Source organism: Sarcophilus harrisii, chromosome 2 (genome assembly GCF_902635505.1).
Source record: "Sarcophilus harrisii chromosome 2, mSarHar1.11, whole genome shotgun sequence".
In the NCBI taxonomy this organism is placed as follows: Eukaryota; Metazoa; Chordata; class Mammalia; order Dasyuromorphia; family Dasyuridae; genus Sarcophilus; species Sarcophilus harrisii.
In genome coordinates this window covers 652,709,871-652,821,928 of record NC_045427.1, presented here as the reverse complement: position 1 = coordinate 652,821,928, position 112,058 = coordinate 652,709,871, and the positions used below count along the sequence as shown (strand labels likewise).

The window sequence follows — 112,058 nt, the reverse complement described above, 5'->3', positions numbered from 1 at the left end:
TCGATAATTGGTGTATACAGAGAATTGTAGGAGGAACTAGGGGGCGGAGTAAGACTAGTCAGGGTCACTTTGGCGGGGGACGAGGAAGAAAGAAGGTCGTGGAGATTCTGAGTCCATCCAATTTACTCCTACCTTTAAAGACCAAGAATAAAGACTGAGGACTTTTGCTTATCCTGACTCCGGCTGATTCTAAAGTATCCAGGGTGCTAATGTGATCATCACACTAATGAGCCCCCACTGGTGTGTTTCCCATTGATTATCAGCCAGAGTTAATTAGCTTTCAGGAAGGGTATTTATTAAGTAGGGATAGCAAGGAAAGTTGTTACATAAACCTTTCCCCCAAACAGAATTTCACTCTCTCTTTGCACATATTAGGTACCTGAGGAGAATGGGCTTAAACTGAGGTAATACATGGAATATAGGGTAAACTCACAATTCCTGGGCATCAGAAGACCTTTTTTTCTTTGTGGAGTCATGAAGTTCCCCATAGGTGTAGCTCTCTTCTGGGCCCTGAGAGCGAGTGCCATTATAAAGTCCTGTTGCTACCTCTCTTCAATATGTCTAGTTTGTTCTTGGTATGTCCCTCAGCCCCCAACACAGCTCCTCCTGGACTCTAATGATGGGAACTTCAGATCTTCTGACTTCTCAGAGTCAGTCAGACAATAAGTATTTATTAAGCACCTCTGTGCCAGGCACTAAGGTAGTCACTTAGAGGGGAAGAGTAGAAGAAAAAGGTTCAATTCTCCTGCCTCAATTTTTTCCCCGGAAGGCTTCCACCACTGGCTTCAGTCACCACTTGACTCATTGTGGCTTGTCTTTGAATTGATTTGCTATTCCATAAGTTGGCCCAGTAGGGTTTCGGATCCTTTTAGCCACCATAATATATTTTCTGTATGACTCATTTGCCTTCAATGAACAAAGCATTTCCCTCCTCCTAATTTTTTTCCCCCACCAAGTTTTTCAATTATACTCTAATGCATATCAAATGTTAACTCTAACCCATCAAACCCCATCAAAATACTCTTGACTGATTGATGAAATTCAGGTTTGTTAGTCTTCAGTGTTTACCTTGATTGGAACAGGGATGGAATAGTATGGAATACTTTATTCAATTTTTTGCTGACCTCTAAATAAACTCATGGAAGCTTGGTGACACAGTGGAGAGAGAGCTGAGCCTGGACTCAAGAACCTGAGTTCGAATCTGATCTTAGATACTTACTAGTTGTGTGACTCTGGGCAAGCAATTTAACTGCTTCAGTTTCTTTATCTGTAAATTAAGCTGGAGAAGAAAATGGCAAACTACTCTCTTCCAAGAAAACCCCAAATGGGGTCACAAACAGTTAGACATGACCTAACAATAACAACAAATAAACTCTATGGCTAGCACTCCTCTGCTCTACTGCTCTACCTGCTCTATACTATTAAACAATTAAAAATTAAAAAGTTTCAGCCTGGCATGACCCAGCAGTCTCAGTCAGGCTGGCTTTTCACCATCACAGAGTACACCAGGCATCTCTTTAGTGATCCACCCTAGAATTCTTCCAGAAATCAAAGTCAAATTGCCGGCTCCTGAAGACCCGGAAAAGAAACCCTTACTACCAAGTCCTTGGCATCAACATCAGAAATGGATGGGATTTTTCAGCAGGAATGACATCAGTGGTTGTCCTTTATCCCCGAAGAGGACCAAAGTGACATCACTATGTTGGAATCAAGTATAGTGCGTCCGCTAATCAAAGCGGTAGGAGCTCAGAAGGCTCTGTCACAGGTTGGGGACATGTGAAGTGGAGCTGGCTCTACATTGGCTCCTGTCTCTTCTAAGCTACTACATTCACGTCACTCAGAGTGGGCACGTCATGCTGGGTGGTCCTGGGCCTGTGTCTCCCGTGTCTCACAGTGGATTCCGGTTCTTCAGAGAAACCTTGGGAGTGTCCTTGCAGCACCACCATGCCAGTGTCTGCCCCCTGCCTGTGTGAATTCTCTGTAAAAGGCTTTAAGGGAAATATGTGTGGCATTTGAACCATGTGGCCGGCCCATCAGAGTCGGACTCTCTGCAGTAGAGTCGGAATGCTTGGCAGTTGGCTCGAGTGACTGGTAGCTCATCCTGCCAGGAGATCTTCAGAATCTCTCTAAGACTCTTCGAATGGGAGCCATTTGGTTTCCTGGCCTGGCGCTGGTACAATGTACAGGATTCGCAGACGTACATCAGTGAGATCAGCACAACGGCTCTGTAGACCAACTCCTCAGGCAGCCTAATACCTCTTATCTCCCTTTGGAGCCTCCCAAAGGCCGAACTAGCTCCGGCTATGTGTGTGTCAACTTCATTGCTCACGTGGCCGTCCCTGGAAAGTTATACTGCCAAGGTCAGTGAACTCATGACAACATTCAAAATTTCTCTATTTGCTGTAACCGGTGGTTCCATGTATACATGGTATGGTGCCGGTTGGTGTCTGGCCAAAATTAGGTTAAGCAGCAGAGAATTGATGCATATTTTGTTGCATTTCAGCTGCAGAGGCTACATTGAGTGCACAGTCATCTACAAACAAAAAAATCACACACCAACTCTCGCTCCACTTTAGGCTTGTAGCCTTTTCAAGTTATATAATTTACCATTTGTGTGGTAGCTGATCCTGAAGCTGTTTTTGTCCTCATTGAAAGTATCTGACAATATTCGGCATGGCAATAGAGCAGCTAGATGGTGCAATGGATGGAGGACCCCCCCACCCCCACCCCTGGAGTCAGGAGGATCCAAGTTCAAACCCTGGCCCCAGACATTTAATACTTCCTACCTATGTGACTCTGGGCAAGTCACAACCCCAATTGCCTCGCAATAAATAAATGGATAGATAGAGACAGACAGACAAAATGCATGAGAGCAATCACACAACCCTGCTTCCCTCTTGATGCCTGGGAAAGTACAAGAGTGTCATCCATTATCCAAACCTGGGCAGACATGCTCTCATGAAATTGCCATATAATACTGATGCATTTCTCTGGGAGACTGGATTTTGCTGTAATTTTTTCCTACAAGCTCTTATGAGTGACAGTATCAAGGACGGTTGGACGCTGTGTATAGACCTCTCTGGCACTTCTTGATAGATGGCCATCCTCCGGTGAAGCTCCGGCTTATGAAGGAGGACTCTGGTCATCATTTGCTGCTGTGCCAAGGGAGCTTTCCAAGTGTTGCAAGTGACACTTCCCCCCATTAGAACGTAAGCTCCCTCAGCAATTTTTGTGGTAGCAAAGAACTGGAAAATGAGTGGATGCCCCTCAGCCGGACAATGGCCAAATAAAGTAATGGAATACTATTGTTCTATAAAAAATGGTGAACAAGCTGATTTTCGAAAGGCCTGGAAAGATTTACATGAACTGATGCCGAGGAAACGAGCAGAACCAGGAAAATGTTGCACACAGAACATCAAGACTGTGCAATGATCAACTATGACAAATTTGGTTCTTCGATCCAAAGCAATCCCAATAGACTGGATAGAAAATACCATCTGCATCCAAAAAAACTGCTCCTAAGTGCCCGAGGCTGGATTTGTGTTCAGATCTTCCCGTTCCATGGCCTGCACTTTATCCGCAGCTCTCTCTGCCCAAAGAGCAGTGCATTCATCCAAAGTGCTGGAGATTTTTTTTAATAGAGGACCTGCCTGCAGGGAGCTCCAGTTCTAATGGGAAACGATGATCAGTGTAGGGGAGTGAGTGGGGAGGGGGGAGCGGCGAGCCAGCCTGAGGCTCCCGGGGAGGATGGGCCCAGGAGGGAAGCTCGCCCGGCTGGGCTGGAGATGGCAGCGTCTGGCCCGGAGAGGGGGGGGAGGAGGGGGGGACAAATGGCCCACTGCCCCCGCTGCCCTCGGGGGGCTTCGGGTGGGGTCGGGGGGGTGAGAGCCCCAGAAACCCCGGCCAGCTGGAGCGGGGGGGGGATGCCCGACTAAAGATGATGGGGGAGGGGGGAAGGGGAAAGAGACAGAGACAGCCTCGGGCTGACGTCACCGTCCCGAGGCCGGAGCAGTAGAGAGGGAAGCCTCCCGGGGCCCAGAGCGGCTCGGAGCAGCCTAGAGAGACCGCAAATACTCTAGGGCGCAGGCGCGGCCCGGACGGCCCCGCCCCCTCAATGGCGGCCCCCAGCTGCCGACACGGGACTGTCATACTTGGAACCATGGAAGTGGAGGAAAAAGCAGAGAAGGAAGAAGAGGAGGAGGAAGAGGGAGGCTTCGCACCCTCAGCCCTGGGGACCCGAGAACAGTGAGTGCGGCGCCCCGGGGCCGCTGCGGGGATGGGGGGCGGGCTAGAGAGACCCCGTCCTTGCCCCCTCCCCGCCAGTCACTCCTCTCTTTTTACCGATTATCCCCCGCTCCCACTTCTCTCTGAGAGGTCTGAGGGCGGGCTGGGAGGCGTCCCGGGGCGGGAGGGGCGGGGCAGCCTCCGGCGGGCCTCTAGTGGTCTTGCCCACACTCACCTTTGGGCCCTCCCTTGGGGTCGCCCCCGGGCAAGCTGAAGCCTCGGAGCCCCCGAGGTCGAGCCGCCGCGGGGGCCTGGGTGTTCCTCCTCCTCCCCCCCCCCCCCCCCGCCCCCCCCCCCCCCCCCCCCCCCCCCCGTGTCCCTCCTCCCCCTCCCCCTCCCCCGGCTTCCCGGCGGGCATCCCTCCGTCTCGGAGCCCCCCGGGGGCTGGGTCCGTTGGAACCCTCGGAGAGCCGGCCCAGAAGGGACCCCCTCGCGTGGGAGGGCGCTGCGGGAGGCCGGGGCGTTCTCCGAGCCCCCCCCTTCTCCCTCCGCCCCCGGTTTCCCTCCCTCCCGGTCCCCAGCGCGTGGGTCAGCAAGGCCGCCCCGCAGCCACCGCGGGGGAGGGGGGGCGGGGGGCTCCCGGGGACCCCCGCCCCTCAGCGGCCCCGCAGCTTCTTGTCAGCTCAGGGACGGTGCGGGCGTTTTCACTGTGCGACGTGTCTCTCTCTGTGCAGTTGGGACGCCGTGTACGAGCGGGAGCTGCGGGCCTTCCGGGAGTGCGGAGATTCGGGAGAAATATGGTGAGTCTGGGGGGTTCTAAGACATCTCCAGTGATCTGGTCTCAAAGTGCAAACGGAGCCGCGGCGCCTGCCGGAGAACGCTGGGCTGGGGGGCGAGAAGCGGTGAGGCTGCGGCCCTTCCAGGCCCCGCCCCGAAGCCCCCCCGCGCCCGGTGACCCGCGGGGAAAGCCCCTGGGGGCCGGGCCTGGCTCGGTGGGGGCCGCGCGGGGGGGCGGCTGGCAGATCACACGCAGACAGCGCGGGCCTTTGGAGTCCTCCCCGCGCGCCCCCCCCCCCCGGCTCTTCCGACAGGCCCCCACAGCCCAGCCCCTGCCGGCCTTCGGCCCCTGGGCTCTCTCCCCTGGGCGGGACTGAACCTAAGAAGAAGAGTATGCGCGTGACCAGTGCGTGCCCTGGAGTGAGTTTGTCGTCTCCCGCCGGGGGTGCAGGGCAGGCGGCAGCCGCAGTCCTGTGGGGGGTCGTGATGGCGGCCCGTTTTACCGGGTATAGTTGTGAAGAGATCCAGGAGTGTGTGAGTGTGAGTGTGTGTGAGTGTGCAAGTGAGTGTGTGTATGTGTGAGTGTGTGAGTGTGTGTGAGTTAGTGTGTGTGTGAGTGTGTATGTGTGAGTATGTGAGTGTGTGTGTGTATGTGTGAGTATGTGAGTGTGTGTGTGTGTATGTGTGAGTATGTGAGTGTGTTTGTGTGTATGTGTGAGTATGTGAGTGTGTGTGTGTGTATGTGTGTGAGTGTGTGTGTGTGATTACTAACTAGAGAGTCAGAGACAGGCTTTGGGACTGGCACAGACTACAGACCACCTCGGTGTCAGGAGGCCTTGGAGAATTACGGTATCATGAGGGAAGTGAGCTCCCTTGGGCCTCGGAAAAGAGGAATACCTCATTATTTCTCCACTCAGCTTGATAATAATTAAATCCTTCAAGAAGAAGAGGAAGTAATAAAGGGAACTGTCGAGTTTTCCACCTGGATTTCTTTCCACCAAGGAAGTGCTGATTGCCAGAATAGAATTGAGGTCCATTTATTGGGGAAATGACTAAGTACTTCATCTTAAAATTTGGTAGGAAGAAAGTAAGGGCAAATGGGCGTAGCCCGACGGGGAATGTAGATTTTAGGAAGGTCTGGAAAATAGTCACTTGGATCTTCTGAAGTAAAATTCTATTGCAGAAACCTGACTTGAAGAATAGGAACTTTTTAGAAAATTTGAAGGTGTAGACAGGCGGTTAAGAAAGGAAGAAAAATACTTCAATGAAAATGATGTGGTTGCATAGGAAACTCTGCGGCCAACTGAGATTTTAAGGAACTATTTATAGCACTTAAAGGCCGGACAAGTAATGCAGGAACAGTCCTGTAAGAAGGCTTCTCAGTGGGGCTCAAGCTCAGAATGAGCTGCCTTTGCTAGCAAGGAATGCTAAAGGCAGGATAAAGTGTTTTTTGGAGAGAAGAAAGAAGATTGAGATTGGTAATAAATGCTGAAAAGAAGATAGAAAAGTAGAATTAGCCAACTCACATTGCTTCTGTTTTGTTTGCCAAGAAGAATGATTGTTCAGTTGGAAAGGACGGAAGAAAAATGGTTACCAGAGATGCCCAAGGTAGGGACTGACAGTAGGGAGGGGACCAATGGCGTGGCTGTAGAGCCTATGTCCCACCCAGATCTTTAGAAGATGATGGAGAATGGGAAACGTGATACCAAACTGGACAAGGTCCAGGTCTTGATTGCAAAAAGAAAAAAATGAAATCTGCTTATTATTATGCCAGTGAGTTTGATATGGATTCTTGGCAAAAGCTGGAAGGGGTATTCAGCAAATGTCTTTGAAAGGAAGTGTTGGCCAGAGAAAGCTAGCTGGACTCTTCACACGATCAGTAGACCCTGATGAAGGCTCCCATCCTGTACTGGGATAGCTGATTAAGGCCTCAAACTGACCCTTCATCGGCCCTGAGTCACTTCCCTGTGATGTCACTACCAAGGCAAAATTCCCTAGTTGGGAGAAATTCTTGCCAGTAGAATTTGTGAGTGACCTGTATCTGTCAAGTTTTTGCTTTTTTGGCAATATTCTTCACATATTCCTGAATGGGTTTCATCCCATGTAAGCTATGTCTTGGTTGTTCTATAAACAACCTGAAAGCCCAGGGCATCTGCTAAGGGATCATCCCAGAAACAAGGCTGTAAGCAATCAAAGGCCAAAAGATTTTAAAACAAGGCTCCGGAAGAGAGAGTGAAAAAGAATGCCTTGCCTTATGACCAATTGAAACCTAGAAATTCCAGAGTGGAGATCAGTGAAAGTGACCCCAAAGTGTACAGTTAGAAAGGCATGTCCCAGGAGAATTGGCATTCCTGGATGGAATAAGGGGCAAAAGGAATTGGCTTTCCTTACTAAGACCAGCTGACTATGCCATATGTATACTTAGTGTTTTGTTTTGGTTTTATTCCCCACTTAATAGTATTTTATTTTTTTCCAATTACACGTAAAAGTAGTCTTCAAATTTTACTTTTATAAGAGTTTGATTTCCATTTTTTCTCCTTTCCTCCCTCCCTTTCCTCTCCCCTCTTCCTAAGATGGCAAGCAATCTGATATAGGTTATACATGTAAAATCATATTAAATATATTTCTATATTAGTCCTGTTGTGAAAGTAGAATCAGAACAAAAGGGAAAAACCATGAGAAAGGAAAAAAAAAATGTTAAAATGTGAAAATAGTAGTATACTTCAATCTATGTTCAGACTCCATAGATTTTTCTCTGGATGTGGATGGCATTTTCTATCATGAGTCTTTTGAAACTGTCTTGGGTCATTGTCTTGCTGAAAAGAGCTAAGCCTGTCAGAGTTGATCCTTGCACAGTGTTGCTGTTACTGTATAAGCTGTTCTACTAGTTCTGCTCATGTGGGTACACTTGTCACCAAATGAGAAAACCAAATACAAGAAGGCCTTTCCAAACTAACCTTATTTCCCTGGTGATTCTTAGCCTAGTTGAGTAGGGGAATACTAGATATATAGTTTGCCTAGAATACAGCAAAACATTTGCTAACATAATGCCTGCTTTTTGTGGATGAGTTTAGAGAGGTATGGGTCAGATGGTTCATTTAAATCAGAAGTTCTTAACCTGGAGTCCAGGAACTTTCTTGTTGACAATGTTTTGATAACTATTTCAGTGGCCAATTTAAATAGATTTAGAACAAATAGATTGAACCCAAAGAGGAAGCATTATTGGATTCACTGTCACTTTGTGAAGGTCCCTCATGCAGTGCCTTAAGGATCTATCTGTCTTTGGTGCTGTTAAACATTTTTATCACTTTTTATCAGTTTTCTTGGATAAAGGCATAGTCAGGAGTTCTTCACCTTTTTAGTATTGTGGACCCCTCCCGGGCTGTCTTGGGAAGACTGTGGATTCCCTCCCAGAATAATGGTTTTCAGCTCACAAAATAAAATACATAATATTAGAAGATAGTTATATCAAATAACATTTGTAAAAATATTTTTTTTTAAAAAAACAAGATGAGACCCCAGGTGAAGACTCCCTGGCAGTGATGGAATGATGTTCTTAACACATTGGCAGCTGACACAAAGCTGTGAAGGATATCTGATGCTTTGGATGACAGTCAATAGCCAAAAATATCTTCGTAGGCTAGAATGCAGAGCCTTAAACAATCAATTGAGACCCACTGGGAATTATTGTAAAATCTTGCCCTCTGGTTCTAAAGATACCTTCTCAAGTGCCATATGGGACAAACATAGGTGATAATTCATCAGAAAAATATCTGACAGTGAGATTTGGATTAGGAAGCTGATAGGCCCACTGTACAGTTGAGCCCACATATGGACTCTTAGGTTCAGTTCTGAGCTTCATCTGGCCCATATAGCAAAACTCAATCAAAAACATTTCTGTGGTGCCTGGAATGGTGTTAGCTGGATTCTCAGCTTACAAGTACAAGAGTGGGACTCAGAGAGCTTATTGTGTGAGATGTGGATTATCTGGGATGTGCCCAGAGATGGGGAGCTGTGTGATGAAAAGTCTCCAGATCATGCCTAAGGGAATTTGCCTGAAGAAAAAAGATTTAGTGTACACATGATGGCTCTCTCAGAGTATAGGAAGGATTCAGTTTGTTGCTTTTGGCCTCAGAGGGCAAAGTGAAAAGCGTCAGAGAAATCAGAGCAGCAGATTCAGACAAGTCCTGGTGGATCTGGAGTGTAGTGGGGGGTGGGAGAGCTGGGGGGTGTATTGATGAAGACTAGAGGATCACCTTTGTGGGCTTGTCTTTTCCCATGTAATATTGTCTTAATTAGCCCATTGTCTTCAATATTAACATTAACTAGAGCCATCCAGCCATGTAAGTTTTAGCTGGATCATAATAACATGAATTAACACTAAGACTCTAAGGTTTTTAAATTGAATTGACATTCTCACTTGACATATAATTCTAGCCCTCAACCTTTCCCTTTATTGATAGTAAATTTTATTTGTTCAATCAACAAAAATCTGCCTTTTCTTCTTCCTATCTTCCCCATTGAGAAGAAAAATAAAACTTCCATTGTTTCTCTTTCTCTGTTTCTGTCTCTGTGGTTCTCTGTCTCTGTCTCTTTCTTTTTCTCTCTCTCTTCCTGTCTCTGTTCTCTGTCTCTGTCTCTCTGGTTTCTGTCTCTCTCTCACACACAGACACACTCACTCACTCTCTCTCTCTCTCTCTCTCTCTCTCTCTCTCTCTCTCTCTCTCACATATGTCAAGGAAACCAATCACCTCCTTGGATATCCCTCCTCCCAAATATGTGTCAATCTGCACTCTTTAGAATCAACCTCTTTATCTTAGTAGGTGGGCAGCAGGCTTCATGATGAGACCTTTAGAATTGTGGTTGGGAATTGTGATCAGAGTTCCTAAGTCTTTAAAAGTTGTTTGTCTTTACAGTGATGTTAGGTGTGGGTTAGGCCATATGGTCTCCAAAGTCCCTTCTAACTTTGTGCTTCTCTAATCTCTTAATTATTACTTACAATAATGATAGTTTTTTGAAGTCCTTGGGGGTTCTGAAAGAGTAATGGACTTTGTGATTTGTTTTAAAATCTCAGGTTTGACTTTGTCTTGAGTGATTTTAAATTATTGCCATCTGGTAGTTATTCATTCTTCAATGCGAATCAACTCCCAAATTGTAAAAATATCAGTGACCTAGAAAACACTAATTGTTGTAATTATAGAGTCTGCCTAGTCCCCCCTCTTATCCTTCAGAGTGCATGCTCTCACATCATAAAGAGAGCAAAGTTTGAGTTGTAATGGTTATGCCAACAGTTTGAATAAAAAGAAATCCTAATTGTAAATGTGTTTTTAAGCCCATTAGGTAAAATGTAGTTACCATTGTTACAGGTCCTCTTGATTTTTATTACTTGAATCTTTTTTGAAAGGTTTGGAGAAGAAAGTATGAATCGATTAATCAAATGGATGGAAAAATGCAAGATCCCATTGGATGCTTCAGTGCTTGACATTGGAACTGGAAATGGGATGTTTCTGGTTGAACTGGTTGGTAGTTTTTTATGTCTTTGTAATAGTGAAACCTTTAAATGGTCTTTAAGAGAACTGGAATATTAACATCTGTGTCTAATGCAGCACCATCTTGCTTTTATTAAACTTCATTGTTCACTCATCTCATCAGTGTCAGGAGCCTACCTTTTTTTTTCTTTACAGATACATATTTAAACTGGGTGTAACTGAGACTTTAGCTGGCCTCAGGTCACCCAGGAGGAGTCCTTCAGGAGAAGGAACCCAGTGGCAAGGTGGAGAAAGTGCCATTTTTTTTTTTTTAAGCAGAAAGCTGCTGCCACATCTATTATAACAGCTGAGTGACCCATGGAGAGGCTGGTTGAAGTTTAGGGCTGAAGAAAACACTCTCCTTTTGTCCCATTTCCTGGTATCTGGTTTTTGTCTCCTTAAAGGAGCCAGACCATCTGACATGTCCCTAATTTGAGCAGTGCCCTCTAGGACGGTGGGTGGTGCTTCCCTAAGATCTCATAAAAACTGCAAAGAAATTATCATGGAAGGAGTCTGCTTGAGAAGTAGGTTAAGAGCCTCTGATTTAGACCGGCTGCTCAAGGATTGGAGAGGCAGCTGGCCTGGAGAGGACTCCTCTCCAGGGGTCTGCTTTGTTTCTGAGATAGGACTGCTTAGAGATGGCACTGCCGGCTTGTCAGCCCCCAGCCCTGGGGCATCCCACTCACCTCCTGGCCACTGTCTTGGACCTTTGTTGTTGAGGACCAGTGACGTGGGGAGGTGACGTCCTGCCTTGCTCATGAATTAGATTAAAGTGAAGCAGAATTGCACAGAGTCGTCAGCCTCACTCTCTCCTCCAGAATCATGGAAGCCCAGTGGCAGGTCAGAGGTCATCAAGATGACTGGCGGTGTTCCTGGATGCAGCGTCCGACCTTGGCGGCTTTGATGTCTGACCAAGCACCTGCTTCAGCCCCCTTTGTGGCCCATTCCTTGGGAAAATCTTTCCATGTTTGTGGTAAATGTGGCGAAGGCCCCACTAATTCACCGATGGGTTTGAGGCCTGTCAGTTCTCCTGAACCTGGTTGAGGATAGTTTACTGGGCTGTGGCCACTGTGTGTGCTAAAGCTGCTTGGAGCCATGGGTAAGAGACTGCATCTGTCAAAGGCTCTAAAAACATTGTCCTGCCCAGCTTACCGGTTTGTTAGTTACTTATGAAGCTTCATTTGAATTTGTTCAGATCGTTTCGTGGAGTCAGTTTTGTGACATATTTTTGATTGTGGAAAGATGAATATCAGTATTAGAATCTGAAGCTGCTGATTTTATGAGAAAATACCTTTTCTCATTATTTTAGAGTGTTTGAGAGAATATAATTTCTTTTAAAAGAAGAAACCAAATAATGTTAAAGGGAATGAATTGTTATGATATTCAGACTTAAATTTTTGTTTTCTATTCAAACTATTTTAATACTGTAATATCCAGTAGATTCATGGTACTTGATGGCTCTGTTTTCTAAAAGAAAAAAAAATCACTAAAAGAATATAGAGTATTTAGGCTAAATAATATGTATTATACAGAATAAATTGTTCATTTTTCTTTATCTTTAGGCAAAATTGGGATACTCTGATATTACTGGAATTGATTACTCTCCTTTGGCAATACAACTTTCTGGAAGAATAATAGAAAAGGAAGGTTTATCTAACATTAAGTTACAGGTAATTTTATCATTACTTTTTTAAGGAAGTCATTTATATATTCATCAGTCCCTTTTTTCATATAATGTATTTTTTTTTTTAATGTACATGTTGCTGTTTCAGAATCAGTAACAAATGCTGTGACTTGAAATGAATGTGCACATTACAGCAAGAATCAAATTTGGAGGAAAGTGTCCTTTTGGAAAAAGTATAAGTAAATTATATCTAGTTCAGGCGGCAAAGCTGAAAGGGACAAAATCAGAGACTTACAGAATAAACTTCATGGAATCTTGAGGCCTTTGACATGATTTTTCTGCCTCTGGCCAGGGAAGCTGAGTATCTTTACTATTCTTTCTTGATCATTTCTTTCCTTGTTAGTTAGCGATTTTGTTTCAAGTATTCTAAGTTGCCAGATTTCTGGATACATTCCTAAAAAAAAGATTTATTAGTAACTTTTTGTTTTTGTCCCAGTCATTTCCTGATATGTCTATTTCCTTCCCTCAAATCATTGCATGTGCCCTGGTAACCTAATGGGTCAAACCCACCGACACAAAGCCCATATCTGAGCAGACGCAGGATTGAGTCAATTCTGAACTTAACTGCCTTTTTGTGCTTTTTTAATTGTCATTTTATACATCGTTTTCCTGGTTTTGCACACATTGCTGCATCAGTTCATAGAAATCTTTTCTGTGTTTTTTCAAATTCTTCAATCATCTTTTTTTAATTGCACAGAAGTATTCTCTTTTATTCATATACAAAACTTATTAATTCATTCCCCAGATGATCTGGATCACATTTGGACCACTTTATTTGTAGCTCTTTTGCTACCAAAAAAGCAAGTACATTATTTTCAAATGTGATTGCAGTTACACATTCTAAAGCCAATTTTAAAGGATGTATTTATCAACGCAGGATTACTTTATCCATTTTATATAAAGAATGGAATTTTCTTGTTGCAAAGTGTAATCAACAACCTTTAGATCTACTTTAGAACATTATTTTTATTATCTACACCAGTAGTAGAATCTACTTAGGACTGTAGGATTTGTAGCTAGAGGCTCAGAGAGGAGGGAAATGAGACTCGGGACAAGTAAGTGCACCAGAAGCAATGAAGAGCAGAGCTATTATTAGAGCCCATTTCATTGAGTCCTAGATTAAAGTTGACATCTGGTTGGAACCTTGGATGTCCTCTTATGCTAAAAGCAAATGTTCTTAATATAGATTAATAAAGTACCCTCAAAATGAATGAGAAATGTGTTTCTTAGCTTGAATTCTAAAAAACAAAATGCTGTTAATGTATTTTCATTACTTATAGTTTACATTTATTCATTTACTTCTTTAAACCTTGTAAGCAGTAACTATTGATATAATTGGTTAAAGGAAACCAAGGGAGTTTTTGTTTTCCCATATCTACTGTTGCTTTATGAACCAAAATTGGAACTTGGGAATTTTAGCCTTAGGCTTCTGTTTTATGGTTTAATCATATTATTTTTCTTTTGATTTCTTTTCTTTTTTTTTTTGCTGAGGCAGTTGGGGTCAAGTGACTTACCCAAGGTCATAAACAATCATGTTATTTTTCATTTTGAAAAGTAAGCCTGCTTATTTAAGCACAGCCAGCTTTTAGTGTCTAGGCTTGTGGTCTCCACATAATTTACTTTACTGTCAGAACTGCTGACTTGAATTTTTCTGGTTGTATCTTCTCAAATTGGCGGAGGTTTACAATTCAGTGGAAACAACATGAATCTTCTTTAGTTGTCTGGCTAGTGGTAGCTAATCCAGTCTTTTAAAAGCTGTTTAGTATTTGAAAGAAGTCTTTAGCATTTAGCATTATAAAACAAAGTGTTTTATAAAAATAAAACGTAATGAGGATTAACTGATCATTATTTCCATAGTATTCTATGTGGTTGGTTTCTCTAAGTCCAAGAAAGATTTGAGCTAATTTAGTACACAAATATCTATTTTTAATTTAGGTGGAAGACTTTTTGAATCCTTCCCCCAAACTATCTGGATTTCATATTTGTATTGACAAAGGAACCTTCGATGCCATCAGCCTGAATCCTGATGGTGCACTTGAGAAGAGGAAGCAGTATGTGAAATCGCTCTTCAGGGCATTGCAAGATAAAGGGTTCTTTCTCATAACGTCTTGTAACTGGACCAAGGATGAGCTGCTCAATGAGTTCAGTGAAGGTAAATGGTCCATATGCAATTTTAAATGTGGTCGTGCTAAGGTTAATATCATGGAAGTGGTTTCTTTGCTGATAGCTTATAAATGTCCCATTGTTGTGCAGTGTGGTTCTGGGCTAACAATGTTGGTCTGTGACCCGATCCATTAAACAGCCTTAGTCACAGGATGGCATTTTAACCTGAAGCACAAAGACTTAAGCAGGGGACGGCCGTGGCCTTCTTTGTAAATGTTAAGGTCAAATAATTATCCACCCATTTATTAGGTATCTCCTATGTGCCAAGCACTGTGCTAAGTGATGGTACAAATAAAGGTGGTGTAAGAGACAGAGGATAAGTTGGATATGATCTCAAGGAAAGGCAGTAGAATTGAGGAAGATCAAGAAAGGTTTCTTATAAAAGCTGAGATTTTGTCTCAGACTTGAAAGAAGACAGGAAGTGGGGGTGAGAGAGGAAAGAATTAGAGGCCTGGAGGAGGTCCAGGATAAATGTTTGGAGTTGGGGGAGGAAGTGTCTTGTGGGAGGAGCAGAGAAGAGACCAACGTCACTGGATCTCAGAGTTTGTGAAGAAGAGTAAGGAGTAAAAAGATTGGAAGATGGGGATGGCCCTGTCAGGAAGGGCTCTGAAAGTCAAACAGGAGATTGAGAGGAGAGGTGTTAGGGAGCCATTAAAGTTGACTGAATGGGGAGCTCAGGCTTGGACTTCAGGAAGATTTTTTTTGTCAAAGGAGAATGGATTGGAGTGGGGAGAGTCTAGGGGCAGGTAGACCCCCAACAGACCTGCAGTCATGCATGGTGTGAGGTGAGGAGGGTCTGTTGGGAGCAATGCTGAAGGAGAGAAGATGGAGCTGGCAAGTGTTGGCAGCCCGTTAAGACTGAGGGCAAAAGAGGGAGGAGTGGAGGCAGGCCGCAGGACTGTCAGGAGGAGCTCTGGTGTCTGGGACAGGGGGGCGGCCCTCAACAGTCAGAGGGGAGTTTGGAAATTCTCTCAGGAAGCTTGAAGCACTTGAAGCATTCAGCCTCCCTGTGCTTGGCTCTGTAATCTGCCTTGGTCAGAGGAGAAAATGAATATGGGAATGTTTTGTGCTACAAACCTCCACTGTCCCCCTAGATGTCATGGAGTTGTTAGGCTGGGGAGATTTTACCAGCTGCCAGTCAGGAGTCTGGGTTCTTACTTGGTTCTCGGTATTTATACAGCAATAGGACTCATTTAACACTGCCCAGATTGTCCATTTAGAAGGAAATGGGAGATTTTTCTCATGTCACTTTTCTATGTCTATTTCTCATCACAGGCTTAGCCCAGCCTGGCATGCAGTAGGTACTTAATAAGGGCCTGGATTCAGGAAGCTCTGACTGTGTGATCCTGAGTGGGTCAATTAAACCTCTATTTGCCTCAGTGTCCTTATCTGTAGCATGGGGACAAGAATAGCATCAGTGTCACAGGGTTATTAGGATCAAAAACTAGCTGGGGTTGGTGTCTGGCACATGGTAGATACTCTACAAATGTTAGCTGTTATTATGATCAGCTCTGTTATCATTAGTTGACCCACTGATTGGTGTCTCTTCCCTGTTTTTGTTTTTGTTTGTTTTCCCCGTTTTCCTTTCCTCTGCTCACCCACCAGCACTTGGCTCAGGCCTCCATTCTCCCCTGGCCCAGCCTCCTGGAACAGTCTGTTTGGTCTCCTTGTCTTGAGTGATCCCCTTCCCAGGGTCCCTCAGCCTCCTTTCAAGGCCCCCGTGCTTGGTGTGCTTTCTAGACGCCCCCATCTCTAGGAATCCCTTCTCTTGCTTCCAGGGTTTGAGGCCTCTCTGAAACGCCTGGTTTGCATTTGACTGCTCAGCGGCACTGCGCCTGGCACCTTGTGGGCGCCTGCCTGGAATGCTGGCTCCTTCGGCCCTTGAGCCTCCTAGCAGGATGGGCTCCTGTCATTGGCGTAGCTCAGGGGGAGGGGGCTTTGCAGTGCTGGAATGGCAGACTCTCATCTCTCATCATCTTCATCCTGAAGCCTCTTAGCTTTTCAGGGCAGAAGGTCTGAAGCCCTTTTGCCTGAAGTGATTCTTCATAACAATCCCTTGTGCCTGGCTACCAGTGGGTGTGTGTGCACACGTGGGCTTTGTTCATGCACGTGCATAACCAAGGAGATGATCAGCGTCCTTAAGGCTTGCAGTGTTGTCATAATTGCGACATTTTCCCCTGGTTTTGCTCACCTCGCTTTGCATCGGGTTTTCTCAGACTTCTCCAAAATCATCCTTTTTGTCATTTTTATTTTATTTTATTTCTTTGTCAGTCAGATTTTTTTTTTTTTTTAATTAAAGCTTTTCATTTACAAAACCTATGCATGGGTAATTTTTCAACATTGACCCTTGCATAACCTTTTGTTCCAAATTTTCCTCTCCTTCCCCCTCACCCCCTCCCCTAGCTGGCAGTGGTGCAATATGTTAAATATGTTAAAATACCTGTCAAATCCAATATATGTATACAAATTTATACAGTTATCTTGTTGCACAAGAAAAATTGGATCAAGAAGGAAGGAAAAAAATGAGAAAGAAAACAAAATGCAAGTAAATAACAGCAGAGAGAGAATGCTGTGTTGTGGTCCATACTCAGTTCCCACAGTCTCTCTCTGGGTGCAAGTGGCTCTCTTCATCACTTAACAATCGGAACTGGTTTGAATCCTTGCATTGCTGAAGATATCCACGTCCATCAGAATTGATCCTCATATAGTATTGTTGTTGCCATGTACAATGATCTCCTGGTTCTGCTCATTTCACTCAGCATCAGTTCCTGTAAGTCTCTTCTGGTTTCTCTGAAATCATCCTGCTGTTTGTTTCTTACAGAACAATAATATTCCATCACATTCATATACCACAATTTATTCAGCCATTCTCCAGTTGATGGGCATCTACTCAGTTTCCAGTTCCTTGCCACAACAAACAGGGCTGCCATAAACAATTTTGCACATGTGGGTCCCTTTCCCTCCTTTGTGCTCTCTTTGGGATATAAGCCCAGTAGAAGCACTGCTGGGTCAAAGGGTAGGCATAGTTTGATAACTTTTTGAGCAAAGTTCCAAATCACTCTCCAGAATGGCTGGATCTGTTCACAATTCCACCAACAATGCATCAGTGTCCCAGTTTTCCCGCATCCCCTCCAACATTCTTCACATCTTTTCCTGTCATTTTAGCCAGTCTTAACAGGTGTGTAGTGGTATCTCAGAGTTGTCTTAATTTGCATTTCTCTGATCAATAGTGATTTGGAACACTCTTTTCATTGACTACAAATACTTTCAATTTCTTCATCTGAAAACCATTTATCAATTGGAAAATGGCTTTAATTCTTGTTAATTTGAGTCAATTCTCTATATAGTTTAGAAATGAGGCCTATATTAGAACCCTTGAATGTAAAAATGTTTTCCTAGTTTATTGTTTCCCTTCTAGTTTGCATTAGTTTTGTTTGTACTAAAACTTTTTAACTTAATATAATCAGAATTATTCATTTTATGATCAATAATGATCTTCAGTTCTTCTTTGGTCACAAATTCCTTCCTCCTCCACAGATCTGAGAGGTAAACTAACCTATGTTCTTCTAATTTGTTTATAATCTCATTCTTTATGTCTAGCTCATGAACCCATTTTGACCTTATCTTGGTATATGGTGTTAGGAGTAGGTCAATGCCTAGTTTCTGCCACACTAGTTTCCAATTTTCCCATCAGTTTTTGTCAGACAGTGAATTCTTATGCCAAAAGGTGGGGCCTTTGGATTTATCAAATACTAGATTGTTATAGTCATTGACTCTTTTGTTCTGTGAACCTAACCTGTTCCACTGATCAACTCCTCTACTTCTTAGCCGGTACACCAAATGGTTTTGGTGACTGCTGCTTTATAATATAGTTTTAGATCAGATACAGCTAGGCCACCTTCATTTGCTTTTCTCTTCATTAATTCCTTTGAAATTGTTGACCTTTTGCTCTTCTAAACGAATTTTGTTATTTTTTCTAGGTCATTAAAATATTTTTTGGGAGTCTGATTAGCATAGCACTAAATTAAATAGATTAATGTAGGTAGTATGCTCATCTTTATTATATTTGCTTGCCCTATCCAAGAACATTTGATATTTTTCCAGTTATTTAGATCTGACTTTATTTTTGTGGAAAGTGCTTTGTAATTTTGCTCATAAAGTTCCTGACTTTACCTTAGCAGATGGATTCCCAAATATTTTATCCTTTGGACAGTTATTTTGAATGGAATTTCTCTTTGTATCTCTTGCTGTTGGATTTTGTTGGTGATGTATAAAAGTGCTGATGATTTATGTGGATTTATTTTGTATCCTGCAACTTTGCTAAAGTTAGAGATTACTTTGAATAGTTTTTTAGTTGATTCTCTAGGGCTTTTTGTTATTTCTTCAGGTCCAGTCATGCACATAGAGGTCACTCCTCTATATCCCCTTGAAGATGCAGTCCTTATGTACCTTTTTTTTATGGTATTAATGAGTTTGCTGCTTGGCTTGGAGAAGGTGGAGGAAAAAAAAATCCCAGAATGTGGCAGGAAATAAGCCATGCTCCAGCCTTTCCTCAGCCCTTTTGGACCCCATCCTTTCTGATTTAAATTTCATTTCTGCCGAATGATGCATGTTTTCTAATCTGTTTTTCCTTCTGTGTTTCAAATTGTGGGAAAAGATCAAGTGAGTTGGGTTACACTAGAATGGAGGGGGCTGGAGATGGGCAAACGTGAGAACCATGACGGATGATCCAGGCGCTGACTCTCTGCCCTCTGTTTGCTCTGACCACCTCACAGTTTTGGAGGACTGGGCATGGTGGCCCCTGGAGATTGTATGGCAAAGGCTCACTAGCAGCCTCCCGGGCAGAATCACCTTGCCTTGTAAAGAATAGGTCGATGAAGTGCTGACGTGACGCCCCTTTGCCAAGACAAGAGTCATTCCTAACAGAAGCACTTTTATTCTGTCCTGCAGGATTTGAAATTCTGGAAGAGCTGCCAACACCTACGTTTACCTTTGGAGGGAGATCTGGAAACAGCGTAACAGCATTGGTTTTCCAAAAAAAGTGAGACCTTTCCCTGGACAAATCCGGTATTCATTTTGAAAAAGTCTAAATGTTGGATTCATTCTGACTGAGGTAGATGTGTGGGCAAATCATTCCTAAGGATGTGGCAAGAGAGGCTGTACGTACCAAATATTTACAGCGGGGCAGTAAGACACCGGGACCTGCAAGGGGCTGGTTTGGAGAGACCGGCAGAGAATTATTTTAAATATATTTTATATTTGAAATGGACATATTTTCTTTGCTTAAAACATCTCTGTAATCGTGGAATAATTTAAAATATGAAAGTAGAAGAGTAATTCTGTCATTTTAATTGTGTGTCTTGGTGTGATTTGTTGTACACTATTTACTGTGGCTTGACCAAAACTTCATTTTAGGTTCAATTTTTTTTTTCCAAAGATTTTTGTTTTTTTATTAGACTGTTTTGGAGTTATAGCTAGTAAAGATTGCCATTTAATTTTAGTTTAGGTTTGTTTTATACAGTAAACTACCTTTCGGTCATGTCTAGTGTATAAATGGGCAGCTCAATGATAGTTCCCATTTAAACAGCTCTCAAGATTTACAAAGTGCTCAGTACAAACAGAAGCATTTCACCTGCCCATGAGTCTCAGAGAGGTCACATCACCCGCCTGTGTAGCAAATTGAAGAGGCAGGGACTGCAGGTTTTTGGACTTCAGGCCCTCATGTGCTGAGGGGTGGGGGCGGGGATGCTCCTGCCTGGTAACAGGGACATCAAAACAAAGGCCGCAGCCAAATCTTTATTGAACACTTTCTGTGGAGGCAAAGGCTGGGCTTTGGGGCACAGGGGATGCCCTCAGGACTTAGTCTGACGAGAAGCTGAAACAAACCCAAGTTTCCCAACATTGAAGATACCTCTGCTGATGCAGATTGCAGCCTCCCTTCCCCTCCCTAATGATGTGCCCCTTGAGCCCTCGCTGGGCTGGGCTTACCTGTTGGTGGTCGGGCCTTTCTGCTTAGGGCAGACCCTCCGGAGACCTGCTCTGGCAGAGCCTACGAAGCCCAGGTGTGTGACTTCCAGACTGGATGGTGTGGCCATGTTAGCCGGTCTGCCCCAGCCCTCTCCCAGCTTGCTTCACTTGCTGTTGGGAATTTAGGAGATTACATCATAAAATGAACAGGATGAGAATTCATTTGGCAAACATTAGTCCGCAAGGAGCTGATAGTGAGTCAGCCTCAAACTGCATCCTTTCTGCTGCTTGAGGAAATTTCCCTTTTTTTAAAAAAACTGAACTTTGAAGGTTACACTGAGAGGACATCATTTGCCTTGCACATGGGCAACATGAAGATTGAGAACTCTTCCTTTGGTTCAGCTTGTCAGTGAGGGAAGGGGGAGGGGAGATAATCTGGCCAAGACAGTTCTTATCCCCTGGAGCTTTTCCTGGCTTAGAAAAGCAATTATAATTAGTATTGCAGGAGGAAAAAAAAAAAAAAAAAACTAAAGAAATTAGGTTGAAATGTGTTTAACTTTATTCGGCATTTTTGAAAATGTGATGAATGTACTTAAATTCAACAAGCATTTATGATGTCCCTATTCTGTGAACTGGAACCACCAAGATAATATAACAAAATGGTCCCTGATCTCAAAGAGTTTTCACTTTCCTGGGGTTTGGGGGACAGAACCCATCCCCAGATGGGCCTGGGACATCCCTGGGAATTCTCTGATATCGGCAGCTCCTGGTTGGACAATCAGGAAGCCTTTACCGAGCAACTGCTCTGTGGCAGGCCCAGTGCTGCATTCTGGAGGCACAAAGAAAGGCCCCAAGTGTTGGTATTTCTTTTTCCAAAACACCAGGTGATAAAAGTTCTGAACTTTTATTGTGTCTTTCAATATAGCCCGGTTAGCTCAAAGGCCTATCTCTCTGCTTGGTTCCAAGAGCTCCACCTGAAATGTCTCCAAATCCAAAGGTTTGTCTTTCCCACTCCAGCCAGCACCAAGGTAGAAGATACGATGAATCTCTCTTGCCTCAAAGATAGAGCTTGTAGGCTTTCTTGCAGAGTGCTCCTCTCCGACTCCTGGAAATGTTACCAAGTAACTCTCCCAAGAAAACTCTCCCAAGCTCTAAGAGCTTCCTGTATATATATGATCTCCCAAAGGTTAACTCCTCCTTCTGGAGAGAGAGGGATTCTGGGTTATCTCCCAGAGTGCTCTCTGGTCCTAAGGGAGGTGTGAATTTGGATATCTCTTTCTAAACCCCGAACTCTCCCAAACGTGTGAACTCCATTGAGTACTTAGATACGTATGATCTCTCTAAAGGTGTGAGCAGGAGCATTGTTTCCATCAGTTGTACTTAGTACCTTGTTTCAAATTCTGGCCCAAAATATCTCTTTCTAAGATCAAATCAATCATATTGAACCAAAATTAAATAATTATTGTCTCTATCAACTCCAGTGGCTTATCAGTTTGTAAAGATTCCAACACCCAGGACCCTTGATAAAAGTCAGCACGGCCTAGAGTTGCCTAGAATTGCCCAGAGGATCCACTGAGAGGTGAAGCGATGGCTGCCTTATAGGACGTATCAGGCCTGGTCTCCATCCCAGGGGAGATCAATCTTCCTCTTAGGCAGCAGGTGAGTGAATGCTCACAGACCCTCCTCAAGGCCGGCGGATCTGGGGTCTCCCTGAGGTGGATGCCATGCAGGCCTCTACGCCTCCCCACCTGCTGCTAGTCCTGTCTCAATTCAGGGATGTCAGAAACCTGACAGGCTGTGTGGTTGGAAGGGTCTGGTTCCCCTTCAGTTGATGAGCCTTGAAGAAAGTGATAAAAAGCTGAGGGGAAGAGGGAATACCTTCCAGGGAGGAGGGGAAGGTAGAAGGGTAGAGCAGTAGGGCTTGTCCATGTGAGATGTGGCTCAAACAAAGGGCAGTGATATAAAGTTTGACCAGATAGGTTGCAACCAGACTGTGTGAGGGTTGGAGCTACCAAAGAAGCAACTTTATTTTGGAGACACAAGGGAGCCAGGAAATCTTGAACAGGGAAGTGACTTGGTCAGATTTCTACTTGGTTTTTTGTTTTATTTTAATTAAAGCCTTTTATTTTCAAAATATAGGCGTGGATAATTTTCAACGTTCACCCTTACAAAACCTTGAGTTCTAATTTATTTTCCCTCCCTTCCTCCCACCCCCTCCCCCAGATGGCAAGTGATCCAATATAGGTTAAGCATGGACAATTCTTCTATCCATAGTTCCATAGTTATCTTGCTACACAAGAAAAATCAGATCAAAAAGAGAAAAAAATGAAAAAATGCAAACAAAAAAGGTGAAAAATGCTCTGTTGTGATCCCCTTTCAGTCCCCAGTCTCTCTCTGGGTGCAGATGGCTCTCTCCATCACAAGATCATTGGAACTGCCCTGAATATCTCATTGTTAAAGAGAGCCGCGTCCATCAGAATTGATCATCTTATAATCTTGTTGTAGTATGTATCATGATCTCCTAGTTCTAATCACTCGGCATGTTCCTGTAAGTCTCTCCAGCCTCTCTGAAATCATCCTGCTGGTCGATTCTTACAGAACAATAATATTCCATAACATTCATGTATCATAACTTGTTCAGCCATTTTTCCAGCTGATGGGCAGCCACTCAATTTCTTGCCACTACAAAGAGGGCTACCACAAATACTTTTGCCCATATGGATCCCTTTCCCTCCTCTAAGATCTCTTTGGGATACAGGCCCAGTAGAAACACTGCTGGATCAAAGGGTGTACATAGTTTTATGGCCCTTTGGGCACGTTCCAGATTGCTCTCCAGAATGGTTGGATTCATTCACAGCCTCACCAACAGTGTATCAGTGTCCCAATTTTCCCACATCCCCTCTAGCATTCATTCTTATTTTTCCTGGCATCGTAACCAATCTGAGAGATGTGTAGTCAGACCTATACTTTGAAGGAAGCATTGGAGAGAGGAGAATCTAGAAACAAGGGACCATTTGGGTTAAATGAAGAGTCACAGGAGTCTGAACTAGAGGAATGGCATGGCAGCAGGGAGCAGGGAAAAGGTGGGAAGGTGCTAGGAAGAAGAATTGACAACCAATAGGATCTAGGAGGGGAAGGGAGAGGAGGACCAAGGACCAGTCTGAGGGTCAACCCTGGGTGACTGGAAGAATCCTGGTGTTTGATAAATAAATGGGCATTTTGGGAGCAGAGCTTGGGCTGGGGAGGGCTTGGGACGGAGAGTGGATTTCATTTCAGATAACCTTGGTGGTATTCGGGGGGAAATGTCCAGTAAACAGCTGCTGTTGTGGAAATGAGGCTCAGGAAGGAGAGGAGGAAGGGCTAGATATGTCACTGTGAGAGTCAGCTGCCTAAAGAGGATCCTTTCAAGTCAGAGAGAGAGCTAAGGAGGGAGGGAGAGAGAGAAAGAAAGAGAAGAGGAGATGAGACACAGAGAAGGAGACAGAGTGAGAGAATTGGTAGAAGAGGGACTTTTTTTCCTATCTGTGTGCTTTTCAATGGGACCTAAATGCACAGGACACCCAGAAAGAGCAGAGAAAAGGGGCGGGAGTGGGAGGTGAGGAAGGGAAATGTCCTAAGAACAGTGACAAAAGTTAGAAGTGAAGAGGAATAAAGGATGATGGGATTGAGCATTTAAGGAGTGACTGGGGATTTGGAAGCCACATTTTAAGGTTCTGAGAAGTGAAAGAGATGGAGGAGGAACTGAGAATTTGGCTTTGTCTGGGAGCAGAGATATTGAGGATATTGAGGATCTGGCATGAAGAGTTAGCAGAGTCAAGGAAGCCTGCTACCTCTGGGTCATGTCACCCACCTGGATATAATATATATTGAAAACAAAAGGCTTTGTGACCCAAGTGGCGTCCTCTGATTTTGACTGAGAATTATTCACGTGAACTTTCTTGGCTTTCAGATGGAAAAGTAGGAAAGTGAAAGGCTTTCTCGCTGTTCGCCACTATGGATGTATTTTCTGTTTTAAATAACCCCTTGATCAAACACTGGCCCTCTCGAGGATTCTCTTGCCCTCCCAGGTCCCTGGCTAGCAGAGACACTGCGCCGTTGGGCACGGCATCACAGGGACACCTTGTTGGTGACACGAGACAAAGGAGCAGGATGAGGCAGTTCGGGTCTCCTCTTGCCAGATGATCAGGCTGCAAAGAAGACTCCAGGGGTCCAGATCTGAGCATGGGGAAATTGTGCAAAATGGGACCCACAAATTAATACTTGGAAATCACACCATTTCCTCTGAGAAGGCATTGAGAACGTGGCCAGTAAACAGCCCGTGGTTAGTGAGAGGCGAGGCACAGAGCAGACCCCCTCCTCGTTCAAGTCTTTGGGCATTGTTCGATCGGCTGATTGGACTGTGTGGAAGGAACGACAGGGCATTGCTGGGCGGCGGCAGTTTTTGTGTGTGAATGCTGCTTTCTGTGGAGAAGGAGTTGGAATTGTAATTTTATTTCATCAAAAGAAACTCTCATTTGAGGGGAACTTGTTTGAAATGCAAACGAGGCTCTTCCATGGGACTTTACCGAATTGTTGCTTTTCATCATGATGTTTTTGCTGCCTAACAGGCTGCTTCTGTGCTCAGGAAGTGCATATGGAAGTCCAGAGGGATCTGAGCCCTGAATGGGCAGGCCGCACCAATTAACAAACAGAAAGTTGTCAGAACATTTTGTTTTAAGCCAGGTGCACGAGCAAGAGCCGAGTTCAGAGACGGGCATTTGTGCAGCTGAGAAGCCAACTTGACACTGACCTTGGCAGCTTCACTGAAGCCATTTTCAAATCCAAACTGTTCCTGAGTGATTTCCTCCCGATTGTTGTAGATCTGAATTTGCTTTTCCTTGTCATCTGCAATAGGTCATCTTTTGATTTCTCTCATCGTATCATATATTGTTCAATACAAAAACAAATCCTTTTTCTGTACATTTGGTACGTTTGAAATCGTGGATTTAAAAAAACCAGTACCACAATGCAAATCTCTGTCCCCAGGAAAACTGACATGCAAGGAGAGTCCCTAAAAAATGGAAGTTGTTAAAGACTGATATCAGTTATGTTTTCTTTGGCATCGGAACTGCTTTCCTCCAATTTGCATGCTAAGAAGTCAGAACACGTTCCCTTCCACATTAATAGAAACTTGGTTTGCCATGTTCTTAAAGAACTTTCATGTCTGTCTTCCCATCTATTTTGAGTGGCCCACAAGGAAAATAAGAGCAAAGGCTGTGGAGAAGCAGCTGGTGCCCGGGCCAGGGCGATCCCGCCACAAACAGAAAGGCCTGACTTTGATTGCTTCCCTCTGGCTCTGTGGGTGAAATGTGGCACAGAGAAAGCTTTCTGCTTCTGAGAGAAAGAGAGAAAGAGAATGAGAGAGCCAGAAAAAGAGAGCAAGAGAAAGAAACAGAGAAAAAGAGAGAGGGAGAAGGAAGAAGGCAGGGAGGGAGGAGGAGAAAAGTAAGGAAGAGGGAGACAGAGCAAGTGAGCGATGGAGCAAGCCCCTTGTATTCCACAGTCGACATCACTTGGCTAATTAAGGAGGGGTGTTGACGGGATCTGAAAGGAGTCCTGTCTAGTACACTTCACTGGAAGAATGGGGCCCCTGACCTAGAGCTTTAGTGTGTGGGAGGTGAGGCGCAGGGAAGGTTGGAGCACAATTGCATAGTGGGAAAAAATGAGGAAATCCTTAGGATTTCATTTGCCGAGGGAGGAAGCTGAGGTGGCCCTAATTGAAGAAGGAGCTCATGAGCATGTTTTATTAATAGGTAACAGAAGAAAATTCATGCTAATTTATTCTTCATCTACACCATGCAATTTGTTAGGCCAGTAAAAGAATGGTTTGGAATTCCTTGTTCCGTTGATGGATCCCTGTGTTAGAAGCATAGAAATGAGGCTCCACATGAAGGAGACAAACAGCCAGGCAGGCCCACAAGCCCGGTTGGCGCTGAATGAAGCGGGTGCACAATGGGGCTCTGAAAGCCTGGGGAAGAGAAGCGGCCTAATGAACGCTCTGCCTCAGACCTGTGCAAAATCCCCGGAGCGCTCTTCAAAGATCATTCATCTCCAGCTTAGATGTCGAGAAGAGCTCCAGAAGCCCAAAGAAGGCAGCACCTCCCACCCTGTGGGCCGTGGCGGGCGGATGATTCAAAGGGCTGCGACCCGGGCCGCATCTGTCGGTTGTACCTGTGCTCTGACAGGAGGAGGAAGCGCCGCTTGAAAAGATGGCCTGAATTCCCCAGATGCCAGGATTGGAGGGAAACTTCAAAGACAGAGATAAGGAGGCAGCGGGACGTACTCTGTCAGCCTGAAAGATACCCTTGTTGGAAGGACTTGGGAGCCACGGGAGGGAAGGGGCCACTCGCCCACATACTGGGCACGAAGCACAACTTTGCGTGTAGAAATTGGCCGACAAGATGAAGCCGGAATAAACTAGTGTGAGGCAGATTCGGTTTTGGGAGAGAGTATATCCCACCAGTTTTAATAAGCATCTTAGTAAACCATTTTTTAGTGAGTCAGAGGGGCACTTGTAGCAGGAAGACCTGGACTCAAGCACCTATTGGTGACCCTGGGCAGGTCATTTTGCTGAAGTTGCAGCGAGGGTACGGTCTCTTGCACCATGATGATTTAAGGACAAAACCTAGAGAGGTCGCTTTCCCAGCTCCTTAGAACCTTCCCTCTACTGAGCATGGGCTTCTTGCTGATTTACTCATCGAAGTAAGTCAGAAGGTTAAGGGCATCCCAGCTGAAGCAGTGGGCGGGGGGTGAGCTCTGGTACTTCTTACCAGGGACACACAGGGCCGGATCCCTTTGGGCCTGGGCCACATCCAGCAACATCTCTGGGTCTGAGCTCTCCAAAGTGATGCCGTTGGGCCAGTGACTTCTAAAGCTTCTCTGAATTCTTACGATGGGCACGTGGCTCAGGGTCGTAAGGGAGCTGGGCTTGGAGAGGCAAGGCCTGGGTGCAAATGCTGCTGGCTGGGGATAATGGCTGCATCTCACACATAGGCCCTAGACAAATTGTAGGGAAATTCAATAATAACCAAACAGATGGTGGCTAAAGGACTTGCAGACCCTCATGCTCCATACAAACGTGAGTTGTTATTCTTCACAGACAGCAGGGTTTGATGAGAGGGAGATGGAACAACTTGTTCTCATCGAGTGCGACGGACACTTGGGAAGAAAGTATTGGAAAGAGTCTGGAGCCGAACCCCATTCTCTAACTATCTTTGTGACCTCAGGCAAGGCTGAGAACTACAAGGATCTCAAGATCCTTTTCCATTTACAGTCCCATGATCTTAGCCAAACGTGGTAGGGGGATCTCAAACCATAAAAGTGAGTGGTGGCTTCTGCCCCCACTTCCTCTCATCCCTCAGTACACATGGCATTTCAAGGGGGGGAAGGACCTCGGGGAGGAAGTTCAAACCCATAATTAATTTTCTCTTCATCAGAGTTTGTTTATGAACAGAAAATGTTACTAATTTTTCATTATAGCGAGTACTCTGTATCTCAACAGTGTAGTGAGGATATTTAGTCCCATGTATATTACAGGTAAATGAGTAACTGGAGAAAAAAGAATGTTTGATTAGGTTAATATTAACGACAATTTTCATTATCGGAGCAAGGCCCAGGAACACAAGTGGGTAGAAGCCAGTTAGGGAGTCCACATTTGCTGAAGTCCATCCACTTATGAATGGGGCAAGAGAGGAATACACCGGGCTTGTAATGGATCAGAGGGGAGCCAAGCGACAGATTAATAAAATACCGTCAGGCCTGGTAGAGAGTCAAGGCGAGCGGTAGAGAGGGCCTGCAGGCCCCGAGAAAGCCTGATTCCACCCATGTAAGTCGTGGTGTGCAGAGGTCACCTGTTCCAGGAGACATGATAGTTCCCAGCCTTTGGTTAAGCTGCAAGACAAAAGCATGGCCGGTCAGAGTAGAGGAACTGAGGGATGGGACCAGAACTTGGGGCCTCTGGGGGAAATGGGCATGGAGGCCAGAGCAAAGAATGATCCAGTTGTTTTACACACGTATCAGGACATGGCGTATATCTACACAGCTACCAGCCAGGCAGCAGGCACCCGGAAAGGGAGATGGGAGGCGGGACAAACCGCTGCTGCCATCTTTGCCACCCTCTCCCTGAAGACCCCAGTGGAGACCGCCCAAGGCTCTGAGCCTTGGGAACGGCCACGGTGCTGGGGAGCAGCCCCTGTGGAGATTGGCCATAGTTTCTGCAAGGGCCTCAGCCCCCGCTACTAAGAACTCAGCAAAGCGAGAGTCCCACCAGAGACCTTGGTCCTGTCACGGAAAACCGATACCGTTTTTCTTGGTGCAAACAACATAAAGTTGCCTGACCATCGGGATCTTCCTGTGGGACGTGTGGCTGAAACCTTCCCCAAGGTGGCACAGGAGCTCCTGGAAAGCAGGGACCCTCTTCTTGTCTCCTTTGTCCCTCCAGAACTTAGCCCAGTGAATCTCCTTACTCTGGGTGATGGGAACTTACTTTAAATATTTTGATCACTTTGCTATTTTGGTATAATTGATTTCCTTTGTCATCCAGCGTATTTATTTTGTGCATTAAACATGATTCAGAGAAGGGGTCCCAGGCTGCTCAGGGGGGCCTGGGCACAAAAGGTAGAGAGAAGGAAGAGGAGGAGCTCCCAAAGGAGGCCAAAGGACTCGGGCTCTGAAGAGACCTTTGCGGATGCCCGGGAATGCTCGGCACGTGTACGACATCTGACCGATTCCTGTCTCGGGGAGGAGAGAGGCCGGGATAGGATTTTTAATTTAAAAAAAAAAAAAAAAAAAAAAGTTAAAAATTGTTTTAACATGTAAGTGGGGGAATAAAATGTATTAAAAAAAAGGAAAAACCAAGCCCAGAAGGCAGACGGAGGCCTGTAAGAGGGCGAGTACAGAGTGTGGTAGCAGGACCAGATTTCCAAAAATGCTTTTAACATGAGGCAGATCTGATCGTTTTTATATGGAATGAGCTCATGGAGAGAGAGGAAATGCTCCAGAGGAAGCCGGCTTCCCTTGGAGGAGGTAAGTGGATGCTGGGACACAAGCAGGAGGCGCAACCTTGCTGAGGTCATTAAGGGGATTTTTCCCAAAATTGACGTTTGACTTTTTAAGCAGCAACTTTTGAGGAAATCATCTTTATGGGGAAAGGGAGGAAAAGAGAATCAGTATTATACAGAACTGCTCTGGGCCAGACACTGTGCTGAGTATTTTACAGTTATCTTACAATAACCCTGGGTGGGAGGTATTGTTATTATCCTCATTTTACAGATGAGGAAACCGAGGCAAACAGGTGATGTGATTTGCCCATAGTCACGCAGTTAGTGAGGGTCTGGGGCTGGATTTGAACTCCTGGTGCTTCTGTCTCCACTGCCATGTGAAGTCTCTCAGGGTGTGAGGTCAGTCATTTCTTCCGGGCCTAATGAAGACCTTGGGCTCCAGCAGACATTTAGGGAGCACCTGCAGTGGCTGGCAGGTGCTGGGGAGCACTAGAGGAGCTCCTCCCCCTGGGGCTTCCAGCCCACCAGACGGTGGCTTTTGAGTTCAACTGAAGGCTCCAGGGTTGGGATGGAGGGAGGGAAGAGAGGGAGCCTTGATGAAGCACCTACTGTGTGTCAGGCACTGTACCAAGGGATGTCTAGCAGCCCTGGGAGGTGGGCCCCTTAGTCTCCATATGCATCCATATGTAGGAAACAGAATCCATAGTGCTGGGGGCTTGGGTCAGCTCCCGGGTTCTGTGTGGGGGGGGCTGGAGCAGCCACTGGTCCCTCCTGGGGAGTGGGGGAAAGCTGGTCACTGTGTTGCTTTATCTGTAGGCCCGGCCTCCAAGGCCAGATGAGCTTTCACTGCTTTGAGAGAGGGATCTGGGCCTGCTTCTAGTGAGGGATCCAGGTGCAGCTTGCCTGCTTTCTTGAGAGCCCCCATTGGGGAGGGATTTCCCGGGGGGTGGGGCAGGGCAGCATCCAGGAGCCCCTTCTTGTGCCCTGGATCCTCTGGGCAGGCAGTCAGGGAAGCCCTGCAGGCCCCTGTGCTCATTGGGGAGGGAGCGCCCGGTTTGGCAGCCTCGTGGGAGGCCCGAGCCGCTCTCTGTGAAACCGGGACGGCTTCCCAGCCTCTGCCCTTTGGGGGCCTGGACTAAGAGGCTTCGGGAGAGAGATGGACGGCCAGGGTGAGCTTCCGGAGCACCGGGCTAGCCAGAGACGTGCAGATGTGCGGGTGTGACACAGGACTGCAAGGAACCAAGGTAACAGCTGGGCCTCTGAAGCCGCTGGGGCCAAGAGCGGGGCCTAGGAAGGCCGTGGGCTTTGTGATCCCAGCCGCGCTCTGAGTGGGGTCTCAGGCCCAGTTCTTCTGGTTTCGGCCATCAGGCCTTCCAGGGGCCTTCTCGGGGATTCTGGGCCCTTCTGGCCATCGGTGCCATGGAAAGGCCCTGCCCCGCTCCAAAGCCATGAGCCTGGATGCAGGATGGGCCCCATGAAGGGGGCAGCTGGCAGCGGATGAAAACTGTCCCGGTGAATTCTGATCCTGCTCAGACCCTGGCCGTGTGACCCAGACAGGGAGTCTAACAGCAGATCCCTTCTTGGGCGCTGGGAGGGGATGAGAGACACTCGTAGAGAGCTCTGCAAACCTAGAGCGCAGCAGGACCCTTAGCCTCCCTCACACCCGTCTCTTTTGCTCATTGACACTATATTTCTGGCAGTGTGGGATTACTTTGCCCCACAGTTTTGCCCGGTTTATGACGGAATGTCCAGCTGCATTTTAGTTTTCCCTCTTTCTTCGCGGCAATCCAGGTTAAGGAACCTACTCAGGGTAACGGCTAGTAAGTGTCTTAGGCCGATAACTCAGGACCTCCTGATCCAGAGCTGGCACTCCAGCCACACTGCCTGTGTGCACCCCAGGCCAGGGCGGGCTGGGTAAGATCCCGGGCAGGTTTAGCATCTCCAGCTGCAGCCCCCTCCTGTCCCTTTGACCTCCCTACGTTGAGAGCATCCCCTGGCCCTGGGGCTCTGTCTTCCCTGGCTGTTCCTTTACCTTCCCCTTTATCAAACATACCTGGCTGAGCCCCATGAGAAGGAAGGAAGGAAGGAAAGAAGGAAGGAAGGAAAGAAGGAAGGAAGGAAGGAAGGAAGGAAGGAAGGAAGGAAGGAAGGAAGAAGGAAGGAAGGAAGGAAGGAAGGAAGGAAGGAAGGAAGGAAGGAAGGAAGGGAAGGAGAGAGGGAGGGAGGGAGGGAGAGGGAGGGAGGGAGGGAAGGGAAGAGAAGGAAGGGGAGGAAGAAGGAAGGAGAGGAAGGAAGGAAAGAAAGAAGGAAGGAAGGAAGGAAGGAAGGAAGGGAAGGAAGGGAGAGAGGGAGGGAGGGAGGGAGGAGGAGGGAGGGAGAGAGGGAGGAGGGAGGGAAGGAAGGAAGGAAGGAAGGAAGGAAGGAAGGAAGGAAGGGAGGGAGGAAGGTTGGATATAAGGAAGGCTGGATATAAGGAAGGCTGGAAGGAAGACTGAGAGGAAGGCTGGCTGGCATTCAGCCTCAGAGCCCAGTTTTACTAGAACTCAGCGGATCAATTCACACTCATGACCTCAATAAGTCGGCCTCTCCAGTGGGATATTTGCATTTTAAGAGGTCAGAGGAGTGAATCTCATGCTGGGAGCATTAGTCCCCAGTGGGGAGAGGCCTGGGGACAGGCAGGCCCTTCAGAGCTCCTAAATAAGAACTCACACCACATGGGTGTCTGCCGACTCTGTGCAAGGGGATGGCCCAGCGCCCCCAGAACTTGAGACCGTTACCAGGAGCAGGAAGCCCAGCTCCAGAGTCTGGTTTCATGAGCTAGCCAGCCTGTCCCTTCCTGGTGGGAGAGGGCACTTCCTTTGTGGCAGACCTTTCTCTGGCAGCGCCCTGAGAGTAGAAGAGCGGGGCTGGGCAGGGGTCAGTGCCCTCAGTAAGAGACAGGAACCACAAGGAATTTCCCCATTCAGAGAATGCAGGTCCTGATGGTGATCCCAGATGAACAGACCCGGGGACGACGCCAGGCAGCAGCATCTCTGCGGGGTTTGATTTGGGGCCCCAGGCCTAGGATTTTATGGTTTAGGGAACTCCCAGGAAGGAAACTCCATCTGCCCAGGCAGCCTGGCTCCAGTTCTGCCCTCATTCTGGTCTTCAGCCCACACTTTCCTGGCCTGTGCCTGTGCCCAGTGAGGCCGGGAAGGAGGCCCTCGGGGGGCACCTGGCAGTAGGAAAGCGTCCCCAGGGGACCTCAGGTAGATGGAGGAGGTCCCTCGTCTGTAAGATGGGGACGATGGCCAGCCCACGTGCCCACTCGTCCGCCTCAGGAAAGTCCAGTCAGAGGGGCCTGTTCCATGTGCTTTGTGACTAAAAGTCTCGCACACACGTACACGCAATACGTGGATCTATAAACACACACACATGCATGAGCACACACACACCAGCATACGTGGCCACACACATGATTACATATGTACTTTGTGGTATTTTTTCCTTTTTCTTGATAGATTTTATTTTTCCAAATACACATAAAGATAGTTTTTCAACATTCATTTTTATAAGACTTTGTGTTCACTTTTTTCCTCCCTTTACCTTACCCTCACCCCCAAGAAGCAAACAATCTCATATAGCTTAAACACGTGCAATCTTTTAAACATATTTCTATAACTGTCACATGTGCAAGAAAAACCAGACCAAAAGGGAAAAACACAAGAAATTAAAAAACAAAAAAGACGAAAATACTATGTTCCAGCCACCTTCAGTCCCCATAATTGTCTCTCTGGATGCGGATGGCATTTTCCATCCCAAGTCTTGAATCAGTGCGGAGAAGAGCCAAATTGAGGTATTATTATTATTATTATTATTATTTTTATCAAACTGATGAATGAAAACACATCCAGATAGAAATTACGTTATCTCGTCCCCGTGTTGTTGTTCGCCTTTTTGTCCCTAGACCTTCTTGGCTTTTGTCCTGGGATCCAATGTCACCGAGAGTACCGTTGGTTAGTCTGGCTGCATTTCAGTAGATCCTGGGACTGATAGAGTGAATAAAGCCTGCTTGGGGGAGCCTCCCGGATGCTTTTTGTTTATTTGGTCTTTTTCTTGGAACATTGTGGTGAATTTCTCAACACATGGACTACTGATAAGATGAGAGAAATGAAGACAAGGTTGGCTTGGTTTTATTCTGGTTAACTCAATCCGTCAAGAAACATTTATGTCCCCGCTCTGTGCCAGGAACTGAGCTAAACCCTCCCAAGAGCTTCATCCCAGCCATCTCAAGAACATTCTGAAAAGTCATCAATAAATCATGTACATCTTTAAGGCAAACTATTTTTAAAATAGGTTAATAATTACCTGGTTTTGATGAAAGCTTTTTCTTTTGTAAAAGTTAGGAATTGCTGCGAAGTAAAATATGTAAAAATTTTAAAAGAAGAGACAGTACTGCCTAATGGACAGAGTCCTGGCCTTGGGATAAGGGAAGCCTTGAGTTCAAATCCTACTTCAAGCATTTCCTACCTGGGGATGATAATATTTTCCTCAAAGAGTTGTTGGGAGCATCATTGATTTTGTAAATATTGTGATACATTTAGAAAGGATTCTCTATAACTTATTATTGGTCTGGACTTATGATTTTATTGATTTAGGAAACTTAAAAAAATCTTTTTATTTTCAAAATGCATGAACATAGTTTTCAACATTCACCCTTGCAAAACCTTGTGTTCCAAATTTTTCTCCCTTCTCCTGCCCCCTCCCCTAGGTAACAATAATGCAATACAGGTTAAATATGTGCAATTCTTCTAGAAAAAAAAAATCAGATCAAAAAGGAAAAAAATGAGAAAAAAAAAAACAAGCAAGCAAACAACAACAAAAAGAGTGAGAATACTATGTTGTGATTCACATTCAGTTCCCACAGTCCTCTTTCTGGGTGCAGAAGGCTCTATTACAAGACCATTGCAACTGGCCTGAATCACCTCATTGTTGGAAAGAGTCCTGTCCATCAGAAATAATGATCATATAATCATGCTGTTGTCATGTACAACGATCTCCTGGTTCTGCTCACTTCACTTAGCATCAATTCACATAGGTCTTTCCGGGCCTCTCTGAAATCATCCTGCTGATCATTTCTTATAGAACAATAATAATCCATAACATTCATATATCACAATTAATTCTGCCATTCCCCACTGATGGGCATCCACTTGCTTTCCCATTCCTTGCCACTTCAAAAAGGGCTGCCACAAACATTTTTGCATATGTAGGAGCTGTAGGGAACTTCTTTTAAAAATCCTTCCTTCCTTCTTTTCTTCCTTTCTTCTTCCCTTCCTCCCTCCCCGCTCTCTTTCCTTCTCTCCACTCCAAATAAACCCCCACTACCCCAATCCTTGTAACAAAAAAGCATAACCATACAAAAGCAAACCACAGCTGTGCTACATCTAAAACACACGTCTCACTTTGTACCTTCCTACCTTCCTTCTCCCAGGTTTGTTATCAGTCCTCTGGAATCATGGCTGCTCGTTGCATTGATTATGCTTTTAAATGTCTCAGAGTTGTCTTCCTCTTCTCTGTTATCCTGTCTAAATTATTGTCCCGGTTCTGTATCAGTTCATACAAGCCTTTCTTGGATCCCCAGATTCCGTCCCTTTCATATATTTCTGTGATGAAAGAATATTTCATTGCTCCATAGAACTATTTTTGTTTTCTGATTGAAAGTGATGTGCCAGATGACGTTGTTTCACTCAAATTCATGTGACTGAATCATTGTTTGATTGAATTTGAATCTTCTGAACATCTTTTAACACTTGATTTTTGTAAAATCTTTTTGGGTGTACACGTGCGGTAGACCCAGCAAGCCTCCGTCTGTCATTGACATTATATCGACCCCAGGGAGGATCTGTAGCCCCCGCAAAGACCAGGCCAGTATTAATTGTGCCTTCAAATCTAAACACGCAAAAAGGCTAACTGAGTCTAATGCGAAGTTGAGTGTCCAAATATAATATGTTAACACAGGCTGCCAATGTCTTAGGGTGATATTAGGCCTCGATAGCTTAAAACGGCACAAAGACTTTGGGGACAGTTTACACCTATTGCCTGTGTTCTCTCTAGGAGGGTGACCAACAATAAATGTGAGTGTCAGGCCATTCTTTACAAAATGGAATCTCTCTTACCCCCAAAACCTCTCCATGAGCTGCTCTCTTTCTCCTTCATCTCCTGACCCCAGGCTCTCTTGTGCCACAAGCCGCAAGCATGACATCTGTGGTGTTTCAGCACCTGCCAACTTGGAAGTCGAGGTCTGTGCCCGGGCTGGAGGCTTCCAAGCCCCACTCTGTGGCACACAAAGCCGTCCCAGCTGGCCGGCTTTCTTACCTCAGTGGGGCTGGTCAGGCAGCTCCCAGACTGTGGGGCTTTCAGTGGTGCTTTCCCCCTCGAGCTGCATTCAACTCTCAATTCTGCCAAAGGAGCTAGATGGGTGTCATCAGACGGCTTGGCTAGTCTGCACTGCAAGGGACTCTTAAGTCTCTGAATTATAAGGCTCAACGCACCGATTACAGAGCAACTATATTGGTTATAGTTCATTCCCTTCTGGGGACAAGTCAAAGGCCACGAGATAAATGGGGCTCGGTGCCTTGGGACGGGCTTAAGCACCTGAGCTGGGAGCACAGGCCTCGGGAGGCCCCACAGGGAACATTTCCTTCCTGAACAGCCAACTCCCAAAATAGAGCCTTTCTCATAAGATTGATTGTCAAGTTCTCTCTACAGCCGTGCTTCCAATTTCCCTCCATGAAGTTAGCTCTGTTCCCAGTAGCCGGTTATCACAGAAACTGTCTCGGAAAGCTTGGGCTGTGTCTGTCATCTCATAATCCATCATGAGCCATTTATCAAGGTTCTGCTTTTGAAAAAGAGCCCTCTCCGATGTAAAAAGTGGCGTGTGAAATGTGACTGACACTGGCAGTAACAGAGGGAAGGCGAAGGGGTTCATTAATTCTCGGGCACCTGCATGTCCTTGGTGTGCAGATCCAGCTCATCCGATCCCTGGAATCGGGGGTCAGTTCTGGGAGGAACTCCTCTTGTTGAACAAGCGGTGTTGAGCTCCTTCCCAGACCAGGGCTGCAGGGGTCAGTCTGGCTCATTAATAATGAGGGACAAACTGAACATCGAGAGATCTGGCTCTCTGCTTTGGGAGCTTTGGATTTATTTCTTCTAAAGAAACAGAAACAGATTCATCCAGCTACAAAAGGGTCCCTTTTGTTGCCTTTCAGTGCTTTGCCTCCCTCAGTTCAGGTTGACCCTAGTGAACCTTTGCTTAGCCTGTCCATACAAGGTCCACTTGGCTGGGCCTTCCTCCAGAATGGCCATGTTTCATTGCCCGCTGTTTCTCAGGATATGTTTATGTGTTTTTTTGTAATTCTTTTTCCCTCCACAACTCTGAGGCTATGGTGAAGATTGTAATGCTTCCTCCATCTTCACCCAGGGATGGAGGTCCGAATGGGGTCTGATGACTGAATGAACCCTATTTTATTGTATCGGGAAGGTGTAATTTGGGGTAATCACCCCAATGCACCCACAGGAGTATGGATTCATAATAAAGAGGGGAAACTGCCTTAAGGATCTCCCCTATCAACTTGCTTTTAGAGGCTGGGGGCTGTATCTTAGCTCTGCTGCTCCACTTTTTGATGAAGCCATGGGCTGAAGGGAAACAGACGGCCTTGTCCTTCGAAGGGATCCCCATACTGTTTCTAATGCTTCAAAATGTAGCCACTGACTGAATTCCCATCTGGATGCTGATAGTTTGGAACTCCTCTTTTGCTGGACTTTTGTAGTTGTCGTGGCTGAAAAAATCCCCTCACTCCCCAGAGAGCCTCTTTCCCTGGAGCTGGCTGGATGCTCCTGATGTCACGCCCATTTCTGAAGTTTTCTAGCCCACCCCAGGCCCACCTCTGAGCGTGGGTGCTAGCTCTGAGCAGGATTTCACAGGAGGTATGCCATAGGATAGAAGGCAGCCACAGCGGTTTGTGTTATATGGGAACACCGGATAGTAGAGGGCTCAGATCCCCCCAGAAATAGGAATTACCCATCATTCTCTGTGTGGCCCATCTTACAAAGTTGTTAACTAGTGCAGTGGGACTGACGAGCTCTTCTCCAGAAGGTCCAGAACAACAGGGTGTGCCGGGAGGGGCCGTGGCCCTCTCTGCACATGTGTGAGAACAAGACTGCTCAGAAGAAAGGAAACAAACAGGAAACCTACTAGTGCTTGCAGGCCTCCCAAAGCAGCCCATTTCAGGGGACCTGATGGCCGTTGTTTGCCAGCAGGAGTCACTATCAGCCTCCTAATGAAAAGGCTCTTTCTGGCAGTGAGTGGCAGAGCAGGGAGGTGATGGGACAGCAGCAAGGAAGCCCTGATGTTTGTCAATAAGTACCCGTGTTCCTGAGTGGATCAGCTGCCCGGCTTGTTCTGGACTCCACGCATGGAAGCATTTGCAAAGCCCAAGCTTGGATTCTGAGAACATTTTTAACGCAACGGCATATAGGTAAGTGCCGATGCTGCCAAGATCTGAGCCTGAAGCACAGCAACTGGTCTTGGCTTTCTTAAGATCGGTGGGTCCCTTCTGGTCTTCTCCACTCGAAATGAGTAGATCCAGAGATGGGAAGTCTCCCCGATCCCCAGCAGAACTGGCCGGAGTGGGCCACACTCGGTGTGAAAGTGGACATGGGCTGAGGCTCTCTGGGAAGAATGGGCCTAATGAGTAGATCCAGAGATGGGAAGTCCTCCCTGATCTCCCAGCAGAACTGGCTGGAGTGGGCCATGCTGGGTGTGAAAGTGGACATGGGCTGAGGCACTCTGGGAAGAATGGGCCCAGTGTGATCAAAAACTTCAATATCTCGGCAATAGCCATGAAATCGAAGCGTTTCCTGAGTGCGCCCGAACTCAAGAAGTTCATTGATGTTTGATGCTGGGGATTGAAACGTTGGATTAAAACCAATTAAATGTTCCTAGAAGCAACAAGAAAGTTTCTTGATTTATCACTAGGCCCATTCAAATGGCTCAGACACCGTCCATCTGAAGTAATGAGGTGTTTTGTTTTTTTGGCACGAGGGAACAAAGCAAGAAGGGGGAGGACGCTGAAAAATCTGGCACTTTTAGGAAGCCCATTTCTCCAGAAATGTGAAGTCTTTTGGGGGGAAGCAAAAGGGGAGAAAGTGAAGGTCACCTAAAGGACCAAAGAGAAGGAGAGAGAAGAAATCCTGGCCTCGGCTGGCTAAGGAAGGAAAGCAATCCAAGTCTCTCCCCCCCACCCCACCCCCCCAGGTAAGGAGCACAATGAACACGAGGCTTATTCCAGGGGGGTGGGGGGCATTCCTGAACTAAAGTCAACATCCCAAGTTGCCGAGCCAAACACCGCCGGCCTCTGCTTAGCAACCGCCAAGCCTCCCTTAAGCAGCTGAGTGGATTTGGGATGTGGCCGCCCAAGGACCCGTTCTTTTATTTCATTCCAGGCCCTCTAGGTTAGGAAAAGAGCCATTTTTTTTTCTAAAGGAACAATGCACCCACAATCCCTCGCCCTCCCCTTCTCCCCATAAACGGAAATAAACTTTGGGATCAACGGCGACTTCAACACCCCCACCCCCCACCCCCAACCCCCCAAGCTGGCGGCGGAGGCTGAGGAGGGCCGGGGCGCGGTGGTGGCGCGGGAGGGCGGAGGGCCGGGGCCCATCCCGGGGCGCTCTCACCTGGGCAGGTGGGCGGGGAAGCAGGCCCGGGACTGCGGGTGGGCCCCGCGCCCTCCCCTGCGGGGCAGTCCGAGCCGCCGGCCCCTTTCTCAGGACGCCCTCTAGCAGAGCCAGCCCCCAGCACACCACGCGCTGCCGCTTCCCAGCCCGCCCGCCCCCCGCCCACTGGAGGCTCCGTGCGCGCACACACACGCGCACAGCCCGACACACGCGTCCATGCCCACACGCCCCCGTGGGTTCGGGCCACACGCCGCCGCCGCCGCGCCTCGGAGCCCCGGGCCGGCAGAGAGCGGGCGGGCTGGGGCTGGGCGGGGGCGGGGGGCGGCGGCGGCCGAGGTGGGAGTAGCGACAGCAGCAGCAGCAGCAGCAGCAGCAGCAGCGGGAGGAGGACCAGCGGCGGCGGCAGCAGCAGGAGGAGCAGCAGCAGCAGCAGCAGCGGCAGCAGCAGCGGCGGCAGCAGCAGGACCCCCAGCAGCAGGAGCCCCGCGGCAGCGGCCGGCCCGGCGGGGCCAAGCCCGGGGGCGGCGCGGCCCGGCACTGCGCGGCGCGGCCCGGCCCTGCCCTCTGGGTGAGCGCCTTTTAAAGGGACTAGTTGCGAACAGTTCAGGAAGTGACAAGTCTATTTCCTCCCCGTTCGCAGATCGCTACAAAGCGCAGCTGCTCTCGGCTCCCGCCGCCCCGCGCCCGCCGCCGCCAACTTCCCGAGGGGATCCGCGCCGCCGCCGCGGGAGCTCGCCCGAGCCAGAGTAAGACCCGCTCCGAGCGGCTGCGCCCCGCGCCCTGCTCCCGCGGCCCGGGCCCACGCCGCCGCCGCCGCCGCCGCCAGTGGGCTGGCCCTGCCGGGGCAGACAGATATTGTTACAATGTGTCCGAGCGAGCCGGGCGCGCGGACCCCGCGGGCTCCGGGCCGGCTCCGGCCGCGCTCGCTCGCTCCCCTCTGGCTTTTTGTCCGCGCGCGGCGCCGCCGGGGAGCGGAGCCCGTGGGGGGCAGAGGGGCCGGGCCGGGATGAGGGCTCGGCGGAGCGCACGGCGGCCGGGGAAAGCGAGCCCAGGCGGCGGCCCGGACGCGGCAGCCCGCTCGGGGGTCCCCGCGGCGCCGGGCGGCTCGCCCCAAAGTTTCCGATTTAGCGGCAGACAACTCTTTTGTTTGCCTAAGTTTACGCGTGCCCGGGGCGGGCCGGGGGCACGGGAGGCTGGGGCCGCGCGCTGCCGCCCGCGCCCGGGAGGCCGGGGTAGCGGGAGGCGTGCTCGCCGCCTGGCTTCGCGTGCATTTATTTTGGTTCCACGCGGGAGTGGGGCGGTGGAGGCGGGGTTGGGGGAGGGGGCGGCTCGCTGACTCGCACGCTCTGCTCTGCCGCTCGGCTGCTGGGTACGGCCCGGGGGGCACCGGGGAAATCCCCCTTTCGCCGCCCCTCCTGCGTTTGGCAGTCCCGGGGGAGCGGCCGTGGGCTGCGGAGGGCGTGGGCAGCGGCGCTGCCCGGTCTCTGGGGTCCCGCGCACGTTAGCGCAGGACCCCCGGGCGCAGACGCCGGGGACGACGCCGAGTTCCGGGCCGATGCTGCCGAGGAGCGGGGGCAGAGGGGGCGGCGCGGGCGGCCGCTGGCGCTGCCTGCTTTGGCTCCTTGGGCTGGCCGGAGGGAGGCTCGGGTTTCTCCGGTAACTCTTCCAGTGCCTCCCCGAGTGGAGCCGGGTTAATTAGCACATACTGTACTTAGAAAGATGGGGAACAAAGAAAGGCTCTTTGCAGCGTTTGATGGATGGTATTCTGCCTCCTATAGGCTACGCTGCCAGTGTTGCGTACGTTACATTACATGCTTTGTGAGTCCGGACTGGGGAAGAAGTGGCCCTGGCAGCGCGGGGGAGCTCCGGCCCGGCTGCTTCCCCACCTGTGGGTGCCAGGCCAGCGGCTCCCAGCTCGCCACTCCCTGCAGAAGGGCAAAGCCCAGCTCTCCCCAGCTGGGGACAGTTAGAAAACTGTGTGTGTGTGTGTGTGTGTGTGTGTGTGTGTGTGTGTGTGTGTGTAACGGACTGCTGGAGTGGTGGGAATGCCACTCTACCCTCCCTGGAGGAGCCCCTTCTGGTGGAGGGTGCCTGGAGCACGTGGGGAAACTTCCAAGGACCTGGCTTCCCGGTGCTAGCCACTGCCCCAGCCTGGAGAAGCCAGAGGCCCCTGGCCTGAGCCCCAGAGAAAAGCAGGATATCACTGCAACCTCCAGGGAGGGAAAAGCAGTCTGGGGCAAACACGGCCTGGAGATCCCGGCCTGCGCACCCCGAGTGAGCCTCCAGTGCTTGGGAGGGTGGAAGTAATTGCTAGTCTCCGAAATCTCCCTCCGGGGAGAAGTTTGCATGTTAACCGAAACTGAGAGATTGCTGGAAAAGCATGTCAAGTTGACCAGCTTCTGCTTTCATTTACCGGGAGCACTTCAGCAGTAAATTGTGAGCCAGAATTGCTCTTGTTTAAGGAACCTTACTCGACTCCTAACCCCCCTCCACACACCGCATCTCACACACACACGGTCAGGAGGACAACAGGAACCAGCAACATTTGCCTCCTAATCCCCCCTCCACACAACACAACACACACACACACACACACTCACTCTCTCTCTCACACACATACACACACACACACACACGCCAGTTTGGTCAGGAGGACAACAGGAACCAGCAACATTTGTCCATACTGGCCATCCTTTTTTGTCGGAGAGAATGGACACCTTCAGGCTCATACTTCTTCAGCCTTTCCGCCTCATTCCCACAGGGACCTGGTGTTTATTCCACCCAGGGTGGGTGCCCCGCTGTCACCAGCTCTGTGGAACTTAGAGCCCTGATCCGATTGACTTCTCTAAACCCAAATAGGGAAGGAGAGTTGTCTGGGTCTTTCTCCATAATGGCCAATGCCTTTTCTGCTGCCCCCCCCCCCAAAGGAGTGGGGGAGAAGAGGCGTTCCATGCAACAAGGTGATCTTAAGGTTGAAGCCTTGATGTGTTTGCCTGAGTCTGTTTTTTCCTCCCTGGGAGGCTGGGGTGATATTCTGCCTTTATCTCTATCTTAAAACAAAACAATTTGGTGATAACAGCTGATATTGTAACTGCTGGCTGAAACTAGAGTTCACTTGGATGAGCCAAGTCTGTCTATTCAAACAGTAGCTCTCCCACCTATCATCGGCTTGGCCAAGAGATCTGTGACTCAGTTTCTCTGTTCTCCCTTTAAGAGAGAGAATCAGCTTTTGTAATATAACAGCTCGTTCCAGTCCTTATGCAAAAAACCAAGCAACTAACTGTCCAACCCTAAATCGAGGAAAGCTGGCGCCTCTTTGAAACGTTACCTCTGGTGCTTTCAAGAGTAGGGTGCTTCAAGTGGATTCTCTCTAATATGTCTTTCAAAACTCAGATGCTCCGACTTCTGGTGTTGCTGTGCCATCTGTTTCAGTCTGGGGCTCAACTTCCTCTCAGGAGGCAGCAGAGAGATGGGCCTTCTTGGGAGACCATTCTGGGATTAGGCAGCAGAGGATGCTGGAGAGCAGCGTGGTGTTCACGTGAGGCTTTGGAACTGAAAAGGGATTTTGGAGGTCATTGAGTCTCATCCTCCCTTTTTACAGATGGGGAAACTGAGTTCAGAAAGTCACCAGGGTAGTAAATGACAGACCCAACTTCTGAACCAGCTTCTCTGACTCGAAATCCGGAGGAAAAAGATTTTGCTTCATCCTTGATATTATCTACAGCTGAAGGGAGGGCAGCTGAATGATCATTTCAAGCTCAATAAATGTGTTTTCTCTGCAGCCTAAAAACATCTTTTCCAAAAAAGCAGAAACAAAAGCCCAAACAAGTAAAATGGCCAAAGAAAACAGGCCGCCACTGCACACCTTTCCAGCGTGTAACAAAAGAAACCTGGCGGCATCATTTGTTATGTAATAAGCTGATAAAACAAGTTCCAGGTTTAGATGGAAACCAGATGTGGAGAGAGGCTCTAATTGTTCCAGCAAGCGGGCATTCTGGTGAAATCACCAGCGTTTGCAGCCCGGAGAGGTGCTGTTATTTTGCACTGGGCTCAGGGAGAAATCTGCAGCTTGGAGGTGCTCTGGATTTTGCTGCTTTGGCCGTGTCTCCGTTTTCACTCACATTCTTCATCTCTGTTGAAAGAGCCCTTTCCTTGCCAGCATTCATGCCTGCCTGGGGCTTGGCTCCGTTGGCCCGGGCTGGCCCGGCTCGGCTGGGCTCAGCCTGGTCTGGCTCGACTTAGTCTGGGCCAGCCTGGTTCGGCCCAGTTCAGCTCGGTCTGGCTTTTTGGTCTAGCCCAGCTCGAGTCAGCTCAGTATGGCCCGGCCCGGCTCGGCCCGGTTCAGTCCGGCTCAGCTTACTAACCCCAGCCCGGCTTAGCTTATCTCGTCTTGGCTCACCTTGGCCTGGTCTGGCTCAGCTGGGCCCATCCTGGTCTGCCCAACTCTGCTGCTCCCTTGCTTGCTCCTGAGGCGGCCATGATTCCCCTCCTGAATAGGGGGCACTCTGAAAAGTGCCCTGCCCTTCAGAGCCTCCCACTCCTTGGCCAGAGGCCCTGATGGACTTTCCCGAAGGGGGAACTTTCCGATTTGCCGTCCCCTTCTCTCCCTTTCCCCTGCCTCTTTTGGAGCGCATGTGGGCTGTCTGTATAGAGTCCTTGTGTCCTGTGTGGCAGGGCCTGGCCTGGATTACCCGGCCTCGGCAGTGCTGGGTGCAGAGCTTGGGGCCAAGCCAGAGATCTTCTGTGCCCAGAGACCTTTCCTTCCAGAGTGGGCAGGGTGATTTACATCACTCTGACTAATGGTCCTACTGCTTACATGTCTGGATTCAAAAGCAGTTTGTTCTTCTCTTCGGAGCTAGGTTTAAAGGCTGAGACTGTGCCTGTCTGTCCCATCCAGCTCTGCTTCTTACTCCCTGGTACAGGTGACTTCTCAGGGCCTCAGTTTGCCCAGCTGTAAAATGGTGGCTTGGTTTGGATGGCCTTGAAATCCCTTCTAGTTCTCAGTCTCTGATCTTGGAATATGACTTACCTTCTTGTCGCAGTCATTCTCTTTACCAAACAACTCTATTTTAGGACATAGTCTCTTGTGAAAATTTGGCATCCAGGCTCGTCCGTCCTTCTTCCTTCCTTCCTTCCTTCCTTCCTTCCTTCCTTCCTTCCTTCCTTCCTTCCTTCCTTCCTTCCTTCCTTCCTTCCTTTCTTTCCTTTTCTTCTTCCTTCCTTTCCTTCTTCCTCTCTTCTCTCCTCTCTCTCTCTCTCTCTCTCTCTCTCTCTCTCTCTCTTCCTTCCTTCCTTCCTTCCTTTCCTTCCTTCCCCCCCTTTTACTCACTCTCTTTCTTTCAAGCTTTTTATTTTCAAAGCATATGCCTGGATAATTTTTCAACATTGATCCTTGCACAACCTTGTGTTCCAACTTTTCCCTTCCTTCCCCCACCCCCTCCCCATATGGCCGGTAATCCAATATATGTTAAACACGTTAAATCCAATATATGTACACATATTTATACAATTCTTGCTGCGCAAGAAAAATCAGATCAAAAACAAACAAAAAAAGAAAACAAAATGCAAGCGAACAGCAACAGAAAGAGTGAGAATGCTGGGCTGTGAGCCACCCTCAGTCCCCAGGCCTCTCTCTGGGTGCAGATGGCTCTCTCTATCATAAGCCCATTGGCCCTGCAGGCCCATTTCTTGATGTCGCTCTTCTTAACTTTGCTGAAACTTTGTCTGTGGCAATGCTAGTTCTTGTCTAAAAGTTGCTTTGAGATCTACAATTGAATGCAGAGCAAGAAATGGTCAAACAGCTTTCTGCTGGCAAGAAAGGTTCCTTAGAAAACACATCTTGATGTGAGGGAGTGATAAGGAAAGGGGGGAGAGAGGGAGGAGAAGGGAGATGGGGAGTGGAGGGACAATTTCCCCCAGCAGCATCTGGAGAAAGTGAAATGTTTCACTGGTTGGCAAAGTTTTGAAGGGCCGGCCTGTTTATTTGGGGAGGAGGAGGAGGAGAGCAGAAGGCTTAGGAATGACAGAGGAGGGAGAGATGGAAAGAAGCCCTGCAGGGGTGTCTCAAGGCGCAGCGGAGAAAGCTCGGGAAGAACCTTCCAGGAGTTTGCATTTCAAAGATTCCACCTTGTAGAATTTCCTCTTGGGTTAAGGATCAGTGGGATGGGAATCTGGCCTGTTCTCTGCCTGGCCTGCACTAGGGAACTTGCAGCTCACGTGGCCAGGGCCTCCAGGGCCCCCGAAGACTGAGCCTGGAAACTGTACCCTCCCCTAGGCCCTTCTGTCAGAGCCCCGGGGACCTTGAGTGTAAGGGAGGCCAGGTGAATGGAGGGAATGTTTCCATCACTTCATTCTGCTGAGATTGAAAGCATGGCAGGCTTTTGGCCCAAGAATGGATCACTAGGTCACCCCTGAGTTTGCTTTTCTCCTTCCCTCCCAAATAGACTTCCCCTCCCGTGCCCCCCGCCGCCCCCACCTTGGCCGCCCCCACCTTGGCTGCCTCCTAGCCGGGCTCTGTGGGCTGAGGACAGAAAAGATGGCTTCAGGAAGGCTGAAGCCAAGATGGTTGTCAGTGGTTATCCTGGTTTTGCATGAGTTTGCCCTGAAGTGAAGGTTGCTGTGTTTACTAGATGGAGGCCCTGCCTGGGTCCTGTTTTATCTCAAAGGGGAAATTTTGTTTAGTCTTGTTAATGCTCAGCTCGGATGGAGAAATGTCCGGGGGGTTCTGGAGCTCTGGGCTTCCTGATCTGAACGTGGGTAATTCGTTTGAAAGCTTTTGCTCATTCAGAGAGCTTTGGTGCACCTTTTATTTAAAAAAAGAGAGAAAGAAACCCATTTCTTAAAAAAAAAAAATGCTTCTTCCTTACCTGTCGGATGCTCCTGCCCCCGTCCTTAGTCCCATCCAAGTCTCCACTTACCAGATTGAGAAGATCTTTTCCAGCTTTTGGGGTCGTTGGTTGTAGTTCCCATTTTGTAAAGTCAGTGGCATTATGATGCCTTCGCCACAATTTTGTTCAATATCAGGTTTTGTTTACGTGCTCGAAGTAATCTAATAATCAGATCCAATCATTCAGCGGACAGGAACTTGGCGTGCTCTGGGCTCACAAAAGGAGGGGGGAGCCCCGAACTTGTTTCAGATCTGCGAGAGGAAGATGTCCCAGGGAGGGGGGGGGGGCGAGTGTGTAGTCTTGGGGGAGCCATTTCCGGGGGTCCCCGAGAACAGCCCAGCGGCCTGCTCAGGCTTCCCTTTCTGACAGTGAGGTGGGTGCAGGGGCCGTGAGCAGGGGAATCTGCCCTTTGGGATGGAACAAACCCATCTTTTGAACTGAGTGCTTTTGAGTTTAGAGTTATATTTGCCTGCATGGGAGTGACTCCGGGTCCTTGGGAGCTCTGGCAGCTCTGGTCTGAGTGGAGGTGCTTCTAGGGCAGCCCTCACGAGGGACAGAACATTAAAGGCTAAATTTAGAGAGGTACCCAGCTGGCCACATGGTGATAAATGCAAGGAACCAGCCTTTATTAAGCACCGACTGTATACTGCACATGGGAATAGGTGCTGGGGATGCAAATATAGTAAATGAAACATCCCACTCCCAAGAAGTTTACATTTGTGTGTGTGTCTGTATACACAGATTATATATATTCATGCACAGAATAAACATAAAGAATAAATGCAAATAAATTCCAGATAGTTAAATACAGGCTAATTGGGGGAGCACTGCCAGTTGGCACAATGTGGTGCTCGGGCCTTGCCGGGAAGGGAGGCCGGGATTCGGTGAAGGAGGGATCAGCAGAACGTACATCCCAGACATGGGGGTGTCCAGTGCAAAAGCAGAGGTGGGAGACGGAGCCATGTGGGAAGAACAGAAGGAAGATTCGTTTGACTGACTTGCAGAGTGCGTGTTGGGAGGGATGGGGGGAGGCTGGAGGAGACAGCAGCGTATAAATGAATTTGGAAAGGCAGACGTGGCCAGGTTGTGGAGGATTTTAGAAAGTAAACAGAAGGCTTTATCTTAGAGATACAAGAACCACTGAAATTGATATCGATTAGGAGAGCCACGTAGTCAAATCAGGAGAATCAGTTATGAGATTGATTGGAGGATGGACTGGGGGGGAAAGAGCCTGGGGGGGGGGCATTTTTGCCATCTCTAGGTGAGAACTGATGAGGGGCTGAACTAAGGGAGTGAGTGACCTGTGGGTGGGGAGAAGTGATTGGGTGGAAGAGCCGCAGTTAGAAGCAGTAACATTGGCTCACTGAGGGGACAGGGGGGGGATTGGAAGATGTGGGGGGTTGGAAGGACTGAGGGGACTTGGTGAGGGAGAGGGGAGTCTAGATGAGGGGAAGGTTGGGGGGGGGAGGAGAAAGCAAGTCTTATTTTGGACACACTGAGTGTGAGGCAGCTCTAGGAGAGCCAGTTTGAGACGTCCAGGAGGAGTTTGTGATGTAGGCTCGGAGCTCTGGGGAAAGCCTAGGGCTGGATATAGAGGTTTGGGTGCTGCTGAGAGAGATTTTAATTAAACCCTTGGGTGCTGTTGAGGTCATCAAGGGAGAGAGTATAAAGGGAGGAGGCCCCGATGGCTGCTGTAAGAACCCTCCCGGATGAACTCACACATCCTGAAGCTGCCGAAAAGAACCGGCTTCTGCCCCCTTTGGTCCCTTGAAGCAGCGCCTCAATCCCTTCCTTGGCGCATCTCGGAGCAGGATGGCGGATAAGAGGAGGGCAGTATCTGGGTTTATTTCTAGTTGTTCTTGCTTAGGTTTAGGGTTCCTGGCCTTGTTACTAGAGCTCCCACCCAACACATTGGACCGGGGCCAGCTTTCACAGGAACGCTTACAGTCCCTTCTGGACCGCACACTTGTAAGGGCAGACCGAGCCCATTCCCCCCCATGCTGTGCGTAGATTACTGGCTGGGGATCCCCCCTGTCCACTTTCCTCCCTCTATTCTAAGCGTCAGAGGGCAGAGACCTGCTCTCAGCCTAGTGTGGCAAATGGTACATTTACAAATAGTAGGTGCTTAATAACTGTTGTAGTCTTGAGCCTTTCCTTATTCTGGAGGCCCAGCTGAGCTGGGGCTCTTTGCACTTAAGACCTCCCCAGGAGGCTGCTGCCAGGCCGGTCTCCTCCCTCCAAGCCAGAGCAGCCCATGGGTGAGGGAGCACAGGTCACCCGTGGGTCCTCCCTCTGAGCAGGCTCAGCACGTGGGGCTGGGGCCTGCCCTTGGCGGGGAGAATCTAATCCTAAACCTCCTCCGAAGTGCTTCATGCTCCCCTCTGTCGTGCTGGAGGGCCTAAGCCTAGAGAAGTTTGGCTTATTTTTCCTGAAATAACCAACATGAGGATTTCCTCCTCATCAGTTATTGGCCGAGCATTTATTAAGTGCCTACTGCATGTCAGACACAAATTTGGGATTTCAAAGGCAGACAAAAAATAGCCCCTGATCTCATGGAGCTCATGTGCTAAGGGGGAGACCACACGGAAATAATTAGGGACAAGCCAGTTACCTCCAGTGTAAACGGGGGTGGAGGAGGTGAGGGGAAGTGTGGAGGAGGTGAGGGAGGAGGTAGCTGAGGGGAAGGTCTCTGGGCGGTTTGGGGAAAGAGGGGACGGCAGCCTGGGAAAGACCCGCCTGACCCCCCAGCCTGGAAGGCCCCCTGTGCTCAGCTTCCTCCCTGGATGCTGCAGGCCTGTCAGCCCCAGGAATCAGCCCGCCCTTCTGGAGGTTACTTTGTATCCCGTGGCTTCCTGGTTGCTCAGTGGTGAGTGTATCACTGGGAGAAGAAAGTGCAGGCTCTGATTTGTAACTTATTTTGGCAACTTCTTAGCCTCCTGGGGAAGGGCTTTGGGCATCTGGGAGCCAATGGAAACTTTTTAGATACATTTTTCTTCTCCCTCCCACCCCCGGCATTAGCATGGAAAAGTCAGGATCATTTGAACAGGGCCAAAGTGCCTGGGAAATGCCCGAGATGGCTTCCGAGTTAATTAGCTCCGACCACTAATTTTTATCAGAAACTCCTGCTGTGATTTTAAATCCCTTTGGCTTGTCTGACAGTAGAATCCGTTTATTTACCTCGTGACTCAGTTTCCCCCATTTGAAAGTCCCACTCTAGTCAGTAGAGCGCAGGAAGGATTGGGGAAGTTTAAGACTCACCCAAAATATGGTTGAACTGGACTCCGTGGCTGCTGGGGTTCCCTCCTCCGTCTGAAACAGGGGTTGCTGGGTCTTTGTGGAGAGGGGGCATTTTCTGCTCATTAGGTCTGGAGGAGGCAAGACAGATTGCTTCTCTGCTCTGGGCCGAGTGAAGGAGGCCAGCGGGAGTCTTGTCCCACAGGCCAAGGGACGGGCCGGGATTTTCTCTGCTCTGGGCCGAGTGAAGGAGGCGAGCGGGAGTCTTGTCCCACAGGCCGAGGGATGAGCGGGATTTTCTCTTGGTGGATTTTGAAAGACCTTTTCCGCTTTCAACACGAGAGGTGGTTGGTGGGTCGCGTATTTGTTCACTAGAAAACTTGTTGCTGGGTTTAAAATAAAACCCCGCTGCCCAGATGAGTCCACTGGTGTCCTTTGAGGAAGAAGCCCTCGCGTTTGCCTATCAGATTATAGCTAGTTTCCCCAGCAGGCCTTTTCAGCATAGTTTGAGTGTTGCCTGTTCAGCTCTTCTTGGGAATTTCAGTGTTGGTTTTCTTTTAAAAACTAAACGGATCAGACTGCTCAGGGTGCCCTCTCTGAAGCCATTTAGGGACTCTGGAGCCGAGACTTAAGTGCACAAATGCTGGCAGCTCGTTTCTTCCGGAGGAGAGCCTGGTCTCGAGTTTCTGCTGACAGTTTGCCAAGCTTGAGGTGGCCCTATCTGTGCTTCTCCCTTTGGCTCCGGCTACCTTGTGCTGGCTTTGGGGCCTTCTGGCTTCCTCCTTACCATACCCCTCTTCTTCCCTGTCTGCTGTCCTAGGTCAGCAGCTCCCTCGGGACCCTGAGTGTGGATCCTACTTCTGGCTTTTCTTTTTTTGGAGGCGGCTGGGTGGCTCAGTGGTTAGAATGCCAGCCCTGAACTCGGAAAACTCTGAGGACAAATCCAGGCTCGGACACTGACTGACTGTGTCATCCTTATCTTATTGATGACCCCCATGGTATATCAGCTTGGTAGGGGAATCATTGAGGTATTGACATTTCGGTCACTTATTTGTATAATTCCAAACAGCCATGGAAGCAGAAAATGCACTGCAAGTCCCTGCTGGTGGCTTCTGGGAGTTGGAAGGATCCTCAGTGGCCACCGAGTTCAACCTTTACATGAATGAGGAAAATCATTGCCATCATCTATCTGACTTGTGGGTCTCTGGTGCCTGAGAGCCCGTGACCTCCAGAGGCAGCCGAGGCCACTTTGCCATACCTCGCACCGTTAGGGAGTTTCTCCACACGGCTAATCTATTTCCGGTGCAGTGTCTCCAAAATGATTCTGCTTCCTTGCAAATAGTACTTTTGTAAGGGTTTCATCAATCTGTTGGAACTCAGGCCATCCAGCTTCAAATGTGTGAGGGACTCTCAAGACGCTTTGAGACTTAGCAGAGCGAGGCAAATCGGAAGCAATTCAGCAGCTTCGAGGTGCCCGGAGCGGGGTGAGAGCTGATGTATCTTATGAATTGTTGGCGAGGGACTCCCCAAATCTCGTGTTTAGCGGTCTCCGGTGTCTTGTTATTTTTCCAGAGGAAGAATGGAAAGCTCATGTTGTGAGTTAGTTTGCAGCTCTACAGAAGAGGCAGAGTGAGTTAAATTTTTTCAGCTTTTACTTGGAGAAACTGGATCTGTCTGTACCCAGAGTAACTTGGTTTGGCCCTGAATGTAGGAAATGAAATGCAGGTAAGTTTAATGAGGTCACTCGAATCTCGCCTTTGCCTTGATCTGAACACTCCCTGCAGCAGTTCTTTGGCAGCTTTCTGTGGTCCCTGTTTGCTTGGGCTAATAATAAAGATTCTACTTGCGAGACTTTTATAGTCACATTCCTTTATATGTTTGAGTATCGAATCTTTCTTTTTATTTGCAGTCCTGATTTTTTAAAATCCCGTTAAAGTTAGAGCGCCTCTTTCATTGCTAGAATCTGCATCCTCTTGGGACGGGTCACCTGGGAACCGATGGAGGCCTCCCCGTTCTGCCCCGTTGCCATGTCGCGGGATGCATCCACGGTCCCGGCAGTCTGGAAAGTCCACTGGGTCGGTTTCCTCAGTAATAGCTACAGTCCATTTGAGGGCCACTGAAGGATTCTGGGACCGTGCTGCCGAGCACTATGGGTGCCCTACCCGTAGGATGCCATGGCTCTAGTGACCTTTGGCTCTGATTCACGGTGGTCTGTAGCTGGGATTGGGACACTCGGCCGTTAGAGATCTTCGGTTTCTGTGACAGGGGATGGCAAACTTTGCCTTTGGCCAGTATTGGGAAAGAAGGGTTCCTTGTTTATTGGAACACAACCATCAACTTTATCCAAAGCTCCTCTGGGAGGAATTGTGAACAAGGTGATATTTCCACGAGAGAGTCTTCCTTAATCCGCCAGAGGTTCCAAGCCAGGGCAATGCTGGCTGAAGAGCACACAGAGGTGGAGTCACCCGTGCTCCCTGGGCCAGAGTAAGGGTCTGTCTGGTCAGAGACCTTTGGCAAAGTCACCCGGCTTGCAGTGACAATAGCTTTGTGGTTACAAAGTGTTCTGTGGGTCTTAGTGCATTTGAGCCTCACACTGCTCCTGTGATTTAAATTTCTCTGTTTTAGAGACTCAGAGATAAGTGACTTGTACAAAGTCACAAGATCACAGGATTCTAGGAGGTTTGAGATGGAAAGTTCCTGATAGAACAGTTGGCTCAAACCCCTGCTTTCAAAGGAGCCCAAGTGGTGGGGAGTCTCTAAGCCCTGCATTAGGCTGCTCTATGGGTCTCTTTGATGGGATTGCTCTGTAATGAAGCCCTCCTCCCTTTTTTCTTTCTTTTCTTTTTAAAAGTACTTTAATGACCCTCCTTGGAAGAAGTCCAAAATAAAACCACTTTATGTGTGCCCCATTCTCTTCTGTAGTAGGTGAGGTGCTAGCAGGTACAATGGAAATAGATTCCTTGAAGTTAGATGTGTGTGTGTGTGTGTGTGTGTGTGTGTGTGTGTGTGTGTGAGAGAGAGAGAGAGAGAGAGAGAGAGAGAGTGTGTGTGTGTGTGTGTGTGTGTGTGTGTGTGTGTGGTTTATAACTCTAGCACTTAACACACTGACTAGCACATAGTAGGCCCTTACTAAGTGCTTGTTGAATTAAATAGTAATAATATCTAATATTTGAGTCGAGCTTTAAGGTTTTCAAATTGCTTTGCAAATATTTTATCATTTTAACAACTCTGGGAGGTAGGTGCTACTATTATTCACATTTTGCAGAAAGGGAAACTAAGGCAGATAAGCTAAGTGACTTGCCTAAAGTCACATAACTAGTAATTTTCTGAAGTTTGAACTGAACTTAGGGTCTTCCTGACCCTCAGACCAGTGCATTATCCACTGCAGCTCCCCCTTCCCCCCCAGCTGTCTAGCCAGTTAATTTGGTATTATAGAAAGAACTATGAAAGTGGTCATGGATCCTGGCTTGATTACTTGCTTTATGGTCCCAGGAAAGACATTTTTGTTTTCTGAGCCTCCGTTTTCCCTTTTGTCCCATGGAGGGATTAGACTAGATTAGCTCTAGGGGTCTTCCAGCTTCAGATCTAGAGCGTTTCTATAGACGTAAACCAGACTGGATAATCTTGCCCAGCTTAGTGGAGATTTGAAATGGATTGGGCCAAATGGATCTGGGTTTTGTTGCATTTGAAGCCCTCCCATTCTCCTGGTTAAGACTTGGGATTCCTGGAAAGCCCCCTTGCAGCCCCAAAAGGATGAAGGGAGCTGGCCTGGCCAGGAGTCCCACAGGACGGCTTCAAGCCTTCGAGGCTGCTTCCCACAACCTACCTGAGAACTTTGGTGCAATCCCCTTAGTCAGGGCAGTGCCAAGCGCCTTTTCCTTACAGCTTCAGAGCTGGTTTGGAGGACGGCAGAGACGTCCGTCCTTCCCTCGGACTCCCCTCCGATCCCTTGCCCTCCGTCCAAAGCTTCGCCAGCCCCATGTGCTCTGCAGTGAGACTGGCTTCTTGAGGGCTGATGGGCCAGGGATCCCCGCCTTGGGAAGTAGGCGAGTGTAAGGTGAGGGGAGATGGGAGAAAGGGAAAGGCAACTGCACGGGGCCCCGGCCTGGCTCGTGGGGCCTTTGCTTAAAGGAGAAGGCAGTGATTCAAGCTAGAGAGTCTTGGTTTTAGAAGCACGTCTCCGTCCGCACAATACAGTGGATTCTCCGAGAGTTTAGCGGCTGCCCTCGCTGGCGAGAAGGAAAAGGAAAAAAGCCGGCCCTGCCAAGTCGAAACAGGTTGCAAGGTGACCTGGGAAGTTGTCAGGAACTAGGAGAAGGCCAGAAATATGAGCCACGATGCCCCCATGAATCAGGTGCTGTGGGTGTTGCCGGTGTGTGATACGCAGATAAATGTGTCCTAACTCGCCTTTTAAAAAATCATTTTTCCCCCCACTTGTCAGAGATTTTGGCATGTCCTTGTTTGCTCAAGACTCCCTGGAATGCATTGTTCTAGGACACCGAGCCACGGGTGCTGGGAAGCCCAGAGCTCCCTGGCAGCCACCCGGCCTTCCCCTGCCCCCCAAACCCCCACTGCCCCACATCCCTGGCTGAGCCGCTCGCCTCACCGTCGGCCCCCCGCGTTTGTGACCTGACTCAGTCTCTGACCATCTGCCCATGGCTGGCTCTGTTCCACTGAGGAGAGAGAGCATGAGAGTGGAAGAGTTTTTGTTTGACCAGATTTGTTGGGGGCGGCAGTTATCGGATTTCAGTCTAGAGGTAGGGCCCTGCCCCCCAAAGGTGGGCTAGAAGCTACCTCCGATTCCTTTCAGGGGCTCTGTGATTCCTCAACCGTCAGGGATCAGGCCGGGTTCTCCTGGCCAATCTAGCGCCTTCCTTCTGTCCCCCTCCTCTCCCCATTTCCCCTTCCTTCCGTTGGACTCATAAAACACGTGGGGCCCTCCCGGAGAGTGTGTCCTAGGAAGTATCAGAGGAGAGCCTTGAACTCCAGGCCTCTGACCCGCAGCCTTGGGTGCTCTTCCCATTGTGTCCGAACCCCATGGTTGCCTTCTCTCACGTTCTGGACTGGGATTCCTGAAAATTCCCATACTCCTCTAAAAGCACTCCAGGGAAATCTAGCATTTTTGAGCTAAAAAGAGCCCTTAAGCTAATCATCTAGTCCCTCCTTCCCTCTCTCCATCCCTCCCGCTGTCTCTGTCTGTCTCTGTCTCTCTGTGTCTGTGTCTGTCTATTTGTCTCTCTTTGTGTTGTAACTTTTGCTTCCCTTTATTTCACCCTCTGTCTCTGTCTGTCTCTCTGTGTCTGTGTCTGTCTATTTGTCTCTCTTTGTGTTGTAACTTTTGCTTACCTTTATTTCACCCTCTGTCTCTGTCTGTCTCTGTGCGTATCTGTTGGTCTCTCTGTCTTTCTGTCTGTCTCTCTGTGTGTCTGTTGGTCTCTCTGTCCCCCCCTCTGTCTCTCTGTCTCTGTCTCTGTCCCTTCTTCCTGTTTCATTTTATTGGTGAAGAATCCAGGTGCAGAGGGGGAACCGCAAGCTGCCGAGTGCATCCCACAGGGTCAGAGGGGCTGACAAATGGTGGCTCCCAACATGCCTCTAATCTTCACGTCTCGCCACGGAGCCTCGGTGAGCACCAGCTCTGACTTTAAGGATGTTTAGTAGCGTGAGCTCAGTGCAGGAGCTGAGGGGGAGGGACCTTTCAGTCTAGAATGGGCAGGGAAGGGACTCTCTTGCTTGAATCACTGCCTTCTCCTTTAAGCAAAGGCCTCACGAGCCAGGCCGGGGCCCCGTGCAGTTGCCTTTCCCTTTCTCCCATCTCCCCTCACCTTACACTCTCCTACTTCCCAAGGCGGGATCCCTAGCCCACCAGCCCTCAAGAAGCCAGTCTCACTGCAGAGCACACGGGGCTGGCGAAGCTTTGGACAGAGGGCAAGGGATCGGAGGGGAGTCCGAGGGAAGGACGGACGTCCCTGCCATCCTCCAAACCAGCTCTGAAGCTGTAAGGAACCTTCCCATTGACAGAGCAGAGCAGCTGGGGAGTGCGCCCCAGTCCTCGGCCGGTCCCAGCAGCACCTGTGGGTGCAGGCCCAGAGTCCTGGGCTGGTTCTGACGCCCTAGGTAGGGCAGGCCTGGTGCTTGAGGCTGCCTGCCTGCCTCGGGGGTCTCCTTGGGAAGCTCTGCTCCTTCCACTCCCTGCCTGTGGACCTGTCCTACCTTCCCATTGATGTTACCTTCCCCCTCTGATCTCAGCCAGCCCTTGCTGACCCCCAGACTTGCATTTCCTTGTGCCTGGGAACGGCCTGGATAACCCATGATTGCCTCAGACTCAACACACCCATTATCTTTTCTCCCAACCTCCCATCCCTGTCTTTCCTATCACTATCCAGGCCACGACATCTTCCCATCATCCTCCAAGCTGGACTCTGAACTCTCACTTCCATAACCAACTGGTTGCCAAGATTTGTCCATTTTACCTTTGGCAATATCTCTCTTCTGTGCCCTCTTCCCCCTCCCCCCAGGGTGTGGTCCCACTACTCATACCTGTTGGGGAAGGGTCTGTGTGCCTTAAGGCTCTCCCCCCTCCGGCCCCTCCTTCACTCAGCGACCAGACTGAGCTTCCTGCATCACGGCTGGCTCTGACGCCCACGCCCCCTTCAGTAAATGCCGTTGGCTCCCTATTGCAGCAGGACACTATTTGGCATCGAGTCCTTCCTCACCTGTCCCTCCCTAAGTCCTCTTACACTCTTATCGGCAGGTGCTTTGTGATTTAGGGACCTGGCTCCCAACCACAAGCCCCTCCCTCTCTTGGCTACAGGTCTTTTTCATTGTCTGTTCCCCTTTCCTGAAAGTCTCTCCCTCCTTTGCCGACTTCATTCACTAGAAGCCTCCCTTTTCTCCCGGAGGCCTCTTTCAGTCCCCTTTGGTGCCTCCCCTCGGAAACTGCCTCCAGTGTGTAGCCTCTTTGTTCACAGTTGTTTGTACATTTTCTTCCCCATTAGAAAGTGTGTGCCTTGAGGACAGAGATTTTTTTTGTCTTTATTTGTAAATCCAGAATCTATGATAATGCCTGACATACAGTAGACATTTAATAAATGCTTATTTACTTAACTTGTTGACTATTTCTTATATGTACTTAGTTCCTTACCCATTGCCCTCCTGCTTTAGAAAATTAGTTTCTTGGGAGAAGAGATTGTGTTTTGGACTTTCTTTGTGTATCCTGGAACATATAAGGTGCCTAATAAATGTTTTTTGATTGATTGGGCCATAGTAAGTACTTACTAACTACCCTAGTGGCTGGTGCCCTGGGGATATCTTAGAGGAGGACTTCGGGCTTGTTTGAGGAAGAATAGCACAGAAGCAGATGTGCATGGATTTTGATTTGCGTCTTTGGAGAATGTGCCCCATTGATGTCGTCTCTGGGCCACTGAAATGCAGGACAGTTGACAATGCCTCAGTTACATTTATGTAGCTACCTATAGGTGTACTTAGAGCTTTCCTGACAAGCACCTGTCAAGGCAGATCTCCTGGCTTTTGTTAATAACATTTTATTTCCCCAAATCCATGTAAAGATAGTTTTCACTTTGTTTTTGTAAAATTTTATGTTCCAAATTTTTCTCCTTCCCACTCTTATCTCCCCCTTCCCCAAGACTTCTAGCAATCTGATAGAGGTAAATAGTGCAATTCTTTAAAACTTGTTTCCATATTTGTCATGTGATGCAAGAAAAGTTAGATCAAAAGGGGAAAAAACATGAGAAAAACAAGTGAACAAAAAAGTGAAAATGCTCTGCTTCGATCCACATTCAGTCTCCATAATTCTCTCTCTGGGCCCTGATCGTAGTTTCCCTCCAAAATCTATAGAGAGTGCCTTGAATCACCACATTGTTGAGAAGAGCCAAGTCCATCATGGTTGATCTAGATCTCCTTGTTAAGCGACTTAACCAGAGTCACATATCCAAGGCAGTGTGAAAGCTGGACCTGAAATTTGGATCTTCTCAATACATGTAGCACAGCAGTCTGTGGTAGAATCCAAAAGTTGACAGGATGGACCTTTTGGGAGCTTTAAATACTCAGGTTTCACCACAGACTCAGTCCCTTTATATATCTATTTAAATTTATTTATTTATTTATTTATTTTGCTGAGGCAATTGGGGTTAAGTGACTTGCCCAGGGTCACACAGCTAGGAAGTGTTAGGTGTGTTAGGCTGGTGCTCTATCCACTGCACCACCTAGCTGCCCTGACTGTCCCTTTTAGATAAAATTTGCTTAAGGATATAATATTATTTTCACTCTGATGAGTTATAATTGGTAAATTAGTTTCAATATGGCTCTGGAGCTGTAAGTATCTGGGTAACCTTGGACAGCTCCTTGTAACTGAGTGGGGTAGACCAGTTGTCTAGAAAGTCCCTTCTCCTTTGAGCTCTGTACTAAAAGCTATAATCTTCTGATCCCCCTTCATCATCTGGTTGGCTGTTGTCTTTTGTTCTTCCCTCAATTTCCCTGTGTGCCATCTCCTGACCATTCTAGTCTGGGATGAAATATGTTCTCTCGAGGATCTAAAGTACTTCTCATTGGTGTGGGTCTTTTATTTCCAAGGAACAACCCAAGGCATTAGGTTTCCTTCTTCTAGTAAAACTTTTAAAAAATGAAATGGCCTTGAATTTTGTTGTTAAGTCAATTTCAGTCCTGTCGGGCTCTTCATGATCCCATTTGGGGTTTTCTTGACAAAGGTGCCTGAATGATTTGTCATTTCTTTCTGTAGCTTATTTTTCAAATTTACCAAAATTTGCTCATTTACAAATTTACAAAAAAAAAAAAAAGTTTACCTTGGTAAACTGGGTCAAGGGACTTCTCCAGGCCTTTGATATAGACCAGGAATATAGAAATGCCAAAGTGTTTATATGAGATAAAATGAAATATAAAGATCCACCATGGTCAGAATATTTTGGGTTGGTTAAGGAGCCAGTCCTTTGTAGAAAAGATTTAAGTTACGGAGCACATTTTAATTCCCTGCCACACAGACAATGATTCGAGGCAGTGTCGATTAGGAGCCCCATGGCAAGACTGTGTACTGAAAGTCAGGAGGGTGGCTTTGGGTGCCAGCTCTGCCATTAACCGAGTTGCTGTGGGTAAATGGTTGTTTTTCAGAACGTTTCTTCATCTGCATGATCATTTTTAAAGTGGTTTTTAGTGTTTTCCCTGATTTAGTGGATCCCTTGATTAGTGGATTTAGTCTTTTTTGCAGTCTCAGGCTTTATGGCCATCCCGGAAGGTGCAGAAGAAGGGGTGCTCTCCCTTCTCCATATCTTCCAGGGCTCCAGTCACGTTCTCTCAGTAGTGCAGATCGGTGGGGTCAGAATGAATTTCCAAACCTTCACTTTCCCTAGGACTGTGTCTGATGGAAGAGCTGTGAACAGGAAATTACTTTGTCTGTGCAAAATGGTACCTGTTTCGGATCAGGGGGAAGTGAAACAAGGCCCCGGCTTTCTGGCTTGCGCCGTTCATGTTGTTTTATCCTTAAAATACAATAGGCTTTATACAGTGAAGCAGCACATTGGCTCAAATGGAACTCAGAAATGAACTTGAACTCTGGTGCCTCTAGGACAGATACTCTTGGAGGACTGCTTTGAGGGCCATAAAAGAGCGCTTCTTTCCTGGCAGATGGAGCCAAGTTATTTTGGAGATGGAGGGAAGAGCACTAGGGAAGGCAGCTCTTGCTTTAGCGGCCTGGGCCAGAAAATGCCTGGAGCATTTCGGCAGTGAGCGAAGGCCACCCAAGAGGCTTTGGAGAAGGGCAGAAGCTGTTTATTCTTGGTGGACGAGCATGGCCACCTCCAGGGACATGGCTTTTGCTGTGGAAACCCAACAGTCTTGGGAAGGCCAGTGTGTGGTACAGACTTATTGTCGGTGCCCTTGAAGCTGTCGAGGTGATCTTTTGAGTGATTTTTTTCTTAGAAACGCTCACGTATTTACCACATCAAGGCAAAACCTGGGGTTGAAAAGCATCCTGTGACATTTCCATTCTTGTGACCAAATTTGCAGAGTGGAAATTTGAACCTGGTGAGGAAAGTACAAAAATCTTAAAAACAAACAAACAAACAAAGAACACAAAGATGAGCAACCCCTCTAAGATGACCTAGTAAGTGACCCCAGCTTGCCAGGGCCATGGAAAGCCCAGCAGAGTCTGGTGGAGAAGAGCATTAGGCTTGGCCAGGATCTGCCTCCGTCTCTCACCAGCTGGGGACTCGAGCCAAGGCCCTTCATTTAGAAATTGAGGGATTGGACGAGTTGGTCTCTTTCCTTCCCTCTCTAAGTTGTGAATGAGCCCACGGGATGTCCCTGCACTGACTAAGAGGCAAGCCTGGGGTTAGGCTAGAACTATTCATTTAAAGCTCTGGGGTTTTTTCCTTCCTCTGCATTTAAAAGGAGAAACGCATAGAAATGCCAGGTTTTTGCATAAAACAAAATAAAATGTCAAGGTCCACCATGTTCACAATATTGCCAGCTCTCTATAGAGAAGGAGCGTGTTCTCTGGGGCCTTGTGGAAGTCAGAACTCATCCCCGTCTTGGGCGTTGCCATGGGGTAGCCCATTGGTACTTTTCACTAACGGAGGTCAGAGAAGGAGAAATCTTGCTTTCTGAGGATTGCTGCCCCGGGATTGGGGCTGATTTACGACCTTTTTCTCGCACTCATAGAAAACACATGCTCATCCCCTGAAAGACTAGGGGGAACACTGGGATAAGTGAATGAAAAATGGAAATAATTGCATTAAAAGCCACCCAATGACCACGCTGCTGGTGCAGGCCCTTGTGAGAGGGACTCTGTGGCTCATTGGTGTGGGGCCTTGGATTTTATTTGGCGGATGGGTTGTGGTATCAGTGCATCTCCCTCAGAGACCGTTGCCTCTTGTGAAGGACAGAAAGGTCTCTGCATAGACTCACCTGCCCGTTAGGAGCGCTGCTGGAGGAAGTCATTGTGGCATCCAAAGGATGCAGGACCACGTGAGTGTGTAAGGGTCCATCTGCCGCGGGAGTGTGACTGGGTGTGAGGTCCCAGACAGTGGAGACCTTCTTCAGCGTGTGGGCCCCGCCTAGATGGCCTGCCCTCTTCCCTGGCCCTTCTTCCTTCTGTAGAATGGATGTTTCTGCCTTGTGGAAGCCATTCAGCACCCCAGAGTGGTCTGGAGGAGCCGAGGCAGATGCAGCTGTCCCAGGAGGCTTCTGGGGAGCTTCTCGGTTTGTTCCTTGTGGGCTTCTCTGAGCCCGGCCAAGGTGCTTGGCCCCACTCATGCAAGCTGGGTGGGCTGCAGGAAGGCCCCAGGGCAGGGACGTGGCTGCATAAAGGAGAAGTTTGTTTTTTGGTAACACTTTTAGGTTAGTTTACAAAGCATGTTCCTCCAAGAAGTCTCTGAGGCAGGTCATTCTTCGTCTTAAAAATGAAGAAACTGAGTCCCAGAGAAGTGACACGATTGCCTGGAAATCTCCTTAACCTGACGTAGAGACTCCCTTTTCCTCCTTTCCTCCAGAGGGATGGAGTCGTGTGCATTCGGTCTTAGAGGCCACTTACCGGCATAGACACCCAAGGGGCTTCACGATTCGGTTTCTGGCCACCTGTGTTACCCGGGCCCGGGCCTGGGCGTGAGCCTGCTGGCAGGTGGACTGGAATAAGCCCGACCGGATTGGGGGGGGGGGGGTTCTCCCGTCTCTGTAAAAGCTTCACTGTGATAGCCCAGTCGGCCATTAAAAGTGACCACTTATGAAAGGCTCCCAATACCGAGTCGCCTGTTTTGGAGCCGGCCCCAAAGGCGCGGCCCCTTGGCCCTCCCGGGGACCTTGTGGAGTTCTCCCTTCTGCTTGTCTCCTCTCATCACTTAATAGATGCGGGGGACATTTTGAAATAAAAGATTCAATCAGCGGCTAGGCCTCCATGTAGCAGACAGATGTCTCCTTGCTGAAAAAGAGGGAATGTTTTTCTCAAGAAATAAAGAGACGAGCACAGAGTGTCTCCCATCATCCTCGCAGCTGGAGATTGCTTGAGGGAGTCAAGATGGAGAAAGAAGCCTTAAATGCCAGTTTATATTAAAAGAAGAGTTAATTTGGAGTCTGTCTCCTCCCACCAGATGGGCAGGCAGGTCCCTTCCGGGCTCAGCCCTCTAACTTTTCCCAAGTGTAGATTTTCCTACAAGAGGGACTTCTGACATAGGGATATAGGGGGCATAGATTCAGATCCTCCCTCTCAGTGTAGCCACGTCTGGGGCTTCTTGGGGTCGTAGCCACTCATCAGAGTAGTCGCATCCAGGGACATGATCGGCCGCTTCTTGAGTCTGAAGCAGGTGCACTGGACCCCACCCCCCACCCCCAACAGAGCCCATGTTTCTCTGCCTCAGAACCCCTGGAGCTGTTCTCACTCCATCCCGGGCTTTTTCCACGCTCATTCTTTCCCCCGTGAGTGAGCCACAGCCTACAGGCTCGTTCCTCAGGCAGAGGCGGGCTTTAGGTTGTAGGAACGGCGCAGATGTGGGGTCAGAGAGCCTGACCTCAGCCTCAGTTCTGTGTGGCTCAGCCGAGCCTCCTCCTCCCTGGGCCTCAGTTTCCATTGCTGCGAATAAGTGGGCTGGTAGGTGGAGTCCAGGATCCCTCCCTGCACAAAGGTTCTATGTCTTTTAGTATCTTCCAAGCCAGCAGGCCAGGCCTTGGGAAGGTGGGAAGTTCTACCACGTTTCAGCCCCACGGAAGCAGGATGGCTGGAAGCCCTGCCCTTCGCTCCCCCCGAAGTGCTGCGTTGTGTCCGTGGGAGACGCTCCGTTTAAATATCTGGGCCCGGGGGGCCAAGCGGCCGGCTTGTTCTGACAGCTGGTGACTTTTAGTCAGTAGGACAGTTAGCGGGGATGGATTACTTTTCCCTTTATGGCTTCTTGGGGTGGGGTTGTTGTCCTGTGCGGGCCTGGCAGATGGCTAACTTTCTGCCTCACCCATTCCTGTGCCTCTCTCAGTTGTCAAAAGGGAATCTGAAAGGTCTTTGGGGTTTAGATGGAATAATGGAGGCAGAGAGAAGCTTGGGCCCCGTCCCTCTTTTTCATTCTCTGCCTTGGTTTGTCAGGATGCTGATCCCCTTCCAATATTCTCCCTCTAGAGCAAGGGGATAATAAATGGATGTATTTGAATAAAGTCCTTTGGAGTTGCTGCCTTTTTAAAATAGTATTTTATTTTTCCCCAATTGTGTTGCCTTTTTTTCTAGTAAATTATTTCTTTTTTTTTTTCTTTTCTTTTTTTACTGAGGCAATTGCCCAGGGTCACTCAGCTAGGCAATGTGAAGTATCTGAGGTCAGATTTGAACTCAGGTCCTCCTGACTTCAGGGCCGGTGCTCTATCCCCTGCATCACCTGGCTACCTCTAGTAAATTATTTGTTAATACATGTTCCTTTATGAATCATGTTGGGAGAGAAAAATCAGAGCAAAAGGGAAAACCATGGGAGAGATGAAAAAAAAAACCAAACCAGAAAAAGGAAGTGAACAGAGCACGTGTTATTTACATTCAGTCTCCTTAGATCTTTCTCTGGCTGCAGACGGCATTTTCTGTCCAAAGTCTATTGGGATCGCCTTGGATCACTGATCACTGAGAAGAATCAGGTCTTTCCCAGTTGATAAATCACATATTCTTGCTATTATGTATAGTGTATTCCTTGTTCTGCTAGTTTTGCTCAGCATCAGTTCATGTAAATCTTTTCAGGCCTTTCTAAAATCAGCTTGTCCATCTTTTATTGTTCTATAAAAGGTTCTATAACCCTCATATACCATAACTCATTCAGCCATTCCCCAGCTGATGGACGCCCACTGAGTTTCCACTTCCTCGCCACCACAAAAAGAGCTGCCACAAACAGTTTTGCCCACGAGGTTCCCTTTCCCTCCTTTATGATTTCCTTAGGATACAGCCCCAGAATGGTGCTGCTGGGCCAAAGAGTCTTAGCATTTCTTTTTGCAGATTTGGGGTTTCAAGTTTTTCTCCCTCCTCCTTTTCCTTACTTCTTTAAAATGGTCAGCTGCTTATACACGTTGAAGATGCAATTATGTGAAACATATTTGTATCATAGTCACAGTTGTGAAAGAAGAAATGGATCAAAAGAAAAAAACAAATTAAAAAAAATGAGTGATACCCAATAATCACTAGTGTGTGTCTGTCTGTCTGTCTGTCTCTCTCTCTCTCTCTCTCTCTATATATATATATATATATATATATATATATATATATTTCTATAGCACTTTGCATTTGTTATCTTAGTCCTAGGAGGTAGGTGCTATTATTATCCCCATTTGACAGATGAGGAAACTGAGGCAAAAGGTGTGCCCAGAGTCACCCGACTAATCATTGTTTGAGCCAGAATTCATACTCAGATTTTCCTGGCTCTCAGCCCCTTGTTATCTCCTTTATGGCATCTGGCTGTTTCATTGCCGGACAGACCAAACCTATCCGGAAGCCGGGATGCCTGTGGGGAGCTGGGCTTGAAAGTTGTTCCACTGAGTTTTTTCCTCGGTTGATTTTAAGAGAAATCGGTAAATGGGAAGCAGACAAACGACGATCAGTGTTTATTATTTTGTTTTAAATCAGCCTGTTTAATTGCATTTCCTGTGACAGCAGTTTTGCTGTGATCAAGTGCGGGACTGCCTGCTTCCGTCACTGTTCCCAGTGTGGAGGATTCGCATTGAGGGTGTGAGAGGAGAGGATCGCTCCTGTCGGAAACGGGAAGCCTCGAAAACTCCAAGTTCTGGTGAATTGACAGGTTTTTTTTATCGTGTTTTACTACCTGTGATATTTAGGCGTTCTTAGTGATAAATCAGGAGACCTCCGCTTCGGGGGAAAACTGTTTTGGTAACTAGGGAAACCTCGGCTTCAGCAAAGGTAACTTCAGATCGAGCCGCCGATTGCAGAGAAATCAAGTTATTTCATTTATACTGTGAGTTCTCTCTCTCTCCTGCCCCCCAGCCCTGTATCTCTGTCTCCGTCTCTGGTCTGTCTCTTTGTCTCTGTCTCTGTCTCTGTCTTTTGTCTCTTATCTCTGTCTCTTGCTGTGTTTTTCTGTTTCTCTCTGTGTCTCTTTGTATGTCTCTGTGTCTTTTTTTCTCTCTCTCTCTCCTCTCCTTCCTCCTTCTTCTTTATCTGCTGTCTCTCCCTCTACTTCCCTTCCTTCCTTCTTTCTGTCCCTTCCTTTCTTCTTTTCCTCCTTCTCTCTCTCCCTCCCCGTCCTTTCCCTTTTCCCATCCACCTCCTCTCCCTCCCTCCCTCCCTCCCTCCCTCTCTCCCTCCCTCTCTCTGTGGCTCTGTCTTCAGCAAACCAAATTATCTCTTGGTTTTATCCATTTAGAAACCAATTTGCTCCTTGCTTTATAGATCAAGTGACATTTAACTAAGGTTTTTATGCCCCACCTTTGACCTTTGTCACTGTTCCGCCCGCCTCTGTGTGCCCTCTTGGCTCCGTAGAAGATGGCAGCGCCGCTCTGTATCTGTGTAGCAGAAGCCCGCTGGACGGGCCGCAGAGGACTTGGGTAGATTTGCCAGATTTGGGGCAGAGCGGGGTCCAGTCCCCATCTCTGCATCCTGCCTGTAAGCATCCAAGTGTTTGTGCCCAGCAGCGCGCCAGGGCTGAGGGGGCTCCCAGAGGAAGTGAGCGGGAATGGGAGCCTTGCACCGCACCTAATTAACGGTCTGAAGAGCCCCCGAGTTTCTCGGAGTGGAGAAGAGGCTCTGGGGTCTTGGAAGAACCTCTTGGAATGTTTGGGCTGGAGAGGAGTAGAGTGGGGGAAGGGGGCGAGGGTGAGATAGTGCTGGAAAGCCAGCCTGGGGCCATGGTGGGAAGGACCTCGACTGCCCAGCTGAGGAGTTTGGCGCTGGAAGCCCTGTGAGTTTGGGCCAGAGAGCTGATATGTGGCTCGAGCTATTTTAACACGAGCGAGACCCCAATTTTCATGGTGGCCCGGAGGGGCAATAGGCCAGTGAAGACCCTACCGAGGGTGGTGGTAGTGGGGATGAAAGGGACATGAGCCCTGTTGCATTTCCTTCTCCAGCTCATTTTATAGATGAGGAAACCGAGGCAAACTGAGTTAAATGACTTGCTCAAGGTCACCCAGCTAGAAAGTGTCTGAGGCTGGATTTGAATTCGGGGAGATGAGCTTTCTTGCCCCCAGGCCCGGCGCTCTGCACTGTGGCCCCCACAGCGGCCCAGCAGGTCCCTGAAAGGAGCTCTGGGCTTACCAGGGCTCTCTTGGGCAGCCCATGCCTTTCAGTGGCTCATTGTGTCCTTCTGGAACTTCCCCAAATCAAGGAAAGCATGGCCCCCAGAAGCATTCTACGTGCAGTGATTGAGACTGGGACGAGACTCATTTGTCTGACGACATTTGGGGAGAAGCACTTTCCCTGATGTTTGCCGGTGTCTCCTAAGCTCCTTCGGTTTAGGCGTGTGAGCTGATGTTAGATTGTGGATTTGAGTCCAGTCTCGGACACTAACAAGATGTGTGACCCTGGGCAAGTCACTTAACCTAGCTTGCCTCAGTTTCCTCATCTGTAACATGAGTCGGCGAAGGAAATGGCAACCCCCCCACTCTAGTATGTCTGCCAAGAAATCCCCAAATGGGACCACAGAGAGTCGGGCATGACTGAAATGACTGAACACAATGGGCAAATACCACAGGAAGGAGAATCCCGTTCCTTTCTTGGGACCTCCCCCTTCTGTCATTCTGCCCCTTACCTAGAGCATGGAATAATAAGGTCTGGTATAGTTCTTCTACAGGCAACACGTCCTGAATGAACTTACCTCCTGCAGGAAGAGGATGCACGGTGTGCAGGAGGACATCGTGCTGTGTGGACAAAGTTGTGCTGGGTCATTTTAGGACAGAGAGAACCCTAATACCTGGGGGTCAGGGCAGCCTTCCTGGGGAGGAGGCCCATGGGCTGCTTTAAGGGAAGTCAGGGACTCTCCAAGATGGGGACAAGAAGACAGTGAACATTTTCCCAGCACTCACTGGGGGCAAGGAGCCCTGCTGAGTGCTACAGCAACCCTGCAAAGCAGGTGCTATTATTCCTATTTTATAATTGAAGAGATGGAAACAAAGGTGAGGAAGTCTCTGATTCTGGATTTAAACTCTGCTCTTCCTAATTCCAGCCCAGTGCCCTGGTAGCTGCACCATCGTGCTGCGTGGGGGTGAGGAGGGAGCTCGTTTTCGATGTGGAGGTGAGGTAACCCCATTGTCACAGCCCCAAAATGGAGTTGTAGGTAGGAGAGGAGGAGGTGTGTGCAATGGGAGTGAGAGGAAGGAAGCCAGAAAGATGGATGGAGGCAGAACGAACAGCTCGAAAGGTCCAGGGGATGATTTCTATTTTATCTGAGAATGACTGGGAGCCCCTGAAGATTTTTGTGTGGGCAGTGCCGTGGCCGCCTCTGTATAGCTTCTGAATAGCAGTTTGGTGGCTTGTTTGGTGAGGGGAGAGAGTCTGGGAAGCAGGGTGACCCCAGCCCTTACTGTGTGTTTAGGAGAACATTTAACTCTCAGGATTTCTAACTATTGAATTAAATACTAGAACATTTAACTATTAGGATATTTGCATATTAAAATAAATTCAAATCAAGTAAAGATAATTTCTCTTTCTACATTGCTTCAAGGTTCCCAAAGGGTTTTCCTCCCACAACTGACTCGGAAATTCGAGTTTTGTCATTGTGTTTTCTAGACGAGGAAACGGGGTCAGAGAGCCTAAATAGCTCGTTCAAGGTTACACAGCGAGGAAATATCAGCAGACATTTGCACCCTCATTTGTTGACTTCAAATACCCGACTCTTTCCACTGTAGCCGACGATCGCGTCCCCCTTCTCCTTTTGAGTTTTTCTGTCGATATTTCTTCTCCTGCTTTGGAAGAATGAATGAAACGAATGTTGAAACACAACCTTAAAGATGACTTTGGCACAATATCTTTGGGCGGGTAGACAGCAAGCTGCCCGTCTTTTGATCCTTCTGTAGACAGATGGCTCTTGTTATAAATACCATTGCTTTAAAAAAAAAAAGGCATTGCAACTGATATCCAAGGTCAAAGGTTCCTCTACAGAGCTTTCAGACCCCCTTTGAAAGCACCATCCCTCCTGACACCTTCAATTTGGATTTCTGTGTGATGTGGGTTTGAGAGGTGACTTGGGACTTGACTTGTTCTTAATTTCTCGGATCCCAGTGGGTCACACCGTGTCTTTTTATTATTTTTTATTTTCTTAAATATTCTTAAATAAATGTTATTTGTTATTATTTTCTATTGGCTTGTGACCACGTTCCCTCTGTACTCCACCAATCACTTCACTAAATACACTAAATTGTAGAGTAAGAAGGATGAATGCATGATATGGAGGATGAGAGGGATGCTATATTTCAGCAAAGTATTTGTTAAAGTCTCCCATGATGCCTTGTGGACAAGATCGAAAGATGTGGTTTCAGTAATGGTCTAGGGAGATCCAGACCTTATTGAACAACAGCCTCAGAGACCGGTGATTAAGGAATCAGGGTCACTGGCAGGATTTCTCTGTAGGGGAGCGCTCTACAGTCTCCCTTTGGCCGTCTTGTTTTCAATAATCTCATCGGGGACTTGGATGAAAACATAGATATTGCGCTGCTTAAATTTTCGGATAACCCTTAGCTTATTGATGTATTGGATGACAGAATTGCAATCTATCGATCTATATATGTATATCAACCCACTAGATAGAATTAGGGAATTAATGGGGTTACACTTGGGTTCAAAAAACCAACTATAAACATACAGGGAGTAAGGGCTGGGGGGCAGTGCGACACTTTCTGTAAAATGGGATTTTATCGGATTGCAAGTTCAGCAGGAGGCGGGCCGCAGTATGCACGTCAGTGTAGCGACCAGAACATCCGTACTTGAGTCCTGGTGTGGCCCGGGTTTGAGGAAGGCTGCTGAGAAGCTGTAGAGGAGGGCGACCTGGACGGAGAGGGCCCTGAACTGTACAGAATTGGTCGGAGGAGCTGTTGCCTGAGGAAGCTGAGGTTTAGGGGAAATCCAATCTTAGCCGTTAAGTAGTTGAAGGGCTCCCCCATGGGAGGGGGATTGTATTTCTTTTGCTTGGCTCCAGGGAGCAGCAGATGGGCTGGAATTCGAAGAGGGAAAAGATTCTGCTCCATGTAAGGAAAGACTTCATGACAAAGAGGACCTTCCGAGGGGAGGTGGGTTATCTCCAGCCTCCCCGGAGGGCTTGTAGTAGAGGCTGGACCCTTCCTGGTCACCCACATGCTGCAGGGGATTCCTGTTTAGATTCGGGTTCTTTCCCACTGTGGGAGTCTGCGATTCCACAAGTGACAGGTGAGTGAGCTCCAAGTGCTGAGCAGACACGGCTGCCAGACTGAGCCGAGTAATTCGTGCTGACGTTAGCACTCCGAGGTGGGGCTTCTCGGTTGGGCAGGGCAGGCGGAGTCATCTTGGGGTTCTGCCAGCTGAAGGCTGTGGTCCCTGCCATTTCCTTTAATTGTCATTATAAATAGGCTTTGTGCTGACATCTTGGGAAGTCACTTTCGTCCTCATGGGCCTCAGTTTTCCCAACTGTCAAGCAAAGGGGTTAGAACAGATGAATCCTTCCTGCTTCTTGAGTCTTGCTGCCTTGGAAGCCCCCCCTCTCGGCCTCTGCTAGAGTGGAAGCCCTTTGAGGGCAGGAACTCTTTCATTTTTTCTTTGTATCCCTCGCTGGGCTCATTGCAGACACTTAATAAACCCTTGCTTTGACTGATGGATTCCACTGATTGAATGATCGATTTTGATTGGCTGATGCAGCTCATTCAGCAAACATTAGGCACCGAACTGTACAAAAAGGGGCAGAACCAGGCCCTGCCCTCAGGAGCTCGCCCTCTGCTCATCTCCCATATCCTATCTCCATTGTCACAGAATTATGGAGGAGACCCCTAAAGGTGGCAGACTTTTCATTTATCAGGGGAGGAACCACAGAGAGGCCATAGGAATAGAACGGAAAAGCACCTATTAAGCGCTCGTTCATGGGCCAAGCCCTGGGGACACCAAGGGAAAGGCTCCTGAGCAGCTTGTCTTCCAATGGGGAAGCGTCACATCGAGGAGAGTTCAGCAGCCGGGCAGATAGAAACCCCCGGGTGCAGGGGGCGCAGCAGCAGGGCAGGGAGCAAAGCCTTGCTCATTGAAAAGGTTGGGAGGCTCTCAGCTTTCTCCCCAGCTTAGGAGGGTGACTTTGGTGAGCGAGCCCAGTCAGGAGATGGCACCCCCTCAGGTGTCTTTCCCAGAGGACGCAGTAAGTTTCTTTGAGAACAGCCTTGGTCTGGTTCTCATCATCAGTCCTTATGCCCTGGATGGGCTCCATTTTCCTGGGACCACAGTGAACCTCCGGGAAGCACGTTGGGAGTCAGTGGGGCCAAATTGACGAATTCCCTTAGCCCGGATCCCTGGAAGTCCCGGCACCAGGTTAGCTGGGGAAGGAAATGAATTAATCGTCTGTGAGGAGCATCTCTGTGCCAGGTGTGTCCATGTAGAAATCACCATCAGGAAGCATCTGGCTGAGGGTGGGTCCCACCGGCCCCAATGACTGAGTGCAGGGGAGCCCCCACCTGGGGGCACAATGTGCCCTGGGCTGCAGAGGCAAGTTTTGGCAGTGCCACAGTGACGCTTGGGGTGGGCAGGATAAACAGGAAGGAGCCCCGTCCACCCTTTAAGTAAGGACATTCCCTGTGCACTCAGCAGTCCATGAGGGAATGGCAGGATGAGTCAGGGCACCGGGTTCTAGGAAAAATGCAGAAACCTGAATTTAAATTCCAGTTCTTCTGGCAGAAAGGAAGAGGAAGTAACTGTATGAAGTATCTCACTTGTTCCAGGCTAAGCACTTTACAAATGTCTCTTTTGAGCCTCCCTGTACCGAGTTCCTTTCTGTTAATTGTCCCCGTTCCATGGGTGCCCGGCAGGACTTTCTGACAAGGGCAGAAGCAGAACTGGCCATCTCGGCTGGGGAGCAGCGCGGCATCTCACAGGATCAAGCTCTGGACCGGCCGGTTTGTATTTTTCAGGGAGTGAGGCTCGGACCAGTTCCCCCCCCACCCCATCGGGCTCTCGGGACAGTTTTGTGTGTGACCCAGGGCCACGTTTATCTGTGCCATCCCTGGGGCTAGGCAGACATGCCGGCCCACGGCTTCTGAAAGGGATGGGGAGTGAGGGTGACAGTGGGCGAGAAAGCATGTGCCGTGTGGCCCCAGGAAGCAAGCCCGGCTGGGGCAGGCTGGCAAGGCGAGCCCAGCTGGTGGGGGGTCGGCCTGTGTCAGGGTCTGGCTGCCCCAGGCCCTCAGGAGGCCCCCTGAGGGGAGCAGCAGGCTTGAGGACTATGGCTGCCAACCCCAGCAGGGTCCTCAAGCACCGAAACTTGCAGCTTGCGCAGTCTCACCGTGACTCAGAGCCCCTTTCTGGCTCAGGAGGGCTTCTGGGGGCCAAGAGACTCATCCCCCTGAGGTAGCTGGGTCGCTGCTCTCCAGGCTGAGCCGGGCTGTTCCTGATGCCCGGACGACGGGGTCCCGCACTTGGGCCCCCACAGGCCCCCTGGGCTCTAGTGGTCCGCTATGCCTCGGAAGACCCACGTCTCTTTGCTGTGGTGCCAACGGAGGGGCTTGGGAGGGGCAGGATCCAGAAATCCTCCTAAGGCCCCCCAGGGTTGTGACCATCTCCCTGGGCACCGCCCCCTTAACAAACCGATCTTTGATACAGAGAACTAGAGACAGTCACATAACTGGAGGGCTGGAGGCCCGAGAATGGGCTCTATATTTAGCCGCAGACACATGTCCAGTTCCCAGCTGTGCCGGGAACCAAATTGATAATTTGCTTCTCTGGGATGACCTGAGGCCTTCACCAGCTGGAGCTCGCCGGCTAATTGGGCTGTGAGTCAGCAGGCCGGAGGAGCCTGGCCAGGAGCCAGCCACCGAGGGAACAGGGATGTGTGCGTCTGAGTCACCGGGGCCAAGTGCGAGCAGCAACCACAGATAAACCACCTTCCTCTTAGGGGCTGCTGAAGTGCATTGGGTGCCTGGCCCTCCCCTAGGAGTCCAGAGAAGTGTGTGTGAGTGTGAGTGTGTGTGTGTGTGTGTGTGTGTGTGCATGTGTGTGTGCGTGCATGTGTGTGAGTATGTGTGTGCATGTATGTGAGTGTGTGTGTGCATGTGTGTGTTTGTGTGTGTGTGTGTGTGAGTGTGTGAGTGTGACTGTGTGTGTAAGTGTGTGAGAGTGTGAGTGAGTGTGTCTGTGAGTGTGTGTGAGAGAAACAGAGACAGACAGAGAGACAGACAGAGGTAAGACTTTTGTCTGTTCCAGGCCCCAAGATGAGGGTCTTGGCTTCCCAAGTGCTTTTTCTTTGTTCTTGGGGCTGGGATCAGTTTGGACACATTTGGAAACCACAGCGATTTGGGGGAGGAAGACACGCTGTGGTTCTGACTTCTGGCTCCCCATCTGCCGTGGCCCCGCGGGGCAGGCGGGCAGGTAGCCTTGGATTATGGCAGGGCCGAGACTTGCTGCAATGCGTGTTTATTGTCTCCTTGAGAGCCGGGTGGGTGCAATTTCCTCGCCCCCCCCCCTTCGCTCGGGTCCCCCCCTTCCCTTGGTGCCCCCCCTTCCCTCGGTGTCCCCCCCTTCCCTCGGTGTCCCCCCCTTCCCTCGGGTCCCTCCCCCATGGCAGCAGTGATTGGCGTGCCTTCTCTTGGGCAGGTCTCTGTGGGGCAGCCCCGGGTAGGATGGGGGGCTGGAAGCCACGGAGCCGCTGACCTGGGATGAGCTAATTCTTTGTCGCCGATCAGGGCCTTCCTGCCTCTGCGGTGGCTCCCTCACTCGCCCGCTTGGGAGGAGCCTTTTGTGCCGCGGGCCCAGCCAAAGCCTTGGGGGGGGGGGTCTGTGACTTAAGGGGAGTCACCAGGGTGGGTTGTGGCTCCCAGAGTCCGTGTCATGCGCACAACATTTAATGAAGGACATGAAGCCCTCCCGTCCCCGCTATCTCTCAGTCCCTCCAGATTGACGCTACTTTCGGGACCCTCCCCATCCCGGTCCCTGCCGTCCCCTTTTCCATTTGCCTTCGATCCTTCCCGACCTCAGGGTCTTTCCCAGTGAATCCCATCTTCCCGTCCTGGAGGCCACGTATTCAAGCTTCAGCTGATAAGCGTCGGTCCGATAACTGAAGGAGCAACCGGCTCCATCTCCTCGCTGCCCGAGGCCCCCCAATCCCCCCCTCTGGCTCACGGTCCGAAGCCCTGACTCTCGGCTTTCCCTCAGTCTGACTCGCAGCCAGACGTCGCCGCCGGAAGAGCCCAGGCTTTGGGCTGCGGACCTTGGGGCGAGCGGACGACCCTGCCCCGCACCCGCCTCCCACCCTGGCCGGGCTGTGCTTCCGGGAGCAGGGCCTCCAAGGCTGCGGGCGTTGTCTGCGGGCCAGGGCCCTGAACCGGGAAATGCAGACTCCTCCGTCCGGCCCACGACGAGCCCAGCGCTCGAGTTCCGAAGCCGCCCCCCACATGTGTCTCTCGGGGCTTTGTCATCGGCCTGAGCTTCTTCACGGGCGCACGCGAGACCTCAGCCCCGCGTTGGACCCCGAGAAGTGCATGGGATTTATCTAGTGCCAGAGGGCCTGGGGCCAGATGCTGCTGCCGTCTCTGACCCTGCCCCCGGCCCTGGGTTTCTGACATGAGGGCGCTGGTTTGGGGGCTTCTGAGGCCCCCCGGGCGCCTGTCAGGGCGTGTGGCCGGATGTGGAGTCGGGTGTGACCTAGGGGAAGCCTCAACTTCCTCATCTGGAAAATGGGGCCACCAAGACTGCCGGCCCCTTCTGGAGGATTGTTGTCCCTCAGCTCCGGTGGATCACGTTTGAGTTGGTCCTTCGCCGACCTTTGGCTCTGTGGGAAGGTCAGTTATTATCATCTGTTCTTATCCGTCCGTCGTCAGTCAGCGGGCGTTTGTGGCGGCCTCCCTCGTGCCAGGCACTGCGCTGAGCAAAGAAGATGCTGATCCCAGAGGGAGCCAGTCCCGTCCTGCCCCGTCAGGAACCTGGCGGCTCCTGGGCAAGCGCTGGCCAAGTGAGACGCCGGGGCTCGGCTTTCGAGGGTGGCACACTGACTGTGGGAGCACGAGCTGGCGGGGGTCAGCCAGAGATCTGGGGGGGGTCCAGCGGGGATCTGGGGGAGGGGCCAGCCGGGATCTGGGGGTCAGCCGGGATCTGGGAGGGGTCAGCCGGGATCTGGGGAGGGGTCAGCCGGGATCTGGGGGTCAGCCGGGATCTGGGAGGGGTCAGCCGGGACTGGGAGGGGTCAGCCGGGATCTGGGGGCCAGCCGTGGATCCTGGGGAGGGGTCCAGCCGGGATCTGGGGAGGGGGCCAGCCGGGATCTGGGGGTCAGCCGTGGATCTGGGGAGGGGTCCAGCCGGGATCTGGGGAGGGGCGGCCGGGGATCTGGGGAGGTCAGCGGGGATCTGGGGAGGGGTCCAGCTGGGGATCTGGGGGTCAGCCGGGAATCGGGGGTCAGCCGGGGATCTGGGGAGGGGTCCAGCCGGGGATCTGGGGAGGGGTCAGCCGGGGATCTGGGGAGGGGTCAGCCGGGGATCTGGGGAGGGGGTCAGCCGGGGATCTGGGGTCAGCGGGATCTGGGGGTCAGCCGGGATCTGGGGAGGGGTCACGCGGGATCTGGGGGCAGCGGGGATCTGGGGAGGGGTCCAGCTGGGGATCTGGGGGGGGTCAGCCGGGAATCGGGGGGGTCAGCCATGGATCTGGGGGGGAGGTCAGCCAGGGATCTGGGTGGCAGCAGCCACTGAGGCGCTGGGCCTGGGGTTAGCAGGAGCTACTTCAAATCCAGCTTCAGATAGTTCCTAGCTGGTGTACCTGGGCAAGTCTCTTCCGCTGTTTGCCTCAGTTGTCTCATCTGTAAAGTGAGGATAATAATAGCTCCCCGGGTTGAGATAATTTTGTAAAATACTGAGCCTGGCACATAGTAGGTGCTATAAGAATGCTTTCTCCTTCCCCTTCCTATCAATGGGTCCTTCTCATTAAATACTACTGTGCCCCGTCGGCAGGAAGGAGGGTGACATGTGCCTGCCACTCATCCCCTTCAAACTCCGGTCATTTTCCAGTCCATCAGCCAGCACTTATGAAGCATCTACTGTGTGCAGCCCCTGGGCCAAGTGCTGCAAATACCAAGAAAGGCAAAAAAAAAAAAAAAAAAAAGTGGAGGTGCTCCCAGCCCATTGGGGGAGAAAACCTGAAAGTACCTACCAGGGACAGACAGGACTTTTTTGGGGGGGAGCACTAGCAGCTGGTGCGATAGGGCTTCCCCATGGAGAAATGGCAGAGGCTGTCGACCTGTACGGGCTCCCTCGGTGACCCAAGTCACGTCGTCGTGTGTCTGTCCTGGTGCAGACTGTGCTGACAGGCGGCCTCCGGCACCTTCCTACCCTCCCGCCCCGAGCTTCGGGATCCTCCTGGTGCGGGGCTGGGATGAGCTCCCGAGCCTGTTTCTGTCTGCGTCATCATCTGTTTTCAGGTGTGTTCTCTGAGTAGGGGTTGGATTGTGGGGTTACTGGGCTTCCTTCCCTGGGCTTTGTCTCCGTGGAGTCTGGGTCATCGTCTCCTTGGACACCACGGCTAAGCACTGACCCCAACTCCCTTCCCAGGGTTGGGGGCTGCCCGCCTCATCCCATCTGGTTCTCCCAAATGGCGTCTCTGGGAGGAAGAAGTTCTAGCCTGGAACATGGCCCACGTCTTCACCAAGAGTGAGCTCCTGCTGATAATGAAATGAGGCAGATTTTCTCCACTGGGGCTGGACCCACCGTAATCTTCTCGTGTCCTTAAACACGTCCCAGTGCTTCACTGGGGCTCAGTTTCCTCATCTGTAAAATGGGGATAAACATGTCTTATAAGGATCTGGGAGGTTCTTCATGAAGCCCCTCACAACACAATGGGGTGACCGAGATCCCTGTTAGGGCACAAGTGTTCGCTCAAGCTGGGGAACTCCTGGTGTTGAGGGTGGAAGAAACCTTAGAAATGAACTGAAGTTATTGAAGGGCAGAAAGTGGGTTTCAATGCCGGGCAATCCCTTTGCCTGGCGTCAGCTTCATTCACGATGTCGGAGCGTTTTGTGAGCTTCAGTAAGAAAACAAGAGCCGATAATGCTGCCATTAGCATGTGGCTGTTTTATGGGCCCGGGTCCTCCTCGGACGTGATGTGGGAGGATTTCTGGGTTATCCGAGTCTTGGCCTGGAGAGGCTTCCGAGGTGCCCGGTGACGGCCGGCGGTGTCTGCGGTGTCTGTGACCGAGCTGACCACGGAGGCCGCGCCGTGGGATGGGGAGGGGTGGAGCGGCCGGGGTGGGAGGACTAAAGCCTTCTGAGACCCATCGCACTCCGCCGAAGTGTGAAGGCCGGTCATTGTCTCGTGTCCCCCAGGATGGTTCAGTAGGTGAGAGAGACCGGCAGAGGCACAAACACCCGGTATCTCCCGGGGAACTCACGGTCAGGGCCTTTCCATTGATAAACAAGCTTTTGACAAACCATGCGTGAAGCTGGCAACGGTTTCAAGAAACAACACGGCCCGTCCGCGCTCGTGTCCCAGACTCGGCGCCTCTCATGTCCCTGAAAAATGACATTTCCCTCCCCTTGCAGCGCTGCTTGCTTAAAAAACAGGAGCCCTGGGCTGTTGTGGGAAAGGTCCCCAAGCCGTAATTTGGCTCAGCGGCTGGTTTCTCTCTCTCTCCTTCCTTCTGTGGGACTTTGGATTGGTTTACTTAGAGAGAAAATGAGTCCAGTGGGTCAGAGCATGACTGACCAGTCTCCCACAAGCAAACTTGAACTCTAACCCGGCCCTGCTTTTGTGGATGAGGTCGGGAGTGTGGATGGATTGGGGGAGTGTCTGTGAATGTGTGTGTGATTGTGTGTGTGTGTGTGTGTGTGTGTGTGTGTGTGTGTGTGTGTGTCTGTGTGCACGCTCTCCCAGATGGCTGCTGCTGCTCTGTCCATCCCTCTTCCTCCAGCCTATAAGACTGTCAGCTCTTGGGGGCTGCCCAGTGACTGTGTCTCCTCTCAGTCTTATATCTCAATAAGCCCAGAGGAGTTAGAGCTGAAGCGACCATGGGGTGGCCTGGTCCGGCCTCCTCACGCACAGTTCTGGGGACAGAGAGGGCCGTGGCCAGGGCGTGTAGGTCGGGAGAGCAGAGCTGACCTTGGAATTCTCTGATGTCACCTGCTTAATAAGCATTTGCTGTTTGTGTCTCTGTCCCCGGGCTTCTCCATGCTCTCTCTCTGTTCCAACCAATCTCTCTGGTCCTTCAAAGCCTGACACACAAAACACCCTTGCCAAGTCTCGCCCCTGGCACTTCCCTCTGTCCCTCCGCTGAAATTTCTTATACTTTTCTGCCCCACTCTGCACTTCCTCATTCCCTTTGCATCATAGTTACTTATTTATGTGTCTGATCTAAGATAAAATCTCCTGTCAGGTTGTTCTTTGTATCGTCAGCATTGTGTGCAGTGCCCTATAAACAGCAGGTGCTTAATAATCACTTGATGAATTGAGTCGTAATTGATGGACTGAGTGCCCCTTATGGACCACACAGAGTCTGACTCAATCCTACCTGGTGCTTCTTGTTGGAGGAGGACAAAATGACATCACGATGTCAGGGTCAATGTCCAGGGTATCTGACTGCCTGGTCAGACCCATACGAGCTCAGGGAAATTCATCATGAATTTAAATCTGGTCTCAAGACACCTCCTAGCTGTGTGATCCTGGGCAAGTCACTTTATCCTATTTGCCTCAGTTTCCTCATCTGTAAAATGAGCCAGAGGAGGAAATGGCAAAGTGCTCCAGTATCCCTGCCAAGAAAACCTCAAATGGGGGGTCACAGAAAAGACTAGAAAACCCCTAGAAGCCCAGGTTACAGAGCTGGAGGGCACCAGAGACTCATTTGCCCAGAAACAGGAATGGGACTTGGCCACAATCGTCCAGCCGCATATGACAAGACTATAATGAGGATGACAAGGATGATAATAACTCACATTTACATAACAGTTGGTGGTTTTCGCAGTGAGATCCTTTCCAACAATCTGGAACTCTGGTCAGCCCGTAGTTTATAATTTATTTAGGGAATAAACCTCCACCATCAATAACCATTGACTAATGCCCATCGGCTACCCAGATTGGGGCTCAGTGAAGAAGAGAAGCCAATTATTATGCCCCAGTTGAAAGTATTTGGAAGAGCTGAGTGAGTGCTGAACAAGGAGAGAAGGGGAGAGCGTGGGCTTGGGCAGGAAAGGCTCCCCGGAGGCACTGCTCTCAAGTTTGCCATGTAGGGAGCGGTGCTATGTGTGAGGAGCAGGCCGGATCTGTCTGTGTCCCACTAAGGAAGAAAGGCGTTAGCCAAGTTGCAGGGGGCAAGAAGAGGAAGCCAACCTACTCTCTCTTTCCAAGCACTTAGAACCAACAAGGGGAAATTCTAGTTTAGATCTAACAAGGGACAGCTGGTTTCTGGGGTGGAAATGACAGAAACCTTGAGGGGAAAGGGACCATTTTCCCCTAAAGTTTGGGATGGAGAAAGAGAGTAATTTGAGGTCAGAGTCTGATATGAATTCTTGGTTTGGGGGAGGAGAGTGCTCCATTATGTTCAAATCCCAGCCTTTTTTCAGACATTCCCCATTTGATGGGTATTTCTATAACAACAACAAAAAAAGTTCATTTGGGTCCTTTGCTTCTACTCTTGGACTCTGGGACAAGGATGCTGAATGTGCATGATAACTTTGTCCAGATTGCTTTCTAGAGCCTCTGAGCCGGTGGACAGTTCTACCAGCAAGGTATCTGGTGATCTATTTCCCACGGCCTTTCTAGCACTGGTCATTTTTGTCCTTGGTCAAATTTGTCAGTATGATACGTGTGGAGTAAAACCTTAACTTCTTTTCGTCTGCATTTTTCTTGTTGATGATCAAAGGCATTCCTTGACATGATTTTTTTTTTTTTAATACTTTCCATTTGTGCCATTGTGTCTCTTGGGAAATGGCTCTTCTTCTCAAATATTTATCTCAGTTTCCCATAGATCTTAGATATCAAGTCTTTTATCAGCAATGGGGGATGATGGGAAGGGAAGATTTCTTCTCTTTCTATTCTAGCTGAAGTTATTTTGTTTGTGCAAAATCTTTTTAATTTTATCTGTCAGGAATTGCCTTTTATCTTTTATGATCACCAGGCGAGTCTTTTAAGACTCTAGAGCAAGCTCCAATCTGCATCGACAGAGGGTGTTTCCTCCCTGGGAGTTTCCAATACAAATGAAATCATATGTCCATTTGGAAAACAAAACAATTCTTTGTTCAGACCAACAAAATGGTTTGTTTAATAATTCCCTCCCAGCTCTAGTTGTGAAAAACACCTCCTCCCATTGTCCTCTGATTTTTTTTTTTAAACTATGACCTTTTATCTGGAGGTTATATATCCATTTGGGAACTATTCTTGCATATGATGTAAGATGTTCCCCAACCTAATTTCTGTGAAACTTCCTATTTTCTAGGAGTTGTTGTTGAATGGGGAATCTTTGCTTATTTTCATTGCATCTAGACTTGACTTACCCTAATTTTTTCTATGGATCACCTTGCCCATTTTTTCCAGTACTAAATAGTTTAATAATGTATCATAAAAATAATTTGATATCCAATAAGGGTAATCCCCTTCAATCCTACTTAAAAAAAAAACAATTCTTTTGGAGACCATTCCCAGGCTGAAAGTATAGTAACCCCTCTTGGGCCTGACCCCACACTCTAGCTCAATCTAAAGTCACATTTTGGGCTAGCTCAGCCATGTGGAAGCAACCTATTGATCCTCCATCCCTAGATATTCAAACATCACAACTCCCAAATTTAAGCTAGCCAGCTACCTCGACCTTTCCCAAATAGAGGCTATAGTAGTGAGCCATCACGTCTGACTTTATCATTATTTTTAAACGTGACTTATTTTGCAATTCTTTTCCTTTTGTTCCTCAAGATGATTTTGTTATTATTGTGTTTAGGTTGATAAAATAAAGCCCTAGGAGTTTGATATGACAGTATTAACAATAGCATTTATGTAGTATTTAAAGGTTTGCAAAGTGCTTTGCAAATATTATATCATTTTTGTCCTTGTGACAACCCTGGGACTTAGGTTTTTATTTATATTATTATCCCAATTTTACAGATGAGGAAACTGAGACTGACAGAAATGAAATGATTTGACCAGATTCCCTTAGCCAGAAAGTGTCTGAGGCCTGATTTCAACTCGGGGTTTCTTGACTCCAGATACCATGTTCTATCCTCTGAGCTACCTCCCTGCCTCCATTATAGTATTATGTTAAAGACATACAAAAATAGGAAACATAATTTACTGAATTAATGTTATTGTTCTAATTATATTAGTATAGTCAAATCTTGAACAATGAATTTTTCCCAATTTCATTATTTCTGTAGAGATTGTTTTGTAGAGGTACTTAAGTAGTAGCATAGTGGACATAACATTGGACCTTCAGGAAGACCCAAGTTCAAATCTTGTCTCATGGTTACCAGCTGTGTGACCTTGGATGAGTCACTTACCTCCGTTTCCTCATCTATATATTGGAGGTAATAATATGTTTGATAAATGTCTTGGGAGGTTACTTCCCAGATATTTAGTACAATTTGAAGTTTTTTTGAATAGAATGTATCTATCTTTGAGGGCAGAGATTGTCATTTGGCCCTTTTTGTGTCCTTAGCATTAGCAGTACCTGGCAGTAATAGATTGTGAATGTTGATTGCTTTTATATTTTTCTGCTATTTATTTGTTTTTGGTTTGGGCCGATAGTTTTTTCTTGGTTTATTTGACATCTTGCTACTTGAATGAAGTTATTGTTTTAAGTAAATTTTTACCCCACTGAATATTTGGGATTCTCTAAGTAAACCATTATATTATCTCTAAAAATGGAAATTATTTTGCCACCTCCTCTTTGCCTGTCCTTATTCTGAGCAATTTTGTTCATGATTGGATTTTATGGATCCAGTTGGGGTTGGCACAGTTGGATTTTATGGATCTAGTGGGGTTTTTGCGGTTGGATTTTATGGATCCAGTTGGGTTTTATGGATGCAATTGGGTTTTCGCGGTTGGATTTTATGGATCCAGTGGGGTTTTTGTGGTGGATTTTATGGATCCAATTGGGTTTTATGGATGCAGTTGTGTTTTCATGGTTGGATTTTATGAACGCAGTTGGGTTTTTGCAATTGGATTTTATGGATCCAGTTGGGTTTTAGTGATTGGATTTTATGGATGCAGTTGGGTTTTCACAATTGGATTTTATGGATCCGGTTTGTTTTTCGTGATTGGATTTTATGGATCCAGTTTGTTTTTCGTGATTGGATTTTATGGATCCGGTTTGTTTTTTGCAATTGGATTTTGTGGATCCAGGTTGGTTTTTTGCAATTGGATTTTATGGACGCAGTTGGGTTTTATGGACGCAGTTGGGTTTTATGGATGCAGTTGGGTTTTTGCAATTGGATTTTATGGATGCAGTTGGGTTTTCACAATTGGATTTTATGGATCCGGTTTGTTTTTTGCAATTGGATTTTGTGGATACAGGTTGGTTTTTTGTGATTGGATTTTATGGATCCAGTTGGGTTTTATGGATGCAGTTGGGTTTTTGCAATTGGATTTTATGGATCCAGTTTGTTTTTTTGCAATTGGATTTTGTAGATCCAGGTTGGTTTTTCGCGATTGGATTTTATGGATGCAGTTGCATTTTTCTGGTTGGATTTTATGGACACAGTTGGGTTTTCATGGTTGGATTTTATGGACACAGTTGAGTTTTCATGGTTGGATTTTATGGATCCAGTGGGGTTTTCTCGATTGGATTTTATGGATCCAGTGGGGTTTTCGCGGATGGATTTTATGGATGCAGTTGGGTTTTTGCGGTTGGATTTTATGGATCCAATTGGGTTTTTGTGATTGGATTTTATGGATCTGGTTTGTTTTTTGTGGTTGGATTTTATGGATCCAGGTTGGTTTTTCATGATTGGATTTTATGGACGCAATCGGGTTTCATGATTGGATTTTATGGATCTGGTTTGTTTTTTGTGGTTGGATTTTATGGATCCAGGTTGGTTTTTCATGATTGGATTTTATGGACGCAATTGGGTTTCATGATTGGATTTTATGGGTGCAGTTGGGGTTTTCATGATTGGAGTTTATGGATTCAGTTGGGTTATGAAAATGGTTTCCCTAGTCTTCCATATTATGGGAACCCTAGAATCTTTAGGATCCTTGATAAAGAGATGGCAAGGGCTTTGGGGTTTACTGAATTTGGCCTTCCCATTACAGATGAGGAAGATGACTCACAGTAGGACTTGTTCACAGTCACACAGTGTGTCTATCACCAACAGAATTCAGAACTAGCTGATTTGGGATCATACTCTTCCCACTGAATATTTGTGAACATCCCATATTTTAAACTTTTATGTCCTCTCTCTAGTACGTATCCATCTCATTCAGAAACATCCCGGTTCTTAACAGATCTCTTTGGTGCTGTTTGCAGCTTAAAGGCTTGGGTTGTAGGGATGACAGAAGCAGCCTGTTATTTATGGACAAGACATGAATGTTTCTTCCTCCACTGGCTGGGGCTCCAACCCCCCTTCCCCCCATCATATGTTGCAGTTACCTCCATCACAGCATCTGGCGGAAGCTCTCCCATGAGCCCTGGGCTAATGCGGGCATCTGCGGTACCCGGAGGCAGCAGAGCCCTGGCGGGCCCGGCCCCGTGCAAGGCCTGCTTGCTGTTTGTGGGTTGTTTGCAGCGCGCTGCTCGTCCAAGTCATTGGTGTTTAAAAATACCTAGAGACTGAAAATCCGTTGCCAGAGGTGCGCCATTCCCTCTGCCTCTGCCCTGCACTCGCTCAGGCCGTCGGGAACCTGCCTCTTGGTCAGGGTCGGGTTGTGGTTTCAGGGTTCGGCCGCGCCCCTGGACGGCAGAGACTGAAGATAAGTCGGACGTCGCGGGGCTTCAGAGGGCCCAAGTGGCCCCACGTGCCGCCTTCTGAGCGCTCCTCAGCAGGAGGAAGACCTGCGGGATGGGGGGAGGACTGCCTGGGGAGGCGACTGAGAGATCACACTCTCACACACACTTACACAGACACACACTCACACATACACACACTGACACACACAATGATACACACACTCACACACACTCCGGCTCAAGGCTGGCTCGTCCCCTGCTCAGACGGCCTGGAGAACCTGCGGTTTCTCGGGTGACACAGGACTGGTTTGGGGACCTGGATGAAGGGTCAGCACATACGTTAGCACCCCAGCTGCCATGGCCGGCGGCCGCAGTTCAAAGGGGAAAGTTGGGCTCTTGGCGAAGATGAGTCACGGGCTGGCTGGCCCTCAGAGTCAGGATTTGACATTTGGTTGCTCGGAGGGACAAACGAGGGGCAAGGGACGAGTAAGAGCCGGGAATCATTTGTTTTAGCCAAGTGCTTTCCCATCCCGTTCCCAGCCTCCAGTCTCCCGGCCTCTCCTCTCCGGCCTCCTCCTCTCTCTCCAGAAGCTCAGACTCCGGTCTCACCCTGACTGCTGAGCTTCCCAGGTCGGCCCCTTTTCCCCTGGCCCCCTCCTCTGGCCCCCCCCTTTGGAAGCGCCTGGAGGACAGAGCGCCTTCCCCACTAGCGGTTCTGATCTCTGGTGCTCACCTCTGAGTCTGGCACCCAGTGAGCCTTAGTCAGGGCTTCTGACCCGCTGGAGGGTCTCGTGGGGCGGCTTTGGGGGCCACGGCCGAGGCTATGTTCTCAGGAAGCACCTGCCCCGCCCCCAGGGCCATGAGCCCCCTCCTCTCATCGCTGTGATTTTGGCTGTGGTTCCTTGGGCTGTGATCTCCAGACGTTGGGGAAATGCGCTTTTGCCAAAGCCTGTGTTGGGGGTGGGGGCTGCTCTTTGTGCCGAGGCCACGGCTGGGGGTGCAGACTCCGGGCCTTGGGGAGCCCCCGGCGCAGTTGGAGGCGCCCCCGTGCCCACGTTCCATGGGGTCGATGTCGGGGGCGTTTCAGTGGGACCGTCGCACCGAGTGTTCTCGAGCTTTTGCAGCTCTGTGCCCTTTGTGGCCCCTTGGGCAGATGAGCCGGGGTCTCCTGGGTGCCAGATTTCTTCCCGTGTAGGGATGACCACATCTGCGCCAGAGGAGCAGGTGAGGGGGGGCAGAGGCTGCTGGGAGCGGAGAACTGGGTCAGGGGATCCTGAGCAACAGAGCCGGATGCGGGCTCCAGCTGGGTCAGGTCAGGGTGGTCTCCGGCTGGGTTCGGGCAGGGCCTTGGGCCCGAGTGTCGATGGGCTGTTGTTGTGGAGAGCTCCGTGCTGTCAGAGCCAGCTGGGCTTGGCAAGTTTGGTTCTAGGAGAAGGAAACCTGATGGCGTCCGGCTGGTGGGAGCAGTGGGGGGAGGCAGGACCCCCCGCCCTCGCCTGTCTGTCCCTGCCTGTCTGTCCCTGCCCATGGTAGGGCCCAGGGCAGGGAGTCCCCTTCAGGACCAAGACCTGTGAGGAAGCGGGCACCGGGGTGCTGGGGCTCAGCCCCATCTTGGAGAAACCCTTGAGGGGTGGCTCCATCCAGACCCAACGTAGAGACCCGCTCTGAGTGGGCGATTGTGGGCAGAAGCTGGAGTCCGGGCTTGGGGAGATGGTCCAGGCAGAAACGCTCCGGGCTGGGACTTGCCGGGGTGGGGCTGGGCGGTGGGGACTTTGGACAGTGGGACTCTGCTGCCCCTCTCCCAGCCCTCTGTGGCCTTTTCCTGGCTTCAGGGCAAGCTGTGGGCCAGAGCTCCGAGACATCGCCAGCCCGTGGGCAGGGCCTGGGTTTGGGGCCCGGGGTTGGGCCCCGGTGAGGAGCGTGGGTGCTCAGCCGGGCCCATCTTGCTTTTGTCGTTCTAGGGCACTGAGCACGCCTGGAAGGCCGGCTGCCGATGGAGAGCCGCTGACCCTGCTCGCCCGGAAGATGCCCCGGCGCTAGAAGGCCGCCCGCCCTGGGATGGCTCCCGGAGCCTGACTCCTCTGCCATGGCGATGATCCTGACCCGGCCCCTCGAAAATCAAGGCGCTGCTGACTCCATAACATGCAAGACTCTGCGCCCTGAGCTGGTAAGAGTCTGGGGGGGCGGGGGACGGGAGACGCTTCTCCCTCGGCACAAGCTCCGGTAAACGCGGCGGTAAACAGCCAGGCCCGGATGGGGAGTGTGGCCCGGAGGCCCCAAAGCCGGCCGGAGTCTGTGGCCGGCAGGAGGAGATGGGGGTTCCTTGGGTCACAGCGCCCCAGGATGATGGATACGGGGGGGGGGGCTCGGGCAGATGGGGGGTTGCCCGGCGAGGACAGGGTGTGGCCCCCCCAGGTCTTGGGAGGGTGGAGGCCGCCTTTCCCCATAAAGTGACCGCAGACCCCAGCTCTAAGGCTGGAGGGCGCTCGAGGCTCCCCATGCCCAACCTCAGCATTTCACAGATGAGGAAACTGAGACCCAGAGAGGTGGTCCCCCCCTTGGGGCTCACAACCCCCCCCCCGGGCCGTCCCATCCCATCTGTGTTCTCCGGATTCCCACGTGGGGCACGGGGGCAGGAGCATGGCTAAAAGGAGAGAGGAGACTCGAACCGGGGGCTTCACCCCCTCCGCCCCCCCAGTTCTCCTGCTCTTGGCTTTGTTTTCAGCCCTTTAAGGGGCCGCTTTTCTCCGGAGGCTTTTCCTTCTCAGGGCAAAACTGAAAGGATATTTCTGAAATCTGAGCAGCGGCTGGGTGGGGGCAGAGGACCTGGTTCGGATTCCACCTCTGACCCTTGTGAGAGCCCGTGCCTCAGTTTCCCCATCTGTAAAACAGCAGCAGCTGACCTCTTTGGCCCGTTCCTGATGGGAGGCATTTCCTGAGCCCCCGGGGAGCGCCCTCCCCCCCCGGACCCCCAGGATAGAGGGGCAGCTTCTGTGGCATCAGGGAATGCAGGCCCACCGTGCCTCAGACCCGATTCTGGGGGCGGATAGGAGGGGAGCTGGAGGGGACACCCGGGGACACCGGCCCCTGTGGGGGGGGAGCAGGAACATTTTCTCGTCGGCTCAGAGAAGGGATTTCCAGAAAAGGAGACCCCCCCAAAAGTAAGACAGGAGTAGGTGACAGTGGGCAGAGGCAGGGGCACTCTGTCCCCGGGAGTGAAATGCTGCTGTCCCTCCTCAGACCTTCATCCAGCCCCATCCTCCCTCTATCTGGGCAGCTTATCAGCTCCTCCCAGCTCACACCACCCCAAGGCTGGACTTTGGGCCCCAGCCCTCCAGTTTCTGGGCCCACCCATCCTCCTCCTCCTCCCCCTCTCCCTCCTCCCCCTCCCCATGACCACACAGAGAAAGCAAACGGCTGCAGCCCGGCTGGAGGTGTCCAGAGATGCAGGGAGCCCATGGGGGCGGGCGCAGTAACCTTATCCTGCTCACAAATGCCATCAAGATAGCAAGGATGGGAGAAGGTCATTCATTCTCCTTCCCCCAGAACCCCCGGCCGCTCCCCCAGCTCGGCCCGGGCCCCGCCAGGGGGATGGGGGGACAGTCGCGGCCCTCCGCCTGCACGGCCCTCTGGGAACTTGGAGCCAGGTCCATGGGGCAGGTCCCGGGCTTGTAAAGATCCTGTTTGGGGGGGGGAGTCACCTGCGGGTCTGGGGTCTGGCTCCTTTTGTCCCAGGACTCGCCTTTTACTCTCCGTCCTTTGATCAGCCTTGGATGACGCTTCTCTGACTTCCTTCCCCACCCGAGGAAGGGCAGCCTGGGCGACGGCCGCCGTGACCCTGATGTCCCCGGCTCTTTGTGCTCGGCGGCCGAGCCTGAAGCCGAGCCAGCCTCTCCCTCGCCGGGCCCAGCTCCTCTCCCGCTTCGGGGGCCTTTCCTCCAAGCGCTCTCCCTGAGCGGCTGCAGCTGGAAGGCAGCCCAGAAGTTGGGCCTGGGAGGACTTGCTTCCCGCCATCTTTCTGCCGCCCGCGCCAAGTTCAAGGGCCTCCCCTCTCACTTGCATAGTGACCGCCTTCCTTGCCTCTCCCAGGCTTCCGTCTAGTGCCAGGCTAGCTGAGGTCCTAGGCTTGGGGGCCGAGGAGCTGCTCCCTGGGCCGAACCCTCCTGGGCCGGGCTCCCCTGGGCCGGACTCCCCTGGGCCAGACTTCCCTGGGCCAGACTCCCCTGGGCCAGACCCTCCTGGGCCGGACTCCCCTGGGCCAGACCTTCCTGGGCCAGGACCTCCTGGGCCAGGGTCCCACCGCCACTCCCTTTCCCAGAATCCAGCAGCTCTTTTGCATCTGTCTCACTTGTCATCCTGCCACCTCCACTTGACCATCGTCGTCCCCCGGAGCCTGACAGAGACAGCCCGGGGTTCTCAGCCCCCGAGCCCAGGAACGGCCCCATCTGCCAAGCTGACTTCCAGCTCTGGGGATGGGGCCCATTCTCATCATTGTTGCCACCAATAACTTCTGACTGGTTACCACTGCCAGGCAGACTGGCACAGGGCCCGCCCCTGGGCCCCCCCGTCCTGTGCTCAGCTCAGCCTTTATAAGCTTTATCTGGGGAAGCAGCCCCAGGGAGCAGGGGCCGGCCATCCCCCAACTGGCATCCCTGCCACCAGGGGCAGGCAAGGCAGCTGGGCGGAAAGAATGGGGCACTTTAAGCAAGAGGTAGGAGGCCACTTCTGCCAGGCAGTCAGACCACTCCAATCCTCTTGTCCCTGATGGAGATAGCCCATGACTCTGATGGAGATAGCCCATGACCTCTGATGGAGATAGCCCATGACCTCTGATGGAGATACCCCATGACTCCGATGGAGATAGCCCACCACCCTGACAGAGATAGCCCACGACTCCAATGGAGATAGCCCACCACCCTGATGAAGATAGTAGCCCATGACTCTGATGGAGATAGCCCACCACCCTGATGGAGATAGCCCACAACTCCGATGGAGATAGCTCACAACTCTGATGGAGATAACCCACCACCCTGAGCCTATGTGCCCTGAGAACATCAGCCAAACTTCCTGCCTACTGTGTGTGGCTGTTGCCCTATCCAGACGTGGCCCCAGGACAGCTCCTGCAGCAGCATGAAAGAAGTCTGTTTTGGAATCTTCTTGTGGAGGAACCCCCCCCCCCCCTCCAAGTTGGAATGGTGACTCCTAGAGGGCAGGGGCCATGAGACTTCCAACTGGCAACCCCACCCCCCACATGTAAGGAAATGCTGTGCACCTTGGAAGCACTTAATAATGCTTCCTGTGAAGACTGAGTTAGCCCCCTGGATGCCTTAGAATCAGCCAGAGTCAGGATAAGCAAAAGTCCTTGGTCTTTATTCTCGGTCTTTAGGGGTAGAAGTGAAGGGGATGGATGCAGGATCTCCACGACCTTCCTTCTCATTCTCCTCCAAAGTGACTCTGGCTTGTCTTACTCCACCCCCTAATCCCACCCACAATCCTCTGTATACACCAAGAAATGGAACCAGCACAGAATAGTGGGAAGGGCCCTTTTCCAAGCATATGCCCATAGACTATTGTCTAATCAGTAATTAGCCCTAAAGTGCTTGAACTGACCTCAGTGCATCAACTCAGAGTTTCAGCCCTTTACAGCTTCCCTCAAGTTTACAGCAATGAACACGTTTCAGAGGATTTTCATGTTTATTATTTGCTTTACTCGTCAGCCTCCAAGCAGCCAGAGCTGAGCACAAGCTTGGGGGCGGGGGCTTCCCCTGGGGAGTGGGTTTCAGGCCCCGAGAGGCTGGATGACCCTAGTCCGGCACTGGAGAAGGCACGTTCGTGTTGGGCTCCCCTGAGGGCCAGAGCGGGCCGCTTGCCACTGAGGCGCGGGACTGTTCGGGGACAGCCTGTGAGCCAAAGCACCCGGGCAGTGAGATGGGGAAGGTCTCTGGGCTCCATGGAACCTACAGCACCGGCTCCCAGAAAGGCCCAAAGGACTCAAGCCCAGGCCCGAGGAGAGAGGCCTTTTCAGGATCCTGCACAAGAGCCCTCTCCCTCTCCCTCCATCCATTCCTCCTCCCCATCCTTTCCTCAATCCATCCCCTCCCCCATGTTTTTCCCCCTCCCTCATGCTCTCCTCTTCCTCCCTTCCCCCTCCCCTCCTCCATGGTTTTCTTCCCTCCCCCATCCTCTCCCCCCCCAATCTGTTCCCCGTTCCCCAGTAAGATTCTCCTAGGCCCAGCCCCCGAGATCCAGCCCCTTTCTGTCTTGCAGCTCCTCCTGCTAGGTTCTGGGTCTTCCTTCTGCTTTCCGGTGCCTGGAATTGATTATTCTCCGCTCCTCACATTGCAGTCTGTCGCCCTGAAAATGTGCGACTCGTCTTCTCCCTTTTGCAGGGAGGCTTCCCTGCCCCATCACAGGCGCCCGAGGGTCACGTGGGGGTTGGGGTAACTGCCCACGGGAGGAGCAGTTCCCTGGGACCGGGGGGTCAGAGCAGGGGTAGATGGCGGCGGGCTCGGCCCAAGGAAGGCCTCTCTTTGGGCCAGGCCGGCCCCAAGCCTGCCCGCGTTTTCGTCTCTGGTGTCTGTGGGACCCTCTGGGCTCCTCAGGGTCTGTCCAGCCCTTGGAGGCCTCGATCTGGGACTTCTGGGGACACTGAAGCCAGAGTCCACCCGGCCCCTTCCTCACACGGCTGCGGGGCCCTCGCGCCTGCTAGTGCCGCATATTGATCAGCCTCCATCTCATTAGGCGGCTGAAATGGCTCTGAACAGTCAGTCGTTGCTATTGTCCCTTCAGTGGCAGCCCCGGGTGGGCTCCAGAGAGGGCCAGGAGAGGGCAGGTGCTGGAAACGCGGCCTCCAGGCCCGAGCCCTTCAGAACCGGCTGGTGCTGCCCGGGCTGGCTCTGTTAAGGCGGGGAAGGGGCGGCTGGGGGCGGGCTTCCGAGGGGTCCGCGAGGTTTCCCTTTGCTTTGGCTCAGCCCTCCAGCCGCCCGGTGGAGTCGGGCCTGGGTCCTGCGGCCTCGTACGGCCCGGAGGCCTGGAACCCACTGACGCCTCGGTCTGGGAGGGAGACTAGCCAGGAATCACGTGCCCTAATGCCACGGGCAGGAGGTGGGTGCCCCATGGGTGGCCGCCCTCCTCGCCGAGCTGGGGGCTGGGACTCGAGCCTCGGGCTTCCCCTCTGCCGGGATCCTGCTGGAACGATGCTGTTCCGCATGAGGGCCCTTTGTGTCTGAAGCCATCCGAGGAGAGTGAGAGAGGAATGACCGGGTCTTCCTTCTCCGATTCGGCATCACCTGAGGAGCTCCTGGGGGTCCCCCGGCCCGGGCACGGGCCACCAGGTCTCATGACTCTGCTTTTGCAGAGGAGTGAACTGAGGCTCAGAAAGGCAGGTTGATCCACCTAGGCCAGCCAGGACTCTCCTGAGTCAGCGGGGCCTGGGTTCCTGTCCTTCCCCATGGGGGGCCTGCAGCAGCCCCCTCAACCTCTGGAGCTCCAGGCTCTGCCCCTCTGTAAATCTGGGGCTCAGAGGGGCTCCCTGGCCTTGGGATCTCAGGAGCCTGGCAGCTGGGTGGGCGATGGGAATGGTTGGGGTCAAAGGGAAGCCTGATGGCGGGGGGGGGTGCTTCAGCTGGGGGGGCCGGGAGAGGGGGACAGGGGGCCTGAGCCAGGGAGGCTGGGGGGCCAGGGGGACCTGAGTTGGGGAGGCCGGGGGGCCCCTGTCAGGGCACTCGGGCACTTCTGTACCAGACCCTTAGTTTTCCCATCTTGGTCCCTGGAACAGGAACCATGTAGTGCAGGCCTGAAGAACAGGAAATGGAGCAGCCGGGCTAGGGCCCACTCGCAAAGATGCTTTGTTGGTTGGTCCCTCGGAGGGCCAAGAGGGTCCCAGGCAGGTGGGCAGAGGCCCTTGGGCCGGGGGGGTGCGGGTCCCTTGCCCAGCAGGGCCCTGACCCACCCCGATGGCCCTGGGACCCACTGGGGAGCCGCTTGGGGGAGTTTGCTCAACTGTTTCCTCTCCCACCTCCTCCCTTGCTTCTACATCCTCACATGGAAAAATCCCCTCAGGTCAGAAGTCAGGCGGCTCTCTAAGCCGTTCGCAGGATGGAGTCCCCAGCAGCGCGCCCTGCCTGATGCCCGCGGAGGGCCCGGGCTGGGAAGGCTGTCACCCTGGGGCAGGGTCAGCAGGGCTGGGGAGGAGGCCCTCCTCAGGCCGTGAGACATGATCCGCTTCTCTGGTTGTTTTCAGCACAGTCCGAGGAAGATGAGTCAAGGACCCACGCTGTTCTCCTGCGGCATGATGGGTAAGTGACCGAGCTTCTGCCCTAGGCAGGGCGTGCACAAGGATGCCCCAGAGGCGCCAGGCTGGTGGGCACAGCGGTGGCAGTGCTGCTGGGGGGGGGTTTCCTGCTCCCCAGGGCCGCCAGGAGGTGAAGAAGGGACGGGATGGGCGCTGTGAAGGGTTCCGCTTCCTGCTGGGCCCGGGAGGCGGGTTCTCGTGGGCAGGCATTCCCTCAGCCCATCCGTCCCCATGGGAAGGTCTCCCACCTGGGGCTGGCGAGTGCGCACTCTGTGGGAGATGCTGGGTCAGGAAGGGTGGCCCCTGGCTCTGCAGAGCTGCTGTAGGAAGCCCCTTCTGCGGGGAGGGGGACACGCTGTGAAGAGCACTAGGGTCTGAGTCCCGAGGGAGGGCGTTGCTGGGGGTCCCGGTGCTCTGAGAGCCTGCTGGCCCCAGCCGGCCTGGCGCTGCTCGCTGACCATGTGTGCCGGGGCCTGAGCGTGTCTGCGGCAGCCCCTGAGCCCTTTCTAAGGGAACCTCAGCCCCACTGTGCTCCCCATTTGGGAAGTGTCAGACTTTGTGCTCCTGCCAGCTGGGGCTGGGCTTCTTCCCTTCTCTTTGGTTTGGGGACTGGTTTGGGGTTTGCTTTCTAGCTTCGGACTGGGCCGGGTCATTGGCCCTCCAGACCAGGCCAGTCATTGCCCACTTTGCCTTCAGCGGGTTCTTTGTTCTAAGGAAGGACAGCGATGAGCAGGCCTTTAAATCGGATTGTCTCCCTCCGGGAGCTCCCCCGGGATTAGCCAGGCCCCACAGGTTGCCCCATCAGACTCCCCAGCTAGCTGAGCCTAGAGGTCCGGCTGTCCCAGCCCCGGCTCCCTGCCTGGACAAGCACAAAGGGCTGCCTCAGCTTCCTTAGGGAGGGGTGGGAGCGGGGAGCCGTCACTTCTTCCTGGGTTCTCGTCTTGGGTTTTGAGGCAGCAGCTCCGGGTTGGAGCAGAGAAGCCTGACTGGGGGAGCCCTCCTGGCTCACAGCTTGGACATGGGATCCTCAAGCCTCCTGGAGGCCCTGCCAGCCCAGGATGAGGCCCTGGGGCTCCCAACCTCCCCAGCTCCGACCTCCCCGCTCCGGGGCTCCCAACTTCTCTGGCCCTGGCTCTCTGTGCAGGGTCCTGGACCTCAGGGAGCCAGGGGCAGCTGCCATCTGGGAAGGGCTCCTGGGTCTCAGCCCTGCCCACAGAGGAAGGAAGGGGAGGATAAGGAGGCCATTGATTCACTCTTTCCTCGTCTTCCTGCGTGGCCCCCAGACCTTTTTGATTTCCCCACAAATGGTGCCGAGTGGATGAGCAGAGGGAGGAGTCTGCGGGAGGCGCTTTGCCCACTGTCGCGGGTACCTGGTCTCTACTTCCCAGGGCTAGGAGGAAGTCGTCCTGACTTCACACAGGAAGAGCTCGGTTAAGCAGCCTGAGGGACCGGATCCTTGTTAGCCAGACTTTGTATCTCTTCATTTGCCTTTGGAAGGAAATGGGCGAGTCAGGAGAAAGCAGGGGATGGCAAGCATTTCTCTGCCAAGGATGGCTCCCGGGGGGTGTCAGGGCAAGGCCAGTGCCCGCTGTACCCTTGTGGGCCCACACGGCAAGGACCGGGGGTCTCAGATGGGCCCCATCATGCCCCTCGGAGCAGCTTGAGCAGGCGGGGGCATTGGGGCTGAGCCCCAATGGTTTCCTCCTTTTCCCCAAGGGCCCAGAGCGCCACAGAGGGCCCCGCTGGTGCCGGCACCTTGGGTGCGCCTGGGTTTCGGGGACACTTGGGCGGGCTTCCTTTATAGGAAGGTTTTAGGTCTTTCCAAGACTGGATGATGGTCAGTGAAAAGAGGTCCATGATGAGCGTCTCCAGCTCCCCCACCCCCGTCCCTTGGAGATTAAAGGCATGTTCTGTTCCTAATCCAGGGGATCCCCCTGAGGACCGGGACCAGCAGGGCCCTTTGTGACTCTGGCTGAGCCTCCAGGTGAATGTCCTAGCGGGGAGCCAAGAGAAGTCTGAATTTAGGAAAATCCTGGCTGGAGGCTGGGGGGCCAGCGGATTCTGCGTCCCGGGGCACCCCTGGATCCACTGGTCAGAGTTTGTGAGTAATGAAAGTAACTCAGGACAACGAAAGAGAAGGCTCTCAGAGCTTCCCTACGGGTGGCTGGCTTCCCACGATCCCTTTGGGTAGGGCTGCGTTTGGGAGCACTAGGGAGGCCTTGCTCTGACCAGAGAGCAGAGGGGGAACGCTGGAGAAGCGCAGGCCTGCAGGTTTTGGGCGCCGAACCCAGGGCTTTCCAGAGCGGGTGGGGAGGGAGGCTACTCTGCCCTGGTCCCCGGGAGGCAGGACGAGGGGTCTTTGCTCCTCCGTTTTCCATTCCCTCTCCCGGCCTGTCCGCCGCCTTCTATTTCTGCCCTGGAATTTCCTCTGCACACTTCCATCTACATGACTAATGATTGTTCTTGTGACAGGAAATATTGTGCTGAAAACAGCTTCTCTTACGTTGCCCACCCATCACCCAGCTAACCCCCAGCTTTCCCTTATCATTCAGCTTTTCAGCTGGTAGAAAAGTGACTGAGGCTGGAGGACCCCCGGGCACCCGGAGGTCCCATCACGAGCCCACTGACCAAGGAGACCCAGGGCCAACTTCCTTTCGCCCACAGCACGGACTCCTCTCAAATATATAAAATCAAATGTATTTTGGTGACATGGAGGCTGCCCTGAGGACTGTGCCGTTTGTGCCTCCCCGCTGAGGACAGTGGGACTGGGGGGGTCCTTCCCCTTGGGCCCGGTCTCTGAGAAGACCTGGAAGGGAAAGGCCGCCTGCAACGGCAAACTGAGTCCCACTTACTCAGCAGCGCGGAGGGCGGAGGACAGAAAAGAATTCATATTTTAAAAAAAGGTTAGGGGGAGGATGGAAAACCATAATTACCTTTGGAGTTGCTGTAATAAATTATTTATTCATGTAAATTATTTCACAGGAAAAGAACATAGAGGAAACTTGAGCAGAAGGATCATACATTATGTATAAAAGGGACTGTAAAAATATTACAGCAGCCCATTTGTGGTTCAGTTGGTGTCAGCATTTTAATTATAAACTCTTATTTTCAGTGTTTAATTACTTTGTAGTTAAATTCGACTCTCCATGTATAAAAGGGGTTGGGCCTCGGGGCACTTTCTGCTTTAGTTTCTAGAAGGGAAAACAGTTGGAAGTGGGTAAGAAGGGCCCGGCCCAGCTTGGGACCATCACCCAGTACCCACTCAGAGCTGGCAGAGAAGGGCCCAGGCCCACTTTGGAGGCCATCACCCAGTGCCTGCTCAGAGCAGGTAGAAAAGGGCCCAGGCCCACCTTAGAGGCCGTTACCCAGCAGCTTTTGGGAGCAGGTAGAGAAGGGGCCAGGTCCACCTTGGGACCATCACCCAGTGCCCGCTCAGAGCTGGCAGAGAAGAGCCCAGGCCCACCTTGGGACCATCACCTAGTGCCCGCTCAGAACTGGCAGAGAAGAGCCCAGGCCCACCTTGGGGACCACCGGTCAGAGCGGAACTTCTGAGGCCTTTTCCAAAGCGAGTTTCCAGCGTCCCTTTGGCGGATCCTCGGAGTGAATGATTCACGAATTTCCCCGAGGAGACCGCCGGCTTTTTTGATGGGAACGTGGAACCCGGTTGAGAGACCTTTGGGGATCAGATTGGTCCCTGTTTTACTGAAATTAGTATCAGCCTCGTTTTCAGTCAGAGGGAGAAATACCAGGCCTTTAAAACCCCGCCGCGTTCGTCCCTGGCTCCTGGGCCAGCACGATTTCTGGGGGCGCAGCGCTATTTTAAGCCGTCCCCTCCTCCCCTCCGTGCTCTCCAGACAGAAATGGAAACAATTAAAACGAACATCACACATAATTGCTGTTTGCAAAGAGAAATTAGATGGGAGCATCCCCCTCGCTGATTATTTCCCTTGGTCTCCCCGAAGGTGGCGGGAATCCAATTTAAGCGGAATTAGTTAAAGTCTCAGTGTCTTTTATAGCGCGAGACTCGGCGATGGCCGTCACGGGGCTTTATTTCCACCTTGTCTGGGGATGGAGGCGGGACGGGGCCCGTTGTAGTCGCCACAGAGGGGAGAACTCGCGGCCGGGAGTGGGTCGGAGACGGCTCCTCCTCGGCATCGGCGCCTTCCTCGGGAGGAGGGGGCTGCCTGGGGGTCAGCCTGCCAGCATTTATTAAGCACTGAGTACGTGGGGGCTCTGCATGGAGGGAGGCGGGGAACAGAGGCAGGAACAGCCGGGTCTCCCGAGCTCCCTTTGGAATGGGGGCCACCATGTCCGGGAGGGTCATGCAGCAGAGGCCGTGAGGGCCCGGAGAAGGGAAAGGCCTCTGGCCTTGGAGGAAGCCAGGGAGCAGAGGTGGGGAGGGGCGGGAGGGCTCAAGGCAGGGCCCAGGAGGGCAGCTGAGGCCCGCATCCAGTCTGGTTGAGGCCGGAGCCCCCCGGGCTGCAGGGACGGAATCTAAGACAGCCAGAAAGTGGGGGGGCCGGTCCCCAAAAGGGGTCCCCGGCAGAGACTCTGCTTGGGCCTGATGGAGCCGTCTTAGGCTCCACCTTTTTGTGGTGCTCAGTTAAAAATAGCTCTTTGGAAAGGGGTGGAGGAGAGGAGACTATTACATTGCTATCCTGCCCTTCCTGCCCCCCTGCCCCCTCCTGCCCCCTCCTGCCCTTCCTGCAGATGATTATTAAATCCACGAGATCTGGTGAGATCAGCAAATGACTGAGCAAAGGGAGAGAAGCAGGCCCAGGACAGCGGGCCCAGGACAGAGCCCTGTGGTCAGAGGGTGTGATGTGGACAAGGGGCCAGGGAGGAGCGATGGGAGGAGGACCGGGCGGGGCTGGTGGGGAGGACCCGGGGCTGCTGGGGATCCCAGCAGGGGGAGTGGGCTCCTCCCGGGTGCCCTCGGATTCCAAAGGGAGGAAGCAGCCGAGCTGGGGAGGGAGGGGGGCAGGGGCCACCAGGGGGCCCTGAGGAGCCGGCATTGGCATGGCGGGTGGTCAGCTGGTCAGTCAGTGAGCCTGCTCCGGCCGATCCCTTCTCTTCTGGGGAGCTCACGTTCCGAGGGGCAGAAAGCACAGGGGGTGTGTCCCAAGGCCTCCGTGGGGGTGGGGCCCTGCTCATGCCGCAAGCCTGGGTTCCGGTCCCGCCTGGGACCCTCTGGGCCTTCTCTGGAGAAGGGGGCGCTTGAGCTCTGTGGCTCGGTCCCCAGCCTGCAGGAGGGGCCTGGAGGCAGCGTTGGTTGGGGGGGTGGGACTTGGAGAGCCAGCTGGGGGAGCTCGTCCTCCTGTGGGCCATGGTTACTGGAGCCCAGCAAGAAGCGTGAGATCCAGGGGCTTGTCCTGGCGAACGTTTCCTTGTGGCTGGACACGGCGGGGTCACTTCCTCTCTGTCTGACCCGGGAGTCACCTCCCTGGCCCTAGTTTCCTGCTCTAGAAAAGGAGGGTTAGACGAGGGGATGTCCGAGACCCGACTTGGGGCCTCCCGCCCACGGCTGGGCTGCTCCTCACACCAAGTGTCCCGGCCCTCGAGGGGCCTCCTGCCGCTGGCTGAGGTCACTGCCTGTCCCCGTGGGCCCCTTGGCCTCCGGTGCCGGCTCCGGCTCCCCCTTCTAGGCTGAGGAGGGGGCTGGAAGGAGAAGCCCCCAGGGGGCCTGGGAGAGAACAGGAAGCTCACTCTCCATGCTGGCCTTGGGGATCTCGGGAGGTGGAACAGGAAGGACACGGCCTCCGTGGCCTAGAGACCCCCATGAGAATCCCGCCCTTGTCGCTGACCGCCTCTGTGACCATGGGCGAGACGACGGATCTGTGGGCCTCGGTTTGCTCTTCTGTAAGATGGGAAGGCTGCACTCGGTGCTCCCCGAGGTCTCCCAGCTCCAGGGGATCCGGGTGATTCACATCCCAGTTCTTTCTCCAGTGAGCCGTGTGATCTTGGGCAGTCACTCAAACACCCCCGGCCTGTTCCCTCGTCCAGAAAGCGGGGAGCGAGCAGGGTACGGGGACCCAGCTTAGGGTTCCGCTCCCCCAGGACCGGCCGTCCCCAGATCCCCAAGCCCCGGGAGGCAGCCTCGGGGAGCCCTGGTTTCCCTGTGTGTAAGTGGGGGTGCATCACCAAACAGTTATAAAGTTCCCATTCCATGTCCCCTTCCAGGGACAAGATGAGTCTCGGCCCTCGAGAAGCTTGGGTTCTGCTGGGGATGAGACATGGAGAGACGGAGAGACAGACAAGAGAAAGGGAGACAGACGGAGTGACAGAAATAAGAGAGAGACAGAAAGAGAATGAATGAGTGTTGGAGTGACAGAGACAGAGACTGAGCATTAGTAGGTGAAGCCAAGTGGCCTCAGGGCGAGAGCAGGCTGGGCCAGCCTGGATAACCAATGCTTCACGGACACCTTGGGGGTTGTGGGAATCTGGCAAGATGAGCCCTAGCGGGGGTCCCGATTCCTCAGTTTCCCTGCGCTCTCGTTCGTGTGTGTTCCGCATCTCTGCTCCCCAGGGTGCCTCTGGTCCCTTTCCCTTCCCCAGCCAGTACAGGCCGGGGGGGCTGGCGCTTTCCTTCCCTGGGCTTGAGGGCCAAGCGTCCCCCGCTGGACACCATTCCTGAAGCCCTTTTCCCAGCCCCCTCTTTCCCCCAACCCCGGGGCCCCCAGGAGCTTCCCGCCCCACAGACGCGGCACTGGCCACAGCCACTAAGGGGCAGGCGGGGGAGGATGGGAACTGGAGGCGGCCCCTCAAGGGCCCAGGGGGGAGCTTTGCAGCTCTGGGCACGGGTCCCACCTTGTGCCTCTGGGCTTGCCTGTCCCAGGAGCATGTGCTCAGGGGACACAAAGCGACCGAGGGCAGATCCTTGGGCATCTTTGTCCCGAGAGCCACATGCGTTCCCGCTCTGAGCCTCAGTTTCCCCATCTGTCAAAGGGTGTGGAGCCTCGCAGCCTCCCCCGTGACCCTCCCAGAGTCCCCGGGCTCCTGGGGGGGCACGACGTCCTTGATCCGGATGCTGGCTGGGCGCTCCCTTGGGGCCCCGAGGCCGCCGCTGTGGGTTTGTGGGCCCAGGAGGACGCTCCTTAACGCCCGTTTGTTTGTCATTTGTGAACCAGAGAATGGCCGGTGGAGAGACCTGGACGGGAAGTGCCCCCTGCAGCTGGAGCAGCCGGGCCCCAGCATCTGGGACTGCCTGCCCGAGCAGGCCCCCGACGGCCCCCTGTGGCCCCGGGAGGCCGCCGCCTGCGCCGTCACCAACCTCATCAAGGACCTCAGCCTCAGCGACCGCGGCGGCCCCCCGGCGGCCCCGCCCAGCAAGCGCCAGTGCCGCTCCCTGTCCTTCTCGGACGAGATGTCCGGCTTCCGCACGGCCTGGCGGCCCCTGGGCTCCAAGGTCTGGACTCCCGTGGAGAAGAGGCGCTGCTACAGCGGCGGGAGCGTGCAGCGCTTCTCCGGCGGCTCCTGCCCCATGCAGCGGAGCTCCAGCTTCAGCCTCCCCTCCCGCGCCAACGTGCTCCCCTCCTCCTCCTCCCTCCCCGACCCGGCCGGCGCTCAGGGCAGATCCGGGGGGCAGCCCCGCTGCGGGCCCCCGGGGGCCCAGGCCGGAGAGCTCTGGGCCGGCGAGGGACGCAGGGCGGACATCCAGCGCTCGCTCTCGTGCTCCCACGAGCACTTCTCCTTCTCCGAGTACGGCCCGCCCTCCGCCAGCAGCACGCCCGCCTCCACCCCAGAGCCCGCCCGGCGCTGCAGCGGCCTGTCCCGGAGCCGCTCCCAGCCCTGCGTCCTCAACGACAAGAAAGTGGGCGTGAAGCGCCGGCGGCCCGAGGACCCTCAGGAGCCCCGGCCCTCCCTCGACCTCGCCAAGATGACTCAGGTAAGGCCCCCTTGCTCCCCAGCGGTCGGTGCGGGAGCTCGGCCCCAGGAGCCTCCCCCCCGGACAGCTCCCCTGGGAGTCGTCATCATGGCTTGGGCCCGAAGCCGAGTGAGGGAGGCCGCCCCTTTTGGGCCTAACGTGAGTGCTCTGTCCCTTGCTGAGGCCGCTGCTCCCTCCTCTTGCCCCCGGGGCCGGCCCGAGCCTGGTGCCGGGTGTAGCTCTGTCTGGGCCAGTGCGGCAGCTTGGGCCCCTCCCAGTGAAAGGCTGAGGCTCCAGAGCCCCATGGCTGGGCCAGAGGTTGGCCGGGAGGCCGGGGAGCGGCTCCTCGGGCCAAGGAAACAGCGACGGTCCTTCTGGCCCATCCGTCTGGGACAAGCCTGAGAAATCTGAAATCGGGGCCTGGCGTCCATTCGGCAAACGCTCGGGGCCCGCTCAGGCTCTTCTGGAACATGATGGCAGAGGTGGGAAGCCGTGGCCGTGGTCTGTCCGTCCGGGGGCGGAGAAGGCCGGGGGGGGGACATCAGCTGTGGTCAGTACTTTAAGGGGGGGCCATGAAGAAGGGAAAATAGGCATGTTCCATTTTGTTCCAGATGGAAGAACCAGGACAGTCACTCAGTTAAAAATCAGCAAGCATCTATTAAGTGCTTACGGTATACAGGCATGGGTCTGAGTGAGCAGTAAGTGGAGGTCACTAGGAGGCAGCTGGGGGGTCATCAGAGTGACCCCAAATGGCATGAGGTCCAGCCCCCTTGTGCGGCAGAGGAGGAGCCTGGGGTCAGGGTGGGAAGGGGATGGCACAGGTAGTGAACTTCCCAGGTTCTCTGATCCAGAGCCAGTTCTCAGTCTCTTTCCCAAGTAAGAACATCCTCATTTCTCCTTTTTCTTCCCTCCTCCTCCCTCTTCCTCCTCCTCCCTCCTCCTCTTCCTTCTCCTCCTCCCTCTTCCTCCTCCTCCCTCCTCCTCCCTCCTCTGCCTCCTCTTCATTTTATTCTTCCTCTTTTGAAATGGAAGAGGAAATTTTGCTGAGCCGCCTCCACCACTCTTGTCCACCACGTTGCATCTGTTAGGATCAGGCCCCAGTGACTAGCATTCTGCTCTCTCTGTAACTGGGGAGGGGGAGTTTGAGGGGCCATAAAGGGTCTGGGAAAGTCATTGTGGTGCCGGGAATAATGAGGGAGGGGGAGGGATTGCCTTGCTGCGGTGAGCACCCAGTGGAGATGATGTTCTTTGGGCCTCAGTTTTCTTATTTGTAAAATGGGGGGAGGGGTTGGTGGTTCTCCCCCTCCCCCCCACCAGGAGATGGAAGCCAGTGGTTTTCAGAAATGATGTGGATTCTGGGGGTGACTCTGGAGGCAGAAAAGGAAGACCCAGTGACCGATGGTCGGGGGGAGCCTCCTTTTGGGGACCTTTCTCACTGTCACTGGACCACAGGAAATGAGGGTTGGAGGAGACTTCAGGGGTTGGCCTCTTATTTAACAGATAAGGAAAGCCGAGTCCCAGAGAAGACGAAGGGCTTGGCCACACAGGAAATGACCGCCCCGTGATCCTGGTCTTCTGCTGGGTCAGAGGCCAGGGAAGTCCCCAGAGCCCCGCCCATGCTGCGGGCCCCCCCCCCCCCCCAGGCTGTCCAGCTTTCATCCATTGGTTTCTTGGTGGCCGAGGATGTGCCCCGGACTGTGCTGCCGAGCAGGAAGGGCAGCCATGCGCCAGTGCCGGTGATCGATGTCTGATCCCAGGACCCCGATGGGCACCTTGTGGGACATCCCATTGGTGCAGGTGATCCGCTCTGGGTCAGTGTGGAAGTCGTGGGCTGTCTGACAGCCTGAGGGGACGGGCCCTTCTGATCCTGGAGGATGCCGGCTGTGTTTGGGTTATGGCTGAAATCTGAGCCTGGGACCCTCCAAGGTCATGTGGCAGGGTCTGAAATTACAGTCATCTGGACAGGTGGCCAGGCCTGCGGGCCGTCGGGAGCCTCTCCTGACCTCGGGCCCAGGGCACAACGGGGCAGTGAGCTCAGGGCTTCTATTGGGGGCCGTCGGGCCGGACACAGCAACCACAGGGAAGGGGGCTTTGCTCTGTTTTCAAATGGTTTCTGAGAATTCTTTTAGTGTTTGTATCAAACTTCTGGTGCTTCCAGTGTGCTGAATCCTTCCTTCCTTCCCTTCTTGTCTTGTATTGGGATGGAAAGGAGCAGAGAGATTGAGGAAACCAACCTTTGCTGAAAGCAGTGGCTCTCCTGGTCCTGTCCTGCTCTTTTCCCTCTTTGTCTTCCTCTTCCTTCTCATTCTCCCCTCATCCCTGTCCTCCTCTTCTTTTCTCTTTTGGTCTCTTTGTCTTCCTCTTCCTCTCACCCTTCCCCTCCTTTCTCCTCATCCCAGCCGGGCTTTGTGCCAGCCGGGCGTCCTCCAAATCCTTGCCTTCCTTTCCCCCAGCCCGTGTCATGGGGCTTTTTGTTTCCATCTGGCGCCAATTTGCTCAGTGCAAGGTGGCGGTTCACCCTTATTCCACATTACTCGAAGGCGGGCGTCCGTCTCCACCATCAGTCTGTCTGTCCCTCTGGGCCATCCCAGGTGGTTAAGGAGAGCTGAGGGCTCTTCCAGCCCCGAGTCCTGCGGGCAACTCTTCCCCCCACTGTGCCCAGCACCGTGCTCGGGCCTCCAGCTCAGCCCGGAGGAGTCCCTGCTTCAGGAGCTTCTGGTCCGGTTGGGGAGACAAGGGGGACCCTCGGAAGTGGCAAGGAGCGAGGGTCCACCAGCAAAGTGCTCACTTGGGCCTGGAATCCAGACTGGGTCTGGGGCATGACCTTCACAAAGCCAGCTCCTCAGGCCCGCACTCGGGCCCCCTCGCCGTGCCCGTGCCCCCTCACCGTGCCTGTGCCCCCTTGCCATGCCCAGGCCCCCTCGCCGTGTCTGGGCCCCCTCGCCATGTCTGGGCTCCAGGGAGCCTTTCTCCCCCTTCCCTCACACTCAGCCCTGTGGCTCAGTGGGCACCGGCACAACCCCTGCAATCTCCTGGGTGGCATCCAGTGGGACTGTGGGGGCCAGCTGGCACAGTCCCTGCCCAAGAATGTGGGACAAGCCCATGGGCACAGAACGGCCGGGGACAGTCGTGGCGGGCAGACGTGCCCAGGTGTGCCCGCAAGCTACAGATGGGGAGGCAGAAGAAGGGTGTCTTTGTTGGCTCAGAGAGAGAACCGGCCCTTTCCGCCCAGCGGGCCCTGCAGCTCATCTTCCTGTGGCCCTGGCCCCCGAGGACCCACCGCAGCTGCCTCCTTTTCGGAACCTTCTGCCCCAGAGCGAGGAGCACAGTCCATGGGGTGCTCCACGTGGCTCTGGCGCGGTCGCTCTCTCTGTCCTGCTGGCGCTGACCGAGGCCAAATGTGCGAGGCCCCCAGAGGCGCGGGGCGGGGGGGGGGGTGGGTCAGCTGGTCACCTGACCTAGAGATAGGAAAGACTGCTATGTCCCAGCATGCCCTGGGAGTGGCCGGCAGTGCCCTCAGACTTTCCGGGGGTCAGTTCCTCTCTGAGTCGCTGCAGTTGGGCAGATTCAGGGAACTTTGTCAAAGACAGGCTGGATGAGGGCCATCGCCTGCCCCCCCTCACTCCCGGACCCGACTTTATTAGCTCATGAAAGGGGGAGACGTTTCTCGGTCTGACTGCTGGGCCCAGGCTGGGGGGGAAGGACTTCCTTGGGACGGCAGGAGGAGGGCACGGGGGCCGCAGCTGCGCTCTCTGTGCTCCAGCGGGCGTCAGGAAAAAAAGGGGGCTCATCCTCGCAGACCCCACGTGGTTCTCCTCTGGGGACCCCCTGGGCTCTCTCCGCTCAGACCAGCTGCCCAAATGGGGGCCAAGGCCCACACCTGACACCGCACCGAGGCTCTGGGCCCCAAGGCCCCAGGTTGTGCAGCTCCGGGGCTCAAGTGCGAGGTACTGCCCGAGGGTTCCGTGCCTTGAGATTCCCCGGGACTCCCCTGAGACAAGTCAGGCAGAAAAGAACGAACCCTGGCCAGGGAGTTCCCAGACACGCTCACACTCATGCTCACACACTCACATACACGTCCCCTGCCAGGGTCTCCCTCCCCAGCCAGCCAGGGTATGTGTGATGCACGGCCCCAAGGAGCCGGGCAGGCCCAGGACTGGGGCTTCGTGACTGGGGAGCCCTTCCTTCCTTCCCCTGGGCTCGGGCCCGGGAGCAGCCCCCATGGAGCCCCCGGCTCCCTTTGGGGTCCTTGTAAGGCCTGTTCCCTGTAAGTCCAGTCCCCCGAGCCGGGCTCTGAAGTGGCCATTATAACGGGCTCACAATCAGGGAAGTGTTTCCTGGGGAATGACTCCCCCTCCTGATTGCGCAGAAGGCCCGATGGGCACACGGAAAGGACAGGGGGTTTGTCCGGCCCGTACACTTTGGGGGGTTTGCTTCCTGACGGGTTCGCTGACAGTGCTTCCCTGAAACTGATTCCATTTGGCGGTGATTAAGTGTGTGGAAGGGGTAGGGGCGAAGCGGTTCCCCTCCCATTTTTGTGAACCCCCATAAAACATTTAGCTCTTTTGGAGCTATGCTGACCCCGTCACCGCTAATGCATCCCAGAGCGGAGTTGGGCAAGCGCGAGAGCCTTTGGGTGGAAGTTGGGGGCGGCCCCCTCCTGTAGGAGAAGTGCCAGGGAACCTCAGCCAGACTTGGGCCTCGGGCCCCGCTTGCCCCAGAGTGTCCAGTGACATGTCCTGGCTCGTGAGACACGGGATTGGGGAGAGAGCCAGGGGGTTCCTGGCCCCCAAGCCCTCGGGTCAGGCTTGGGGGGGGGGGGGGGGGGGGGAACGGCTGACTCGCATCTGTTGCAGGAGATTCTGGCTGGAACGTGGGACTGAAGGGACCGTAGGGACCATGTGACCCAACAGCCTCGATGGGCCCTGCTGGCTGGCAGTCCTGTCCTACAAGGAGACCAGGCTGGGGGATCCCTGAGATCCCTTTCGCACCAGGGAGCTGGGCCAATGCTCCCAAAGGGCAGCAGCAGGAGTCATGTCCACTTAGCCCAGGTGGAGAAAACGTCCTGCCCCGGCAGCCTGGCCCATGAGAGCCTCCTGGCTCAGCTGGGCCTGCCCTGGGCCTGTCCTGGGCCCGTCCTGGGCCTCCCTAGGCTTGTCCTGGGCCCGCCATGGGCCTCCCTGGGCCTGTCCTGGGCCTGTGCAGCCTGGCCCATGGGAGCCTCCTGGCTCAGCTGGGCCTGCCCTGGGCCTGTCCTGGGCCCCTGCAATGTGGCCCATTGGAGCCTCCTGGGCCTCCCTGGGCCTGTCCTGGGCCTGTCCTGGGCCTGTGCAGCCTGGCCCACAGGAGCCTCCTGGCTCAGCTGGGCCTGCCCTGGGCCTGTACAATGTGGCCCATGGGAGCCTCCTGGGCCTCCTGGGCCCGCCATGGGCCTCCCTGGGCCTGTCCTGGGCCCCTGCAATGTGGCCCACAAGAGCCTCCTGGGCCTTCCTGGGCCTCCCTGGGCCCATGCCGGCGGCTCGTGTGTCCCGGTTTTTGTGACGGGGAGTCCCATCGATGGGAGAGGGCTGGAGAGGAGGCCGCCACCCCTCCCTGGCCCTTCCTGGCCAATTTTTGCCGGAATGCGGCCCCCGGCGCAGTGTTTGTTTTCCAGTTGTGACAGAGCAGCGAGGCCCTTGGGAGCCGGCGGACACGCCTTTGGTTGCTGGGCATCATGCTGGGTCCTGTTACCCGCCCGGGCACAACATTGCAGAGAACAAGGCTCCCTGGGCCGGGCCCTGAGCTTCTGGCCATGGGACCTGGTGACCGAGATCTCGAGCAGGCCCTGAGCGTCCAAACCATCGTCTGGGAATGGGGATGAGAACAAAAATCAAAATAGCCACTGGGGAAATGGAAAAAGCAGGTCATCCCCTGGCCCGGCTCCAGACCCGGGAGACACGAGAACATCTGCTTCCTGGGAGCGGGCTTTGGGCAGAGGGAGCCCAGCTGGCCCCTCGCCCGCTTCCTGCCACATTTGGGGACTCCCAGGGAGGGGAACCTGGCGGGGGGTCAGTTGGGGAGACGTTGGGGAGCACTCGCCCCCTTAGGCCGCCAAGACCCCATGTCTGTTTGTGGTGGCCAGAGCGTGGGATTTCTGAGTTGTTTCTGTCCCCGGCACAGCCTGGGTCTGTGCCTCACAGCTAGGATGTGGTGAGGGCAGCAGGGAACGGGCCTCAGAGTCAGGAACCATCCAGTCAGCAAACATTAAGCACCTTCTGTTTGCGGAGCACAGTATTCACTCCAGGGTAAATGGAACAAGGCACTGATAACGCTGATGAGGACGCTGCTCTCTCAGCGCCCAGGCCCTTCCCACTCAGTGTCTTCTCCCTATCTCCCCGGGGGGAGGGGCTGATACCGTCCCATTTGGCAGAGAAGGAAGCTGAGGTCCCAGGAGGAGTCCCGCCCGGGGCGCCAGGCCAGAGGTTGCTGTCGAGGCCGGCAGAGAATGGAGGCCGTTTTGGCCGAGAGGACTGACCGGGGCGGGAGAAGCTGCTCTGGCTGAGATCGGGCCCTGGCAGCCTGGCCCTGCCCTTGGGGCGGGTGCCTGTGCGGGGGATCAGCCTGTGCCCAGCAGGCCTGGAACACACTCGGGGCAGATGCTTCCCGGGGGTGAGGGCTGGGCATTGGGGCCTGAGGGAAACCTTGTGGGGGGTTGGGCTTTGGAAGGGAACGGATCGAGCAAAGCCACAGGATGGAGGCGCCATCCAGGGCCTCCCCTGGTCCTCGGGGGAGCGAGCAGAGGCTGGGGCGGGCCCCCAGAGGGGACTGAAGGTCAGTGGTAGCAGGGAAGCATCGCCTTCTCCCCCAAAGTCACTCGCACCTCTCATTATGTCCCAGGCAGGCCCACGTGGGGTCTCCCGGCCGGGGCAGGCTCTGCTTAATTCCGTTCCGTCCCAGGCCCTGAACACCCCCCCCCCCCATCCCAGGGAGGGTGTTTGAGAAATGCTCACTGATCCACTGATGGGCTGATTGACGGGTCTCTGAGCCGCGCTGGCCCTCGGCCTTGCCCCCAGTTGGGCTGGTCTGTGGGCCAAGGCCTTTCCCGGGGTCCCAAGGCCTTCCCGGGGGGTCAGCGGGTCATTGTTACATGCCCCGCTGGGGCTCTGAGCAGCAGACCCAGGTCACAGGGGGGGCCGGAGGTCCTCGGCCCCTGCTGCTCACCAGAAGGCCCGGGTGCCCGTGTCCAGGCTCGGCAGTTGTCCCTCCCCGGGGGGCCATTGTCCCTCCCTGGGGCCCGTTGCACGCCGTCCTCCTCGCTGCGGGTTTGTGGCAGGCTCTGTAGCAATCCGTTTCTTTTCTCTTTTTCTGCAGAACTGTCAGACCTTCAACAGCCTCAGCTGCCTTAGCACGGGGGGCGATTGCGGTCAGCAGGACCCCTTTGCTGCCGCCGCGAACAACCCCAAGTCCTGGACCACGCTGCTCTCAGCCTCCACCAGCAGGGAAGGCGGGGAGTCCGCGGGGACTCCCGGCCCGGAGCCCCCTCCCGCCTCTGAACGCACGCTCAGTAAGGAAGACCTGTCCTTTGAGGAGCCGGACTGCGGCCCCCCCGACGAGGAGGGCAGCCGGCAGGAGCAGGGGCAGAACTCGGCCTGGCGCAGCGCCGGGGCCGACCGAGCCGGCATCTTCCCCCTGGACGGAGAACTGGACATTGAGCAAATCGAAAACAACTAGGGGAGGCCGCGTGACTTAGCTCCCACCTGCGTCGGGTTTGGGACTGGGCCCAGCAAGGGTGGTCAGCGTCCCTGGGCTCCCAAGTGCCCCTTTGGGCCCCGCTTCCCAGATCTCGTCCCCCGGCCTCCGGGAAGAGCCGGCTGGTGGGCCTGGGTGTCCCTGGGCCCTGCTGGGCCAGCGGGCGAGTCCCGGGCGGCGGCTGGGGCGGGCAGCCTTGCCCGGCATCTCCTCGCTCGGAGTTCTGTCTGACTACTGTAGCCACACCAGCTCGTTTTTCCTCTTCATCTTCTCATGAGACTTGAAAAGTGAGGGCCACTGGGAGCTCTGCCCGGGGTGCCCACTGTGCAGGGTCGCCAGGGGCTGGTCAGCACTCCAGGCCCAGGGGTGCCTGCTGTCCAGGGTCTCCAGGCTCTGATCAGCACCCTAGGCCCTGAGGGTGCCCGCTGTCCAGGGTCTCCAGGCTGTGGTCAGCACCCTAGGCCTGGGGGTGCCCACTGTGCAGGGTCGCCCAGGGCTGGTTGGCCCCCAGGTCCCAGAGGAGAGGCTGATCCAGGGCAAACCTCGGGCTGTGAAAGGGCAGGGGCGAGTCTGGGGCAGGGGGTGGGGGCCGGCGGTTCTGGGAGTGTCCGCCCTGCACAAGTTTCCCAGTTCTTGCTTTGGAAGGGGCTGGGCGGGGTCAGGAAGCACATGGGAGGCATTGGACCCAGTTCAGTGACAAGAAGTTCTACGAAGTGTCTGGGTTGGCCCTCAGAGGGCCCTGGGCCTCCAGGTTGGGTCCCGGCGACTTGGGCCCGTTCACAAAGCTCCGCTCCCAGTCCTGGGGGGCCGGGGGGCCCACGGGCAGGGAATTTGCCCAAGCCAGCCTTCAGGGCTCCCACCTGCCAGGCCCAGCAGCCAGCCTGGGACCCCTCGGGCCGAAGGCTCCGGCCCAACCTGAGCAGCTGAGCCTGGATGGTGACTCTTGGGCCGCACAAGAGGGACGTGGGGCCACTGGGTAAGGGCGGGCAATCTGAGCCCCGGGGGCATCAGAAAGCACTCCTGGCCCCCAGTGGGGCCCATCTTGTTTCATAGGAAGCTTCCCTTCAGCCAGAAACCCCCCCGTGGCATTCCTTACTGCGTCTGCCAAGTGCCCTCCTGCTGGCCCTGGAAGCGAGGGCTCGGGGATACCTGCCCGGCCTGTGAGGCCACCCTTGGTCCTGCACATATGGGGGTCCCCCCAGCCCAGGACATCCCCAGGAAAGTCCCGCTCCCTCTCTCCCACCCACTGTCCCTCTCTCCATCTTCTAGCAACCATGGTAACGAGCACTTATGTGCCTGATGCTTCAGGGGCTCAGCATCTGGGCCAGTCTGGGCCACAGGTTCCCATTCTAGAGAGGAGGAAGCTCAGGCCCCTGCCCTGTGTGCCCCGGCCATGTGACCAAAGTCACCCGGTCAGTAAGCGGTGGGGAGGGACTCTAGCCCCCCAGTCTTTCAAAATCTCAAGTCCCTCCCTATTTCCCCTTTTCCCTTTCTTCATCCTCCCTCCTCCCCCTCCTTTTCCTCCTTTCTCCCCTTCCTTATTCTCCCCACTCCTCCTCATCTTCCATTCTTCTGCTCCTCTTTTCCTCCTCTTCATCCTCGCTCTTTCTTCTTTCCCTCTTCATCCTCCCTGTCCCTCCTCCTCCTCCCACCCCCTCATCTTCCCCTTCTGTGCCTGTTCGGCATTCCTCAGGTGAGTCACTGAGGATGGGCTTTGCTCCCTAAACAAAAGCTGAGGGGCCGACTTCCCGCTCACCTGAAGAAGGTACCTGGGAACGTTTTTTTTTTTTTTTTTTTGCTCACTTGAGGAAGGTACCTGGGAGCGGTTTTGCTTCCTTCTTCCCCGGAGGAGGGAATATCTCCTTTTCCCAGTTGAGCCAATGGTTGCCCTTCCTCTTGGCTCTGGGAAGCTTGTATGGTGGTGGCTGCCAGTCTCTTGGCTCTTGTCGCCAACTGTGCCGGACTTGGGCTGGGCCAACGCCGGCTCCTTGGACCCTCGGGGCCATCTCTGCAGGTGGGCTATGGGGGTCAGCGGCTGGGGCCCAGCCTGGGAGGAAGCCCCGAGGGGCAGCAAAGGCTGGTGGGACTGGTGAGGGACCCCTCCCCGGGGCCTCCTCCTACTGGTGCTCATCTCCCTCAGCTGGGAAGTGAGAACCGCTGACCTTCCCACGTTGTTGGGCCGGGCTCGGGGTCCTTAAGGTCCTCACGGAGGAATAGTGCAATGTCAGGGTGGAAGATTGGGGTTTTTGGAAGGGGACGCAAGCCAAGGGGTCGCAGTCACCCCTCCCCAGAGCCCAGGACTCCCACTCTACCCAGGGGATGAGGGCCCCGGGGCCTCCTGCTCTTCCAGAACCAGCTTGTCCGGGCCTCCCGGCTCCGCCTTTGGGGGGGATGCCGGCTCCGGGCCGGACAGGGCCTTTGTTCCAGGAGTCGAGACCCTGAGGGACAGGTGCACCAGGTGGACTTGGCCTGTGACAGTCCCGGGAGGAAGGTGACATCGTCCCGACCTGAGGCCTCGTGGCGGGGGAATGTGGCCATTTGGAAAAGCCCCGGCCCCTCGTTGGGCAAACGGGTCCCCCCAGATGCAGCTCTCACCAATCAGAAGGGCTGGGAGGGGCGTGGGTCCCCCAGACCACCTGCTCATTGTCCAGAAGGGTTGGGAGGGGCGTGGATCCCCCCAGGCCACGCTAGGTACTGCTGGCAGAGCTCTACTGGTGAAAAGGTTTCTTCAGAAGTGGCCATGAGCGGCAGGGTCTGATCCTGTGGATGGGGCTGAACTGCCCAGGGCCGACCTACCCCTCTATCCTCCTTGCCCAGGGCGGCCCTCCTTTCAGTCCTTTCCGCCCGGGTCCAGCCCTTCTCTTTCTTCCCTGCCCAGGGCGGACCTCCCCTCTGTCCTCCCTGGGGGCTGGCCCTCCTCCTTCCTCCCTGCCCGGTCCTTATACTACTCCCTCCACCTTGGCAGCTTGCTCCACTTTCTTGCATCCAGGCTGTCCCAGGGCATTGTGGGGCACTGCTCCAAACTTCACAGGTTATTTTTTTTTTTTCTGAAAGTGCTTCAGAGGAAGCAGGTTGGGGGATGAGGGAGGCGGGCCGGGACGAGGTGGGCCGGGACAAGGTGGGCTGGAAGCTGGGCTGTTTGGTGCAGTTGCGGGGCTTGGTGCAGGCCGTGGGGCCCGGGCTGGGCTGTGAGGGCAGGGGAGGATTCTCCCAGATGGTGCCCATGATATGAGGCGGCTTTTGGACCTTTTTTAGAGATGAAAAGCAAACAGTGGGATGTGTTCTGTGAGCCAGCTCCGTGGGCGCCTCCATGGGCGCTTCTGTGGGCACCGAGCATCTCCGGGCACACAGTGGGGCATAATCTGGGCTAACAGGGAGTCAAGGGCCCACAGTGGTTGCTCTGTGTGCTTGCTGTCTCCCAGTGCCGTCCCAGCCCATCCATCCCCTCCAGAACCCCACTCCCTGCCCAGTGTACCTTTCACAAGCTGGATCCTCCTTGCCCTGCCCCGTTACCCTGGCGGGGCCGCCTGTACCCACTCAAACAGCCAGTGGCGGGTCTTCCTTTGCCCCCATCCCCCTCCCCACACAGGGAGGAGCTTGGATGTCGGGGTAGAGAGGAGGCTTCCCTCTGAGGGACCCCGGTTCCCCCGACCGTGGCCTTTCCTTCCCCATAAACACCATCAGCCAGGGCTTCCCTGTCGGGGGAGAGAGCACCCAGGAGAGCTTGGGGAAAGGGGGCCCCAGGTACTCAGTGCATCATCTTTCCATATCATCCATTTGGAATTCCAAAGGGCTTCTTACACACACACTCACACTCACACACCTGAAAAGGGTTCTTTCACCCCCGGGGCTGGCCCCAGGCAGGAGGAGAGTGGCCCTGCCACATGAGATCACCGAACGTCCAGTTTACATACCGCGAACCCTTTTGCCTTATTCAGAAAGCGGTGCTGTGGCCATTGGCCGGGTCCGTCAACTTGACCCCAAACCACAGTGACAAATTGGAGACTTAGCCAAGAGGGGCTTCCTCCCTTGGGATTTGGGCACCACCTTCAGTTTCAAAGCCTTTTCAAATACAACCCCACATGTCAAAAACAAAGAAACCTGTCCCAGCAATGCCAAGGAAAGCTCAACCTCCAAGCAACCCTGGGGAGGCCTCCTGTTACGGGGGCGGGCCGGCCCAAGCAGGGAGGGGGCAAAACACACGCCTGGGGGGGTTGCCCCGTCACCCAGGACAGCTGGGGGGGCATTGCTGAATGACACGGTGGCGTTGCTTCGCTTGGGACCCAGCCACCCAGACTTGCTCTCAAAGGTGGGCACGGCCACCCAAGGAGATGCTTGAAGGGGCAGATTCTCCCACAGTTAAAATCCGGCACATCCTGAGGGAAAACTCAAGCTGGCATTGCCACTGGTCAAAACCCGTGCGTTCTTTTATTTTTTTTAAAGAAAAAATTGGAAAAAGCCCACAAGTCGAGTGAGTATTTGTAGGATAGATTTGTTCTTCCTCACATTCTAGCCTAGTCTGTTTGGCAAATGAAGTCTTGTTTTCGGGGCCTCAGTTATGAATTGCGAGGAGTGGGATGGCAGAGTGGGGCGGGATGGCGGAGTGGGGCGGGATGGCGGAGTCAGGCGGCTCTTCTCAGGGGGCAGCAGCTTTGCCAGGCGTAGCTTCTTGATATTTAAGAACTGGGAGAAGTGCGAAGCCCTCAAAGCCTTTGGGAAATCGGAAGCCTGGGGCGGGACTCAGCCCCAGGGTCAGACAGAGCCATGCCAGGAAGGCCCCCAGCCGGAAGGGCTGCTCACACTCTCTCAGCTGCCTCTGTTGCACTAGAGCAGCCTCTCTCTCTCTCAGGAATTTGCTTGTTACTTTTACTGTGTAAATAAAGCTTCCTGGTTCAATCCCTTGAGGCCCTGCCCTCGTTCTGTGTATCTCATGTCTGTGGGTCATCTTTGGGGGTGGAGCTGGGCTGCCCTCCTCCTACACAAGCTGGGGGCTGCATCCTGGCAAAGAAGGGTGGGCTCCTGGCAGGGGAGGGGGGAGAAGGCAGGGGAATGACCCAGAATGTCACTCTGTCCGGTAGTCTGGGGTGAGCCTGCTCCCACAAAGGCCAAGCGGAAAACTCGTTTTGTGTGAGCTGGTCGTCCGATTTTCCCCACTGTGGGAGAGCCGTGAGTCCCAAGCATTTGTCTTTGTGAACCTTAGGCCAGGCTAAGAGGGCCTCAGACCCTCAGACTGCTGCCCAGGTGGGCGTCAAGGGCTAATTTCTATGCAGTTAAGCTCCTCTCTGTGGGGCATGTGGAGGAACATGGCCAAGAATCACACATGGGGAGAAACCGGTCACCCTTTGCAGCCATGGAGGGAGAGGTCACCGAGTCTTCTCCAAATACAGGTGGTGCTCCCCAATAGCTGCCGAGGGTTAAGAGATGTGGGCAATTCTTCATTGATTTCCTCCCTCCCTAAATCCTTCCTTCCTGCCCCCCTTTTTTCTCTTCTCCCACCACATATGTAATTTTTTACAAGACTATTAACTTTTAAAATTTACATTTCTTTTTGAGTCTTGTTGGGAGAGAAAAATCAAAACAAAAGGGAAAAAGCACAACAGAAGAAAAAAATAAAAAATGAACACAGCACGTGATGCTTTACATTCAGTCTCCATGGTTCTTTTTCTGGATGCAGATGGCGTTTTCTATCCAGAGTTTATTGGGGTTACCTTGGATCACGGAACCCCTGAGAAAAGCCAGGTCTTTCCCAGTTGATCATTGCAGTCTTCCTGTTACCATGTACAATGTTCTCCTGGTTCTGCTCGTTTAATTCAGTCTCAGTTCGTGTCAATCTTTCCAGGCCTTTCCACAATCAGCTTGTTCATCATTTCTTATAATGTTCCACAAACACTAGTCCCACAACCTATTCAGCCGACGAGTCTCCTCAGGGTTCCAGCTCCGACCACTACATAAACAGGGTCACACAA

General features: G+C 52.3%; 2 protein-coding genes across 4 annotated transcripts; both read left to right on the top strand.

Moving 5' to 3' along the window:
• The first annotated feature begins 4,092 nt into the window (after nucleotides 1–4,092).
• EEF1AKMT2 (EEF1A lysine methyltransferase 2) lies at nucleotides 4,093–19,727 on the top strand. Of its 2 annotated transcripts, XM_031956999.1 has the most exons (6): nucleotides 4,093–4,245; nucleotides 4,959–5,024; nucleotides 10,406–10,520; nucleotides 12,092–12,199; nucleotides 14,149–14,365; nucleotides 19,327–19,727. In XM_031956999.1, the coding sequence occupies exons 1-6, from the start codon at nucleotides 4,115–4,117 to the stop codon at nucleotides 19,419–19,421; spliced, it is 732 nt and encodes a 243-aa protein (XP_031812859.1). In that variant the 5' UTR covers nucleotides 4,093–4,114; the 3' UTR covers nucleotides 19,422–19,727. The 2 variants fall into 2 exon arrangements, with proteins under 2 accessions (XP_031812859.1, XP_031812860.1); XM_031957000.1 differs by lacking the exons at nucleotides 4,093–4,245; nucleotides 4,959–5,024 and having other exon boundaries at nucleotides 10,468–10,524.
• Nucleotides 19,728–39,618: 19,891 nt separating this feature from the next.
• Nucleotides 39,619–109,344, top strand: FAM53B (family with sequence similarity 53 member B). Of its 2 annotated transcripts, none has more exons than XM_031956998.1 (5): nucleotides 39,619–39,669; nucleotides 84,169–84,374; nucleotides 90,450–90,504; nucleotides 97,628–98,385; nucleotides 105,715–109,344. In XM_031956998.1, the coding sequence occupies exons 2-5, from the start codon at nucleotides 84,294–84,296 to the stop codon at nucleotides 106,072–106,074; spliced, it is 1,254 nt and encodes a 417-aa protein (XP_031812858.1). In that variant the 5' UTR covers nucleotides 39,619–39,669; nucleotides 84,169–84,293; the 3' UTR covers nucleotides 106,075–109,344. The 2 variants fall into 2 exon arrangements, with proteins under 2 accessions (XP_031812858.1, XP_031812857.1); XM_031956997.1 differs by lacking the exon at nucleotides 39,619–39,669 and adding an exon at nucleotides 39,793–39,847.
• The last annotated feature ends 2,714 nt before the right edge of the window (nucleotides 109,345–112,058 follow it).

Bases quoted from the DNA above. Each gene is read 5' to 3' on its own strand.
- EEF1AKMT2 (XM_031956999.1), top strand. From the start codon at position 4,115: ATGGCGGCCCCCAGCTGCCGACACGGGACTGTCATACTTGGAACCATG. The intron at 12,200-14,148 runs GTAATTTTATCA...TTTTTAATTTAG, and splicing joins TATCTAACATTAAGTTACAG to GTGGAAGACTTTTTGAATCC. The intron at 14,366-19,326 runs GTAAATGGTCCA...TCTGTCCTGCAG, and splicing joins GCTCAATGAGTTCAGTGAAG to GATTTGAAATTCTGGAAGAG.
- FAM53B (XM_031956998.1), top strand. From the start codon at position 84,294: ATGGCGATGATCCTGACCCGGCCCCTCGAAAATCAAGGCGCTGCTGAC. The intron at 84,375-90,449 runs GTAAGAGTCTGG...GGTTGTTTTCAG, and splicing joins AGACTCTGCGCCCTGAGCTG to CACAGTCCGAGGAAGATGAG. The intron at 98,386-105,714 runs GTAAGGCCCCCT...CTTTTTCTGCAG, and splicing joins ACCTCGCCAAGATGACTCAG to AACTGTCAGACCTTCAACAG.